Source organism: Xenopus laevis, chromosome 5S, assembly GCF_017654675.1.
Source record: "Xenopus laevis strain J_2021 chromosome 5S, Xenopus_laevis_v10.1, whole genome shotgun sequence".
Taxonomy (NCBI): Eukaryota; Metazoa; Chordata; class Amphibia; order Anura; family Pipidae; genus Xenopus; species Xenopus laevis.
In genome coordinates this window covers 41,354,317-41,498,495 of record NC_054380.1, presented here as the reverse complement: position 1 = coordinate 41,498,495, position 144,179 = coordinate 41,354,317, and the positions used below count along the sequence as shown (strand labels likewise).

The 144,179-nt window shown below is 39.5% G+C and overlaps 1 protein-coding gene and 1 long non-coding RNA gene across 4 annotated transcripts; one reads left to right on the top strand and one right to left on the bottom strand.

Annotated features, from left to right (window-relative positions):
- Window positions 1–74,193: 74,193 nt before the first annotated feature.
- Window positions 74,194–124,995, bottom strand: gnpat.S (glyceronephosphate O-acyltransferase S homeolog). 2 transcript variants are annotated; one of them, XM_018265232.2, is made up of 16 exons: window positions 124,856–124,995; window positions 120,177–120,368; window positions 105,956–106,132; window positions 103,131–103,260; window positions 89,735–89,862; window positions 88,782–88,857; window positions 87,369–87,520; window positions 87,146–87,276; window positions 84,472–84,695; window positions 82,617–82,862; window positions 82,294–82,373; window positions 81,352–81,492; window positions 80,177–80,276; window positions 78,185–78,278; window positions 77,518–77,579; window positions 74,194–76,325 (listed from the first exon to the last, which is right to left on the bottom strand). In XM_018265232.2, the coding sequence occupies exons 1-16, from the start codon at window positions 124,883–124,885 to the stop codon at window positions 76,282–76,284; spliced, it is 2,007 nt and encodes a 668-aa protein (XP_018120721.1). In that variant the 5' UTR covers window positions 124,886–124,995; the 3' UTR covers window positions 74,194–76,281. The 2 variants fall into 2 exon arrangements, with proteins under 2 accessions (XP_018120721.1, XP_018120722.1); XM_018265233.2 differs by having other exon boundaries at window positions 120,177–120,365; window positions 124,856–124,991.
- Window positions 124,996–125,200: 205 nt separating this feature from the next.
- On the top strand, window positions 125,201–134,097 carry LOC108717841. Of its 2 annotated transcripts, XR_001935911.2 has the most exons (5): window positions 125,201–125,296; window positions 126,720–127,061; window positions 128,981–129,067; window positions 130,993–131,042; window positions 133,588–134,097. It is a non-coding gene; the product is annotated as an uncharacterized LOC108717841 (long non-coding RNA). The 2 variants fall into 2 exon arrangements; XR_005961546.1 differs by lacking the exon at window positions 126,720–127,061 and having other exon boundaries at window positions 125,210–125,296.
- Window positions 134,098–144,179: the final 10,082 nt, after the last annotated feature.

Below are 144,179 nucleotides of genomic sequence, written 5' to 3'. Positions count from 1 at the left end.
TGTCTCTGGTGTTTGAGTCTGGCAGCTCAGTAATTTAGGCACAGACTCTAAACTGCTGCACTTTCACAAGATTTAGTTGTTACATTTCTAAGCAGCATCTCTGGAGTATTAGCAACTACTGTATCAATTCTAACAGCTGCCTGTACGGAAACCCAGAGATTCTGCTCAGCAGGGACAAAAATAAGAAATGTATCAACTAAATGTATCAATTTAGAGCAGTTTACCCCCCTCCAACCAGAGCTGCTTTAGAAGGTGAAAAATGACACTGCACTTCAATATTCGAAAACCGGTCACACATAGAAAATAGAAAGTAATTGGAAAAAGTCGTTATTTCTGGTGATTTATCTGAAAACAACTAGTTGTTTGAAGGCGAACAACCCCTTTAATAATAAGGCAAGGATTAAATTTGTCCACTGTGACAAACATTTACAAAACTATTTACAAACATTAAGCATAGCAATACAATGACAATATGTGCACAAAACAGTACTCATGACTAGTGAGGAGCACATTTATTCACCAGCCATGGATCTGCGGCAAAATTCAGAATTTCTCCATTTTCACGAAGCTGTAGTGAAAATTTGCAGCAGGAAAAATGACTCAAATCCTAACACATTCGCAAAATATGTCTTTGGAATTACAGGCTAATTTATTCCCTGCAACGCTCATCCTTCTCCCAGGTGGGTCTGGGTGCAACCACCCTGGACCTTTCACTTGATTCCCCAAGGTCACTATGCATTAATAATATGCAACGCCCTGAAGCCGCAGCTTTGGGAGACCAATGTAGAACCCTTACTACGTGCCCTCAATGGATCAGTCGTAGCAGTGAAGTTAAAAGCAATTTTATTTACCAGACAATTCTCTTCCTGTAGCGTTTCCTGTGATCCCACATGTACTCATAGGAATCAACGTCCATTAACTTTAATGCATTTGGGGGAAAAAGTCGCCCATAGACATACATTAGGACAAAAAAGTCACCATAAGAAAAAAATGCCTATTGACTTTAATGCATTTGGAGGAAAAAGTCGCCCATTGACATACATTAGGACAAAAAAGTCACCATAAGAAAAAAATGCCTATTGACTTTAATGCATTTGGAGAAAAAGGTCGCCATAAGAAAAAACACACATTGACTTCAATGACACCCGGGTTACCCCCGCACTCATAAGGTCTGCTGTATAGGTTGTTACATCATTCGGTACCTATATCAAAGAAATTATCTTCTATGAATTAACAAAATTAATAAACAACATAGATATTTTCTGCTTAAAAAGTGTTTCCTTTCAGAGTGTACAAATATGATCTGTAAATTCACTCTAGATGATTTGCACTTGCCAACTTATTTGTGTTTTATAAACTTCTAGGTCCTCTAAATCCTTTGATTTAAACCCTCTTCTCTCACAACCATCTTGTTTCAAGCTTCCTACTGAGACTCTGCTTGGCAGCCTCTAGCTTTCCATAGGGACTGGGGGGGGTTAATGTGTGAGTGAAAATGACATATGGACAGAGGTATTTGTTGCTGATGCGAGGTTCGGTCTGGACAAATCACAAACAGGCAATTTGGCCTTTGACCCTCATTTAGCTCACCTCATCTTTTTATATATAGGTGATAAGTTCTACAGAGCCACAAACAATTCACAGCTGTCACAGTGTCCTCTTTGATTGCCAGGCCTTGTCTCTCCTACATCTTTATTGCCAGAAAAATAACAAAAGCAAAGTGGGAATGATACCCTTCACAGTTAGATGCTGGTTTTTATGAGACTCAGTGTCTGCTTAACAGGGGAAAAATGGTCAACATCATAAAAGCATGCATAAAGCATTTATTTGAGCTCATAATTCTCTGCCATGGCTTATTTCCGCTTGTTGACAGTGATCCTAAACCATTTGACAGTAATAAACCATATAATCTGGAATATAAACGCAATCTGATAATTTATATTCCACTGATTTGCTCATAAACGTGTATATACAATGTGAAAACAATGTTTATGAGGTGGTAACTATATCCTTTAACTGGAATATTGATTGCATCAAATGAGAAATAGGGTTAAATTTATCAAAAAGTGAAGTTAGCAATCGCCACAGTCCTCTAGAGTGAAATTACGCCACTTTCCATTAATTTTTATGGAATTTTTAAAAGAGCATTTATCAATGGGTAAAAGTGAAAGTTCCTCCTTTGATAAATACGCCTTTCAAAATCCCATAGAAATGAATGGAGAGAGGCGGAATTTCACTCTAGAGAACTGTGGCGATTAGTGATGGGTGAATTTTTTCGCCAGGCGCGAATTCGCAGTGAATTTGCTTGATTTGCCGCCCGCGAATAAATTCGCAAAACGCCCGCGAAAATTTGCGGCAAAAATTCGCTGGCGGCAAAAAATAAATTTTACGGAATAACGGGCGCCGGCGTCAAAAACGCCCATCACTAATTTTTTGATAAATATACCCCATAGACCATCTCAACAATCTCACAATCATATCTAGAAATACAAATGTCCAGAGCTTATGGTGGGAACAAATGTAATTCAATTATAATCAATAACAAAAAGAATAACAATAATATCATTTATTTGCATAAGGAATTGACTGATTAACCTTACCAGAAAAGTTCTGTTTTTTTTTTTACTTCAAGAGATTCTACTATTAGGCCTTAACAGTTAATGCTACCTGCTGATTGGATACTACACAAGTATAAAAGTTTAGATCATTTGTTGAAAACAATGCATTCTGTGACATTGCGGAAATGACGTCATGCGATGTGTGCGCTTGACGTCACTTCAGCCCAGCCCCATACCCCTCAACCCCCCCAGCTCTTTCATCGGTTTTTCTATGGAAATCCATTGAAGAGGCTGGTCGATTTTCTTTTATATTTAAAAAATAAATTTATAGGCACCCGAGGGCGACCCCCCCCCCAAAACTTACCACCCTAGGCACAGGCCCTTGGGAGCCTTAATATAATTACGCCCCTGATTATCTTTAGCTTTCGTCAAGTTAAATATCAATTGTCAATTGATTCCCAGCAAAGGTCTCCACAGCAGGGATAATGGTGACCACCTATAAGTCAATATCTAGGGTTGTTCACCTGTTCAGATTTCACCTGGACAGCCCTGCTGTCCGACTGAAAATTAGGAAATCCGGACAGGTCTTTGAAGTTAATGACATGCGCCAATTGCTGATCACCACATCATCAGTCACTCCACTGACATCATCAGCCCTCCCGATCTCACCAGCCCACCCCCGGCCCTCTTTACCCAAACTGAAAAGGCGACCCTATAAATATCCATACAACAGTAGACATCACTTGGCAGAAGCTGCTATAAAACTATTAGAAGCACTCTCTTGGGCAAAGAAACGATTTTCTGTGAAATGTAGAACCCTTTTTGTAATGTATAATGTATATGTTAACACCAGCATTTTAAAATGATTTTTGCTTAATTAGTGTTAATACTATTGAGTTTTACCAATACTATAATTAATCTTTACTAGACAGTGGGCTTGTTTTTGCTTTTCTTCATTCCCATTCATCTTAATATTAATATACAATCAGTCTCTTAAAAAGACATATTACACAATCAGAGACATGATTACCTTCTACATTATCCCAGGTAAGGCTATTTTAGTACATTTAAAGGTTTCAGTGTAAAAATAAAAACTGGGTAAATAGGCTGTGCAAAATAAAAACTGTTTCCAGTAAATTTAGCCAAAAATATCTATAAAGGCTGGAGTGACTGGATGTCTAACATAACAGAACAGAACCCAACTTCCTGCTTTTTAGCTCTCTAACTCAGCTCTCTAACTCTAGTTAGTCAGCGACTTGAAGGGGGACCACATGGGACATAATTGTTCAGTGAGTTTGTAATTGATCCTCAGCATGCACCTCAGAATTAAAAGCAAACAGTCATGACCCATGTGGCTGCCCTCAAGCGACTGATTGATTACTGACTGGTAACCAATCAGTGGAAACTATGACAGCTGCTAAACAGAAAGTAGTGTTCTGGCTATTGTGTTAGACACCCAGTCACTCCAGCCTTTATAAATTACTGGGCAAATTTACTTATGGTCGAATATCGAGGGTTAATTAACCCTCGATATTCAACTGCCGAATTGAAATCCTTCGACTTGGAAAATGGAGGTCGAAGGATTTACCGCAATCGAACGATTAATTCCTTCGAATCGTTCGATTCAAAGGATTTTAATCCATCGATCGAACGATTTTTGTTCAACCAAAAAAAGCTGCAAAGACTCACATTGAGGTTCATGCCTTCCAATCTTACTAAATCTATCTTCCCCCATCTGACCATCACTTACTTCTCTTTCAGATAAAACTTCAATTGCTCTATCTCAACCATCTCTCTCCATCCACACCTACAGAAATCTTAACACATTTGTGCCATAACAGCTGACAACAATGCAGCACATCAGATGTCACATCAGGTCTCTAATATTAACAACCTCTTCTGTCTGAATATGGCAGCTTCTCTCTACAGTTATTGACACCCTTGCCCCTTCCACCACCCATTAAAGTTGACCAGTAGTGATGAGCGACATTTTTTGCCAGGTTTCGCAATGAAAAAGGCGCCCATAGACTCCAATGGGGGAAAAGAATACTCCTTGTCAAAGAAGAACTTGTCTCCCATTGAATTCAATGCATTTGCCAAATTCTTCACCAGTTTGCACATTTTCGGTACAGCAAAACAGGTCAGATTTGTCCATTACTTTTGACCAGCTAAAACATGGCTAAAGCATGGCCCAACTCTGGCACAGTGTCTTAACTCAGTACCTCAGAAGATGTTGTAGATCAGCTGAATGCCAGTGGCGAAAGTAAATAAACTGACCCTGACTTCATCCACTTCAAGTTCCTGCCCTCCTGCTACAATCAAGTCCTTTCAATAGCTAAACAACTCTGCTTCTCTTCCTATATCTCCTCTCTCACCTCCTTTACTCAATTTCTGATACCCTCAGCCCTGCATTAACCCACTTATTTAACCTTTCACATTCTACAGGTACTTCTCCATCTTCATACAAACAAACAATAATCACTCCCATCCTCAAATAACCTTCCCTTCATCCCAGCTCTCCCACCAACTATCCTCCAGTTTCTCTTCTAAAACGTCTAAAAACAATTTGAGTTTGGTGTCACCCTGGGCATTGTCTGCATACATACATGCTAATTGTGTCCTGATAGGACTATCTCTATCCATACAGACATTTATATTCCAGTTTATCTTTACCTGATCCTGATTTGCCACTAAATCAGTTTTCAGATGCAAACTCAAGGCTATCGCTGGCTGGGTCAGGGTGACAAGGCACATGTTTAATGCTTGGATCACATGCCTCTGTGAACCAAATTAATAATCATCTTTTCCTGAAAGCTACAATACAATATTGTATTAGACTCTTTCTCTGAATGCTTATGACTTATGACAGTAGTTGCTAGCTATTTCAGGTGACAATGCAGCCAGGATCATATAATGCTTATTTTTGTTAGTGCTTTACTACCGTAAGAACAGTATGTGCAATTCCAAACACAACACTTAAGGTGGCCATACACGGATAGATCCGCTCGTTTGGCGATGTCGCCAAACGAGCGGATCTCCCTCCGATATGCCCACCTTGAGGTGGGCAATATCGGGCTGATCCGATCGTGGGCCCTAGGGCCCAACGATCGGATCCTAGCGTTCGCCAAACGGGCGGTCGGATCGCGGGACCGCATCAACGAACAGATGCGGCCGCGATCCGACGGGATTTTTAATCCCATCCGATCGAGATCTGGCCGACTTTCGGCCAGATCTCGATCGGGGAAGCCCGTCGGGGGCCCCCATACACGGGCCAATAAGCTGCCGACACGGTCTGTCGGCAGCTTTTATCGGCCCGTGTATGGCCACCTTTACAATGCAAGGTTTTTAGAGCATTATTGCCATTGTAAGGGGGAGTTGCCGCTGATGTGTCAGGAGGTTCTTATTTATTTAACTGAGGTAACATTCCAGTATATCAGAAGGTACTTGCTAGTTCATATAAGCCTCATTTAAAGCCACAGAACAGTGAACAAAGTTTTTGGACAGAAATTTGGCATGTTCTTTTCCCACAATTTCAGCATCATTTTGTGAGCGTACCCAGTTGAATAAACCGAAATTGCATGTGATGCATCAAAACAAACACTACTTTCGTGAATTTGGTGCAATTTGTGTCACTTACAGTGTATACAATGCACATTCCCATCAAAAGTGCCCTTTGGGTACAATTCACCTGGTGCCTGGTCTGTAGAGATTAACACTGTAGGAACCATCAGATCTAGTGTGATAGTAATTCCAAAATTCTTATCGCCAGTAGGCACATTTGCTCAATATTAATTTCAGCAGATTGGGTGGACACATTGGCACTCAGTACAACTATGCATAAGTTGAAGTAGTATGTCTAGGAGCAAGTACCTGTTATAAAACGCATCTGTACACACAATTATTTGCATCAATTTTAGTGCACCCCACCTGCACTTGCAGTCATAAATGAGGCAAATCATTTTTAGTTGGTGTGTGGAGTTTTTATGTGAATCCCTACTCTATACTCAAATAATACCAGCACAAGCATGGTAATCAGGGCTTGGTCAAGCTGACCCTAGGCAACCCAGCACCCCACTCCCTCATCATGTGTGCCTCCTTAGCAGAGGAGAGGACAGGGGAGAGCGGCAGAGGGGAGAGTAACAGAGGGGAAGGAAGGGAGAGTGACAGAGGGAGAGGGGAGGGATGAGAGTGAAACAGAGAGGAGGGGAGAGTGATGCAGGGATGGGAGGGGGGTAGGGAGGAGAGAGTGATGCAGGGATGGGAGGGACCTGCCCAGCGTCCCCTATCGTTGCACCATAGGCAAGTGCCTCTTCAGCCTACCCCTGATTGTAATATCTGGAAATTATGGGCAAAACATAGCCGAATACACATTAGGGCTATTTTCCATAAACAACGGAAAGTGCTAACCTGAACACAAAAATTGGACATTGAACAGTTATTAACTTAGGTACTTGCAACTATATAGACTCCTTACTGCCTTGATTTAAGTGCCTGCAGGGTTGGGCTGGGCTGGTGGGATATCGAGAAAAAGCCTGGTGGACCCTGGCCCTAGTGGGATCTGCTGTCCCAGACCTCCCCACCTGAAACCCTGGGCACTGCACCCTGACCCATGGTCTAGCATCTGCATGGAGGAGGCCTTACTTCCATGATTCCTTTAGCAAGTAGCACATACACATGCAACTGACTTTCATCCAGTGATATCTACACTAGTGCCATTATTGATTGCCGCTCTCTTTAACCCACTAGAAGTGACACAATTTCCAATAAGAAATAATTGCACCACAACTTTCACTTGGTTTAGTAAAGCAGATTTTAATTTGTGTTCAGACGTTATTCATTGAATGCCTACAATGAAACTGTAATTCTTTGAAAAAAACTGCGTCTTGGTTTAAAAAAAAAAACCATGCCAATTGGCAGTTATTTTTGTACAATGTGCTTGTGTCCATTAAGGAGCCAGCTTCACACCCAATGTTGCTGAATTTCTAAACATGCTTTTACCCTTGGTAAAATGTTGCAGTTTGCTGGGAGTTATATCGCAAGAATATTTGGGTGGAGGAACACTTCTTTGGAAGGTTTGCGTCATATTATGGAGGTATAATTACAACAGATAATCAGCATATTTACTAGCATATTAACCCTGAATTTGGCAGTATAATTTCTACATAAAATGGATAATCAGCATTATAACCCCAGAAAATCACTGTAGAAATTGCCAGTGAGCATTTCCTCAACTCCAAACAGAGTAAGATCAATGCAGAAACCTCACCTACACTTGCACAAGCAGAGGAACAAAATCTTAAATTTTCCCCCCAAGGAGCAGAAAGCAAAGAGTTGACTGGAAAGGACCAAATAAGATAAGGGTGACATTTAAATTAGAATTTGGGACAACAGGCTATATCAGGGGTGACCAAAAGGTAGATCGGGATCTACCAGTAGACCTTTAGCTGGTGATCAATAGATCTCAATACACGGTCAACAAACAGCTTGTCTAAATCACTATCCTATTTCATGCTTTTCATTCAGATTTTTATTATGTTGAGGTAACATAAGAAATAGTTGTTTGTTAAATATAGCAATTTACGTTTTGTCATAAATCAATATTTAAGTAATATTTTCCATGGAATAGAATCCTAACAATGCTTTTATGGATATAAATCATAATGGGACAACATCTCTAAAAGTAGACCCTGCATTAATAAAGTTACGGCACTCCTGGGCTATATATACTCTAAAAATATGGATTGCCCCATATAAAAGTAGGACAGTTGGGAGGTATGCTATTTATAGAAGAGGCTGCAACAAGACACCAGAGCAGCCTGCTCTGATGAATAGTGTGCCAGTGCCCACATGGATGCTAAGAAGCTTGGAGCAACTGCTACCTTGGACATGCCTACAACTCCAGGAAATATTACTCTTTGTAAATTGCTGCAAATGACTTTCACTAGATGAATTGTGTACACCATTTCAACAGAAATACAAGGGAAATAGTGTGCACTGCAGCTTGCAACTGGTTTAAATTAAATGCACCATATTAATGTAGGGATGTGAAAATCTTAGACACCCTTACACTTTACAGACAGGCACATCCCTAGTAATATGGACACCTCAGTGGGTCCTTACGGGGACCTTGTGCTTATGTAACCCCTGCAGTTCACACGGTGTACACCAGATGGCACTGTGTCAGAGTATAAAAGGTTTAGGAACCATGTGCTCTGGGTCCATTGCTTTAGCCCTACAATGGTTAGTGCTGACCCTAGGCGCCTTGGCCCTAGTAATTAGACAGCTATACTCGTTTTATAGATCGCTCTAGGAGTGATAGAGAGGTTATTTAGTTGAGCAGCTCAAGGCTCCACCGAGGAGATTAGAGGGATTAAGATCCCAGGGTATTACTGACCCAGAGTAAGGAACCAAGTGTTGAGATAGGGATGTCAGGAGTTCCCCTAGTCTGCCACTGGAAGATATCCTGAAAACTGGGCAATACCCATCGCATGCTGTCAACTTACTCTCTGCTGTATATTCCCTAGCCTGTGGGGATTCAGCCTATACGTGCTGTGAGTATATGCTTCCTTTATGCTGCTGTGTATGTTCTATACTCCATTGTGGATCAATGTGCTAAATGATCTATGTGCTATTGTTCAATAAATACTGTTCTTTGTTCAACTGTTAAAGAACTACTGGCGCCCATCATTGTGCTATCGCATCAGGTTACAGTTCCACTACACCCATGCCTCCACACCGTTGCGAGGGCTTACCCCTGAGAAAGAGAGCTCATCAGTGGTCTCAGCCCACCAAGGAAAGTAGCTAAAACTGCCCTAGCACAAGTCAGTTTACTATAGCGCTACATTAGTATTAGTATTTTTTATGTAACACTTGTACTGGGCTTGTAGAGTTTGAAGTAAGCGAAGTATCACTGCACAGCTACAATAGTGAGAAGAGAAAGTGATACAGCCCTGGGATCAGCCACTAGTAAATCACACTGCTTTGGTTTTGCTGGATGGCAGAATCCAAGGTGCTGATTTTTACTAGGTCCTGCCTGTCATCACAGCCTGTGATTTGCACAGCACGGGTGAGACCTCTTTTCCCTTTCTTCTCACAATTGCCAGAGGATTGCGTTACATTAGAGGGAGTGAGGTCTGACAGGTCATGACCCTGGTCACTGTCACCCACTTCCTGCTTCCTGTGGGCTCCATGCGTGGGAAAATTCCCTTTTTTAATTTTAAATAGGGGTCTTAGCAATTAATGGAAAGATCGTGCAGGTCTGCATTGTGTACACACCAGGCATGTTACAGAGGGGGGGGGGGGGTGAATAATATACAGATGCCGCAACTTTTATTCTTACATGAAGCTTTTTATACCATAGCACCAATTGAGACAGACTTTCAAAAGAGTCTTGAACCCAACAAACAATACACTGCTGTTCCAATAATGACTCCATGGAGGTAGCTGTGGGAATAGTGTCAGCTGCTAAGGAGCTCCAAGCTCTAAACATTGGCAAGATAAAAAGAAAGATCATATAATAAAACAATGCAGTGCTGTATTCTTACTGGGACAGAATGGAGACAGCCTTTGTATTAAACATGTACACTAGCTCTACTGCTGCAGCCTATATTCACTAGGGTCAATGTCACAAACAAAATCAGATCCATTTACCATGGCTTTATCCTGTTCTCTGTCCTGTTATCTATTTATGCCACCTTGAAAACTATTATTTTTAATATTTTAAATCTTTAAATATAAAGTTGATATACATAGGTTTCCTACTAAAAGACAAACAAGTGCCAGCACAAATTAGGGGTGGCTCCAGACAAGTCTGTTGCTTCCCCATGTAGTTGAAATAATGCAAAACTCCCAGTAGGGGGTGTTATTACAAGGGGTGCAGGCATATGATCCCAGCTAGTTTTACTTTCAAAATGTATTAATGCAGCAAAAATATAAAGGGCAAATAAGCATTCTGAAAAAAGCAAATTAGTTAGAGAACTAAGGGGCAGATTTATTAAGGTTCAAAAATTTCAATTTAAAAGCACCAATTCAAATGTAAATTCTTCTGTGAGATTTATCACACCTCGACCATGGAAACAGTTCTGAAAATTTGCCTCTAAAACCTGCCACATTCATTTACATGTCATTGACATTGGTCCGTTGACCCATTTGAAGATGTTGATAGCCTTCCTGACATTCAAGTTTTTTTCAGAGGAAATTTCGATTCTAATTTAGTTTGTATTTGATTTGAATACAAATTTTTGGGTTGTTCCCATTCGATTGAATTTTAGATGTTCATATTTTTCCATAAATAACCTCCCAGTCTAAATGTGAGTACGTTTGTATCTACTAGAGTAACTTTAACGTTTACTTTATTACAGTAAAAAAATTCATATACTGTACATTCGAAATTCAAACTTTAATAAAAATACCCAATAGTGTTTCACTTATGAAGTACCCAATAATTGTTTTTTTCCAATTTAATGCTCACCAATAACAGAGATATGAATTTTGGAAATTCTAGTTAGTCTTGTTTGAAACTGTGCCATAAAATCAGATTGCAATAGGTAATGAAATTCTACAAAAGGGGGAAAATATCAGTTGCAGAAGTATATGGTCAGAAAGGTGAAGTGTTAAATACAGTTGCTGTTTGTGTCTTACTCTTTCTTTGTTAAGAATAAGAAAAAAGGGCTAAAGAAACTGTATTAATTGCACTTCTCCCATTGAGAGATCCTCTACTTTATAATCCCTCACCAACCTTCAAATAATGATGAATAATTTAAAGTAACCCTAGTCATAGCTATAGAAGGTGTTAAATTATTCCTAGGGACCATTTGATGGACATAGACCATTTCACCCCCACATTGTTTAACCCAAACATCCCATACTCAAGAAGGCAAGTAAAAATCTTGCCAAGGTGCTGTAACCTATAGCAACCAATAAAATAGAGATATTCTCAATAATCTCACTTAAGGGTTTGCTTCATTTTATCCCTGCAAAGTGCAAATCAGACCGGAGAAGATGTGCAATAGAGTATCACGTAGCGATACCTATCGCTTTTTTACAGGTATATATATGCAAGTATCAGAATACATGAAGTGCAAATCAGAGGCACTTTCAGGGGGCGCCCCACCAATGAGGCGAGTTGAGACAATCGACTCAGGCGGCAGCTCCCCCCTGGTTGCCAGGGGCGGCAAAAATGCCGCTCCTTGTAACTAAGAGCCGAATTTCCGGTTTTCAACCCAGAAATTCGGCTCTTCTAGTGATGTGGACCCCCTCAACACCCGTCCGGCGCTGAAGGTGAGTGTCGTGAGGAGAAGGGGGGTGGCAAAAACTAAGGCAGAATCGCCCCTGGGCACTTTATAGAAGTCTATGCAGAAAGTGCTGTCTGGATAAAGTCTTCTCACATCTGAAATGACCTAATACTATATTGTGTTCAGGTTTTATCAACAGGCATAATGGATTGCTCTGTGCAATATCTATGTATTTCCCCGATGGAATGCTCCCCTTGCTATGTAGAGTATTGTAGTATGCACAATTACAAATTTTGAAATTGAATCACCAGGAAATATATATGTGAACAGAATACATTTGGTTTTCATGTAATAAACAGAAGCACTGCTGTGCACTGAAAGGCAGACGACTCTGTAGACTACTTTGTGTATTGTGCATTCTTGGGAGGAGAAGTTAATAATTCTGGGCATAAGGGGCCACCAGGTACAGTCCAGTAAGGACTTAGTGGGAGCTAAGCTTAAAATACATGTAGGGGATCAGACAGATCTTTCCCCTATTTTTCTGTCTGTGACATCATCCAGCCCAGTTACAAGCTGGAGAGCCATCCGATTGGCTGGGCACCCCAGTGCATCCTTGGGAGAGAGAGAGAGTGCCTGACTTTGGAGCCAAATGTACAGGGTTTCCCACAGAGCTTAGAAAAGGAAATCCCTACTGCAGCAGCTTGTCACGGCCGGCACCCGATACCAGAACAAGTGCCAAGCACCCTGGTCTCGGCTCGGCTTCACCAGTAGTGTGACCACAGTTGGGCTTCGGGAGGAGCCCTCAGCTTACTTGGGTGCCACCTGGACTTAACGAGGGGTGCAAGGCGAGGTGTTCTGGCTGGCAAAGGGGCACAGCTGTTAGCAGAGTCTTTTGGGCCGAAGGTCACGGTACAAATGGAGCAGGCAAGAGAATCGTCAGACAGGCAGGGTCGAGGCAGGCAGATATCAAGAATCGTCAGGCAGGCAAGGGTCAAACCGGGTAATCAAACAGATGGGGTCAGGCAGAAAGAGTAGTCGAGATGCAGGCAAAGGTCAGGATTCGGATATCAGAATAGCCAGGAACAGGCAGGGATCAAAATCGGAATAACAGATACAAGTTTCACAGGAACAGACAGCACAAGGCTTCAGGAACCACCAGAATCATTATTCTATCACGGGCACTGGCTGGGAGACAGAATGGGCCTTATAAATGTTCAAATTTCGCGCCAAACGAGCGTAATGCGTGCTGGCGCAATCACGCCAGCATGCCTGTACCTTTAAGAAGTGCGCAGGCGCGCCACGCGCGCCCTAAGGAACCAAGATGGCACCGGCGCTGGAGGCAGGAGCGCGGCGACGTGGCGGCCGTCCACGCCGCCGTACCACTAGACCACCAGGTATTTTTATGACACAGCTAGAGAGAATCTGATCTGTGGAGAGTGACATGGCTGCTTAAAATGAGTTGCAGGAAGAAGGAGAAAACAAGGCTCTGTTTTGCTCTGCTGGAGAAGTATTTGAGCATAAGGGAGAGCCAGTTTCTATGTCCTGCCTGTGGATACTTTGGCTACTGTGAGTTTCCCCAGGGTGAGGACAGGTCTTGCTTGTGTACCTGCCACGTGGCTACTACTGTCAACGGGAAAGGTACCTTGGGGCAGGTAGCGCTACCTGGGGACATAAAAGCTCTTGGGGAATGGACATTAAACTGACTGGAGTGATTCACCCATTAATCCACCCAGTGTGGGACTGTGGCATTAAGAGACTGTACCAGGGGTTGATAGTCCACACAGTTTCCCCAGAGTAAAAGCTAAATTATGTGGTTTGCATTTAAAGTTACTAAATATAGTTTACATAAAGTTTATTTTTGTTTTATTGCAAACTGTGTGTGTTTAATATTTCCTAGTGCAAATCCGCAGAGGTTTGCTCCTCAGTGTTTCCTAAGTGGAGGCACTGCACTATAAATCCAAGTTCCCAGTACTTTTCATACACAAAAGGGACTCAGGGCCCCTGGATTGCCATGGGTTAATTGCTATTAAAAGAGACAGTAACCAAATTAGGGTTATATATACATAATTAATCAGTACATTCCTCACCGTACACAAATGCTAGGTGAGAAAAATCCAATATATTTCATTTCTTCATATTCATATACAGTATTTATTTATTCATATTCATATAGACAGAATTCAGCTTATTTATTTAAGGACACACAGTGCCTGATTAGTGTGGCGGGCACCCCTAGGCCGCGCGGTTGTGGTGCCCTGCCGCGTGGTCCTAGCGCTCACCTGCACTACCTCCCACAGGTGCAAGAGCGCTGGCATTCAAGTGCCAGAGCACTGGGGAGTAGTGTGTCCCCAGTGCTCCCCTGCCCTAGGCCTGGGCATTTGTGGCCTTACAACAAATCTGGGCCTGGGGACACAGGTACACATTTTTGAGTGGAGACATTATCCATCCAGATATTCTATTATAAGTATCAATAGTATCACATCACAATATGATGTGTAAAGTGCTTTTTATGATGTGGAAATCAAACTGTAAAATTGTTATTTTAGCATACACACACATACAATAAAACATAAAGAATATTTTGTGTCTGTATCTTAACAACTCCCTTTTTCTTGAGAAAGTAAGATTATAATTATGTCCTTGTACAACATTCTTGAATATTTTATTAAATTACCACTTTGTTCTCTCTCACGACTTTCTGACTATTAAACAATACTAATTATTCTAATGGAATCAGCCAACACTATTCAGGGAAACATTCACATAGAATAATCAGCACATATTTCATTTGAAATTGTAATGCCCTGGGGATGAAACTGAGCTAGCAACGTGGCTGATTGAGTTATGCAGTCTAATGTTGTCTATTTAATGCAATGTGTTTAGGCGGTGGTGCAAGGTTCACTCCTGGGCAGCTACACATGTGTAGCATTCTAAATATACAATATATTTTTACATATATTGTTTTTATATATCTTTTTGTGTAATGTACTCTCATGCTAATCAACATTTAAAAACTTGAAATTTGACTGTATAATTGCAAATGGGTTTTCCTATCAGTACTTTATATATATATATATATATATATATATATATATATATATATATATATATATATATATATATACATATATATATATATATATCACTAATTAACATTATTTAAGTTTGTGTGGTCTGTAACAACATACAACATGATATAGTGGCTGGTAAAACCAATTTCCTGTTTAGCTTATCTGTTAGCTTTTTATTGAGCCTCCTGTGAAATGATCCATGCAGTTGGGCTACTTGCTTGCCTACATTATAGTGAACCTTTCTTAATGATTGTCTGGTCTGGGATGAGAGGGGCTTTTTCCCAAGCTCCAAAATGCTATCAGTGTACAGATAAGACAACAGCATCAGCAGAAGCTCTAATGACAGATGATTCCAAAGTAATAGATTAAACAAATGTTGAAAATTAGCAGGCACACTAACTAAAGTCATTAGCCTTTTCTCTTTCCACAAACAAGCAACTATACAAGAGACAAACACTAATAAAGCTTGTCCAGATATTTTAACTAAGGTGCTGCATTGTATCCAATGCCACACACAGTCCTGAAAGATAGTTGTTTTATTGGGATTTTTTGCCTTTTCAATCATGTGCCATAAATGAGAAAAAATAAAGCAGGATAAGGGAATAATGCCAAACTGATTGTTAGATTCATTTTAAACAAATTCAAATAAAAAAAAATATGATCAAATAATAAAACAATAAATCATACCCTAACAGATTACAAAGAAGACCATGCTAGCCCTACAATTAATTTGAATGACTAATGCAAATGGCAAATGTCAGAGCTAAGTGAGATTGTAACCCCATGCTGTCAAAGAAAATACAGTGCTACCAACTAGTCTACCATGGTTTCACACATACCATATAAATATCTCTTATTCATATACAGCTACATTAACTTTATTTTTCATTTTCAGTGAAATGTCATTAGTTACACTGCTGTGCAGCCTTATTTAAATGCACACTGTTTTGATGGGGGTTGATTATTCATTCATAAACGGGAGTTTACATTTTGCTTGCAGGACGTGACGTCATTTCGGGACTTCGCTGATTTACTAACGGGCGCAGGCGTAACTTCGCTAGCGAAGGAGATAGACTCACTACTTCGCACTCTTACGCCAGGCAAAGTTTCGCTCTGGCGAAAAAGCGTTACTTCGCAAATTCACTAAGATGCGCCTTTTACTGAACGTTACCTGTTCCGCCAGACTTGCCTTTGCCAGCTCAGACCAGACGAAGTGCAATGGAATGCATAGGGCTTCTTCACATTTAGTTGAAACATTTTCTAAGTCCCAAAGTACGCTGCCCTCTTTTACTTTTTCAGGGTGATAGGCTGCAAAAGTCTGTAAAAATTTTTTTGGTACCCGGGTTCCCCCATACATTTCCAAACGTATGGCACATAAACTATACACTGGGCACATGTGTAGGGCAATATAACAACTTTATTTTATTTTATTAAGGTTTCCCTGGCTTCAGTAATATAATGTATTTGCTGCAACATATACGTCCATTCAACTTTAACTTCCCGCTGTATGCAAATTAGCCAGCGCTAGCGCAACTTTGCTTCTCTTGGCATAGTAATGCTAGCGCAATTTCGCCAGAGTTCGGCACCCTGGACGCAACTTCGGATTTTCGTTGTCCTGGTGAATCTACGCCTGGCGAAGTGTTGCAATGTGAGCAAAGCCGGCGCTGGCAAATTTTCGGGGGTTAGTGAATTTGCCCCATGGTGTTCGACTAGAGCAGTGATCCCCAACCAGTAGCTCGTGAGCAACATGTTGCTCTCCAACCCCTTGGATGTTGCTCTCAGTGTCCTCAAAGCAGGGGGAAAGCAGTTAATGGGATATATATTACTCCTAGGTTTCTCACTTATACATAATGGGGGCTGCGGGCGGGAGAAAAGGGTCTCTCTGAACAGAGCTGCTGCAGTGCAAAATTAGGCTGTAATATGCTGTGCCTTACCTTGTTTGGTAGGTAGGGTTGCCACCTTTTTCTTCAGTTGTTACAGGCCAGTGATGTGGGGCAGGGAGGGGCAGATTTTTGACATTTTGTGGGGGCTTACTTGTGTCATTCCGGGGGGCAAGGCTGAGACATTTCGTGGCTGGCTGGGCCAGGAAAAGATTGCAGAACTTCAGTTAAATGAGTAGGCAGGGTTTCGGGGAAAAAAAGAGGGTTTGTGAGTGGATCTGAGGCAGGACTGGGGTGCAGCAGTGCATTTATTACACTTTTGTTTGCAACTTGTTTTGACGATAATATACTGTGCAGTGAAAAAACTGCTTTAAATTTGGAAATATAATATCCCTATTAGTGATGGGCGAATTTATTCGCCAGGCGAAAATTCGCGGCAAAAATTCGGCGGGGTCAAAAAAATTTTCCTGAAAAAACGGGCGCCAGCGTCAAAAAAACGGGCGCAAATTCGCCCATCACTATCTGCATTAACTCTACCAATATCAATTTGAGCATATCCCACACTATCCACAGTACACATTGCCATAGATGTGTTAAATGTGATAAAGTGAACTACTTTTATAGATAATGGATGTTATAAAATGAGAGCTTGTTAACTGTTTCACTAACATATGCAAAAATACACTGAGATAAACGCTTATGTGACAGAAGTCCCTTTTATTTGACAGCACAAATAACACCATCAAATGTTTTATCACCATTTAGCACTGTATTGTGTGCTTGTGAAACATGGTGATGTTAGTGTGATGTGAATGCAATTGACAGTAAAGTTTTCTTATGTCCACATTATAGTGTGAAATCTGTGAGATATAAGTTAATGAATAGGATGATTCAAAAGATCAAAAAAGAGAAAGGTATCATCTTGTTTTACCTGCTAGGGCCTTTCTGCCTTTGAATGCCACATTTGCAGCACAATCAGTGATTACTTTAAACACTAGTGGACATACAATAGGCACCTGCAAAATAATGTCTCCTTCATTTCCGTATATGTATATAAATATATATCCCCTACTGTAATTTACACGGCTAGTAGAAGTCACCAAGGAGTTCAATGACCAAACAAAAGGGTAAAATGATTTCTGAATACTGTACATTTCTATATATGGGTTCCTCCTTTTCGATAAAATATATTTACACCTCTTCATTCATGTATCTTCCCCTTCATTTGTTTACCCACTTTAAAGTTTACTCTAAAGTCACTCCCAGGTGCTACTGTTCCATAACTCACACCCCTTCCATCATTTTTGGCCCCAGGCCTGACCCCTTCCATGGGACTCAAACTACCAACCCAAAGCCATCTCCTTTTTCCAAACCACCTCACCATTTGGGGACAGGGGGTACGTGGGAGCTGTTCAAGACAAAAGAGGCCTACAACCCCCACTACCTTCCTTTTTAACCCCTTGCTGCTCCTTCTTGCTCACTATTTCCTTAACCTATGCGGTTCCTTAACTCATAACCCTTTCTGGGCCATGTTATTCCCCATTTCCTGGCTTACTTTCCCCATTTTCCTTTCTATCTTAATTCAGATTATACTTATCACAAAACAATCAATTTCAAGTGAGCAGTAATGATGCCCAGTAAGAATTATTACTGCTTGGTTACAAAAATTCCTATTTACAGTTGACCCCCTGGCCAAAATAGAAGCACGAATACTTGATTTATGCAGCAATAACTTTTGAACTAAGCAACCCTTTGTTTCAGGCTGAACTCTTCATTCCCAAGCCATACCCTTCTACCAACAAAGCTCTTGTGTGTTTCCCATTCACGTGAATGGCAAGTAGATCTCTGCAGAGACATCCATTTTGATTGCCACAAACTTCCGTACGAGGACTAAGGAGATCAAAAGCACCTGTGTGTAGTGAGCTTAATACATGCAGTTTGTCTTGTTTAAACTGAACAAACACTCATACAGTGTTTACATTGTTTTCAAACCCCACAATTGTTCAATATTATTTTTAATACTGTTAATCCATATCACCATTTTTATCAAGAGGAACGTGCTTATACTTCACATATTTTATACCTATGCTAATCAGTGTTTGCTTTTTAGATTGTGGCAAGATGAAAGGTTTAGGTGATAAAACATTACTGACTTATTCAGCCTTGTATATAGGTTAGGTATTAGTAAATTAGTTCCATATTGCTTTGCTAAAAAAAAACCTTTCCCTTAAACGAATTGTAAATACTGCACTAAATTTATCTCACAGGTTTTTACAAAAAGACCTGATTAAGGGATACAGGAGGAAATGTTTAACAAGGCTGCCAATTTATCAATGTGTGAAATCCTTCTTTTAGGACACAGTGAGTCATCCATGAAATTAGTTAGACAAGACAACTGCAATCTCATCAGTTAAGCTCCCCATAGACAAATAGATTTTTCTTGCCGAACGACCGATTTTACTGAAGTCTGACCAATCCTTCGAAATTATCGTGAAGTTAGTGGGATTCAAACGATCATACACATTACAATTTTTTGGCCAACAGTCAGGAAATTGATTGGCCAGGTTAAAAAATCTTTATTTTTTATTTGTTGTCCATGTGTAGAGACAGAAATTAAAGAGATCTGCCAGACAATGCGCACATGGGAGTGGATTTTGGACAGAAAACACTTGTGCTTGCTTTTACTGTGTGCACAATGGATAACTTTGATTTCTGCCACTACACTACAAGGGACAGTGGAACTGAATCTGCCTTTTCTACAATGGCATAAAACCGCAGTTGCAGAAAATGCCAATCTGTCCTGCATCTGTCCCATATGCAGAGACAGAGAGAAAGCACTGGGTGACCCTAATCTTAGTATTATTTGTGTATAGCTTGTGTACTGCATACTGAAGCCATAGACACACAGAGAGTAGACTCCACTGCTCTCAGCTTTTTTTGCAGGCTGAGAGAAGCAGATCCCTTCTGTGCCTCATCTCAATTGTTCCGAATTAGATCCATCTTTGTGCACAGTCGTGCAGAAGCCAGGCCGAAGATGCCTACTTTTGATATTGGGGTTGACCTCCTCTCCCGCTCCGCTGCATATGAGTGCACAAAGGCAGATCTATTTCAGATTGAGATTGGAAACAAAGCGGATCTGCTTCTCTCAGCCTGCAAAAAAATACACAGGCTGAGAACTGCAGAGCCTACGCTCCATGTGCCCATGGCATAAAATAATTTAGACAGTGTTTATAATGCCACACTTACCTTCTTGGGTTTCTTCCACTGAACAAGTGTAATTTTACAAAATGCTGTTACCCGACCTGGAAATATGCACAAATATGTACTATCTAATATGTCAATGACAGCCCCGTGACCACAGAAGTATCATTAATTCAAAAATGCATTCTCAAGTACTTCAAGTACTTACATTCACAGTGTAAAACAAGTGGACATGTTACATATTTCTATGATTATAAGGTGAAACCACAAGGCTTATCTTGGAAGTGTTTGTCAATTTTAATCTGAATTATTTCTAGTCCAACAATGAATTTGTAAACTAGTGCTAGAGTTCCATTAGACTGTATTAGTCGGGTTTTCTGTTGCTGTTGTTAAAGTTTCTGACTGTTCTCTGTTATTTAAAAGCTCTCATAGACTATGTTCCATGATGTATCACATAATCACCAAAGTTAAAGTAAATGTATGAGCTTTTATTTCTTAACAGTATTTTGGATACCATCTGCCAGCCACATGCATTTTTCAAAGGTGCATGCAATTTATTGCACTATGTACCTATGTGTTGCTGTTAACATGGATGCATGCTGCATCAGTGATTTGATAGTAATGGTTATGCCAGTTTCTGGTAACTCATCTAAAACCCTGAAGAGTCAATGCTCATGCTTAACATGTTAATGGTGCCAGATAACAGTTGTTAACCTGTAACTCATTGATCAAGCAGTTGTTTGGAATGCTAATAGTTATTGTTGAGTTATAAAGCTCATTCAAAACAAGAGAGCAAAAAGATTTTAAGATTTTACTCTTTAAAACCAGAGACACAGTAACTATCAGGCATGTATGTTACTCCCTTATAGTGATATAATACACAGTATATCTCACAAAGTATTTGAATAGATATCTGCATTTGAATAGTAACTAGGCTATTAAAAAACTCTATTATTAAGGGCAATACTGTTGAAATGATGTTCATTTTATAGAAAATGAATCTTAGTGATTAGAGGGGAAATAATTTTATTATCAAATGTCAAATGGTCATGATTAATCAGGAAGTATGCCACTAAGCATCTTAAAAAATTATATTTTGCCAGCTTTATGCCACAGATATTGGCCAAACTTAATCACATGGAGCTTATGCTTATTTATCAAAAGTAAAGCTTTACTGTAGTCATCAGTATCAGTTTGTGTTGAATAGCTATATTATATTAAATTCACTAGTAAGTTAAGTTTTTCTCTTAGTAAAGTTTTTCTCTTAGTAACGGCTTATATACAATGCAATCATTGTCTATGATACCCAAGTGAACTATTACCCATAAGATGGTCAAATAACGTTCCATAACGTACAATGTTAAAAAACGTGACAAGTAAAAAAAGAGAGAACACTTTTTCAAGGAGTTGGGGCAAATGATCTGGTTTTTAAAAAGCTTAACATTTACCATTAAAGTTAAGATAACTCTATTCAAGTTGAAATAACATGCTGTACAAATAATACAAGGCAGAACAGAAGGGGAGTGTAAAGTTGTGATTGTGGCCTTTACGTTGAAGCATGAAGTCAAATAACCCATTTATATGAACAAACCAGGTGGTGTTTATCTATTTAAGTATGTTACAATCCTTGGTCTATGACTAAAACATTGAATAATTATTACAAAGGGCCACTGCTAGTTAAAACATTCCCCAGCTGACGTCAACCTCACATCTGAGGCTTATAAGTCATGTAAAGTTTATCTACACATGCACAGAAGAAACTTTGGGCAGGACTACATGGCTGATTCCGCTGCGATCCGACGCGTTGTGCAAAATCGGCACGTCGGATGCGACGGAAATAATATAAGTAATTCAAATTCAATTGTCGCATTGTGTCGCAGCATTGATGTGACGGGACACGACTGTCGGGTGCAGCGCTGCACGCTGCGTCTGCATCTGACAGTCGTGTCACGTCGCCGTGTAGTCCTGCCCTTATACTACTTCAATAATTAAAATCAAAAGTGCCAAAATACTGAATTTCCGTTATCCTGATTACTAGTACGGTTTGCAGCCTTGCATATGAGGCCACTGGTCGAGAATACTTACTGTATGCCTACAGCTTTGCTCACCACACCCAAAATGTTCTCCAAACAGAAGTTGACTACAGGAGAGAAAATTACTCAGACGCTCAATTGAAGTGTTTCAGTTCACATGGCAGCATTGCATGGAGGTGTTGGAAGGGTTATATGCTAAGTGTTGCCACTCCTATTGCTGTGTAAGTTACAGTATAAGATTAATCATGTGGTTTTACTGTGTGTATGTTATGTGGTTTCACTATGTGCACCTGATAAGGGGACCTCACCAAAAGCTAGTGTTTTTTCTTGCAGTCATATAATAAAACATGTAGGGGTGTATTTATTAAAGTATGAATGCCAAAAACTAGAAAAATTTGAATTTTTAGTTGAAAAATAAAAACTCGATTTACTATACCACAAGGATGGAAAAAGTATGAATCCAAAAATCCGGCATCTCAGACCTACCGAAGTGGTATATAAGACAATAGGAGAGGTCCCTATGCTATTTGGAGATTTCTTTGGTCTGCGCTGAAAATCAGACTTTTTTGGCAAAAAAATGGTACAATACGGATTTTCACTCAAATATTTCGGGTTTGTCCCCAATTCGATTCGTTTTTTAAAAATAACAAATAAGCTCCAATTGTGGATTCTAGTTTGGTTGGACTTTTTAAATTATGCAATCACAAAATGCAATGGAGTCAATGGGAATTTTTCTCTTGTTTTTTTTACCCCATGTCAAAAATTTTTTTGCTTGTTAAACAAAACAACACATGAGTCTAATCAGTATCTGTGTAAGAACCTCTTACTTTATTCCCTTTATTGCTCTGCGTACATCCAACCAACACAACCCATAATTTATTTGTTTTTCACATTCATTTCTAAAGTCCCTACGTTTCCAGTAAAGTTCAATCTAGAGAAGAATTTAGCCATTTTTACTACAGAAAATGAAACATTGATTGTAGCCATTTGCCAAAGGAAACTGGAACCCTCGTTTAACAATAAAATTAACAAGTGCCTCGGCTCTTTCAAGCCTGCATGCAGGGATTAATAAAGCTAACAATAAAGTGGCTTTGTTACTGCAGTTTGTACAAACTACAGGTGATACATATTGAGTTATGAGTCAGTACAATTTACAATTTGTCTCTGCCAAATAGCCTCAGGTTATATAGTCTAATAAAATTCAGACCACCATCAATCTGTTTTTTTTGGTCTTGGCTGCCTGTACACCTTTGAGGTTAGAAGTATTAAGTTGCTGGCATTACACTGAGAATTGTTCCTTGTTAAAACACCAGCTAATGGATATCAATTCTTATTACTTCCTGTTAGTATCCAAATACTTGAAATAAAATGTTTTGATCTTTAGAAAGAGTAATTGCATTCTGCCAGCATTTTACAATTACGGGACTTCAAGTAATAATTACTTACAAAAGCAGAACTATCAGCAAAAAACATCAACATGACCTATATGTAACTTTTAATGTAGATTAATATTTTGAAAATACATTTTTTAGTGTCTGTATCACTTTATTGTAGCCATATTTGGAAATCCCATACATTGTGGAACTTGTGGTCTCCACAGCCATTGCCCTTAGTCCTACAGTGTGGGAACCATATATACAAAGTCTTAGCTCTTGCAAACATTATCTACCTGTGTATTTCTCCAAAAATATTTGGCTGAGATTAACATCGGATGTGCGATGGAAATATTTGCTTTCTAATTGCAGCTGCTTTAGTAATATATCAGCTATTAGGGCTAGGGCACAAGGAACATTGGCTTTGCTGCTCTCTGTCTGAATTTTTTTTTTGCAGGCTGAAAAAAAGTGGATCTGCTCCCTTCCCCAGCTCCTTTGATCTACACTGAAAATTGCAGCTGTTGCTTCCGGGTAGCCACACTCAGTAGAGTGGAGGTTGGCCCAAAAATGCCTGCCTTTGCATTTTTGGGCAGACCTCTGCTTCACTGCTACCTTCTAATTTGATTACCTTTGATTTACATTTTAGGACAGCGCTGAGCAACAGCTTAATTTTTTAAGATATCATGACATGGTCATGGCCAAACACCTGCCTCATATCCCCTAACAACTGGCATAGTTCACTACTTGCCACTTGTCTCACGTTGGAATTTTTGTTGGTCCCTGTTTTATTACAAGACATAAGCAATAACAATACATAACCATAAATATATATAACAGGAACATAATAACAGCTATAACAATACATATTGGCAGTGATAAAACAGTAACATAACATTAATACTCAGCATCTGCAAGGTCCCTGGCATGGGACCAAAAATAGGTGCATGACTATAGTACCAGGCCACCAGCCGCTTGTGCCCTCCAGCATGATGGCTGGGTTCTCCTGATTGCATACTTCAACCAATGTAACATAACTACTCCCTGAGACCAATGCTCTTAGAAAAGTAACATTCAACCAAGTCCCACTAAAAAACTTGCTAAACTCTGCACTGCCAACAAACTGTCACCAGGGACCTGTCGTCTGCTGTGACAACAGGCCATCACCCTTGAATACTGTAGTCTAACCATAATCCTAAAATACTCAAGTTGATTTAACCTCTATCCCACTAACACAGGCTACAAATGTGTGCTACAACTAGCACAAAGGGTTAACCCACGGGAGGGGAATTGGGACTCAGTTTGCTCTACCTAAGATGGATGCCCTCCCTAGCTACACTTGATTCAAATTAACTACATTCCACCCCCTATGCTTAAAGGAGAAACAAACCCTTAATAAAAAAAACACTACCCCCCCTTCCCTACATAGACCCCCCCTCCCCCCAGCCAAGCTTCCTCCCAGGCAAATGCCCCTAACTCTTTACCTACCCCTCCATGCTAATTCTGTCCAGCGGAGTTCACGGACGCCATCTTCAACAGTTGCTTCAACTGCGCATGCTCTGCTTCGCCGGTCTCATTCTGAAGATTACCGTAGAGAAGAAGATGCCGTCCATGAACTCCGCTGGACAGAATCTGCACGGAGGTGTAAGTAAAGAGTTAGGGGCATTTGCCCGGTGGGGCAGCTAGGCTGGGGGTAGGAGGGAGGGGGGTCTATGTAGGGTAGGGCGTTTTTTTTTATTAATGGTTTATCCTTTAATAACCCAGCTACTAACCCCTGCCTGGCAGTTTTTGTCCTGCCCCAGTCATGAGCACTCAGTCAGCGATTTGCTGTACCAGGCTTCCCTTTCTGTGTATTGTTTAGTTAGTTAAGATTTTTAAAAGTTTTCGTAAAGACCAAGCTTATCTTGAAACGATTGTTTAAATGTACGATTTGTCCATCAACTTAAAAGACCATTTCAAACGATATTGTCTAGTTGAAGCCAGGAAAATTGAGGGTAGCTGCCTGCTTGGCCCTGCAAACATGGATAGATTTCACTGTGGCCGATGAAATTTTTTTAACCTGGCCAATCAATTTTCTGACAGATGTCGGACGAACTACAAAAGATAGGGGGTATAAGGGGCAGGTACTTTAGTCCAACGGCACCTCCCCCATAATAGAACCCACTTGCAAACCAGTTCAGGCTAATGTTGGATGGCTAGATGTCGGACGAAAAATCGTTAGATGCACGATTGTTCGATTCCCACTAACCTCACGATAATTTGACGTATTGGTTGGATTGCACTAAACGTCTATGGGGACCTTTACTATTTGAAACCATCAGTAACAGCTTACTTGTCATTATGTGACATATGTATACCTTACTGTAAATATCTAAAGGTTTTACAGGGGCACCTCCTGAATTTAAAAATAAGGAAGGGTTTTCTTTTTAAACATTTATATGTGATATGCATTTGTTTTCATTGGTAGAATTAAGTTTTTGTGTCCCTTTAGATTAGTATTTATAAATTAAGTTTACAGTCAGTGTATTGTAACACAGAACTGAATTTTAAAAGGTTGGTGAGTATATGACTATGAAGATTGTATGTGAGTATAAATGCATTATGCCAGTTAGTACCATGGGCCAAATATTAAGCACACAGAATGTATACTTCTGTTGGATTGTCTTTCTTTTTAAATGGAAATGTCAAATGAAAATATTCTTTTACATTATATCTAAATTAAACTTGGAGCTATTTATAAGAAACCAACATTCCATGGATATATATCATGCCTAGGACTTGTGTATCATGCCTAGGACTTGTGACTTGTGTATGAGATTTCTATAAAAGGTTGTGTCATTTTTTTGCCACTTTTAATCAAATTTGTCAATGTCCAGTAACCCTTTAGTATAATAAATACCATAAAATACAGTTTTTTTTTATTGATTTCCGCAAAACATATACAGTGATGTCATTTTTCATTTGGACTGAATGTGTTACCGTAATCAGATAACAGTGATATAAACTGTAATGATTCAGGGAAACTGAGATATAAAAGAGGATTTTTATTGAAACTGGATAGGAGGTCTCTGTGAGTGCTCTATGCTCAGTTGTGATGCAAGGAAGTCCTGATCTTCCCTGAATGGCTTTCGGATGTTATACTGTTTTTTCCCCCTTGATTTATGTATTTTTCAACAGCCTAGAAAACATCAGCAAACTGGTACTCCAAGTATCCTCCTGGAAATGTAATAGGGTAATATAAGCAATTTTGGCTGCTGTTTAAACAATTCACGGTGTGTGGCTCAAATATTATGAGTCTGAAACGCCTCTTCATCTGTCTAAACAGAAGCAGATGTTACAGAAGCACAGTCATCAGAGGCAGCTCAGCACAGAGTCGCTTCATACATCTGTCCATAGCTAGGATAAGTACAGATAAGTAGCAGCTGCATCAGCTGGACCTGCCAGTCACTTACGCAGAAGACAGCACATGTTATCCTACCCCTTGGCGAGCTCATTTATCTGAGGATAATCTAGTAAATGACTGAAAATCTCTACACCTCCCACCTGCTTCCTCTACATTCTTACATGTTTCCATCTACAGTGGTGCTACCTCATATCTATTTCATCTAATTCTAAAATAAAATATTAAAACAGGCATCTAATGTAATGGATGCTTATTAAAAATTGTAATTGTATTTCATTGGTGACCGTTGCTTGAAAGAAGAATTAGATAAAGGGAAAATAGAAAGGGCCTTTATGACCAGGTCACACAACCGTCGTCATTTATTGTGCATAAAAAAAATCATTCTTTAAAGGTACAGGTATGGGTATTGTTATCCAGAATGCTTGGGACCTGGGGTTTTCCGGATAACAGATCTTTCAATAATTTGGATCTTCATGCCGCAAGTCGACTAGAAAATCATGTAAACATTAAATAAATCCAATAGGCTGGTTCTTCTTCCAATAAGGATAAATTATATCTTAGATTGGATCACATACAAGGCACTGTTTTATTATTACAGTGAAAAAGGAAATCATTTTACAAACATTTTGATTATTTGGTTAAAATAGCATCTATGGGTGATGGTCTTTCCATAATTCAAAGGATTTCCAGATAACAAATACCATACCTGTACTTGTGTCTCTAGCTGCTCCTTGCACTTCTGTATGGTTGAGCTTGGAACCAACTGACTCAGGAGACCCATGGAGCTATTGCCAATTTAAGTTATTACAGTGGACTGTGTGAATAATTACAGCAAACTTGCACCTCATAAATCAGGTGCAAATGTTAATTTGACCAAATGCAGAAAATGGCAACATCCAAACAAGCGTCTGACTGACATTGAACTTCACAAGGAATTGCCCACAGTGATGCTGGAATTTGAGTAATTATAGGGGAAAATGCTGCATTGTGTGTAAAAAAAATAATAATGGTCATTTGAACTCAAAATTGCACTTTGCAAACTGTGAACTCACTTGCGCTCCTAAATGAGCCTTAGGGACCAATTTAAGAATACTTTAGCCTTCGGGGCTCAAGCATTCAGCTACTAAAAGCAGACACGCATTTTTAAACTATTGCGTGGTTTCTATATGTGGCTTTCTGACAATCTTTTTTGTTTTCTTCCTCAACAAACAAATAAAAAGCTTGGCAGGTTATAGGTGTTAATACTTTTATTAAAAATCATTTGGGAAAAAAAATGGCAGGAGTTTCATCTACTTAATTGCCAATTCTTAAATCAGCGCCTTATTTTTTTCTTTTCTGTAATTTTAATGTACCTTTGGTTTTTCCAAAAGTCAGGAGGCCTGTACCTTCCACTTTGAATTCACTAAAGAAAAACAAATTTAAATTCAGCAATTTTTATTATATGCAACCCTCTTGCACTTGTGTCAGTAGGTTACACTTAGCAGTAGAGACATTGGGTGCTCTCCCGATATGGAGATCATATATCTCAGATAGGTGCACTAATCTCTCTCCCTGTTAGATGTTTCTTCCAACCTGTACATTTGTCAATAATGCTACATGTACTGTACTTTCTCCTTCCTTTCCATTGCCTGACGTTAAATTATGTGCAAAATGCACAATCCAGTATAAACAGTGCTGCAGACATTAACATATTACCATAGGTTACAACCACAGTAATCCAGTCTTGAGATTTATGTATGGAGCATACATTGTTATCTCAAATGCTCAGAATCTGCTCATCCAGTGTCCCCACTAGCTCCCAGCACCCTTCTTGATTATTTCTGTCTGCTTGTTGAAAGGTTAGCAGGAGGCTCAGTAAAATTGGGCAAGGACAAGGGTGCAATTTGGAAAAACTCCCAGTAGGGAGCTCAACAATCATTCTTAAAAGTTAATTACAAATCATTTGTCGTCCTCCCCTCAAGTCACTTTTTAATCACCCACAGTTCAACACCCCAGCAGGCTGCAAAGTTGCTTTGATTGGTTTTGCCTATTAACCAGTGTTTTGTTTGACTTCACCTTACCTTTTAGCTATGTTTTGCAACAACAATTAAACTGATTAGAAAAACTGGAAGAATTATGACATTAGAAGTTTCCACTGAGGCTTCCTACAGTTACTTACTCTGTCACTTTAAGGTCAGTAATGCTTTGTGTTTCTTTTTCTAACCCCATTCCTGGCCTCCATTCTAGTAATTCATCCAACAGCTGACTGGAAGTGTTTTACCAAATTAACTAACAGGAGGATTTCCATGGATGTATTCTTTAAGTATCATTTCAGATAGGGGCAACAGAATACTTGCAGGTGAGGAGAGTGAACGACAACATTCCATATACAGAAAGGGTCAGAGATGACCCTGCATTATTATTATTATTATTATTATTATTAATACTACTACTACTAACAATAATAATAATAATAGAAACAAAAATAATTAAGGCAGTCATATTATTAATATCCAGATTATGTAATTGCTACTATTTAACAGTAATGTTGTAATTCTTGTAGAATTTACTAGCAGTGAGCACCGTACCAGTCATATGTGTGGCAACATGAACAAATGCTTGAAATGTACATAATGATAAAGGACCAATAAATGCCTGAAACATTGCTTGTTGTGGTCTCTTCCTGTTATGACTATACAGGCTTTTTAACATTTAAGTTTGCATGGGATACAGTCCCAAACCCTTGATCGTGTTGGCTCTGCTGATGATTGGCTGTTGAGAGATATAGACCCTGAAAGTGTGTGCCAGTTAAGTGCTGACCATCATTCCATTAGAAGTTTACATAATGATGCATGGCACCTAACTTTTTTATTCACGTATACTGCACGTATTTTCTTCTCAATATATCATATAGTTTTATCTTATTGTATAAAACATGTTTTACTGATTCCATACTTACTGATTTACGGATACCAATCCCCCCCTCCCCCGGGTTGGGTAATTATATGGCAATGGTAAGTATATGTAATAGGGTTTGGAGCAGTTTTAACATCCAGGAGGGTACTTAACATACTGGGTCTACAAGTTGCGTTAAGAATATGAATCTATAGTTCTCTGCACTGCTTCCAACCTCCCACTTCCTGTTCCAAACTGAGCACAGTTGCAGTTATTGATGCAGGCTACTCTTATGCTGAACCGGAATTTTCATCAGGCACATTTTCCTCTTGCTATGCCAGGCAAATGACTCCCTAGTGTCTCTCAAAGCTATGGCAAAATGTGCTACTTAGACATACAAATACCTTATGTGACGCAAATGTGACACAAACATAATAACCATATTACAAACACATTTTATGCCTGTATAGAGTTTATTTGGCCTTTTGTGGCCAGATTTTGGAAGGCCTTATACAGTGACTCCTCTATCCTTATGCTAATATTTCAGAGATCTACTTCTATTTTATTAACATTTTCTCTTCCACTTCTAACAGCACCTTTATTACTTGTTTTATTTATTTATTATGGCATTTGGTTTTAAGGTCTTGTTTAATATCCCACCCCTGAGAAGCATGCAACAGTCTGTGCTCTAGGGTATAAAGAACAGTGATCACCCACATTCAGGACATGTCCTGTATGTGGGTAGTGAAATAATGCTGGTATAATGCTAACACTAAAGCAGTTTTTTACTTCATTCCTGTGTATAGTCACACACAGGTAGGTCTAGATTTTCGGGCAGGTCACAAAGGCCTGGGACTAGGGAGGCAAAAACCTGGGGTTGGCATGCTTCCTACTGGCTGCATCTGAACTGAGATTCGGTGGGAGAATGTGACAGTTATTTGAATCTCCCACCTGCCCAGACCACAGTGCTGGCAATAGGTGAACGGCACCAGCTGCAGTGGAGAGTAGGTGTGCCGTGGGGAGTACGAGTAGGGTTGCCATCTTTTCTGGAAAAAATACTGGCTTTCCTATATATTTATCTTTTTTCCCTATTAATAACATTAATATATAAGGGGGTCATATAATAATCTCTCTAATGCTTTATTTACCAGTCAGTCTTTCCAGCTGACACAAGGTCACCCATTCCAATTAGAAGAAAAGAGGTTCTGCCTAAATATTCTGGAGGGTTTTTTTACAGTGAGAGCCGTGAAGATATGGAATTCTCTCCCTGAATAAGTTGTACTGGCTGATACATTAGATTTAGCTTTAAGAAGGGGTTGGATGGCTTTTTAGCAAGTGAGTGAATACAGGGTTATGGGAGATAGCGCATAGTACAAGTTGATCCTGGGACTAATTCGAAAGCCATTTTGGAGTTAGTAAGGAATTTTTTCCCCCTCTGAGGCAAATTGGAGAGGCTTCAGATGGGGTTTTTTGCCTTCCTCTGGATCAACTGGCAGATAGGCAGGTTAAAAAAAGTAAGGTTGAACTTGATGGACTTGTATCTTTTTCAACCTAACTTACTATGTTACAACATTGGGGCCAACCATAATTTTTTTCCGGCCTGCCGGTAAAAGACCGGCCAGGTGGCAACCCTAAGTACGAGTGGGTGGTAGCATGCAAGCAGTGGGGGTACAAGCAGGCTAGGGTAAGGATAAGTAACCTTTTATAATCAATCCAGGACAGAATCTGAACTGTGAAAAAGCACCAAAAAAAGCAAATAGTTACAGTTTAACATTAATGTATATTTTCTATCCAATAGAGCAAATGGATATATAGGCAAGTGAATGAATATATTGAGGCTTATGGGTTAATTGTGTCCCTACTGCAAGTTATCCCCTGGTGTCTTCAAGCATTTTAGGATTTTGGGATCCCCATTGGTCTAAGAAAGTTATGGGTCTTTCCTATATGGGTATTTGTCTATATAAGGATCCCAATGTTTGGACACTTTGGACTCCACTGGGAGGCAGAAGGCCTCAATAGTAGCCCCTCCTGATATAAGGTGATCATGCCATGTCTATCTAATGAGGCAATGCAGGTGCTACCTGGGTATTTTGTACAATTAATGACTTTTTGGAGTCATTTACTGATGGTAGGGGAGGGTTCAAAGCCCAAAAGACAGGCACAAGACACCATATTATTTGTCACTCTGCCAGTGTTCGGCAGCACTGTATTCAAGAGTGGTAGGAATGTGGAGCCACAACTCGTTCCCTATCTTGCTTGTCATTAAAATTTATTTAATTCGGCAATAGGTGTAGAGCACAGAAATACCCACATTTTTCCGTTTTTAGTGCTCTTGTACTTGTTTCTGGGGTTATCATAAATAACCCATTTTTCCAAGTCTGGAGAAATTTATTTCTTAGAAAACATGTGATGTGTACTAATTCCCTTACTGTTCCATGTCATGTTTTCTGACAGGGTTCACTGACAGGCAATAGATACGACAGGATTAACCATTAGCAAAAATACAGTATTAAGCAATATCGCACAGTTCTGTGTAAATAAAAGAGTAAAACTACACAGCCTTATTTCACAATGTAATAAACAATGAACAACAATAATATAATGAAGCAATTCAAATCAGAAATGCACTGGCCTGAATATCTTTAGCATGGATTTATGGCAAGAAGGGCTTGTTCCATAAATAAACTTAACAGTAGCCGAGAGTTAAACAGCTCTCTAAGGAGAAACAAAGGGAAATCCTCCTAACTTCATGAGTAAACTGTTTCATGGTTGATAGGAACTTCAAATCTTTAACAGGATTTCCCTAAGCTGTTATGGACCTCTGTTCTCAGTAATATAGTAAAAAACTTCTTTTGCCTACATTTTCATAGGATAAAGCTGTGGGATTGGGGGGTTAGAGAAAAGAATGCTAAGGTTATATCCCACAGAGGTTCCTTTTTCATTATGATCGCAAACAGCAGTACACAGTCAGTTTGATTGTGGTTTTGCTCATTTGCAATTAATCTTGTTTAATCCTAACAAGCTACAAACCAAGATAAACAGGGCTATGACTTTTGAGAGGAAACAAGCGCATATGTTCCAGCCGTGGAATTAGTTCATAAGGAAAGCTGCATTGTTTTATTAGTAAAACTCAGTTTGAACATAATGTATCTTTGGCCCTATGCCTGAGAAACATTGTTTTTAGTTATCGGTGTTTGTTATCAGTGTTTTATAGCAGCCCACCCTCTCCTGCAGCTATAAAGGAGTGCAAAACCAGCAAGAAAAAATAAAATTCAGGCAAATAGGCGCTAAACTAAGCATTTTTGCAGTTTATTTTAATTCATCATTATGCAAGTTTTGAAACTGTTCCCAGTTTATTTATTTTAGATATTATTAACAATAATGTTTATAGTACAGGTATGGGATCCATTATCTGGAAACCCGTTATCCAGACGCTCTGAATTATGGAACGGCTGTCTCCCATGGACTCCATTTTATCCAAATAATCCAAATCCTTTTTCTCTGTAATAATAAAACAGTAGAGTTTACTTGATCCAACCTAAGATATAATTAATCCTTATTGGAAGCACAACCAGCCTATTAAGTTTATTTAATGTTTACATGATTTTCTAGTAGGCTTAAGGTATGAAGATCCAAATTACAGAAAGATCCATTATCCGGAAAACCCCAGGTCCAGAGCATTCTGGATAACAGGTCCCATACCTGTATATATGAGGAAGTTTTTCAATCTTGGGGGCAGATTTACTAACCGGCGAAAAATTCGCCAGTGTCCACTTCGCACCCAGTGCAGCACTTCGCCAGGCAAAAATTTGGCAGACAAGCCTAGTTCACTAAAATGCAGAGTTTTTGCCTAGCGAAACTTTGCTAGGGATCTCGTGCTCAGGTCAATTTTGCATAGGGCGGGAAATTTAAAGTTGTGTGGACGTCTTTATGTTAAATGTTGGTGAATATACTTACAAATTACACTTTTTTAAACACATGTCCAGGCAACCTTAATAAAGACAATAGAGTTGTTATAATGCCCTACACATGAGCCCACTGTAAAATTAACGTTCCATATGTTAGAAAATGTATAAAGAAAACCGGTTACCAAAAAAAAGATTTTTTAAGGACTTTTGCAGCCTATCACTCTGAAGTAAGGAAAAGTCGCCAGCGTTCTTTGAACTTTGATGCATTTTTGTAGAAGATCTGTGCATTCCAATGCACTGCGCTTGGTCTGAGCTGGTGAAGGCAAGCCTGGCGAAAGAGGTAATGTTCAGTAAGATCAGCATTTTAGTGAATTCGCACAGTAAAGTCCATTAGCCAGAGCGAATTGTTGCCTGGCGAAGGAGTGCGAATGACCGCTAGCTCCTGTCTCTTTCGCTAGCGAATTGTCGACTGTGCCTGTTTGGCGATGTTCCTGTGGCCGGTAAAGCTAGTGAATTGACGCTAGCATTAGCCACTTCGCTCTTTAGTAAATCTGCTCCATGGCTCCATGCCAGAATAGCAAAAGGCCACCCACCTCCCATCTTTGGGGCTGACGATCTGATCAAATTAATGTGATATTTTATTGTGCCATAAATAACACAAAAACCTACACATTATAGCAGTATATAATTTAAGGCCTCACTATGCTATCCAATCTCCTGGGCCTGTTAGTTTCCTTATGGTCTAAGGTCTTAAATACATCCAGGACCCCCACAACCGCAGGGTCTACATCCTCTATAGTTATGCTACTGGGACCTTGAGTTTTCCGGATAGGGAGTCTTTCTATAATTTGGATCTTCATATCTGGTCTACTAAAAAACATTTAAGATGCATTAACTAACCCCAATATGCTTGTTTTGCCTCCAATAATCACATCTTAGTTTAGATCAAGTACAAGGTATTATTTTTACATTTACAAAGATAAAGGAAATTATTTCAAAATATTTGAAATGGAGTCTATGGGAGACTGCTTTCCCCGAATTTGGAGCTTTCTGGATAATGGATTTCTGCATAATGGAACCCATACCTATATTATTATTATTATTTCAATAAAAAGCACCACGAGCATTGGTTCCTAAGGCCCTATTATTCTTCTAAAACCAGAGTGACGCTCCCACAGGCAAGCACAACAACTAATGGCAGTAAATATTAAATAAAATGGTTATAATATAGAATGTAATATGGTCACTGCTGTTCTGTATCCATTCCTTTAACTCTTTCTTGAGAGCTCAACAAAACAATTTTTTTTATGGGACAGGGCCACTCATCCATAAAGAGGCACATGTAGAAGATCAAAATAAGCTGCTCAGATATGTATAGTTTGTCATAGGGTTGGTTATTGTAAGCTACTACCAATTTATATTCCTGACTAGAAAAATGTCCTCTGATCATTGGGCTCACATCCTTTAGGTTCTATGTTGAATATTTTCTTCAAAAAGTGGCTAAAGGTCAGACCTTAGTAGGAAATATAAGCACAGAGCACACTTGCTTTCATCTCTGCTTATTTGTTTTTTTTCCTCAAGGACAACTTGTCAAACATCTGTTCCTCTGGGGACATCTGCTGGTTGTTTGAGCAAAGCAACGCTCAGAACCTCGTTTCAGCTTTTCAGACAACAGTATGATGATCTAATTTATAATATAGGACACAAGTTTTAATTTTAATATGAATTATAAACAGTGCATACATCAAATTGTCAATCTTTCCTGAGAAAATACAGTATTCTTAGGGAAGAGATTCTTCTGATTCAACCAACCCTTCAACCAACAACTTTAATTATTCTGTCCACACTAGATTATGGACAGAATTCACAGGTGCAAATTGGCACCTATGTTACAAAATAAGAATGCTGTAGACCATTAAAGGACAGTCTAAAATAGAATAAGGCTAGAAATGCTGTATTTTGTATACTAAACATAAGCATAAACTTACTGCACCACAAAGCCTAATCAAACAAATGATTTATGCTTTCAAATTTGGCCACAGGGGGCTGTCGTCTTGTAACTTTGTTAAACATCTTTGCCTGATCCTGACCCTGACCCTGCACATGCTCAGTGTGGTCTGGGCTGCTTAGGGATCTTCATAAACAAAGCTGCTTCAGTTCTGCATGGCTGGTAAGTAAGGCGGGGGCTCCCCCTGCTGTTCATAAGTATGATTGTTTCCCTGCTCAGCAGTTTGGGACCATCTGACAATTCCTATCCACAGCAGTAAATGAAGGTAGAATTTCACTGCATACAGTTAGGTTTCTTATAAAAACGGTACACATACACAAATAGGTTTTAAAATTTAAAATTACTTAATTATAGCAGTCTATGGGAGAAGACATTCCCATAATTCGGCCTTTCTGCATAACGCATTTCCAGATAACAGATCCTATACATGTACTATAATCATATTGTAAAGATGCTCCATACACAAGTTTATTGGAGTAATGGGCACAAACTCCAACATGATAAGCTGACATGACCCTTTATCAAAGTATCCGGATATATTTAAAGTAACAGATGATACCCTTGATTGATAACTTATAATTTATCCACTTGATTAGAGCTTAGGTCTGATTAATAAATTAATTCAAAAAGAGAAAGAAAATAACCCCTCTTCTACCAAGTGCTAATGTTGGTCTCCCAAAATCAATTATCTTTCTTAATTCTAAATGACTTGGTACTTACTATATCACATGAACTTAAATTAAATACAATAAATGCATTTAATTTATTCCTTTGGGGGAAACAGTATCTAGTTTAAAAATCCAGTGGCTTTCCCATTTGAGAAGGGCTTGTTCCAAACTCCCTTTGTGTATTCCTAAGTTTATTTTCTCCAATGCCCTAAATTTCAACTTTGTTGGGTCTATATTATCCACCCGCCTCTCTGTGCACACAGAAAGATCATATCTGCACACCATTTTGAAAAGTATGTACAATTAACCGAAAATTAGAGGGAACACTGGACTATAAAAAGGCATGTTCATCTGAAGCATGTGTATGTACATTATGTATGTGAATACTATGGGGCAGATTTCTCAAGGGTTGAAGTGAATTCGAGGGAATTTTCGAAGTAAAAAAATTCGAAGTAATTTTTTGGATACTTTGACTTCGAATTCGATTTGAAGTAAAATACTTTGAATATTCGACCATTTGATAATCGAAGTACTGTCTCTTAAAAAAAACTTCGACTTCAATACTTAGCCAAATTAAACCTGCTGAAGTGCTATGTTAGCCTATGGGGACCTTCTAGACCATTTTTGTAAGTCTTTACACATCGAAGTAAAATCGTTCGATCGTACGCTAAAATTGGTCGAATCGTTCGATCGAACAATTTTACTTTGATCATTCGATGGCCAAATTCGGTGAAAAATCCTTCGACTTCGATATTCAAAGTATTTTAATTCGATGGTTGAATTTCAAAGTATTTTTGTGTGTTTGTACATGTGTGTTTGTATGCTTGTGCTTATATGTCAGTGATGAGTAAATAACTGTGTATATGTTCATGCATATATACATGCGTATCTTATTTTGCTGCTTTGAACTAATATCTATTTTATATGTTGATTTGGAGTGATTTAATATCAATTTATATAAGCATATCCATCCATATATACTGTATATACTGAATATAAAAATTGTATATATTACACAAGAGCCATAAATTAAATGTAAATTATATTCTTATATAAAGCACTTAGTGATATAATTTGCATCACATGACTTGCTAAAACGTAAAAAATAAAAACAAACAACTCGTTGTAAAATATGAGGATATTAGACGTCCCCTCAGAATCATAAACTGTTATTCAGCCTTGTGTCTTTATATGGTTGTGGAACTCCTTAGTGCCTTCTTATACGCTCATATTTTACAAGAAGGGAAACATTTTTCTCTGTGTGCATCTGTCATGTCAGTTACTACTCACACAGTTTTCTCTGGGACATTGGCCTTAGTTGGAGAACGATCATTCATAAAGCATTTATGTCTCAAAAACGTATACCGTATATACTCGAGTATAAGCCGACCCGAGTATAAGCCGAGATACCTAATTTTACCTACGAAAACTGGGAAAACTTATTGACTCTAGTATAAGCCTAGACACAACTACAGCCCTGTCTCCCAGCAGCGCACATTCTGCCAAAGCGACCCCCCCAGCGATCAACCGGACTTCTTTGCAAAGTTGATGGTGACAGAGAATTTCCAAACGGATTACTGTGTGCATTGTCCCACTGTCCCACTACCATGTGCAGAGGGTGCTGTGTGATATTGCCATCACTGTTAATCTTTCGTATAACCAACAGAGGGCGCTGTGTGATATTGCAGTCATTGTTATTCTTTAATATAACCAACAGAGGGCACTGTGTGATATTGCAGTCACTTTTATTCTTTCATATAACCAACAGATGGCGCTGTGTGATTTTGCAGTCACTGTTATTCTTTCATATAACCAACAGAGGGTGCTGTGTGATATTGCAGTCACTGTTATTCTTTCGTATAACCAACAGAGGGTGCTGTGTGATATTGCAGTCACTGTTATTCTTTCATATAACCAACAGGGGCGCTGTGTGATATTGCAGTCACTGTTATTCTTTGATATAACCAACAGAGGGTGCACTGTTATTCTTTCATATAACCAACAGAATGTGCTGTGTGATATTGCAGTCACTGGTATTCTTTCATATAACCATCAGATGGCGCTGTGTGATATTGCAGTCACTGTTATTCTTTCATATAACCAACAGAGGGCGCACTGTTATTCTTTCATATAACCAACAGAGGGCATTGTGGGATATTGCAGTCTCTCCCCAAGTGAACTGTTGGTATAGGAATAATTGAAAGTGACTGCAATCTCAGCTACTGCCCGCTGACCCGAGTATAAGCCGAGGTAGACTTTTTCAGCACATTTTGGATGCTGAAAAACTCGGCTTATAATCGAGTATATATGGTAGGTGTGTAGTTATATCAGCAATACTACCCATCTAAGCTAAATACAAAAGATATTAAGTACATGTATTCATGTTTATTGTTCATATACACTTGGGGGCTATTTATTAAAATCTAAGTTTTTCAGATTTTTTAAAATAAAAAAGACTTGCCAAACTAGAATCCACGATTTGACCTTATTTATTATTAAAAATTATACAATTTTTTTGAAGTTTTCCTAAAAAGCCTTATTTTTTCGGATTTTTCCTCGAAAAGCCCAAAATAGTTAGATTTTCGGGCCATTTCCAGCGCAGACCACAGAAACTTCCAAATAGGATAGGGACCTCTCCCATTGACTTATATACAACCTTGGCAGGTCTGAGATGGCGGATTTTCAGATTCCGACCTTTTGCAGTATCGGGGTATAATAAATCTAGTATAAAAAAAAATTCGGATTTTATAGTAAAAAAAACCTAGAATTTTTCGAGTTTTTAGCATTTGGACTTTAATAAATAAACCCTTATATTTATATTTATTTATTCTAATTTAATTTATATAAAAAATTATAATATTAATTAAGTCTACAATAATTAATACAAATTAATTGTAAACAAATTACACTGGGATCCATATTTTAAATTTCATAATAAAAATAAACATGTTCTGGATTTTTATAGTATTGTAGGATTTTGTTATTATTTCCATGCAAATATCCACTGTGAAGTTTTATTTATACCAAGCGTATTGCAAAATATGCTGTCTAATATACTACTGCCATAGCTGAATAAATAAATATAAAGGACTGGATGTAGAACATACTATGCCTAAATGTTCATGGCATTTCCTTACTGTCAAATTATTGAAAGATGAAGGTTCTACTTTACACACGAGTTTCTTTTTTAAATAAATAAACTCGTGTGAAAGTAGTGAAGCAGGGTTGTAGCATATTCAGTGCACACATAAATCAGTGCAAGATGGTAACAGATGGGACATGTTTGAGACCCCACTATAACTGTCCTGGAGAGAGATTGTCAGCAAAATTGCATTTATAATACCCATCAGCCTTCGTAGATAGACGCATTCATTTGCATTTAGGCACCCTTGGTTAAAGGCTCACTCATTTTATAGCAGCAAGTGGCAAACTTAAGGAAGCAGTGGGTCATGGGAAAGGTCCAATTAGATCAGTAGGAGCACACTCTAAACAAATACAGACACATGGATGCAGACATTAGGAACACTGCCCAAGGGAATATGCAGACATATGTTCAGTGTGGATGATCAAGGCTGGCTTGAGGCCTTTAGAAACCATGATAAAAAAAATTCCATCAATCAGAATCTGGCCATGTGAATGAAAGAACCAGTAATGCTAGGGGAGCATGTGCTATTTTCTCTTTCACCATTACCCCCTTATCTTTTTTGTTGTTCTTCTTCTAAACAGCTGCTTACTTTGGCTTGGACTAAAGACTGCCTAGGGACAGATCCAAAATCTCAACGGATATGCATACTAGTAAACATCATCATGCCACAGTGTGTTTTGCAAAGAGACAGAAAATATATAAAGAGATGTAGTAAATCTAGAATAAACGGTTTTCTTTATAATAGTGCTTAAACTGGTTTAGGCTTAGATGCAAAGTGAGGCAACATTTAACTACAAGTCATATGGATGCCTATAAGAAGAGGCTTAGCCATTCATTTTTTAATGATATAATAATATAAATAATAAATACAGTATACTGATAGAATGGTAAAAAGGGCTTTCTTTCATTCCTGTACTGGTCAGTATTTCTAAGCAACCTGTATGATGTATGCACTCATATATTGTTCAAGGCTTTTAAATGTAGCCACTTTATTAAGAACAATAATAAATAAAAATAGCGTCTCATTTTTGCATTTTGAAACTTGCACAGTGTTTTATTTCATCTGGGCATCATTTATGTGCTAAGAATTTTCAGTTAGAAACACAGATGCAATAATTAAAATGTGTACTGTACATGTGATTTTTTTTAATATCACCCACAAAAATACTTTTTGGAAATATTTATTATTATCTATTCATTTATTATTACTTACTCTATTAATTAGAGCAAAGCCCCCATGATTAGTATATTTGTGTATTTTTATTGATAATCAGGGTTCTCTTTATGTTCTTCTCTTTAGGTTTTATCTGTAGTATAAAGGGCTTGTTGAGTTCCCAGGACCATTCCTTCTCTGCCTAATTTTATTATTATATATTAGTGTGGCTTGCCAAAGAAATTGCAGCACCGTTTCTAATCCATATTCATATGCTATAAATTAATTAGTAAATTATCAGTAAATCTTTCCCACAAAACATTGCTTTTTATGTGACTCTGGCTTTAAGTTTCAAAATAAATTCAAATTAAACTTTTTATAGCAAAATATTTCATTTTTAACCACAGGAAATAATAATTTCTATGTGGCATTTTGTTTTAGCATCTACATAATTGCAAAGTACAAATCAAAAAGACCAATTGGAAACATTTGAAGTAACAAAGAATCACACAGATATTGGGCAGATATGATAACTGTCCTGGTCTTATAGAGAGATTGCATCCCGGTACTTGCTGCCATCACGAGGAGCAGATCATAATTTAAAAGTAATTATCTCACAATAGAAGCCAGAAGGCATGTTGCAGGATGATGGGTTGGAGAAAGAAGAAAATCCAAGAAATTATCATGTAAAATCTGCATACTTGCATTGGAAACTAATTAAAGACCTCATGCCAGCAGGCAGCTTGAGCAAAAAATAGTACTGAATGATTAAAGCAATTAGTGCCTGTCCCAGTGATTGGAAACCCCCATGGGAATCACTGTTTGCAAATAGCCTCAGGCTAAGAGTTTTTTTTCTCATACATTCACCCCAACTTATCCCTCCCACTTGTAAGTTGTAAACACTGCCTGCTGCTGCATGGACAGGGAGCAGTGGGTTACACTAAACAGCTTGGTTTTACTGAGAACAAAATTAGTGATGGTTAAGGGAAGAAAATGTAAAGCATTGCTATATGGCTATAAGCTTGTGCTTAGACACCAGTGTGGTTTATTTCATTGTATTTCTTTTACACCTCTTTTTAAGTACGTCCCTTAAGGTATATATACTCTGTTTATATTTGTATATTTATAATAATAATAGGCTTTTGTTCCCCTTTAGAAGTGAAATAAAACACAGATCCTTCTTTTCCTACAAATTTTTGGTTATTAAAGGAGATGTTCACCTTTTGCAAAATTCTGCCAATGTAGGACACTGCTAAATAATCACTTCTTCAAATGCATTACTGCAGCAAAAATGGAATATTCTAATTTTACTAATAATTAAAGCTGCTGCTAAACTCAAAGCACAGTAGGGCTTTCCCTCTGGAGAAGGTGGTCATCTCAAGGACCCTCTTCCACAATTTATCATCTAACCTGAATATTTCACACATACAACTAGAAAGGGAAGTTTGAGAACAAACTTCATGTTGGTTTGAAAAAACATGTGATCTCACTGAAGGAAATTTGGTTGTTGGCTCTGCCCTCTTTTTATGACCTTTAATGTTAGTCCCCCCAGTGACAAGCTGTGAAAAGTTTGGGGACACTGCCATCAAACATGTGAGAATGGCAGCAATTTAAATTTCCCAATTATAATTAATGAGATAACTCTGATTGCCCATTGGTGGCTCCACCCACTTTTTTAAACATAAAACTGCAGCCCACTAGTGACCAACTGTGAAGAATTTAGGGACCCTGGTGTTAATATTATGAGAATAGCAGCAGGTTAAATTCCCCCATTGAAAGTTAATGGGTGAAATCTGAATGACTGTTGGTAGCTCCGCACACTTTGGGGCATTCAACAAATATTGCCTCTTCATTCAGGTTGACCCCATGACAATGTGATTCAAGTGTGTTGCGTCAAAACTAACATTGGCAGCAGTTTAAATCTCTTCATTCAAAGTCAATGCTGTTGTTGGCTCCTTTCCCTTTCGGGTGTCCTACCAATATCGCCTTTTCATCCATAACTATGTGATTAAAGTTTGGTAAGTGTAGCTTCAAAACTGTAAGAGCGGCACCAGTTTACTAGAAAGGGAAGTTTGAGAACAAAATTCATGTGGGTTTGAAAAAACATGTAAACTCACTGAATGAAATCTGGTTGGATGTTGTTGACTCCTCCCACTTTTGGGCATCCAACCAATATCTCCTTTTTATTTGGGTTCACCCGATAACTATGTGATTCAAGTTTGGCAAGTGCAGCCTCAAAGGTGTAAGAGTGGCAGCCGTTTAAATGGCCCCATTAAAGTCAAATTCCTAGATTTACATATACTATGCCAATATTATGCAAAGAATATTTCTAAATAGGGATACATATAGGGATAGAAAGTGTTAAACCCAGAAGATATTGTTTAATACAGTACTTTTTATATATCAGTAAAGTATTTTATTGTCTTGCAAAGAGCAGAGTATTTTGTATTTATGTATAATATTTATTTTTTTTACTTATAATTTATTAAGAAATTATCTTTTTTTCCAGATAAAGAAAAAAAAATACAGAACAGGAAAAACACATTGAAAGAAGAAAAGTACAACAAAGTACAAATACCAATACAAACATCACAGAAACAACAACAGAACTCATTACTAGCACAGGAAAAAGATTGAAGGAGACAAGATGGCTGCTGTGAACTCCGCTGGACAGGACCTGCAAGGAGGGGTAAGTAGAAAGTTAGGGGCATTTGCCCAGGGTGCCAGGTAGGCCAGTGAGGAGGAGGGAGGTTGGGACTATTTAGGGTAGGGGGGAAGGGGGATGCAAATTAGGGGGTTGAATTCTCCTTTAAGGCAGGAGTGTTTTATTGTGGATTTCCTTTGGCTAATGGTACAGGGACATTTGTCCTTCACTGTCATCCAAAATAAGGGGTGTACAAAACATCCCTGTCTGCCTGTCCCTGCTCCTTGCCACAAGCATAATGGAGCTCATATATTAATACTAAGTGATTTGCTTTTTTTTCAGTCAGCTGCAAGAAGTACAATGAAAGCAAACATTTGATTGGTTGCTACTGGTTACTGCCCAGGTGCAAATTTACCCATTGTTTATAAATGACCCCACTGTCTCACTGCCATCACCTGTTGACTTATACCCCACGTCCAACGGCACAGAGGTTTTCTAGAGATTTTTCCCACCCTCCTTTTGTTAATGACCAGTGCCCACACTAGTACCCATTTTGGTAGATAAGATCTCTGTTTAGTAAAAATAGTATAATGAAAAATAGTAGCGACAGATAACAGTAAACATGTGAAATGTATCTTAATCCATAAGGAGTGCTCCTATTGTAGGGTCTGTAATACAAGCATCAGTCAAGATAATTAATAGAGCAGCTTCTACATATGTCAATTCATTTAAATAGGTAAATCCAAATGGACTTTAGTAACATCTCTCTGTGATATCATCATTATACAGGTATGGGATCCATGTTTGATTTGTAATAATAAATCCGTAGTTTGTACTTGGTCCTAACTAATGTTTAAATGATTTTAAAGAAGATTTTATAGAAGACAAAGTATGGTGAGTGAAACTATAGAAAGATCCCAGGTCCTGAACACTCTGGATAACAAGTCCCCTACATGTAATATAAACAAGGCACCATGTGAAAAATAAAGTCTTATGCTTGCTCAGACCGACAGTTGACATTTCCATTGAACAGATGTTTCAAAGCTGCCATTTTGCTTGCTTTACCTGAACATCAATAGAACTGCACCCTGTTCAGTCATAAATATGTGCTGATATTTTAATTTAATTTTAATTTTAATACCAATTTCTAATTTGCAATATATGCCAAATGTAACCATGGTAAAAGAAGCACCAGAATGCTGCTCATGTTCATGCTGCTACTGCATGTGCAATTATTATTGTTCCAACAGAATCCCTCTGGCAATGGAGAAGGATACTTACACTCCCTGTCTGTCTGCTTCATTACTCAGTGAAAAGGAGATACCTCATTAACAACTTGTAATGAGCATCAATAAACCATAGACTGGTAAATTATGAATACTGGTGCTCAATTAACAGTGCTACTTACAAGGCTATGATAGAAATATTATTCTTAAGTAACATGGGAAGATAGACACAAACGGGACATAGGGAATAGATTAGAAAATGTGAAACTACATAATCCTTCTGTTCAGTACAGCTGAATTCTTTGTAAGTACATGAACTGAAGTCTTGCTTTTGCCTACAAGAAAACTTTTGCAGTTACACTTCTGTGCCAAGCATGGGATCCATGGGGTTCCAATACATCACCAATACACCATGCAGAGAGACCTATGGACATGTGTCATTTCAGCCCTGCTCTTAGTGACATTTTATGACCCAAGTGGGCAATTTGTGAAAATATATAGGGGCAAATTTACTAAAGGGCGAAGTGACTAACGCTGGTGATAATTCGCCAGCGTGACGTCATTTCGGTACTTCGCCGATTTACTAACGGACGATGGCATAACGTTGCTAGTGAAGGAGATAGACTTCGCACTCTTACGCCAGGTGCAGTTTTGCTCTGGCGAAAGAGCGTTACTTCACAAATTCACTAAGATGCAGATTTTACTGAACGTTACCTCTTGTGCCAGACTTGCCTTCACCACCTAAGACCAGGTAAAATGCAATAGAGTAGATAGGACTTCTTCAAAAAATAGTTGATCATTTTTCTAAGTCCCAAAAAACAATGGCGACTTTTAATTTTTCAGGGTTATAGGCTGCAAAAGATCATAAATTTTTTCTGGGGTACCCGGCTTCCCCCTACATTTCCTAACACATGGCACATAAACTACATTGGGCTCATGTGTAGGGCAATATATCAGTTCTATTTTATTTTATTAAGGTTTCCCGGGCTTGTGTAATGTATTTGCTGCAACATATACGTCCATTCAACTTTAACTTCCCGCCGTATGCAAATTATCCAACGATATCGCAACTTCGCTTTGCTTGCCGCGGTAACGCTAGTGCAACTTCACCAGCATTCGGCGCCCTGGACACAACTTCAGATTTTAGTGTTGTCCTGGCGAATCTACGCCTGGCGAAGTGTTGCGATGTGAGCAAAGCCATCGCTGGCAAATTTTCGGAGGTTAGTGAATTTTCCCCGTAGATATGGATGTGCCAACAGCAACATTTGTAAAATTTGTAATTATTGTTATGGTAGCAATAATAATTATATACATAATAATTCTGTGTTTTTTAGCTGTCCTTAAAGGGGTGGTTCATCTTTAAGGTAACTTTTAGTATGTTATAGAATGGCTAATTCTTCAATTGGTTTTGATTATTTTTCACAGTTTTATAATTATTTGCCTTTTATCTTTTGCAGCTTTCAAATGGGCGTTGCTGACCCCTTATAAAAAGCAAATGCTCTGTAAGGCTACAAATGTATTGTTATTGCCAATTTGTATTCCTCATCTTTCTATTCAGGCCTCTCCTATGCCTATTCCAGTCTCTTATTCAAATCAGTGCATGGTTGCTAGGTTAATTTGGACTCTAGCAACCACTTGTTGAAATTGCACCTGGAGAGCTGCTGAATAAAAAGCTAAATAAGCAAAAAACCATAAGTAATAACAAAACTAAAAACCAATTGCAAATTGTCTTAGAATATCCCTCTCTACATCATACTAAAAGTTATTTCAACAGTGAACCACCCTTTTAAGAAGTTATAGTCACACTGTGAAACCGGAAATAAAGTTGCAGTTAAGTAACTGCCCAGTGTTAGACTGGGGTGCCAGGGGCTCACAATAAAACCTTTGACCACAGGCCCACGCTCCAACATATTGTTTTCTTCTTTCTTTATTTTTCTTAATCAATTCTCCTTACATATTATCCTTTATCTTATCTTTTTCTTGCTATGTTTGATTCATCGGGATGATATAGTTCAGCACTGCTGGGTTCTGGGAGTACCTTATGGCTCATTAAAGTGTACTGTAGCAATTAAAACCATTAATGGTCAGCATCCTTCACCTCCAGTAGTAACTCAGGTTTGGTATGCATTATGTTTTTAATTATATACAAGTATTGAACCTGTTATCCAAAATGCTTGGGACCTGGGGTTATCTGGCTAATGAATTTTTCCATAATTGTTTTCATAATTTGTATCATCATTCATTTAGTCCAAAACATCAATTAAACATTATTATTTATTGAAGACCAATATTTCAGGTCAGACTTTTAAAGGGAAAAACATAATTTTTTCAGATAAAAAAAAACCTCAGATGGTGTTAAAAGTCAGAATAAAAAAGTACTCAAACGCAGACCTGCCAAGATCATGTAGAAGTCAATGGCAGATGCCCCGTTGACATTTTGAAGATATCCTGATCTGTGCTGGGTTTTGTACAATAGTCCAAAGATTTCATGGTTTTCGGTTTATAATCTGAAAAAGTCAGAGTTTTCATGCATCAAATCCGAAAAAACCTTACAATTCAGATTTTTTCATGATTTTATCGAGAAACTTTCGTGAAATTTTATTAATAAAGTGATAGGGGAAAGTCTGTACGATTTGGTTGGAGTGGTTTTTAAAAAATTGTGAGAAAATTTCGGATTTTGATAAATAACCCCCTAAATCCCCCTAAATAAACCCTATAGGTTTCTTTTGCCTCTAATAAGGATAAATTGTATCCTAGTTTGGATCAAGTACAAGGTATCTATTGTTTAATTATTACAGAGGAAAAGGAAATCATAGCATTTATGGTTCATGTTACCACTTGAAACTACAATTTTATCTCTTTGGAGGGCATTGATTGTTCCCCTTTACTTGCTAGTCAATGTTTCAGTAAATTACACGGGTGTGAGATTTAAGTAATTTATTTTCATGTCATTAAATACTGTTTTTGTGTTGTTTTAATAACCATGCGGTAGCTTGTTGGGTAAGAAAACCTTGAGTAGTTGCATTTGAATGATCATATTTTTGTAGACAGTCGATAATGGCATGCTTATAGATAGTTGCCTTCACTTTAAAAATGCCGAAGATAAAAATAAGGATATGGCAGGATGTGAAGGTTAATATTTAGAGGGCTTACAACTGTTATTGCAGGGTGCACACAAGGGTTCATTGTTAAGAAATGATAGAACCATGCTATAATAAAAATATAAAAGGGTGAATAACTGCAGTCTTAATCTCGTTTAGTTATTGTGTGAACATAATTTAGTGGTATTGAAACAGGACTAATCATCTCCTAGATTCCTCAGTAGTTACTTGGAACTATATCAATGAACCACATGGATTTTGCTAAAAAAATATTGACATTTAATTTAGTCAACCATGATGTTGCCAGAGAGGAAAAATATTATATGTGTAGATTCAGATAGAAATGTTGTACATTATGTTTGTGCTTCTGTACCAGCCAAAGGCAACTGCAGCCCTTTGGCAGGGAAGATCTGTGCCTCTCAAAATGCCCCAGTAGCTCCCCATGCACATGCTCTGTGCTGCTGTCACTGACTGAGCTTAGGGACTGACTCACAATATACTGTATATAGAGAAGTTGAAAGTTGCAATACAAAGCCGATAAGTAATTAATTAAAATTTCCTAATACATGGCAATTTAAAAACAAGTGCAATAGGCATTGTAATTTAATAATTACCCCTGCAGTATCAGCTTCTATGGCATGTGCGTCTCATTTTCTGCTTGATGATTTGTGACAACCCCTAAGCTTACGGTAACTTCTTAAAGCAGGGGTCCCCAACCTTTAAAACCTGTGAGCCATATTGAAATGTAAAAGGAGTTGGGAGAAACACAAGCATTGAAAATGTTCCTGGGGGTTCCAAATAAGGGCTTTGAGTGACAATTTGATATCCACTATAGGGACTGGCAGTCTACAGGAGGCTCTGTCTGGCAGTACACCTGGTTGCAACCAAAACTTGCCTCCGAGCCTAAAATTCAAAAATAAGCACCTGCTTTGAGGCCACTGGGAGCAACATCCAAGGGGTTGGTGAGCAACATGTTATTAATGAGCCACTGGTTGGGGATCACTGTCTTAAAGGAACAAAAATAAAAAATGGTTAAATAGATAAAATAGATAAATAAAAAAGGTTTCTATTATATAGTTAGTTAGCTAAAAATGTAATGTATAAAGGCTGGAGTGACTGGATGTCTAACATAACAGAACAGAACACTACTGTCACATTCGGCACCCTAAATCCAGAACCCAAGCTAAGCTCCCTGGTCTCCGCTCTTGCTTCTGCCTATAACAGCCGCCTTTCACCTCGGGCGGAGCCCTCAGCTAATTGGATGTTGCCAGATCTTACTAAGAGAGGAGCAAAGCTACAGGTTCTGGACGAGCAAAGAGGCACGATCGTCTCACCAAGGATACTGGATGGAAGAACACAACTTGGAAGGCAGGCCAGACAACACAGTGTGGAACAGGCAGGCCGGGCCAGCACAAGCAGAGTTAGAATAGTCAGACAGGCCGGAATCAGGATTGGAGAACAAGGCAGGGATCAACAGGATTCACGTAGGAATAGCACCAGGAACAAACTAAATTGAACCTATAAGCAATGTGTTTTATTACAAAGCCCCTTTAAATACTTTGAATTTCGCGCCATTGCGCGACGACGTCATCACACCGGCGCATAAACCCGGAAGTGCGCGGGTTTCAAATTGCTTAATCATTAGTGGTGAAGAGATTCTGAAATTTAGGATGGTGCATTAAGTTTTTTTTATACTATTATTCTCCTTTAAAAGTGCAGTATGCCATCTTGTTTAAAATCAGTTTAATTAATGGGGTTTTTGGTAAACCCCAATGACACTTGGGGGCATATTTATCAAAGGTCAAATTTCAAAGTTATATGAATTTTTTTTAAATAGATTTGAATGTAATGGGAAGTTATTTATGAAAAATTTTGAACGTGTAATATTCGATTGAATAGGAACGACATGAAAATTCTAATGGAATTCGATGGACATCTGCCATTAACTTCTACATGAACTTGGCAGGTTTTAGGTGGCGAATATTTGAATTAGAACTGTTTCCAGGGTGGAGGTGTGATAAATCTCACATTCTAATTCAAATTCAAGTTGGTGGTTCGAATTTGTGAAGTTTGACTAAAAATATTTTTTTAAAAATTTTAATTCACCATTCAAAACTAAATAAATCTGCCCCATGGTGTCTATCCAATGTACTAAAGTACTTGCATTTGCACTTGCATTGCGTATCATGACTAGCTACCCACCAATTGAATATATATATAGATATATATATATATTATTTTTTCCCAATAAATTAAACCAGCGAGAATGATTATATTTCTAGAGAGAGAATAGAGAATATGTGTCCAAAATAGTCATTATGGGTATAATAAATCCAGAGACAAACAAACCCCAGTAGCCCAAACAATCCAAGGATTTAATTAGCTAATTACAACCTGCTGCCTTGCATACACTTAATAAGCTATTCAATGAAAATTTATTTTTAATTAATTTATTATTAACCCCCCTGTAAACATCTGATCTCTCCTTCCCAGAGGGAGCAAAGTAGTAATTGATCTCTTGAACACCAAATTCTCTTGCCAATATTCTTAGTTGACAATAACGTATCACCGGCTGTCACTGTTCACGAGAGAAAAGGGTGAGGGAATAAGTTGTGAAGTACATGCAAGCCTTCTGTTATGAGTTCTGTCAAGAATATTGTGTTAAAAAATTCCCATACAAATTTTGCTACGTGACATGGTTACATATTCATTTAGAAAATTCTTGATATTACAGTACACAATACTGCCTGCCTGAAACACAGGCAATATAATATACGGTATAAAGCCTGATACTTACTTGATCTCATATTAATATCCTAGTAATTTCACCTTAACTAAAGCAATGGCTGTCTAGGTTGTGTAATTGAGTGAGATCAGACTAATGTCTTAGTATACAGCATGAAAAATGTAGATGTTCATTTGGCTGTATGCAGGTCTCAAAATGAGGACCAATGGGGTAAAGTACAACAGAAAAAAACATGGTTTCATGGTACACACACAGTTAGTTTGTACATAGTGGATTGAGTGTTAAGAAGAATTTTCATTGCATACACCATAAGTATACACCTAGTGGATAATATAAAAGGCTCAAAGTTTGCTGGGGTCTAGTAACCCACGCTAATACCACACTGTAGAGTCATGCGCGGAACCAATTTATAAGACCCGGACCCGACCCGCAACCTGCAACCCACAACCCGCATATTCACTCACTTTGATCCGCTACCCGACCCGCGACCTGCATATTTACTCACTTTGATCCGCTACCCGACCCACAACTGCCTTATCCACAACCTGATCCTCAACCTGCCAACCACCATTAAACAGGAAGTGATGTTGCTGCAAACCGGAAGTAAAATCAAAAGTGAGACAGAAACAAGTCTTGTAAAATTTTAAAAGGAGTAAAATATAAACAATATAACATAAGATAAGACATTTAGATGAGATCCACAACCCGCAGGCCCCCAAACCCACAGACCCGCATCTATACCCGCATATGAAAATCCTACCCTCATTCCGCAGGGTACCTGCTTTTGTAGCCGACCCGCTGCAGGACTCTACAACACTGGGTTGATTCTCAGCCTACAGAAAAACATAGACCAAGAATCAGTCCCTACCCGGACATCAGCCTTCTTCTTTGCCTGTGCCCAGAACCAATACATCAGCCCAGGTGCAGACATATGTGATGGGTTTCGGAGCAGAAAGGCTCGAGTATGCATTCCTGCTTTCTTTGCCTGAACCCAGGCTTACACAGTGGTTATAGGCACAGACAAGAAAGAAGGCGGATACCAGTATAGGGGCTTATTCTCAGACTGTATTTTTTAGCAGGCCAAGATACACATTATTGGATTAAAGGTGGCCAAAGACATTATGATTTTTAAAAAATCTTTTAGTTATTGTAAGACCAAGCTTATCTTGAAACAATTGTTTAAAAGTACAATTTGTCCATCAACTAAAAAGACCATTTCAAGTGATATCCTCTAGTTGAAGCTGTAAAAACTGTAGGTAGCTGCCTGATTGGCCCTGCAAACAATTGGACAATGGATAGATTTCACTGTGAATGATGAAAATGATCTAACCTGACTGATCGATTGGTCGTTAGGGATTTAGTAAGGTTTTCTCCTTAGCTTGATCTTGCATATAAAAAACTCTTGCATACTAAGATTTTTAGATGTTTATAAGAATTTTTTCTTCTTACCTGTGTTTGACTGCAAATATTTCAGAAGCAGCCTGAGATCTTACTGATGAGATCATTTAAGAAGAGGGTTTTATCTGTTTATCTGTTGAAGAAACTGGCTGAAAATGCAGATATGGTGTTCAAAATAAATATTTGTGCATATAGGATAGGGATATAGGAATATAGCTATTTGCTCTGCAGGCCAAATGGATGGATACCAAATGATGGTCTTACTGGGAAAATACACTTCTCTTCTGCTACTGAAGATTCTTTGTCCTTTTAACCAGAATTGAGCACAAAAGAAAAGTACAGAGCGAGAACACTCCACGCTTCTACAGTGGCAACATTACGTGGGTTCAGGTTAGTTGCAGATTAAGGTTTGAAGTTGAGTTTTTCCTGACCCACACATCACTAGAGGAGCTATACCTTTATATTTCAAGCTAAAGCTCCTCTTCACTTCCTTTTGGCCAACAGGCAAAATTTCTATCAGGACAGTTAATCCTTAATCCACCAGAATAATAGAATTTATCAGTGTAATTTTACGATGCCCCGACTGAATATTCATACCAAGATAGTCAGGAAGTATGTTTAAAATCAGCCATCTTTTCTAACCAAAACTAGGCATTTTTGGGCAACTTTAGCATACAAAAGAATTCCAGAGATTTTTTATAAATTAGTGTATTCTGTATAGTTTGACTTTATCAACTGAAACTATATTAAAACAACAGCACCAGATAATACTGTAACATGTAACTAAGAGCAGTGGTAATGTGTGCAATAACGTTTCCCTTGGTTTACAGCACATATCTTATGGTCAACACATTAATATGGAAACACTGTTTACAACAAATGCCTCAAGCCACAGATGAAAGAGTGTTTCTCAACTGCTAGGAGCAATTCTTCTCCCCCTTTAGCCTACAGTGATGGGATGACACTGAAAGTTCTTCACATGATCACAGAGTGTAAAAGTTACTGTAACCAGAGCCATAAAAGTCAGAAAGAACTTATCCCCTCATGATTATTTTATGTTTCTCACAATGTACATTGGTATCACTTGTCAAACACACACATAATGAGTTGCATGCCCAATAATGAATGACCCAGCTGCTTCCGTTGAACAAGCACAGGTGCATAACAAACCTTATACTTATGTGTTGAAATAGCTGAACAGTGTTTTCAGGATCATTATATCTAATTACATGCCGGTTAATTACTGCACATGATTAATTAAAAGAAGGAATTGCGCTGCAGTGCTACTAGTATACCTTCCAGATGTCCCAATCTAGTGTTACCTGAGTTTCACCAATAGGGATATATAGCAAGGGTGGCCTACTGTATCGAATAAGAAATGTAAGAGTGAGCATGCATTTTAGGTTTACTTACTCTTTCTTTTAACTCTGTCTACATCCTAATCTACAGCCACTAGTGAGGAAGATCACACAGTGATCACATTACACTTGCTTGTAATTCACACTACCATTAGAGAATACTTTTGTATTTTGATGCTTCCACATGGGCAAACAAAAGCATATATTCTATAGCTAACAAAACAGTGAGACAATGCAGGGCACACCTTAGGCTTGATGAACTGCATTAATGTTCCCTTCAACTGTCCAGATCTCTTTTGGCTTTCGAAAAGCAAACAATTACCGCCCAGTGGACTTTATACTGACTAATTATCATTTCTATGAAAACAAAGCATGATAGGTACATGCTGTCTGAGCAAAACATTTGACTTTCATATCTGGAAAGTGTATTTCTGACATGTTACACTTGCAAAAGCCAACAATTTACAGCATTTTGTGACACAATAGCAATGGATGGAGAGCCAAGAAAGCCAAGACTGTAGTACTATGCAGATCATTTTGCAAACCGCACATTCCATTGTATAACATTAAAATGTACCAATTACGATAAATACATTTTCTCCACCAAAGGTGTGGGCTAATAGAACCCTTACTCCAGTTGGGGGGTAACAGTAGTTTCTTTGTTTTTTTAAACTGCCCCCCGCCAGCACTAGGACACCCGCACTGCGAGGAAGCCCCCTTTTCAAGCGGCCATGATGGGGAACACGTATGCGCATAATAAGCAAATGCAGCAACTTTCTCATTATGCGAGTGATGCCAGAAGCTCATTATTAAAATGCGCTCTGCATGAGCCTGTGTCTTGGCGCGGTGGGGCACATTGTTTTTTTTTTTTAAAAAAAACGACTGTTATTCCCAAATGGAGTTTGAGTTCTATTGGCCCACAACTTGGGGGGGGGGGTGAAATATTGTAGGGCAACAGGTGCCCTTAAAGACCATTGAAAGTAAAACCTATTACTTGAGGCAATCTGGCTTAAAGGAAAACTACTGTATACCCCTCAAATAATATAGGTATCTATAAAAAGCTTATAAACAGCTCATATTTAAAACCCTGCTTCATGTTAATAAACCATTTTCAAAATAATATACTTTTTTAGTAGTATGTGCCATTGGGTAATCATAAATAGGAAACTGACATTTTAAAAAAATAAGGGCCGCCCTCTGGGATCATATGATTCACGGTGCACTCAAACCAACCAAACAAACTATACTTGTTCGGTCACATGAATCAATTAACAACCAGAATTCTGTCTTTTGCTTCCACACTTCTTCCTGTTACAGTTAGAGTTGTAGTATTTCTGGTCAGGTGATCTCTGAGGCAGCACACAGACCATCACGAAATGGTGGTTCAAGGCAAGAGATTTAAAAGGGCAAGATTTACTTAAATACATATTCCAGTTTGATAAGATTCTTTAATATGCCACTTAAAATGATATAAACTATACGTTGCTCAAGTATTCATTTTGGGGGTATAGTTATATAGGTATATTAATTGCAGAAAATTGCCTCCCTTCGCATTTTCCCACTATTAAGCCAGATCACCTCTATTAATAGGTTTTACTTGCAGTGATCTTAATATTATGCAATTGAAAGTCTTTTTCAGGAGATTTGTTGCACGTACAGTAGATGAATCTTACCGTGCGAACAATCTTACCGTGTGCCATCACCCTAACTGGACACATTCGTTATCTACTGAGATTTGGTGAACACATCAATGTAAACAAAAAATGTATAAAGTTTAGATTCATTATTTTAGCATGAACACAGAATTGACTTTACATTATTAACAACTGCAGGAATAGACTGCATTTTGTTTATTGAACATGAGAGGTATTACTATAATCATTTAAGAACTATACAGGACTGCTAAGAACTTTTACTGTAAGTCCCACCTGTATCTTGCTTTAATATCCCTTCCATAAAAGTAAAGTGCTAGCCTTGTAAAGAGAGTTGTTACTTTTTAAGTCTTCAGCTATCCATAAAATGTTGTTACTCTTTGAAAGAACAGCTAAGATAAGGCATTTTCTTTATCAACATGAAAAGAGAAGGCACAATAATTAAGCTCCCGCCTAAATTGTAAATAGGCTCCAGTCCAGAGACATTGTCAGAAACACAGACTACATAAATATGAAAACAAAACATTTTGGGGGACTTTCAATGAACATCTAGGATAGGGTAGAATTATTCATCTGCATGAGGCAATAATTAAAAAAATTAACAAAGGCACATTTTTCCAACGAAATAGTGTGCAACTATAATTTTTTTTGGGTGATTGCAGCCTTCCCAAATATATGTATAGGCCCTACTGACCCTGTCCCAGAGATTTGGGAATCTTGCAAAGAGCAATGTACAGTGAAACATAAAGCTTTGTGTTTGCAAATGATATTGTAACGTACGGTATCCCAAACTCAAGAACCAACTCCAAGATCCCGGTCTCAGCCCGCTCTTCTGCATATAGCAGCCGCCTTTGGCTTCGGGTGGGGACCTCCACTACTGCTACCAGGTCTTAATGCAGGAGAACCAGGGAGAGAGTTCTGGGTGAGCAGGGGAACCGAACGTGTATGGATTGGATGGAGGAACAGATAGATGGTCAAACCAAATGAGCAATGTGGTACAAATATGGGTTATAAGATCAAGGTCGGGGTCACAGGCGAAGGTCATACACAGAGAGGAATTAACAGCACCAAACAGTATCAGGAGAATGGTCAAACCAGGCAGGATTCAGTACAGGCAGCGAGATGGCAGAGTCAAGGACAGGCAAACCAGTGGCGTAACTAGATGTTACTGGACCCCACAGCAAAATAATGTTAGGGTCACCCCCATATCCAGAGGTTGTCATTTTTTACCAATATATGTTGAAATTGCTCATCAATTAGGGCCTCATGGGGCCCCCTATACCCCCTGGACCCCCCTACAGCCGCAGGGCCTGCTTCCTCTGTAGTTACGCCCCTAGGTCAAACAGAGGAATATACTCAAGGAACAGATTAGAACGCACCCATGACACTTGGAAGAAACCTTTAGATTGGGCACTGCACATAGGACAAGGAGCCCTTTAAATATTTAAAATGCATGCCATTGCGAGATTACGTCAGCCACGCACAAACATAGGCCCGGAATAATAAGTCAAAAAGGACGCAAACATGGTCGCTAACGTTCGCCCACATATCACATTCCCCCATAAGAGTGCGCAACACTGCTAAGAAAAAGAGTGCAACTGATCTAGATGCAAACATTGAAAAAATAAATTGATCAATAGACACTAATAATTAATTCTATGCTAGTGCATGCTTTTTTTAATAACAAAGGTTTATAGTTATATGTTTATGAAAAAGTTGCCAAACGACAAAGGTAAACCCCATACTAACATGCTAACATTTTAACTCTGGTCATATTTTTCATAGGCTGGCTCTTCCCAGTTTGCTTACTTTTCTTAGAGAAAGTGTCTCCTCCTCTGTATAAAGTTTCTACAGGGGAGAGATTTTAGTTTGGGGGTGCTGCAACCAGATGCAGAGCATTTTAGCTTTGCAAAAATACAAAGTGTTCAGTCCAAGGCTAAGTATAAGCAGGGCCAGCATCAGAAATCACGGGGTCCCTTACAACAAAAACTTCTGTGCCCCGCGAACTGCCGCAGGCCCCAACCCCACACCAGTAAAAAAAGCCACAGAAAGATGGGAGTTAAAACCCATTGGTGGCCAGTAGTGATGACAGATTCTGTTTTGCTTCGACAAAAAATTTGCCAAACTGCACAAAAATTAGCAAAAAGGTGAAACATTTTCCGAAACACGCTGAAGTCAGTGTGCGTCAAAATATTTTATATACTCAACCATTTTTCTCTCTCCAAATGCAATGGGAGTTTTTTCTTATGGAAACTTTTTTGTCCAAATGCATTAAAGTCAATGGGCGTTTTTTCTTATTGGCGTTCTTTTTCTGCAACTTTTTTTGTTGTGGCAAATTTTTGCGAAAAAATTCACATATGGGGAAATGCAGAATTTAGCTGCAAAGCCATGGCAGGCCAAATTAAAAAAAAAACAGTTGGTAGTCAGGGGCCCCCCATAAAAGTTAAAAAAAAAACTTCACTGGTGGCCAGACTGTCACCTACAAGTTAAAAAAATTGGGGCCCCCATACAACTTGAAAAAAAACATTGGTGGCCAGCCCCCCCTTACAAGTTTTAAAAAAATCATTGGTGATCAGGGGCCCCATAGAGAATTCTAAAAAATGGTGGCCAATCCAGGTCCCGCCTTACAAGTTAAAAATACAATGTGTGGTCAGGGGCCCCACAGAAATGGTTTTTTAAAAAAAATTCTTGTTTCCTTCAGCTCCTTTTGTGGCTTCAGGTTTTCATGACTTTGGGTCTTCAGGACTTTGGGTTTTCAGAACTTCGGGTTTTCGGGTGTATTCATTTAAGTGCAGGGGTCCCCAACCTTTTTTACCCATGAGCCACACTTAAGTATAATATAATGTTGGAGAGCAACACAAGCATGCAAAAAGTTCCCGGGGATTCGAAATAAGGGCTGTGATTGGGTATTTGTAGCACCTATGTGGAGTTGCAGCCAACAGGAGGCTCTGTTTGGCAGTATACAGGTTTTTTTTATGCAACTAAAGGTTGCCTTTAAACCAGGAATTCAAAAAGAAGCATATGCTTGGAGGCCACCAGGAGCAACATCCAATGGGTCAAAGAGCAACATGTTGCTCACGAGCTACTGGTTGGGGATCACTGTTTAAGTGTATTCAATAGCAAATATTTAATTGCTAGGAGTTTGGAAGACACATACAATAGGAAGTTGCAGGAGATCTATTCCTTCATTTGGCCGATTATACCAACATTTCTCCCTGAAATCCTTGCCAGAAAGTTTGACAAACTCACTATAGCACATTACTTGTATCTAGTTTAATTTTTGCCAATGCTAATATGGCACTATGGGGTAAATTTATCAAAGAGTGAAGTTCCGCCACTAAAGTGAAATTCCACAGCTCTCCATTCATTTCTATGGGATTTTGAAAGGCGTATTTATCAATGGGTGAAAGTGAAATTTCACCCTTTGATAAATACGCCTTTAAAAACCCCATAGAAATGAATGGGAAGTGGCGGAATTTCACTCTAGTGGCGGAACTTCACTATTAACTTCATTCTTTGATAAATATACCCCATTGAGTCTTCTGTAGAGTGAGAAGTCTCATTCACACAAAATGATGCATTTAAATCATATGGAGATGGATTTATTTCAGCCATTTCCATGTAATTTCTATTATAACCATTTGAAATAATACTAAAAATCCAGTTTGCATTAACCTTGAATCACCTTACCCACTGTACATGACTACTGCTTGTTCATCTCTGCAGCTTTTCCCAAGGATCTGACAAATTATCCAGTGCACCAGATATTTAGCAGCCAGATTATTCCAAAAATGATATCATATTAAGAAGCACTGGAGCACTCTGACCAGTTGGACAGCCCTATAATATACGACAGCTGTTGAAAATCCCTAAGGTAGGACAAAAATGTATCATTCTGTTTAAAGAAAGTGTAGGTAGTCAATTAAGGCTGAAACTTCTAGTGCTATTGTATCATATACTGCAGCTATTTTTATGGATTCTCTGTGGAGTTGTAATTACCACAATCAATAGGGTCACACAAGCAGTTAGGAATGCTTTTTGCCTGTCGTCAGGGCTGGTCCTATCAAATGTGGGGCCCAATTGGGACCATGTTGGCGGGGCCCCTAGACAAAGTGTTGCTGGCTACTGACACACCAAGTATTTAGGAAAATAAGGGCATACAGGCACAAAATAGAAAGGAAAGGGGTAGACAAGGTAAGAGAGTGAGAGGGATGAAATAGAGGCACATAATAGGGGCACACAGGGTAAGAGAGAGAGGGAGGAAATATGAGAGTGGACTGGGCCAATTAGTTTGGGGCAGGCTGGGCCGATTCAGCTTGGGAGCAGGCTTGGTTGGATTGGGGGCAGGCAGGGCCTATCAAGGTTTGAGGAAAGCTGGGCCTATGAGAGTTGGGGGCGGGCTAGACCTATGGATTTGGGGATGGGCTGGACTCTCAAAGTTGGGGGCAGGCCAGGCAGCATCATGTGCTGGGGGAAATATTATCTGTGCTGCCCTCTGGTGCGGGGCCCCCAGAGGTGCGGGGCCCTATTGGGCCCAATTGGTCCAATAGGCCTAAGGCCGGCCCTGCCTGTCGTTACCCATAAAACCTGTCACTGGTTGGAATATTAATGGATTGTATAGATTTAGTTATGAATTCCTGGAATAAATACTGTATAAGGTGTGCATGTATTTGCTGTCTCGTCTAACCCGTAACCCACAAATATTTCATAATACACTATTTTCATTTTCTAATTTGCTTTCATAGGAAAACTTATTTTGCTCACTATTCCTTTTTGAATTTTGTGTTTCAAGAAATTAGCAGTAAACCCCAATTCAAGAAAATCTGGTGAAAAGGCATGGAAATATTCCTTTATGGAAAAAAAAACCTTCGACCTACAGGAAAATCCCAGTTTTTGGCAAATACTGAACTGGAATTCTTGAGCTTTAGTGAATTTGCTCCTACGTGCACCCTGGCAGATTGCTTGCTTACAGGTACTCTCCCTACACATAAACAGAATAGAAGAATCTATATCACAACACAGGATGGTGAAGTTGCCCAAAGGCAGTAGTTCCCAAACTGTGGCACTGACCCCCTCTTGGGGTGCTTGTAGTCACTGGTGGGGACCTAGTCTAAAGACTAGTTAGGGGGGAGATATGAAAATGCCTATTTGGTCTCCTTGGTACTCCTGGAAGCCCAATTTAAAGGTAGTTTAGGTTAGGATTAGGGCTTAACACCTTAAGGCTGTACTTATTATTCTTGGCACTATGGTGAATGGCTGCTAGAAAAGTACATTCAAATATCTGCAAACTTGTAATGAATAAGGGGGCCCTGAACAAAAGTTGGACCTCAACAGGATCTTAAACCAAAAATGCCTGAAAATCTGTGGAGTTTTTACACATTTCCAGGGTAAAAAACAAATAAATGTATACATAAAGGTTGGTCTTTGACCATTGAACATATCTAGAAGGATTTAAAGGGGAATATTTACTAAACTGCAAATTGTGTTTTTTTTGGTGAAAATTTGCCAAAACCTCAGCGCTAGAGAACTTTCAAAACATTTCGCCAACAAAAATTCTTTAGCGAAAATCCATAAATTTATCAAAGTGCGAACAATACCCTTTTCACCAAAGTATACTTTGCTAGGTTCAGATTGGCAAACTCCCATTATAAAGCCACTTTTAAATCACAATCAACATTGCCCTTTCTATGATTTCTGTACAGAATTTTCCCTACTACTACTGTATGATGAAATATACTGGCAAATTTTCCCAGAGAATTTTCGTCACTTAAAAAAGTAAACTTACTATTTTTAGTAAATATGGAGATATGTTGTGAAAATACACCTGGCAAAGTGAGGCAAACTTTGGAGAAGTAAGGTGAAGAGAAAATTCACTCTTTACTAATTGTGCCTCAAAGAAAGAAAGAACCTTGCTGATTTTGCATTGATGCTGGTGTCCATGGCATCAGACACTGGAAGACATCTTACCAACTGCAGATCGATTCTTAGGGAGCCAGCACACGGGCAGATTTGGGGAGATTTAGTCTCCTGTCGATTTCCGAAGTCGCCTGAAGTTGCCTCACGAGGAAACTTTGGGGACTTCAGAAATCGAATCACCGCAAGTGCATTGGCACTGGCGTTTTCTCATTATAGCAGACGGAAGGCAGGGGGAAGGTAGTTTGGGGAGATTGTCGCCCCGCAGAAGAGGCGATTAGTCGTCAGGCCACTAAATCTCCCCGAATCTGCCCATGTGCTTGAACCCTTAAGCTCATGGCAGAGCTCTGCAATTGTTTCTTGCTGGTATTTTGACATTCTTCCTGTATCTGACCTTGTCTTGATCACTACCTACCCAAATTCCTCTGCCTGATTCAGATTTCACTCTTGACTGACCATTTTGGTAACTTAGTAGTGAGAACATCACGTTCTCTGGGGCAATAAGTAAAGGAGGTATAGGGATATGAACACATTAGCAGCAGTACGTGCCAAATTATAGAAAGTCAGAGTGATATAAAAGAACATAAGCAAGCAAATGGCCAATAAGCAGGAGTCTGGGCCTACCCAGTTGAATGTCAATAGGAAAGCAAATAACCCTCCAGGGCATTTTATACCCCCAGCCTTTCAAATTGTTCTTTATATATATATATATATGTATAGCCTTTTAGCATTAATTGATGTAATTGTCTCACATGGTGTTTTGCCACTTCCTGTTGATGGGTTTAATGGGTTTATGGGTGTATAAACTTGTTTGGGGGTTTGACATGGTTGCCTTGAGAAAGGTCCCTGTGTGGACCGAAACGTCACGTCGGCTTTACATGTGATTTTTTCAATACACTTTCGATTATTCATGAAATATCTCGGTGTTGCTGCTCATTTTCCTATATATATAAGTATATATATATATATATATATATATATATATATATATATATATATATATATATATATATATATATATATATATATATAGTCAAATACAAGAGTCCTCTGCACTCAACCCATTATCAATATATTTAAGACAGCGACATTTTGTGCATACTGCTACTAAAAAATGCCTTACCCTTTAAACAAAACAGGGATTGTTTGTCCATATATTGCAATATATTTAAGCTGGCCAACTACGTCAAAGTCATCCCATATCTGGCCAGTCCTATGCTTAATTTTATCTGATTCATTAAGAATTCTATTGCTTCATTATACATTTTACAAAGGGACTTGGTTTTACCTGTATAATGAAGCAATAGAATTCTTAATGAATCAGATAAAATTAAGCATAGGACTGGCCAGATATGGGATGACTTTGACGTAGTTGGCCAGCTTAAATATATTGCAATATATGGACAAACAATCCCTGTTTTGTTTAAAGGGTAAGGCATTTTTCAGTAGCAGTATGCACAAAATGTCGCTGTCTTAAATATATTGATAATGGGTTGAGTGCAGAGGACCCTTGTATTTGACTATATGTATTTTGTGGTCACAGCCTCATTGCACCCCCGCCTAATGGTTTTAAAAAATAGTGGTGAGCACAACTTTCCCTTGCTTGTTATAGTATATATATATATATATATATATATATATATATATATATATATATATATATATATATATATATATATATATATATATATAGTCCACAGGGTAGCCAGCACTCACAAAAGAGGTTTAAATTGCCTGGGTGCAGTATCAAAAATTCCAATATATAACAAGCAAGAAAGAACCGTACTCTCAGGTCTTATGTGAATTAAAGAAAATTATTTATTGTTAATGTTATGTAATGAGCCAATTGAGTAATTTGTTTGGGCCTAGTAACATATATATATATAAATGCGAGACTAACGTTTCGGCTTCCACTTTGAGAAAGGCCTCGGAGGAAGCCAAAACGTTAGTCTCGCATTTATATATATGTTACTAGGCCCAAAATTACTCAATTGGCTCATTACATACAGCAGATTGATCATGTAACAAAGCTCTTATTTGCTAGGAGAGGAAAAAGAATTCTGCAAGTTGATGACTTTGTGACCACACAGGAGAAGACAGCACCAGGGGTATCCACTAGTTATGGGAGAATCGGTGGCATTTTGCTTCGCCAAAATATTTGCGAATTTACTGATTTACTGTGTGAGGTTGTTGTGAGCCAAAATAGCATTGATAGAAATTTAAATTCACAATTTGCGAAACTGTTGAATGTTTTTTCTGCCATCAAGTTTGGGGCGTAACTCAAATGCAGAGCGTGTGCATAAATATTTGGATTTTGTGATTTTTGCCATATTTATTTATATTTTTTTGCCAAAAAGCACATATTTGCACATTAAATACACCACTCTTATCCAGATTTATAAATATAACCTTGTAAAGGGCAAATATATTCACTTTGCAAACCATTCTGCCAGCTCCACTGTCTTTGCATGCTATATTGTGCCATAAAAGTATTTGCCCAGTGCTTTTGCATTACCCATCTAATCCCCCATGTTCCTTTCTGATAGCACTGCCATATTTGAGAAGCAGTAGTCCATTAGCATCAGTATTTTTAAGTTGAGAAGGGGCAGTCCATTGACAAAAAATTCAAGTTTAGGAACTTCAAGTAAAATACAGTCAACATGGCCTAACATGGCTAACATTTAGGGGCAGATTCATTAAGGGTCGAATTTCGAAGTTAAAAATACTTCGAAATTCGACCCTCGAATTGAAATCCTTCGACTTCGAATATCGAAGTCGAAGGATTTAGCGCTAATCCTGCGATCGATCGATCGAAGGATTTTTCGCTCGATCGAACGATTAAATCCTTCGAATCGAACGATTCGAAGGATTTGAATCCAACGATCGAAGGAAAATCCTTCGATCAAAAAATCACAGGCAAGCCTATGGGGACCTTCCCCATAGGCTAACATTGACTTCGGTAGGTTTTACCTGCCGAAGTAAAGGGTCGAAGTTTTTTTTAAAGGGGAAGTACTTCGACTATCGAATGGTCGAATAGTCGAACGATTTTTCGTTCGATTCGTTCGATTTCGTTCGAATTCGAACGAATTTAACCAATTCGATGGTCGAAGTACCAAAAAAATACTTCGAAATTCGAATTTTTTTCATTCGAATCCTTCACTCGAGCTTCATGAATCGGCCCCCACATGTACATTAGAGTTGAGTAAAGAGTAGTTCTTTAGTACAGATATGGGACCTGGGTTTTTCCAGATATCGGGTCTTTCCGTAATGTGGATCTTTATATCCTGTCTACTAGAAAATCGTGTAAACATTAAATAAACCCAATAGGCTGGTTCTGCTTCTAATAAGGATTAATGATATCTTAGTTTGGGTCAAGTACAATGTACTGTTTTAATATTACAGAGAAAAGGGGAAATAATTTTTAAAAACTTAGATTATTTGATTATAATGGAGTCTACGGGAGATGGTCATTACGTAATTTGGAACTTTCTGGACGGGTTTCTGGATAACGGATCCTATACCTGTATCCCTTAAAGGGGCAAATTCAGGACAAAGCGCCTAACACTAGCGTTAATTCGCTAGCGTAGCGCATTTTCGTTAATTCGCCGATTCACTAACGGACACTGCCGTAAATTCGCTAGTGTTACTTCGCACCCTTACGCCTGGCGAATTTGCACAACGGACGTAACTACGCAAATTCACTGACACGCGCATTTTTCTGAACGCTACCTTTTACGCCAGACTTCCTTCGCCACCTCAGACCAGGCGAAGTGCAATAGAGCAGATAGGGATTGCTTCAAAAAAAGTTAAAAAATTTTCCCAAAAAACGCTGGCGTTTTTTCTTTTTTTATGGGTGATAGGCTGAAAAAGATCGAAAAATTTTTTTGGGGCTACCCTCCTTCCCCCCTACATTTCCTAACTCATGGCAACTTACCTATACAGTGGGCACATGTGTAGGGCAAAATAAAAATTTTATTTGCTGTTTTGAAGGTTTCCCAGGCTTGTGTAGTGATGCTACATTGTAACTTCAATTTGGCGCCGTATGCAAATTAAGCATCGCTAGCGTAACTTCGCTTTGCTTGGCGAATTAACGCTAGTGCAACTTTGCAACCTTACGCTTCCCCTGAGTGCAACTTCAGATTTTAGTGAATTTGCGTAGTGCTGGTGAAAATATGCCTGGCGAAGTGCAGCGAAGCGGACGCTGGTGCAACTACGAATCTTAGTGAATTTGCCCCAAAGACTCTTTCAGCTCAGAGGAAACACCTGCCTATAAACAAGTGCCATAGCATATGAAACCACAAAGCTGAGTGTTGCAATCACTAAATGAACGCACAGTGATCTCAGTCATAAAGATAATAACATGCCTTTAAGCAGGTGGCCATACCAGCGTCCATAATTCCTCCATATAGATTAGAAAATGACCATAAAACACATTAGTAAGCAGCATGGCGCTTGTTACATTTGATGATTAAAGTCTGTTTATTTAAGGGCACCAGGTGAGGAAGGTTTATTGCAGCCCATTGTATCACTGTGCACACAGAGGCATACAGTCTTTGCTTGCTTATCTTGGGAACCTATGTACACAGCAGGCCATTAGGAAAAATATTAACTAGACCTTAAGATGCGGATCACTTCTTTCCTAGCGAGACAAGAGCTAATTTATCTTCGGAAGAGACAAACACCTGCTTCTCCAATAAACCTTTATATCTTTTCTGTAATAAAAGGATGCAAAAAAAAAAAAATGCTTAATGCTGAATGCCGATACAGTGAATTTTCCAGTCTGGCAGTTTGCTTCCTTAAAGGGATTACACTAAATTGCAAATTGAACTATTCCCATAAGTTCTAGAGCCATAACCATTTATATATAATTTCTTACATGCAATGGCTGCCATTACTATAGTAGATGCATCAACATGTTTTATAGTTAGAAGCAGGCATCTGTTGATAAAAAGTTTAGGTTAAGTACTAGTGATGCAGTGTTTCTTTGGAATACACCATTATTCCCTTAAAGGAGAAGGAATACCATTTTCTACTTGGGGACACCAAAAGTTAGGCACCCCCAAGTGACTACTTTTACTTACCTGACACCCAGGGCCGGTGCTCCTATCAGCAGAAAACGGCTCGGGAGTTCTTCTAGCGAGCACCACGGAACTATCTTTTTCCTGCTTCGTTGGGTCTACTCGCGGTTGTGTATGTCCAGTAGAGAGAAAAGCCAAACTTTAACAAAAAAGCCGGCTATTTCACTCTACTGTGCATGTGTCTGCCCCAGGAAATTTAAATCCCAAAGAAGCAGGAAGAGGATCGCTCTGTGGTGCTCGTTAGAAGAACCCCGGGCCGGTTCGTTTTTTTGCTGATAGGAGCGCCGGCCCTTGGCGTCAGGTAAGTAAAAGTAGTCACTTGGGGGTGCCTAACTTTTGGAAGAAAATGGTATGCCTTCTCCTTTAAGACACTATTAAGTTTTAGGGGGTTATTTTTCAAAGTCCAAAATTTTCTCACTATTTTCTGAAAACCACTCCGACCAAATCCGCACTAACTTCCCCCCTGTTTATCAATATTTTCACAAACATTTCTTGTGCGGGAAGAAAGGCTCAATAAAATCGTGAAAACAATCTGGATTGTACAATGTTTTTGGATTTGTCTGCTAAACCTGTGACTTTTTCAGATTTGATGTCCAAAACTACGAAATCTTCGGATTATTGAATGAAACCCAGCACAGATCAGGATATCTTCAAAATGTCAACAAGACATCTGCCATTGACTTCTCATCAGGTCTAAGTTGAAGTACTTTTTTATTCTGACTTTTTTTTACTGAAAAACTGTGTTTTTCCCCTTTAAAAGTCTGACCAGAAAAAATCGGACTTTAATAAATAAGCCCCTTAATGTTACTGTGACTGATACGCCTAATAGCACTTTATTTCCTCATATATTAAAAATCATTTAATAGCTGTGATGTGCCAAGGAGATGTGTAAGATCTTTGTATAAGTGGCATTACATGAGAGACTTTAATGTTTTGGAACCAATAAATGGTTTGTACCTCTTTGCCGGGTCTCGAAGAAAAATTTTGTTTGTTAAATTATTGCCATCACATTCAAATGCGATACACTACTGGTATGTGTGCCTTTGTATTGTTTTTTATATCTTATAGATGCCTGAACTACTACCCCTACTCCAGCTGGCAGCAGCTGGATCATGTTAAATAAATATGTATGACTGAATAGTTAATATAGTAAAATCTGGCCAAAGTTCATTCCTGTTGGACATTCATACTTGGTGTGTGGATAAGGGGACTCACCAAAGAGAAACTCAACCCACATTATATTCATTCTTATGGGAGCTTATTTATCAAGTACTAAATTTCCACTTTCACCCATGGAATTAATAGAAAATGTGTTTTTCTATGGTGAGCTCTATGGTGCTCCTTGGTCTTGGTAATGTTTACTCCCTGTGTACTGTGCATAAGGTGTTGCTACTGCATGATAATATCAACCAAAAATTAACATATTTTGTTCATTTTGGGTAAAGGATAAATCAGCAGGTTCTATGGACTGATCTTGTGTAAGTGATGTGGATGTATCAATAATTGAACATTTCTTCTAAATTGCAAAAGGTTCTTTTAGGTAAGAATATTGGAAATTCTCAACAACTCTTGACAAAGTGTAAGTGGAGGACAAAAAAAGATTTTTATTGAAATACACACTGATTTGTTTGGAATGAACCCTGGCTAAGGTTTCCACCTGGAAGGTATTTCACTGGCCAAGCCGTCATATCACTAGCTAGGGCCGGTGTCAGTATTAAATATTACAGTAATATATTTGCCAGAAAATTTGTAAGGGTGACAAACATATCTATAAACCATCCCTTCACTGCCTTTCTCCATGGCTGATGACTCCCTTTTTGGCAGAGGCCTGCCTCCACCCAGCCCATTCCCACTAATATCCACCCATTGCCCTGCCCATTTTCACGCCCTGTTGTGTCATCACCCCACCCATGAAATATGTCACATCCCATGTCCGAACCTGAAGGCCGGCATTGTACTTGAACAAAAAGGTGGCAACCCTAATCCTTTCAGGTTTGAGATCCCAAATTCTTTCTGCGAGAAAACCAGTAAAAAGAAATTGAAAAATGAACAAGTATTTAAAAATCTGGATCTGTGGAGAAGAATGATTTAGTAGTAAAATTTAGTCTCAACCTTGGATAAATTGTCCTTTTAACGCCATTGCCTAGGTTCACCTCAAATATGGCATCTAAGAATTCCACAGAGGTGGTTCTTCTATCAAACGTGTGCAACATATACAAACATAGGAACAGAAAAAGGACGGAGCACCGTGAGAATTCAGTAAAATGTTAAAAAATAAAGATTTTATTCAGTAGACATATAAAAACAGGTTACAGCAGCAGTGAACCCCTGGCTGCCCGCTTAACGCGTTTCGTGGCGTCCTGCCACTTCATCAGAAGCTTCTGATGAAGTGGCAGGACGCCACGAAACGCGTTAAGCGGGCAGCCAGGGGTTCACTGCTGCTGTAACCTGTTTTTATATGTCTACTGAATAAAATCTTTATTTTTTAACATTTTACTGAATTCTCGCGGTGCTCCGTCCTTTTTCTGTTCCTGGAATTCTTTTTGACCGCGTGGGATGGCGGCTAGCAGTGCAGCACGTTTGAATTCAGCGTCCGGTAAGTGCTCCCACTAAAATACATTTTTTTTGGATATACAAACATAGACATTGGCTTTTAATGGCTGGCAAATTCCTCTCATCTTTATGTTTCATCAATCCATGTTGTGGTTTTGTAATGGGCAGATTTGATCATTCTTAATAGGAATAATTTTCTGGTATTTTTACACTGGTATCTTTATTAGTAAAACCATGGCATAAAAAATGTCCTGTGAGCCTCAGCTGTTATTAAACTATATAACTGTTAGGAAAGAACGAACGAGCAAATGGATTCACAGCAAAACAATTTCTGGCTGCAGTGCATGTTAACTGTGTGCAGTGTAATATGTATATAAAAGTAAAAGTTGTTTGTAGACTTAATACACGGTCATGGATTACTTGGCATGGCAATTCTTTTCCTGGGCCGAAACTTCCTAAAGAGCAGCTGCTATTTCAATCTTCCACCTATGAGTATTTGTAACACATTTCTTTATTAAAAGGGCACAGGATGACACAATACTTGGGAAACCAAGATTTTTTTTAAAGTAACTGTGGATTAGAAAATTTTGTTTCAATTAAATTTAACAATATTGTATTAAGGAAGAGATCTCAAACCTATGGGGCTCCAGTCATTACATCTGACTGGAAAATACAGAAGGCGGGGTTACAACAATACAAATATTTAGATTTAATCACTTTCAAAAATGGATGAATTTAATTTCCGCAAGTTTAGAAAAGAAACGTATTCGATTCTTATGTTAGCTTCCTATAATAAAATCAATCTTGCCCTTATATTTCTTGATGACAGTGCTTGCTACAATGATATACACCACATGTACAAGGACGAGGAGTCTAATGAAATAATGCCTCACAAGTATGTCTTTGTATTCTTTCTTAAAAGACCAGTAACAGCAAAAATTTTCTAAAAAAATTTTGTTAGTATGCGTCGCTCAATTACTCCTCCCTGGCTATCTCCTATAAGGAAGGCAGGGAGGAGAAATGGAGCGCCGCCGATCACCTTTTCTGAAGAGTAGTTTCGGTAAGTTATTTCTTAATAAAGACTTTAAAGTTTTATATGTGTTGGTGTCTTTTTTTCATAGCAAACTAACATTTATTTTTAAAAATGTTTTTGCTGTTACTGGTCATTTAAAGCTGGAGGGCGCATAAAGATGCCTTGGGCATCTTAAAGTTACCACCTGTCCGGATTTGACCCGGACAGCCCAGTTTTAAGAAGACAGTCTGCCCAGTTTTCCAAATAAGTGGAATCGTTGATTGCCACATCATAGCCCCACCATGATGTAGCACGCCCCGCCTACAATGTCACTGACCCGCCTCTGTGGCATCATGTTTAAAGACATATTATTGGCAAGATACAATAAAGCAAAACTGGGGGATAATTGTATGTTTAATTGTAGCCTAGCATTCAAATATTTAGTAACTTCTTTCCAAAAAAATATTTATTTTAAGACAAGACTAAAAATAATGGAATTAGTTTTAGGGATGCACCGAATCCACAATTTGGGATTCAGCCGAATCCCCGAATACTTGGTGAAAGATTCGGCCGAATACCGAACCAAAACAGAATCCTAATTTGCATATGCAAATTAGGGGCAGGAAAGGAAAAAGTGGAAAAAATTCTTCTTTTGTGACGAAAAGTCAAATGATTTCCCTACCGCCCCTAATTAACATATGCAAATTAGGATTCAGATTCGGTTGGCCAGGCGTAAGGATTCGTCCGAACCGAATATTCGGTACATCCCTAATAAGTTTACATCTTGTTTACCACATTTAGGACAATACGGGTTGTTTGTGAATCCTCATTAAATCATTGTCACATCTCTGTTTCTCACCCCCACAAAGAACAAAGTTTACTGTAAGTAGAAATGTGCATTATGGGTAAAAGTACATTTATGTAAGATGGCATAAAGTAAGTGTATGGTAACTCTACTCATGAGTGTGCGGTCAGTGCTGTTGAAGTAGATATACAGTATATCCATCATATTTCTATATTTATTGAATCACTTTATTCTTTATTTCTACATGAACCATACACATCAGTATTTTTTTTGTTTTTTTTTTTGCTGGCCCCAGTGTTGTTCTGTAGTAGCGATGATGGAAAAATATGGTCCCTGTGCTCCCTCTTGTGGCATATTGTCTTGTTACACAATCATTCTGTATTTGGCAGAGAAATAGATGGAGCTACTCGGAAATGACACAATGAGGATTATGATTTATACAGATAATTTTCCATCCATTCCATTCTAATGACGTGACACAGATTTACCTGTCCCCAAAGAAATTTATAAAACTAAAGGGATCTTACATATGAATGTTCAATGCTATTTATTCTGGAAAGATTCAGGAGCAACAAGAACGGCTACTTCATAGTAATACAAAACTCTATCATTTCCTATGAGTGATACTATTTACTATCAGAATCTTATATAATTATAGCCTTATTATATAAAGCAAAGTCTAAAATATTTGCACCCTGAATGGATCTTGCAGTCTGAACATGGAGAAACACACTTATTCTACATACTGAGCATATGAATGAATGCTGGAACTACTGGCGTGGAATATTGTAGTCACAGTTGAAATATGCACTAAGATTATTTTTCCACGTAATAAAAGTGACAGACCAGACGGAGGTTGTGCCCAATGACATCAGGGCGGGTCCTGGTATGTGTGGACGTGACAGTTAGTGGGGTTATGACATGGCAATCAACAATTGGCTAATCGCAGCACCATTTATTTTAATACCCAGTCTGGATTTCCTGATTTGGATATCCGGGTAGCCAGTTTTCACACAGACAGCCCTCCCAAAACCAGGCTTTCCGGGTGAAAACCAGACAAGTTGTCAACCCAAGGTGGTGGTGTATGCAATGGAATATATTTTCATGGCAGCCATGTATTAGATAATATTAGATTCATGAAAAATCTCCCTTGCCCAATATACTGAAGGCACTTATCCATCTCATCCTTTTTTTTCAACCTAAAAGTCCCAAGCTGCAATGCTGCTCAGCAATCCAAAAAATTCCAAAAACCATGACAGATAAAAAATCAAAACCAATTGCAAGTGGCTTGGAATATCAGCACTAGTCCCTTTTGTAAAATGTATAATGAAGCAATAGAATTCTTAATGAATCAGATGAAAATTGAGTGTAGGACTGGCCAGATATGGGATGACTTTGACGTAGTTGGCCAGCTTAAATATATTGCAATATATGGACAAACAATCCCTGTTTTGTTTAAAGGGTAAGGCATTTTTTAGTAGCAGTATGCACAAAATGTCTCTGTCTTAAATATATTGATAATGGGTTGAGTGCAGAGGAATCTTGTATTTGTCTATATGTATTTTGTGGTCACAGCCTCATTGCACCCCCGCCTAATGGTTTTAAAAATTAGTGGTGAGCACAACTTTCCCTTGTTTGTTATAGTTTATACAGGAGCAGTGACCAGCTCCATGTTGTAGCTCCCACCCCCTCCAACTATAGTCAGGTGATCCCACTGGTGTCTTATAAAAGGGCAGCCAAGTATGGAGGTTTACTTTGAAAGCAGCAAGTAAGTTGCAGGTAAAACTAGTCCCTTTTGTAAAATGTATAATGAAGCAATAGAATTCTTAATGAATCAGATGAAAATTGAGCGTAGGACTGGCCAGATATGGGATGACTTTGACTTAGTTGGCCATCTTAAATATATTGCAATATATGGACAAACAATCCCTGTTTTGTTTAAAGGGTAAGGCATTTTTTAGTAGCAGTATGCACAAAATGTCTCTGTCTTAAATATATTGATAATGGGTTGAGTGCAGAGGACTCTTGTATTTGTCTATATGTATTTTGTGGTCACAGCCTCATTGCACCCCCGCCTAATGGTTTTAAAAATTAGTGGTGAGCACAACTTTCCCTTGTTTGGAATATCAGCACATCATACTAAAAGTACATTTAAAGGAGAACTACCTCTTAGAAAATTATTGTTCAAGAGCTGTAGAACAATGTAAAGAAGAAAAGAGTGTTAAAACGATGAGTGTGCCAGTGTAAAGGAAAAGCAGAATAGAAATCTGGGATGGAGACCAAGTTAACCAAGAAACAGTCTAACACAGAGTCAATATACTTAAGCTATGTCATGAAAACTGTAAAGAAAACTATATAAATTAGGTAATTGTTCCGGTTCTCTGCAAACACTATTGTTTGGGCACTTTTGGGTTTTTCTCCTCAAACTGACGAGCCAATTGTTGGGAGTTGGAGGTGATGTTTGAACTATACTTTTTTGTTACAAAAATAGGCCAACTAAGAACAGTCTTGTTCCTGCAGATCTGGCATGGCAATAAAGCGAGCAGTCAGAAGCTTATGATAACAAATTGAGAAGATGAATGTCTCTATCTGTTTGCTGAAGTGGAGCAGGAGAAATGCACCACGTGTATAGAAATAGGCACCTCGCAGAAGCTGGAAATAAAGAACCCAGAATTCACCTTTCCCTTGTAATATAATGAGCTACAAGAGACTGCAAAATATATTGCACAATGCACGGTGCACTTGATTCATATTTGCACAGCAGGGAGAACTGTGCAAAAAAAATATACACAATCTGCAATGTCTATGCTCTCTAAAAATGGAGTGCAGAGACCTGTGTGTTCCCCTTGGACATATAGCTGCATGTATTAGGTCTCATTAAATATATATGCGAGGCAAAATGGGGATGGCACCTAGGAATCCCTCTTCCTGTCTGCTAAGTGTCTCTTAATATTGAATTAGATGCAGGAGAGTGTCACAACAGATCCCTGAACTTACCCCTGCTCTATGGTTTGCTCTGCACTTCCTGCCAGAATTTTTTTTTGGCCTGTAGGAACATAACTATATCTAGTCTGTGTATCAAACAGGTTAGTGAATTTAGAAAAAGAAGAGAAAAGCTACTAGTTAAAGGAGAAAGAGGAAGAGTGCTTAAAGGGGAACTATCATGAAAATGTAATATAAGCTTCAGCATACTGAATTAATAAACTTTGCAAATACAATAAATTAAATATTCTGCATCATTTCTGAAAAATTACAATCTTTTTCAGTCTGGGACTGTTCAACTTTTTTTTGAGGAAGTCTTATCTATGCTATTGCACTTCACCTGGTCCTGGCACAAGAGGTACCGTAAAATCCACATCTTAGTGAGGTTGCGTAGTTACGTCCATTCGCCGGAGCGAAAATTCGCCTGGCGTTAGAGTGCAAAGTAGCGCTAGAGCTATCTCCTTCGCTAGCGGATTTATCGTCAGTAAATCGGCGAAGTTCCGAAATGACGTTGTGCGGGCGAATTTTCGCCAGCGTTAATCACTCTGCCCTTTAGTAAATTTGCCCCTCTGTGTTTGTCTCTTGTAGTGGTCAGCTACTTATTACTGTTGATTTCTCATAGGGAATAGTTTTCAAAATTGTAAACATGGCTAGAGAAGGTGCTGGTGTATCCCCAGCAAATGTAAGGATATGGCACATGAGTTTTCACTGCCAAAATGCTCTGGAAACACAGGGGCCAAAGTACTGACAAAGCAAAGTACGGACAATGCTATGCTTATGATTTATAGACGGTCACTGACAGGCGGACACAGCTCAGAAACCCTCAAACTCTGGCTGCCTCTATGGATCCTATTCCTTGATACTGTAGCTTTGAGATACAATAAGGAAAAACTTACCTCTTGAAATGGCAGGCTGGTGGATAAGATGGGGTGGAATTAACCACTGTGTACTATACTCTTGTTGAATAGCACTAAATAGGATTTAGTTCACCCGCCCCTCAATCCATAACATCGGTATTCAGAACAGTAAATAGAAATTCACAACAAATATCACTGCTCCCCTAATAGAGAGGGCAATCCCAGAGTTTGGGAACCATGCATGTTGATCATAGAAATAAAGCAACACACAGGAAAGCATCAGGAGCACAGCAGTCATGTCCAGTTAGGCAATAAGGGTTAAACAGATGAGAAGGATTATTCTTTCTAGAAATAAGGGACTGCACAAAAGAGTCACACAAAGCTTTATCAACTGATAAAAATACAGCAGAATAGTTAACAGTCAAGAGTTAACAGTAACATTTCTATTAATAGTTGTAACATTTTTATATTAACTATTTTGGATCCCTTCTTGTAAGTGCATATTGTTTACTAAACTGAATATCATTGTGTGCACCTCAGGGCCAGGGCATACGCTCAGATTCGGGGAGATTAGTCGCCCAGCGCCAAATTTACTCTTCTTCAGAAACTAATCTCCCCTTACTGCCTCACGCTGGCTAGAATGTAAATCGCCGGTGGGATGGCACTTGGAGTTTCGTTTTCCGAAGCCTCTGAAGGAAACCTTGGGCGACTTCGGAAAACGAAGCACTCCAAGTGCCATCCCGCCGGCGATTTACATTCTAGCGGGCGGGAGGCAGTTCAAGGAGATTGTAAATTTGGAGATTGTAAATTTGATTGTAAATTTGTCGCCGGGCGACTAATCTCCCCGAATCTGAGCGTGTGCCCTGACCCTTACGCTAGAGCAATAACACAGAAAAATATATATACATAAATCTCTATGACTGGTAATGCACTTAACACACATATAAACTTTTAATGTGCCCTTGTTGTGCTTGGTATGACGTAGAGAGTGATATTCAGAGACAATTTGCAATTGGTTTTCATTTTTTATTATTTGTAGTTTTTTAGTTATTTAGAAAGCTGGAACAAGTCAGAAGAATAAGGCAAATAATTCAAGAAGTATAAAAATAAATGATGAAGACCAATTGAAAAGTAGCTTAGAATCGTACATTCTAGAACATACTAAAAGTAAACTTGAAGGAGAACACCCCTTTAATCAGGGAAGCACATGAAACAAATCCAGGCCATGTAACCAATGGGAGCTCTATTTCTGTAGAGAACACTTACATTGTCCATACAGTAGTTAGGGGTGGCTGGCAAAATCGGACTCCTGCAAACAACTTCTCACGTGCCATGTAAGTGCTTAGTACAATCAAGATTTGCCATCTGCCTCATCCATACAACAGACCTAATTAAAGCTGAATTATACTCCAATTAATTCAGTAGAGTACATCCCGCTAAACAGTAAATACTGCCACTCTGAGCCTCAGTTTAACTAAACTGTCATCTGCATGTTCTCAAAAACAAGATCTAAAGATAGTGACTGGCAGAGGAGGGAATATTGGACACTGGTCAAACCCAAATAAGCCAGGATGCCTTCTAAATGCTAATTATACAATAGTTCTAACTTAATTACAACATAAAAAATCCAAAGTTATTAGTTGCAACCAAAAAAACAGGATTAAGCCCCCCCCTCCAACCAAGACAACGGTTATTAGATTTGATAATCTTTGGTTTATAATGTCTTTTTCTGCAATAATCCCAATGCCTATTCACAGAGTTTCCTCTTGCAAAATATGTCTTCTCCTCCAATTCTTTTCAATTTGTAGTTATTTAAGGCAGAGTGAATGAATGTACTTACATACTGGAATTGGTTATGAATTATAAACTGTCACCTAACAGGTGCAGGAGTGTCAGTAGGGAGGACTTTGCAGCACACACAAACTGGTGGAACTGATAGTGCTACCTGCCTCTATAATTAAAACCTGAACTGTAAAAAAGCCAGAAGACTATTCATGGCTTGTGAACTTTGATGGAAAGGTTTAAACATTTTTTTTAATATCATTATACCCTATATATTTATTCCAGAAGAAGTTTGTTAGTATTTTTGTAGCACTTGTTTAGTTATCAGTAAACCTTCACATCCAGCCACTAAATGGAAGTTAGTACATCTCAGTACCTTTTTTGTTAGATTTTTTTAGAGCTCCCTGTTATTCACTTCAAGCCTTTTAGGCTCCCTAACCCTCCACTTTCCATTGGCAGAAAACAGGCTATATATTTAGCACACCCCCAGTAAACTTTGTATTAATGCTTGACCTTCAGTTATTTTACATAGAGTACAATAAACAGTGTTTTTGTAATTGAATTCATAAGTTCGTTCATCTTCCTTTAAGAATTTCAAGTTTTTTTTGTCAACAACAGACACGTTATTCAGCAACTGGGAACAGATTGCTGCCCATAACCGTCAGATAATGCTCAAAGCCGTGCTGATGGAAGCTTCTCTGTAAATATTTGCACTCCTGTAAAAATGAAAAGAAAATTATTCTTGATATCACAAACGTTAAATCCTAAATATGCCCTATATAAATATTGTGATGTTTCTCTACTTAAAAACTGTGTAGAGAAACATCAGAGGACTTTATAACTTAAAGGAACAGTAATACCAAAAAACAAAAGTTTTTTAATGGAATGCCAATTCAATGTACTGTTGCACTGGTAAAACTCGTGTGTTTGCTTCAGAAACACAACTATAGTTTATATAAACAAGCTGCTGTGTAGCCATGGGGGCAACCATTCAAGTGCATGATACACAGTAGATAACATACGTTTTACAGAATCCCATTGTATACTACAGAGCTTATCTGTTATCTTTTATGTAACCTGTGCCTTTTTTCCTTTTCAGCTTTAAATGGCCGCCCCCATGGCTACACAGCAGCTTGTTTATATAAACTAGAGTTTCAATAGAAAACAAACCAGTTGTACCAGTGCAGCGCAACAAGACATTATATTTTCAGTACTTTAAAACACTGTAATTTTTTGGTATTACTGTTCCTTTAATTGTGCAAGCAGAGCAACATCACAACACCTTTCTTTTCGCAGAGTTTAATGGTTTTTTTCTTGGCACAAACATAATCCATTTCCCCCTATATTGTACAGGTATGGGGTCTATTATCCAGAGTGCTTTGAGTCTGGGGTTTTCCAGATAAGGGATCTTTCCATAATTTGGATCACCATACCTTAAGTCTACTAAAGGTCATTTAAACATGATATACACCCAATACAATTGTTACAATTGCTTACCATCAATAGGGATTCATGAAGCTTAGTTTAATAACAAGGCACTGTTTTATTATTAGAGAATTTTTACAAAAAAATGTAAATTATTTGCTTAAAAATTACTCTATGAGATATGGCATTCCCAGAAGTTGACGCTTTTTGGATATCCGGTTTCCTGATAAGAGATCCCATATATTGTAGTGATCATTTAACAAAAATCCCTTTTTGAGGACTGGGATAGAGAGACAGAGATAGGACAGGGAGAAGAAACAAAGTAAAGATTGAGCATTGTGCTGTACACAAGCACTGGGGTAAACTGATATGAATGTTGAGTGAGTGTTGAAAGAGCATTCTCATTTATACTAATATTATGTACTGTGTAGTTGGGTCTTAAGAGCCTTTACCAGGTCAAAAGTCTTCCTTATCCCAACTTACCAAGCTTTTCTGCAGTTTCCCTCAGAGTTCTCTTCTCTACACAGAAGGTTACCTCACTGACTCTGCAAATAAACACATTCTAGTCATATATACATTTATAATCACAAACAAACAATGTATTGTTTGAATAAGGTCCCTGCCCAAAGTGATTACAGTGATTTAAGGTAAATGTATAGCAAATATATGTGTATAAATGTCTTTATCATTGATAAGCCATGATGGGTCACACATTAGATCACCAAGACAGAAAAACTCAACTGGAAATAAAACCTAGGTTATCCAAAGAACAAAAAATCCTGTATGTAGTGTAGGGCCCTGTTATTAATGAAGAACTCAAAGAATAATAAAAAATACATATATAACATATATAATATGCTTAAGCTTCTGTACAGTGGCACAGATAAGGGATTTAAAGCAATTTACTGGAACACTGTTTGAAACTGCAGCTCAGGTACTGAGAATTAATGAGTGAAGGAAAGGGGCATAGCCATAAGGGTATCAGATCCACCAGCTATTGGGAAGGGGGTGCAGTATCTTCTAGTTCCCTCACTGACAAAGAACCATACTGCAGATGCTGCTGGGAAATGACAAGACACTAGGAATACCGTTTTAGGCACTAATTAGCTGATTAGCTTCCTTGACACAATACAGATTTGTATCTACTCACGATTTCATATTCTTTAAAACCCCAAGATGTACAAAAGAGGAAAGTATATTTTTTTGCATATCAGAAGATAAAGCTTCATAGCATGTGCTGGTTCCTAGAAAACAGAATATAAGGAAAAAGGAGTGTCAGAAAGGTAATACTTCAGTTAGAAAATACTGCTCTGGAACGTTACCCGCCATATCAATGTGTTACCTCATCAGTGCTAGTTCAAAACCATGAATTCCTAAAGTTATATTAAATGCAAGCATAAATGAGCCCTAAGAAATCATTCACCACTGGTTTAAATACTGGAGTGCTGGGCCCATACACAGAGCAGTTGCACCTGTATCAGTTAAGGACAAGTCGCAGAGTGCAGCTCACTGTGAGTTGGTCCTTTAGCCTTGTTGTTGCAAACAGGAAAAAAATGTTATGGCCACACATTTATTTTTCATTTTAACAGGTACAGTTTATTTGGGTTTAGATTCCAAATAATGACATGATCTTGGTTCTCAAAAACAACCACAGCCATAATATGTACACTAGAATACACTAATTACAGTAATTTATTTTCAATATTGCTATTTTAAAGGTAATGTCAACCCTAAAAATATGTTTTGCCTAATAAAAGACAACATAATTCTATGCAACTTTGCAATATACATTAATTACAATTTTTCTGTGTTTTTTTTTTAAGTACATGTATTGCTATTGAAAGCAGTGTTTTAGTGGTGTGTGGGCCTGAGAAATTCTCAACCCACACCGACCCTAACCTGCCCCCTCCTAACCCCGCACCCAGCCCAGCCTGTTATTCCTTCTTTATAGACCCGCCCTGCAGTGACATCACAAAAAGGTGGGGCAGGGATGCGCGCGAGTCTAAAAATTTAGGCGCCAAAAGCTGGCAGAGCTAGGTCACAGGCATAGAGAACAGTTTAACCTGGATCCGCCAGCGACCCAAAAATTCAACATAGTGTTTGTTTGTTTGTCCCTTTCTATTCTTTGCCCTGATGGTTTAGAATATTGATACAATATAAGTCAAGGCAATTGATTAACAGACCTGCCTGTGCTTTGAAATTAAGACTTTTGCAACATTGTTTAAAAACAACCAGGAGTTAGGCAGGAGTTCGGCAAATGTTGCTTTCAAAAGAAGATGTTTTAACAAATAACTTTAAAAGCACTGAAAATGTTAATAAATGTATTTGGAAACTTGTTAAGAATGATGTGATGTTAATAAATGTATATTGGACAGTTGACAAGAATGAGGTTCTTTTTTAAGCAAATTTAAGGGTTGACTTGCCCTTTAAAAAGCACTGGCATGTTCACCTCTCATGCCTGCTTAGTGGAATGGACCATTTTAAAAAATAAAGTCCTTCGTTACTTGTGACTGCGCTCTATATATTTGTCGTCACATCATGTAAGAAAAGGTTTGTGAGCCTATGATTAAGGGCCTATACCCAAAACGCTACAGGTATTTGTTTCAGAACGGACACTTGACTTTTCAATGAATAAACAAAAGACTGCTTTTAACTCAAAGAGAAGGGGTGAAGCCTATTTCCCCATGTTCCCTTATTTTAAATGTCTGTGACTAGATCTACAGTATTGGTATTAGACCACATAAAAATAATTATATTTCACATTATAAATTACACGTTTCAAGTACAGGTATGGGATCCGTTATCCAAAATGCTTGGGACCTGGGGTTTTCGGACAACAGATATTTCCATAATTCGGATCTTCATACTTTAAGTCTACTAGATCATGAAGTCATTAAATAAACCCAATAGGCTGGTTTTGCTTCAAATAAGGATTCTTTTTTTCTTAGTTTGGATCAGTGACAAGTTACTGTTTATTATTACAGATAAAAAGGAAATAATTTTTAAAAATCTGGATTATTTAGATAAAATGGAGTCTATGGGAGTAGGCCTTTCCATAATTCTGAACCTTCTAAATAACAGGTTTCCGGATAACGGATCCCATACCTGTCCAGAGCAGGAGATGGCATAAATAAACACTTACCAGACACAATTAGACGAGAAATAAGACTCCTCACTCCAGATATGTATTGCTTTTCTGTGAAAGCATTAGTAACTTCCTCCAAAAGATATGCGCAGGCTAACTGAACAGAAAAAAAAAAGATATCTCAGGTATATATATATATATATATATATATATATATATATATATATATATATATATATATATATATATATATATATATATATATATATATATATATATATATATATATATATATATATATATATATAAATAAGCAAGGCAAATAGCTTCAACAAAGGGAGGGGTGCACGGTAATTATGTATACTCCAATTATTCTCAGACCAAGAATCTAAGAATCAATCGTTTTATTGTTACATCGTATCAATGCCCGACGTTTTGGTTTTGGGACCTTTTTCATAGATATATATATATATATATACACATACACATATATATGAAACAAAAAGTACATAAAATATAAGGCATGAAAACATCCCTGGCTTCCCAACACTTTCTGAAGTATGTTATTTAGGTGTGTTTATATTTATTTTACCACCATTTACCACTTCATATGCTTTCCCCACAAAGACCCCCTACATTATTCTCTACTGAGGGAGTAAGTATAAGCAACCTTGGTGCCTGCTGTAATGATTTAATAGGACAATATTGCCTCTGAGATTTGCAGCCTAGATTTAGGTGTTAAGTCAAAGACTGTACTTTAAAGAAATAATTTTTAGGAAGAAATCAGAACACATTAGGGCCTATTTATCATGCTGTGTAAAAAGTGGAGTGAAGCATTACTAGTTATGTTGCCCATAACAACCAAACAGCAATTAGATTTCAACAGTAAGAAAAAAAAAAAGCAAAGCTCTGATTGGTTTCTTTGAGCAACATCATCGGTAAATAGTGATGGGCGAATCTGTCCCATTTCTCTTCGTCGAAAATTTGTGAAACAGTGAAAAAATGTTCGAAACGCATTGAAGTCAATGGACATCAAAATAATCTAGAAGTGCAACAATTTTTTTCGTTGCAGCAAATTTTCCGCCTTTGAATTTTATTTTGTGAAAACATTGGCGGGCGGTGAAACATTGTATATTCGCCGCAAATCCATTCCTGCCGAATAAATTTGTCCATCACTACCGGTAATGCCTCACTTCACTTACACAGCATGATGAATAGAGCCCTAAGCCTACCTTATAACCTTCCAAAAATGGCTGGAACACTTTTGATAGAAACAAAGCAGCAATAGTTCCTTTGTCGGTTAACATAATTTCATTTGGCGTTGCATGAATGATGTCACATTTGGTCAACATGAAGCAACCTTCTTCAAAGTCCTGTTATAGAAGATTTAAAAAAAAAAAAATACAGTATGAATAACAACATTACCCTTAAGTACAAAAATCTAACAAGCCTTTGGTACATTTATTATGGAATATAGCATTGTTGCAGTTGGCAGGGTTGGGTTACAGTGTTTACACTGGTGTTTAAATATATATGGTGCACTAAAAAAAAATATATATACATATCCGACTTTCACAAGGGGATTAACTCAGATTAAAAGTATTTTTTCAAGTTTCAGACTATGAGATTTTAGACACAGGAAACACAGGACACTAAAAAAAAATAATGGTCCTAATTTTTTTATTTTCTGAAAATGCAAATCATACAAGTATTTAGACTAATGAACCCTAATCTGAGGTTTTAAAATCCATTAGCAACAGATTTACTGTCTGTTGAGATATTGTTCAGAAAGTAAAATAAATTTCCAAGTCTTTCACTCTGAGATAGCAACTGGGAACTTTAATAAAGATGCACCAATTTTTGGCAAAATCCTTATATTTATATCGGCTTAATCCAAAATATATATATATATATATATATATATATATATATATATATATATATATATATATATATATATATATATATATATATATATATATATATATATATATATATATATATATATATATATATCTTGAGGTCCCAAGCGGACATATATTTTAGGAGAAACTTGCAATGCACATCAAAGAGAGTATAAGTTTAAAGCATGGGTCGCATTAAACTCTGAATGCAAAATGATACAAAACGTACAAGTAAAATGCAGTGGGTAAGGATATAAAGCATTTATTAACCTTGTCTTCAGAGCCAGGAAAGAAGATGAACTCCTTGGAAAAAACACGTCTTAAGAAGGTAAAAGACCTGAATATGTCTTCTGAAAATAAATCAAAATATTTTTTTTAGTTTGAAAGATGAAGTACCTTTTCACTTCTTAATATATGTTAAGGGGCAGCTACTTAGTACAGGGAGACTTGAAATATATTTACTAAATGTACAAGATAGGGATGTTTTCTACAAAAACACATAGATCAGAAGTGATACAACTCAGAAGAAGGTAATCATGGTATCAGTTGCTGATTCTTAGACTATTGCTATAAGCTAAATAAATTGACATTACCTTTTGTGGAACTCTGCACCATTTCACAGGCTAGAATCACCAGTGCAGGGCGGACACACACATTAATCATTTGGTTCCTATAGAAGGCACACATGAGGAAAGACACTGCTTGTTTAAAGACTATTTCCTCTGTCAATAAACCCGTGTGCTTGTGCTCAAGCAAAATCACATGCCCATCAACAAGACTGAAAATGTTTGAATGAAGATCAATGCCGGACTGAACCACTCGGCTGGCGGATAAATTATCTGGAAGACACATCAAAAAGACATTATCATGAATGTAATAAATGCCACATTTTTTAATGCAGAATGGTATTTTATTTCTCTTTGTATTTGTTTCCGTGCTGACCGAGTAAAGCGACTTTTTGTATTGAGTAGCAAGGCCCATTCATACCCAAAAACATTGCATCAAATATTGATTCAAATTTAAAGGAGTTGTTCAGCTTTAAATAAATATTTAGTAAGTAGAGAGTGATATCCTGAGATAATTTGAAATTGGTTTTAATTTTTTATGGCTTTTGAGTTATTTAGCAGCTTTCCGGTTTGCAATTTCTGCAATCTGGTTGCTAGGTTTCAAATTACCCTAGCAAATTTGTATTGATTTTAATAATAGACTGGAATATCAACAGGATGAGTAATAAAAAGTAGCAATAACAATACATTTGTAGCTTTAGAGAGCATTTGTTTTTTAGATGGGATCACTGACCAACATTTTAAAGCTTTTTTTTTTGAGTGAGAAAAAAAAAAGGCAAATAGTTGTAAACTATAATTAAGAAAAAACTAGGGCAATTGAAAAGTTGCTAACTAAAAGTTAACTTCATGAAACTATAAATAACACTGTGTACCACTGCTTGGAAGGGGATACACATTAGAAAAGGCAGATAGACAATATATTTCATGTTCACACCACTAAAAAGACTTTTAAACCATATCCTTAGTGTATATCTATCTGCTCCCTAGTGAAAACAAAAAAGATTGTATTACCGATAGTGAAGTGACCTGGCAGTACCATCCTGCTGAATAATCTGCCCAACAGTTGAGCTTCCTCCACTTGGAATATGGTAGAGAACTAGAGAAGACAACTGGATTTCTGCTATAGATGTGTTTAATAAAGTGCGGCTCCTCATTCCCCCAAAACACCTGCTACATTGTGAACTAATGTAGTATTGTCAATGGGCAGGATAAACTATTTTCACCACTAGGCAATTTAGAATACCAAATACTTATCTTGAACTGAATATTGGGAAGAGCCCCTACCCTTTGCAAATTTATTAGATTTTTTTGGAGTAGGGGGGTTTCCTTTTGATGTGCCCATGTTGATAATTTCTATTTATCTAAATGGCAAACATGCAATCAGGCACTAGGGACCCAGAATTACACGTTCCAAATTAATCCCATTTACAGAAGAGTCCGATATAAACAGCACATCTCCCAGTAAGATAAACTGAATGCCCCTAAAAGCAAACACAATGGGGGTCATTTATAAACACTGGGCAAATTTGCACCTGGGCAGTAACCCATGGCAACCAGATGATTGTTTTCAATGCTCAACCTGCAGCTGGCTGAAAAAGCTAATCACTGATTGGTTGCCATGGGTTATTGCCCAGTGTTTATAAATGATTTTAATTACCAGGGTTCTCCCCACAAGGACAGCAGTAACAAATATTGATCATGTGCTATAACAGAAGAAACTAAGAAAATCTGCTCCACGAGCAGCACAAGAACAGACAGTAAATAAGAGGTTTAAATTATTTAACACTTACCACAATGGATGCTTTGAATAGTTCTTTCTGCAAAAAAAATGACCCAGCGTAACATTGAGATTAATATTGAAATATAAATATGGTTTTCGTACCAGGCCATTCCAGGAACCCTCCAAAGCTCTCTATTAAATCTTTCAGCCAAACAGTCTTTTCAACTAAGATGTTAAATTCCATCTCTGGTAAATTCTGTAGCAAAACGGTAGCTATCAAGACTCCAGGGCTAAGAACCATATTTGCAATCTGGGTAAGTTCTACTTTATAAGCCACATCACGGACAAATGATTGCACATCTTCAGGTGGTCGCTGGGGAAGGTGTCTGAAACACAGGTAAGCATAGGATTATATTCCCACCCAATATATATATATATATTTTTATTTGTCTTGCAGTGTCCTTAACTGTGCATTACAGATTCTAAACAAAATTTAACAGAAATAATAAATGCAGTCAGTAAAACAGGTCTTCAAACAGGTTGAGGTCCATTAGTCACATTAGTTCTGGGTCCCCCCATTGCTCATAACATAGTTAAAAATGTAGAAAACACTAGTCTGTTATGCATTTAGCAATTCTTAGGCTAGGGCCAGACCGGCCTGAAATCAGCCTGCTAAAATCCACATCTGCCAAGTGTTTTCATGCCAGAGCCAACACAAGCCTTCCAGATACAAAACAAGAAGAGGATACTGCTAGCTGGTGCGGACTGTAATCGGCCTGCTGATTCAGCAGGCTGATTGCGGCCCTGTCTGGCCCTAGCCGTACAAGAATATTGAGAACAGGAAATATGTGTTCACCTTAAATTTTAGAATAATTACTTTTCAAACTGGGTTTTCTCTGAGTATTAACGACAGCAAATATGTGAAAATATAATCCCCTCAATTGGTATCCCCCAACTACAGGTTACGCCTAATTCAATTGTACATTCTCCATAGGGCTTACTGCACCCCTGTCAGACTCCACTACATTAATGCCAACAACCCGGATGTCTGCACCAGATGTGCATTTGTTGTGGAGCTGCAATAAAAGCACCTCATACTGGAGGAAAATCTTAGATAGCCTGGAAGCAGTACTACAGGTTACAATTCCTAGAACACCCAAAACATGTATTTTGGCCATCATGCAAGAACTTAAAGGGGAAGTAAAGTCTAAAATAGAATAAGGCTATAAATGCTGTATTGTGTATACTAAACATAAACTTACTGCACCACAACCCTAATCAAACAAATGATTTATGCTTTCAAAGTTGGCCAAAGTGGGTCACTATTTTGTAACTTTGTTAAACACCTTTGCAAGACCAAGACATGCTCATGCTCAGTGTGGTCTGAGCTGCTTAGGGATTGTCATAAATTATCAAAACAGCACAAGTCAAATAATATCTGCCAGAAGCCGATACAGTAAGACTGATTAATAATCAGAATAGGCAGACTGCACTTGGTCCTGTGTTGTCATGTAATCTAATGTGGATTTTATACTTTTTGTATTGTTTAATACAAACTTTCTCCAACTTTGCAGAACCAGTGGCTGCAGAAAAATAATTCTCCAAATAGAATCTTAGTTTATCTGTTTAAATCTGGCTCCATGATCTTTGTCCCTGCAGATGAAGTTGGAAACAGTAATGGGGATGTAAAAATAAAATCCAATACAAATCTCTACACAGTCGCCGACTGCTCTAAAGGGAAACAACAAAACTGCTTGAGTTCTGCATGGCTTGCAAGAAAGGCGGGGGCTCCCCCTGCTGTTCAAAATTAAGATTTTTTCCCTGCAGAGCAGTCAGAGACGATCTGACAAGTCCTATACACAGCAGTTAATGAAGGGAGAATTTCACTGCATACAGTCAGTTTTATAAAAACGGTACACATTTTTTAATTTAAGTGTATTGGAGATATGTTTCTTTTTCATTAAAGAAAGTAAAAATGGGATTTTGTTTTTTTGCACACTTAAATGGTAAAGAGAACGGGGGAATGTGTGGAGAGCAGTGACATCTAGGAAGTGCTGAATGGAAAGTGAAAGTAATTGTCTGCCCCGCCTCTATGCCCATGGCATAGAGGAGGGGCAGACAATATTTGATTGACAGCGGAGATTTTTAAATGAGCTTACAACAGCTATGAATGCTTAAATAAAAAATAGAAATTTGATTTAATGTTTAATTTGAAAAGGACTTTTATTACACAGATTTTTATGTCTGGATGACAGGTTCACTTTAAGCCGAACCAATACCAGTCACTCTTTCTGTTTGAGGCATTATTGCTAGCTAAGATGTAAATTACCCAAAACTGGAGAAACGTCACTCCCCCACCTTTTCCACTTGGAAACAGGTAATGTAGGACACCTGCAACATTAAACAACTAAAAGGGGAGGTCCCTACCAAATTCCATAACATCTGGGGCTACTGGATGGATATTTACCCCCTTCACCCACAAAAATCAATAGGGGACTAAGACAAGAGCATAAGAAAGGGGGAAGAGGCTCTAGAGTCGGCAACTCTTGCTGTACCAATGCTCTGCTTAGGTGGGACACCCCAGGCTTACTAAGGTCTCAATAACAAAACCGTAGAGAAAAGGAAACTTGGTAGACTTCGCCTAGAAGACATTGCACGCAACTGTAAACATCTGAGGAAATACTGAACAAATGGATAATAAAATCGGGTAGGATAAATACAAAAAGAAATAAGTGGTGGGACTCTCAGGTAGATCACATTAAGAGAGACTTTTATCAACTGGATTATTAGAATGTAAATAAAAGCTTTGTGATGCATGAATCATGGTGATAGTTACCTGGGCTTTAAATTATATTGGGTGCGGTTTATTATCCCAGAAGCCAGAGATCTTAATGATAAAGGCTGTCCAAAGTAAACATGGATGCTTCCAAAGTTTTCATTAAGAATTCTTCTTGCTTTTATCAGTCCCTGCAAGCAGAATGTAAAGAAAACATTAGGGCTTTATGCCTGTTGCAATTTTAGTAGAGAGTGGAGATGTGCAAAAGTTAAGTAGGCCTTACGGATGTAGACTCTTTGGGTTTGGGCACACCGAGAAGTTCATATGCGTAAAGAGATTCTTCCAGTACCCTTTCATAATTAATACTGATTGGAACGATGTATGTGTCAAACACTTCACCTTTGAAAAATGGCTCCATGGCAACATTTAATAGACCTAATGCAAATGAATGGGCAAAAAACATATAATATAAACAATAAAAAACATATAATAAGCCCACTTAAAAGAAAACATACTATCACTTAATGATTTGAGACCTGCTCCAGCATTCTTTCTTTTTAAGTGCTTAAAGGGAATATTTTCATTTTCAACACAAATAAAAAAAAAAAAACCATCAGCAAGGAAGCTAGAATGACATGCAATCCTGAGTAAAACCTTTTCTAATTCAGTGGTAAAAACAGCTTGCCAATGAGAGTGTGTCAAATGAGGCCTCCTACCAGCTTGTGCACAAAACATAGTAACATAGTAAGTTCAGTTGTAAAAAAGACACACGTCCATCAAGCTCAACCTTTTAACTTTTTTAACCTGCCTGCCAGTTGATCCAGAGGAAGGCAAAAAACCCATCTGAAGCCTCTCCATTTTGCCTCAGAGGAGGAAAAAATTCCTTCCTGACTCCAAAATGGCAATCGGACTAGTTCCTGGATCAACTTGTACTATGAGCGATCTTCCATAACCCTGTATTCCCTCACTTGCTAAAAAGCCAATACTTGCTAATACATAATGTATTAGCCTGTACAACCGATTTTAGTTAACTTTTAGTTTGTTATAGAATGGCTAATTCTAAGCAACTTTTTAACTGGTCTTCATTTTTTCTAGTTTTTAAATGATTTGCTTTCTTCTTCCAGCTCTCAAATGGGGGTCACTGACTCCCATTGAATTTTTTGAATAAAAATCTAAATAACTCAAAAAATACAAATAATAAAAAATGAAAACCAAATGCAAATGGTCTCAGAACATCACCCTCTACATCATACTAAAAGTTCATTTAAAGGTGAACAACCCCTTTAAGTAAGCCAGGATTGGTTTAGATATATGGCACTGTCAGATCAGAACAACCCCTTTAAGTAAGCCAGGATTGGTTTAGATATATGGCACTGTCAGATCAGGCAAATTAATATTCCAGTCAAAATACACAAGCAGGTGGCAAATTTTGCCTCCATTTTGAATGCTTCAGCTTTGAATGTTCACTCCCTACAGGGGTACAAAAACCCAAACGCTGTAGTGCAGGATAAACTGCTAATCTGGTGATTTGAAAATCTCCTACCTACCGAAACAGTATGGAAAATAGACAAGCTTGTATAATTCACACTAAAAAGTTTTCAGCTTTTTCTTGTATGCTGGGAGCATTAAAGGTCTAGTGTGTCATGGATCATTATTTAATAAGGTCAGGCCTTTTAGAAAATAATACACTACGTACCAAACTTTGGACTTAATGTCTTGCATGTTCTGCTCCTCTGACCTTCAACAAAGAATTCCACTGGAGCATATCCATTCTGTAAGGATAGATTTATTGTTAAAGAGTGAAGCAGACAAACACTGCTAATAGAAAGTATGTTAATGCTTCATTATGTGATCAAACAGTGGCATATAACCATGTATAAAGTGAATTTTTATTTTAAATATATGTTTGTGAAACGAGACAGACTGATGGATATCAAATAATAAGACACAAGCTTCATGCAAGGAGGAGTTAAATGCAATAAACCTATATATACTATATAGCTTACACAAAGAAAAAGTATGTTCACTAGAACACATTCTAGTTTAAAATCAAACCAGGCATTACCAGGGGATTTCATTGAACAGCACAAGGAAGCAGTCAAAATGCAATGCCAGACAGCAGTCAACCTCAAGGTTTCGCTCTTAAAACAATGGCACACGGGACTATTAAAATATACAAAACTGTCTCTTTTGAGGTTAATCTGAAAGTTTTCCACAACTAAAAAAGTGCATTAATTATAGAAATAAGGTTGTTGTTAAGGCAATATATGTGGGATTTATTTTAGGGATCCTGAGGAATTCCAGCATTTAGATTAATTAATTTAGATTAAGCCGAATCCTTAATCCTCAGGCAAATTATATCTGAACTCTAGAACTCGTCACTTAAAAGCACTGGATAACTCCTGGAAACACACTTTTTCAGATTCTGGACATTTTTGAGGTTTTTAATACATATCAAAATATATCCATTATATTATACATGTGTAAATTAGACATTATATTTGTTTTCAGTAAATGGAAGAAACCAAAAATGATGCATTCGGTACATCGCTAGTTCTTCAGTTTATGGTGGAATGGTCCCAGGAAGCTGAAGAACAAAGGTTACAGCTTATAAAGCAGAGGCTTTCAATACTTTCCTAGTCTACTTACCCGCAGTACAGTCTTTACATATTCTGCAAAGACTGCCCAATACAGTTGGTTCCCTCGAAAAGTTCTTCTCATATAAAATGCTCCAGACATACGCAGCAACTCGCCTACAATTTTCATGCCCATGAAGTCTGTTGCATACAGAAAGAGATCAATCATAGTAATTTATAAAATATATTTTCTGATTTGGGCAATATTTATATTTATTTATACTTCCACAGATGTATATATTTATATAGTTTTTGTTTTTTAAAACACACATATATTGTTTCCACAGATTGAATGAAATTCTGCTTGTGCTGAAGGAAACCGTCTCCCTTCTCCCTTAGGCTCAAAGGGTGATTCAAACACTCCTTTACCCTGTTCTATTGTGAAGTGATGTACTGTATTCTAGGACCTAAAGTCACTCTGCTTTCTAAATAATGTGTCCACCACCCAATAGGATAAGGTACTTGATTCTTCTACTTAATAGAACAAGATGAACATGGGGTTACACTACACTGTCAGCCTGAGATTGGTAAATATCTCTCTCTAACCAGTAAAATTAATTTTAAATTCAATTCAGTTTGGGAACCCCTCGTGATTCTTTGGAGTTTTGTTTATCATTGGCTGAGCTTTCAAAGTAGCAACTTCCTTTTAATATATAACATGCCTCATGGAAACAGTAGTATTTCAGCAGCGACATAACGTTTATTGGATCAACAGATATTGAGATGAATTCATCTGACCCTCGACTTTTTTTTTTTTTTAATTTATATTTATTTTTATTTGCAGGCAAAAAAAAAGACAAAGAAAAGAATTGTACACAAACATGGTTCTAGAATTGTAGTCACTGGGAGTGTCCCAGCCTACAGAAATGTTTAGACACATAAAACTTTCACTTTGTCATCTGAACCGTACAATAAACAACAATAAACAGTTATGAATCAAACCTTTTGAGTACTGTCATATTGGTTGTCATATCATTGAGAGGGTAGAGGACATAGCAATTTAAACATCAAGGCGGGTAAGAGGTGGCAATAAGAAGGATAAGATTACATTAAAATAGAGATTATGCCATCCCTTCCGGTGTGGGTTGAAGGAAAGTTGGGCCTTTAAGCAGGTAATATGTTCCGGTACGCCATCCACGGTGTCCAGACTTTGTAGAATTGTTTCTGGGAGGCGGTACGTAAGCTGGTCATCTTTTCTAAGAGGAGCATGTTATCCAATTTGGTTTTAACCATGTGGAAGTCCAGAGTCGAAGATTTCCAGGAGGACGCTATAACCTGTTTTGAGGCTGAAAAGATGTGGGTGATCAATTTCCAAATGTGTTTATTGCCGCCAGGGATCCTCTTGTGGATCAGGGCCTCCGCCGGGTTTTTCCTGAGCGACAGACCAGTAACGTTGGTTATTAAAAAGTGTATATGCGAATCCAAAATCTGGCAACTTTGGGGCATTCCCACCAAGTATGCATAAAGTTACCTTGTTGACCACAGTTTCGGAAGCATAAGGGGGAGCTAGTTGGATACCATTTCGCTAATTTGGTTGGTACGAGGTACCATTGGTGCAGTATTTTTTGAGAGGTTTCCTGAATAGCTATGTTGATAGAACAATGTGTGGTATCCCTGATTATGTCTAGCCATTGGTCTTCCTCCATACAAAGCGGCAGGTCTTTTTCCCAGGCAGCTATAAACCCGAGTTGTTTCAAGGGGGTAGGATGGTTTAAAAGATCATATATGATAGAGATGGAACGTTTTTGAGGGAAGTCCTGCAAACACATTCTTTCATATAAAGTTGGAGTCGGGAACTTTTTCTCCTTCCATATGGATCTTATGTAATGTCTGATTTGGTGGAAGTGCAGAAATTCACTTCGTGGGATATCGTATTTGTCATGTAGTTGTTGCCATGTTAGTAGTTCCCCAGTTTTAGTCAGTGAGTGTATTGAAAGGAGATTATGCTCTGACCACCAAAGATAAGAACCCGTTTGGGACCCTGGAGGAAAGTCAGTGTTCGCTTCGAACTGCACTACTGGAGTATGCGGGGAAAGGAGGCCTCGGGCTGAGAGTACCTTCTTCCAGATCTGTAGTGAGTGTAAGATTATAGGTTAGCGCCATTTTTCCTGATCTGCGCATTGGTCCATAGGAGGTTTTTGATGGAGCCCTCTCTAAGTGTCTCCTGTTCGATATGAACCCATAGAGGGATATCAGTCGAGCGATGCCAATCAATCATTAAACTTAATTGAGCTGCATGAAAATAATTTTTCAGGTTGGGAATCCCCAGGCCACCTTTGCTCCTGTGCCTAGTCGCTGTGAGAAAGTTTATGCGAGCTTTTTTCCGGTCCCAAACAAAAGTATTGATAGCTCTTTGGAGGGAAATTAACATTCCAGTAGGAGGAGAGATCTAAAAAGGTACAGTAGGTGGGGTAAAGCTGACATTTTAATAGCTGAAATCCGTCCTAACCAGGTTGCTCCAAGAGGTAATCATTTTTAAAATCCTCTGGGATGTTTTGTTGTAATTGCTCGGTGCAAGAGCTTTGTAATCCTTGTGGATGTGAACCCCTAGATACTTTATGCTATTTGTCTGGCATTGCAGTTGAAAATTAAGTTCCAAGAGTTTGGCTGCATGGTGGGGGATAGTAATGTTGAGAGCTTCAGTTTTGGTCGCATTGATGTGGAGACCGGATATAGTTCCAAAAAGTTGAAGTTCATTGTAGAGGAATGGAAGGGATGACATAGGATTCGAAATCGTGAGCATAATATCGTCAGCATACAGGACACATTTGTAATCCACTTTACCCACCTTGATGCCCGTTATTTTGGTCTGAGCCCGAATTGCTATAGCGAGGGGTTCGATGGCCAGGGCAAACAGCAGGGGGGACAATGGGCACCCCTGTCGTGTGCCCCGCTCAATCGAAAACGTAGGAGAGCTGAAACCCATGTGATGTACGGTTGCTGTGGGGTGGGTATAAAGTGCCTTAATAATTAAGGAAAGGAGTTGGAAAACCACTGCTAGCCAAAGTTTTGTGTAGGTATACCCATGACACAGTGTCGAACGCTTTCTCTAGATCTAAGGAGAGAAGCATAGAGGGAAAATTTCCTATCTTCGCAAGATGCAGTAGATTGACAATTCTGCGTATGTTATCCGAGACTTGCCGGCCAGGGATAAAGCCAGATTGGTCCCTGTGAATCAAGGAACCTAATATAAGGTTCAGTCTAGAAGCCATGATTTTTGCTAATAATTTTATATCTAGATTCAGTATAGATATTGGGCGGAAGTTTTTACAATTGGTATGATCCTTTTCTGGTTTAGGGATCACTGCTATACGGGAGGTGAGGGTTTCAGGGTGGAATTTGTGTTTGCCTTGTAGAATGTCATTAAAGAGACTTTGCAACCAAGGTGATAACAGAGGGGCGAATGTTTTGTAGTATTTCCCAGACAAGCCATCAGGACCAGGAGTTTTCTTAATTTTTAGGGATTTGATAGCCTGTTGTAATTCCAGGGGGTCTATGGGAGCTGCTAGGCTCTCAATCTGTAGTTCTGACAGGTGTGGTAAGTTATGCTTACCCAGAAAATCATCGATTTTCCGTTCCTCAACTGAACCTTGGTTCTTGTAAAGGGTTCGGTAATAGGAGGCAAATTCCTGGACTATTTTGAGAGGATTTGCGGTTAACTGGCCATTTTTGGTCTTGATTTGGGTAAATGGAAAGTGCATGGATTTATTAGAAAGGCGACGGGCCAACATGGTGTCTGCTTTGTTCGCCTTGTGGAAAAATTTTTGTTTTGCCCACTGTAGTTGCTTGACCTCCTGCTCCGTTAATAGTAAATTTATTTGAGTACGGAGTTGGGCTATCTGTCTTTTGAGCGGAGGATCCCTAGGATGCAGTTTAAGAAGGTCCTCTTTATTTTGTAATTCAGTGGTGAGGTTATTGATAGCTTCTTTTTTTATTTTCGTTTGTCTAGCTTTAAGCTGTATAAGTACCCCCCTAACAAATGCCTTATGTGCTGACCATAAGATGGGGCTAGATATATCTGGAGTAGCATTAGTTATAAAATAATGTTTCAGTTCTTGTTTTATAGTGTCAGTTATTTGGGGGTCCGAAAGCAAGTGGTCATCTACTCTCCAAGTGTAGGACTGTGGTTTGTTGATCAAGTTAGATAAGCAAACTATTACCAATGAATGGTCAGACCAGGAACAGGAGCGTATCTGTGAGTGTATGATCAAAGGAGTTAGGTGTTGTTGTATAAGGACCATATCAATTCTGGAAAAGGAGTTGTGAGGGGAGGAGAAGAAAGTGAAATCTTTTTGTTGAGGGTTGCAATCTCTCCAAACGTCAACATACCTATGTTCATTCAACAGTTTGGCAAAATAATGGGAACCATGCGCTCTTTTGTTTTGGGATCTTTGTGCATGGGTTTGTCTATCTGTATGGGGATTAAGGACTTCATTGAAGTCCCCCCTATTACAGTGGGACCCCTTCTGCATTCGTCTAGCAACGTAAAAAATGATTTATAGAAGGTAGGTTGATTATCATTTGGTCCATAAACTACCGCTAGCGTGACAAGTGAGTCTTGTAAGAGCCCGTTTAGTATCAAAAAACGGCCTTCAGGATCAAGTTTGGAATCTTGTAATTGGAAATTTACCCTCTTGTGGATGCAAATGGCAACCCCTCTGTGTTTTTTAGTAGAGGAAGCCAGGTAAACATTTCGGTATGCATGATGGAAATACTTGGCGTTGAGGTTTTAGAGAAGTGGGTCTCTTGCAGAAACACCACGTCAGCTCCCAGCTGGTTGTAGTGACGGAAGGCCATAGACCGTTTCGAGGGAGAGTTGAGGCCCTGAGCCTTATGTGTTACACAAAGTAAAGCCATCATGCATTCCAGGAAAAAAATCTAATGATAAAGTGCATCATTACACGCATGGGTTGCGGGCAATAGTGAAGTGGTTCGAAAGCAGTGGGATGCACATTAGTCACGAAACAGGAAGTATTCAGTAAGCTGCAGATTGTTGACCTTAATACCTCTACATGGATATGACAGTTGTTCAAAACAATAAAGAAGGAAAAGAGAACATTAAACAGTGAACATAAAACAATAAGCATATGAACTCTTATAGAAAAAATTTGTGGAGTATAATCCAACATAAGCGAGGTCCAGCTATCGTCCACGTGGGATAGCAAAGGCCTTCGGGTCGGGGGGGGGGGAATTACCAGCCGGTGAATGCCCAATTATAACGAGAAAAATAGTTACCCAGAGTTGAGAATAGTCAGCCATCACGTTGTAGGTTGTTGTGCCATAAAGGCGAAATGGGACGGTTATCATTGCCCTTTGGAGGAGACGGAGGTATTGAAGAGGTGGGTGATGTTCCAGATAGCTTAAGGCGGGTCAGTAGCTCTAGGCCGTCTTGTGGATTGAGGATGGAGTATTGGTGGTTGTGGTGAGAGAAGGTTAATTTGAAAGGGTAACCCCATCGGTACCGGATCCGGTGAGAAAGCAGTATGGTGGTCACTGGTTTCATTAGTTTCCGGCGTTGTATGGTTGTAGATGCGAGATCCGCGTAGATGGAGTACTTATGGCCTTTGTACTCTAAGGCAGGTGCAGACCTGGAGGCGGTCATGATTGCTTCCTTGGAGGTAAAATAATGGACCCTCGCTATAACATCTTTTGGAGGAGCACCCTGTATCTTAGGCCCTAGGGCCCTATGGACTCTGTCCAAAAGCAGCTGGTCAAGGGTCAACTCCGGCACGAGTTCCAGCAGCAACTGTGGGATCTCAGAGTGTAGGTCCTGTACAGCGTCGGGTAGGCCCAGAATTCGTATGTTGTTGCGACGTGACCGGTTCTCCGAGTCCTCCATTCTGTCCTGCAGCTCTGTGAGTTGCTTTCGTAGGTCAGCAATCAGTTGGTCGTGAGAGTTAACCCTACTCAATACTTCGTCCACTTTGTCCTCCACCGCTTCTGTACGATTTCCCAGGTCGCGTAGCTCTTGCGTCACGTGATCTGTTATCCGTGTTGCTACCGCCGTCAGCTCCGCTTGCAAAAGCTGTTTAAAACGGGTAATTAGCACTGCGTCACCCGAGTAAGTGGGCGTAGGCTCAATGTCCGAGTCCCCTTTCTCGGAATCTCTGTCCGTTTGCGGGGAGGCCCGAGATGGAGTTTTCGTGCTGGCAGCCATTTTGGATTTTGGTGCCGCGTGTGGTGTAGAAGACTGAGGAGGAGATTACTTACTTTTTGCAGCCTGTCTTTTAGGTCTACCTCCTCTAGTCATATTCCGGAGGTCTTTGCCGTCACTTGCGAGTGTTTTATTTGCTTGGGTAAGTGCTAAATATTGCTCATGGGGATGACTGGGTGCGGAGCCCTGAGAGGATGCGACTGCTCAGATCCGCGTCATAACCACACCCCCCTGACCCTCGACTTTAACAAGGGCCCCAAGTCCCTGAACTAGCCACACAGCCCCACAGCATGATGGAACCTCCACCAAATTTGACAGTAGGTAGCAGGTGTTTTTCTTGGTGTTCTTCTGTCCTGCAAAGTGCTTTTTGTTATGGCCAAATAACTAAATCAGTCCAAAAAAATCAGTCCAAAGCACTTTGTTCCAAAATGACTGTGACTTGTCTAAATGAGCTTTTGCATACAACAAGCGACTGTGTTTGTGGCTTGAGTGCAGAAAGGGCTTCTTTCTCATCACCCTGCCATACAGATTTATTTGTGCAAATTGTGCTGAATTGTAGAACAATGTACAGATACACCATCTGCAGCAAGATGTTCTTGCTGGTCTTTGGAGGTGATCTTGGGTTGTCTGTAACCATTCTCACAATCCTCTGCATATGCCACTCCTGTAATTTTCTTGGCCTGCCAGACTTGGATTGTGGCTTTCCATTTCCTGACTACTGTCAGTTGAAACGGACAGTTTAAACCTCTGAGATAGCTTTTTGTAGCCTTCCCCTAAACCATGATACTCAACCATCTTTGTTTTCAGATCTTTTGAGAGTTGCTTTAAGGATCCCATGCTGTCACTTTTCAGAGGAGAGTCAAGCAGAAGCACAACTTGCAATTGGCTACCTTAAATACATTTTCTCATAATTGGACACACCTGCCTATGAATTTCAAGTCTTAACAAGCTAATCCAACCAATTTGGTGTTGTTAGTAATCAGTCTTGAGCAGTTACATGCATTCAAATTAACAAAATTACAAGGGTACCCAAATGTTTGCACAGACAGTTTTTCACATTTGATTTCATTTCAACTGAATACTGCTTCACTAAAAATCTTTGTTCAGAAAACACCCCAGTACTCAGATGTTCCTGGGAAATGAAAGACATACCACTGTTATGTTTTTGTTAAAAATGGGGTAAATTATTATGCAGGCGCTATATATATATATATATTTGGGGTGTACATTTCCCTGTAAAGCAACCATTATGCCTTTTTTATTACTAAGATAAATTATTATTATTATTTATTATTAAAATAAAAAAATTAAAAAATGACCTGCTCAACTTTCATGCTGCTGAGAAGTTTTCCAATACTATGGTATAGCACAATCTCATTTGTTAAATTGGAAGGTGGGCCTGTACCCAGCTTTGGCTGGTAAACATATGACGTTGTTTTAGAATTAGACACAATAGGCTGCATATATATCAGTGAATTCACAGGTATGATACTACTGATGAAATGCATACAGTGCACCTATTAACACTGGGGAAGCCTGGAGCTATCGCTACATCCAGACAAATGAAAGAAAAGACTCGGGCACAGAGGTTATATTCTGTTAAACTGCGTCCAACTGGACATGTAACCAAGTAATTGCGAATGGTTCAACACATGGGACGCAGCCCCCTGCTCAGCCCCACAACACATATTTTAAGTTATCTTATACATGAAGATGTTCAAATAAAGGTTAATATTTTATTATTACTCAATAACGGTACAAAACTAAATTGTGGCCGGCTAGATACTTGGAATAAGTCTATGATATACAAATAACATATATTCACAGAGGGACAGTTTCCACCATGTGCTGATTCACTCATAAAGCTCCTGGCCTTGCCCTTCATGGTCATAAGTCCCCACAGAAGTTGACTCTCTACAGGAAAATGTCAATCCCCCCCCCCTTAACAATACATGTCTCAAGAAAAGAGAATGAAATGCTTAACCATGTAAAGCCAAATTCACTATGAAAAACACCCAAGAAATTAATAATCATCACCAGCAATCACTTCTGCACGAGACCCAACATTATGACCAAAAGTGGCCAACTTCACATAACAGACGCACCAGTGCCTTTTTTTTATACTCCACAGATACCCCAATCTGGAGACTGGTTTAAAGAGAAAGAAACTATTCGCTAATTAAAGATTAAGAAATTGTGACAATTGTGCCTGCTAATGCAATTTGTGGAGGAATTAGCAATCAAAGGCAGGTTGAGCCGAGGATCAGGCTCAAAAAGACAGGGACACCGGGTCTATGAGCAAGAACACAGGTTTATTTTGGCAAACTCTTTCCAACATAAAGGTAACATGAACACAGTTCATTAACGTTTCAACAGCATGCATTCACTACTTTACCCCTCTCTGGGGTTCTCACCATTCTGGGTGGCTTTCAAACTCTGGGCTTATCACTAAGCCCTGCTAACTCTCCCCTTCAGGGAAATCAGCTCACCAGCCTCTGGCCTGTTTCACCTTCTGGCTTTCCTCAATCAGTTTAGACTTTCAATCACCTGGTCAGATTTCCCTCTGCTCCTTGCAGTGGCAGGCAGCACCCCAGCCGCTCTGGGAGTTCCTAACACAGATAGGTAACCTTCCTGATCTGTGTCCTGCTCAGGGAGACCTTCCTAACATTTCCACTACCATTAAATACCATTCCACAAGCCTTCCTGTGGAAAGTGAGCTCCAACATGTGAACTGGACCAGCGAAATGGATTATCTGGGGTCCTTCCAGAACGCTATAGCTCCCTGGGTCAGACAGCAAAATTGTTTAGGCAGAGAAACCATTCTTGGTTAGTAACATTTCCCTTATTTTCTACACATTTACTTGGTCACGCTACCACAAAATGCAGTGCTCAGATTTTAGGAAGTACACATAACAATTGCAAATGGTATACATAAATTATGCACAGGCATTTTTCGGGCCTTTTATGGAATGGCTGGAATCTTAAGGGCTATTTGCATTTATTTTTAAGTATTGGTAATACCAACACTTCAAAAGACCCCCTGTCTTTTAAACTGTTATTTACCGTATATACTCGAGTATAAGCCGACCCGAGTATAAGCCGAGGTACCTAATTTAACCTACGAAAACTTATGGACTCTAGTATAAGCCTAGACACAACTACAGCCCTGTCTCCCAGCAGCGCACATTCTGCCAAAGCGACCCCCCAGCGATCCATCGGACTTCTTTGCAAAGTTGATGGTGACAGAGAATTGCCAAACGGATTACTGTGTGCATTGTCCCACTGTCCCACTACCATGTGCAGAGGGTGCTGTTTGATATTGCCATCACTATTAATCTTTCGTATAACCAACAGAGGGCGCTGTGTGATATTGCAGTCACTGTTATTCTTTCATATAACCAACAGAGGGGGCACTGTTCTTTCATATAACCAACAGAGGGTGCTGTGTGATATTGCAGTCACTGTTATTCTTTAATATAACCAACAGAGGGCGCTGTGTGATATTGCAGTCACTTAATCTTTCATATAACCAACAGAGGGCGCACTGTTATTCTTTCATACAACCAACAGATGGCTCTGTGTGATATTGCAGTCACTGTTATTCTTTCATATAACCAACAGATGGCGCTGTGTGATATTGCAGTCACTGTTATTCTTTCATATAACCAAAAGAGGGCGCACTGTTATTCTTTCATATAACCAACAGAGGGCATTGTGGGATATTGCAGTCTCTCCCCAAGTGTACTGTTGGTATAGGAATGATTAAAAGTGACTGCAATCTGAGCTACTTGGGTCGGGTACCGCTGACCAGAGTATAAGACGAGGTAGACTTTTTCAGCACATTTTGGACGCTGACCAGAGTATAAGCCGAGGTAGACTTTTTCAGCACATTTTGGATGCTGAAAAACTCGGCTTATACTCGGGTATATACGGTAGCAAAAATTTTCTCATAGTCTGTTAATATGTTATAATCTGTTCCAAGCCTCAAATACCTAATTAATCTCAGCAAAATTCTGTTTGTGAAATATTTTGAGCACCATTTGATTTCATCACTGAAAAGCAAAATAAGTTAGAAATTTAGCAAAAGGTTAAAGATCGTAAACCCACGTGGGCAGGGTTCATCCTATCACTTGCAATTGTTTTTTTTTTGTCTGCATTTTTGTGTTCAAAACATTGAACAACGAGGGAAACATGCAGATACTACTATAAGCTACACAGTAATAAGTGTCAGAACAGCATTTTATGACATGAAGACAAAATGATCTGTAGCTGTGGTCACCTCCATCCCCTGATAATTCCAGATGAATATAGAGGGTTAGGACAAGATGTAGAGTTGCTGAACCAGACAACAAACAAGTGGCAATGAGTGATTTCATGAAAATAGAGAAATCATCATCATCATCAATTTATATAGCACTGTCAAGATACACAGAGCTTTACTGCAGTTATAGCAAACAGGGAATAAATGGTGGATAATAAACAAGGATTACAGAGTACAATAGGGTTAGAAGGACCTAGAGATTAGAGTTTACAAACTAAAGGTTAGGGTACAATTGAGACATTAGGATTATATAAACACTTTGTCATTTTTGATACAGCAATGATTAATTAAGGTACATCGAATAAGCCTCTTTAAACAGGTGGGTTTTTAAGAAGCGTTTGAAAGTTTGGAAAGAAGGAGAAAGTCTGACAGCTTGTGGCAGAGAGTTCCAGAGAAAAGCAGAAGCCCGAGAGAAGTCTTGTAGACGAGAATGGGCAGAAGTGAGGCGAAGATCAGAAGCAGAGCGAAGGTTTTGTGAAGGAGTGTATTTGGAGATTAGAGATGAAATATAGGGAGGGGTTTCATTATTAAGGGCCTTGAATGTGAGTGTAAGTAATTTGAATTTGATTCTAGAAGAGATTGGGAGCCAGTGAAGGGACATACATATGGGAGCAGCTGATGTTGAGCGGCGAGCTAGATGAATGAGTCTAGCGGCCGCGTTTAGAACAGATTGGCGTTGTGAAAGGTGACTTGTTGAATACCTGTGAGGAGTAAGTTGCAGTAATCAAGGTGGGAGATGATGAGAGACTGAATCAGTGTTTTAGTTGATTCTGAACTGAGATATGGTCGTATTCGAGCAATGTTGCGCAGTTGAATACGGCAAGATTTTGCAAGTGTTTGAATGTGTGGTGAAAAAGACAGATGTGAGTCTAAGATAACTCCTAGGCAGCGTGCCTGTGTGGTGGAATGAAAGGTGGTGAGCTTATAGGCTAAACAAGTGAATATATAAATAGAACACATATGCTACTGCAATATTCTAATGCTACTAATGCAAGACTCATCTGCTGATATGCCTTATAGCACATGCTCGCTAATTACCATCAGCCCATAGACTATATTGCAATACTAAATACTCCCTCAGCAGAAAAGAGCATTCCAAACTATCCCCTACTGTAATCAATGTCAAGAGACAGCTCTTACTATGCAGAATTTGTTCATATCTATACACTCAACATGTACAGTGAGATATAGCTTGTGTTTTTAGTCTTAGTAGTATTGGCACATTAAAGGAAAACAAAAGTTAATTGTTTTATATAAAATAGAGAGTTAGTGGTTGGGGAGCACCGCCCATCAAACACAGAGGATGGTGTGCAGGGTCAAATAATAATTATAATTGAAAAAAAGAGAAAAAAGAACTGACCCACATAACTGCACCTACCCATCCATAAATCCAAAACTCCTGTGAAAAACTTAACCTTTAATAAATCGTTAAAACCAAGTCTAGAAAGCAACATTAAAAATTAGGTTGGGTATAGGAGGCTGATTGACACGGCAACAACGGGTTATGGGGGAAATGTGCTAATTGCACTTGAGTCGGTTCAAGGTTGCAGTTGGAACAATGTATCAGATAGTATCAGACCCACGGATCACTGGTTTCCCCACACCAGACCAACCCCTTCATCCACTTGAGGATCCCTCCCTTGTGGTATTAAGTTGGTTGAGTGAGAACCAGGTTAACAGCAGCACTGAGGCGCTTAAATACTTCAGAAACTAGATTATATCAGATAGTATCAGACCCGCAGATCATTCCATTGTCCAACCCCTTCACCCACAGAGGTCCCCTCCCGATCCGTTCACCCAGTTAAGCCAATTCTATGTCCCTATCAGACGCCTGCCTAACCAGAAACTAAAAATGCGCCTGACGCGCGTTTCACCCGCCAAGTTGCGGGCTTTGTCAAAGGCCTTTGTGATCCGTGGGTCGGATACTATCTGATACATTGGAGCTTCTAATTAATTTAAGTGCCTTAGTGCTGCTGCTACCTTGGCTCTCACTCCTCTAACAAAATACCACAAGGGAGGGATCCTCAAGTGGGTGAAGGGGTTGGTTTAATGCGGGGCAATCCTTGGCTGTACCAGATAGAAGCATAACTTGGCCTATGTGCCAAATTATTACCATTTGTGTTCCAACTGCAACCTCGAACCGACTCAAGTGCAATTAGCATATTTCCCCCATAACCCGTTGTTGCCGTGTCAATCAGCCTCCTATACCCAACCTCATTTTTAATGTTGCTTTCTAGACTTGGTTTTAACGATTTATTAAAGGTTAAGTTTTATTAATTTGCTTCACAGGAGTTTTGGATTTATGGATGGGTAGGTGCAGTTATGTGGGTCAGTTCTTTTTTCTCTTTTTTTCAATTTTATAAAATAAATTTTATAAAATAGCAACTGCAAAAGTTCTAAATAGGTGAAATATGATACATCCAAGAACTTTTTATGCCTATTAAAAAACTTTAAACACAAGATAAAACTAACAGATATCTTGCCAAATTTCCCTCCAAAGAGCTATCCTGGAGATGTAATTCACACTGTAGCATCATGGCATACACACACACACAGATCACATGCACAGAGCAATACTTTGGGGGTAGATTTATTAAGGGTCAAAGTGAAAATTAGAATTTTCGAAAAAACATTTTGGGTCAAAGCTCTTAATTTCGAATTGTGAATTATCCAAACTCGAGTTGAGTTTTAATTCGTATTTGAATTTTCGAGATTTACCATACTTTAAGAACTCAAATTCTATTATTTGCCACCTAAAACCTGCCGAATTACTGTATAAGTCAATGTGAGAGGTCCGGGGATGAATTTGGTGATGTTTGCAGTCTTCCTGACATTGGAGTTTTTTAAATTTGATTTGAGTATTTAAAATTTAGAGAATGAACAGTTTTCCCAGAGCTTTATACTGTTACTACAGGCCAAGCTCTAAATACTTGCCCATTCCTGCAGCGATGACAGGAAGCGCTAGGTCATACGTGTACATAACATAAGACATCATCAGGAAGTCAATGTAGCTTCGGTGGCTGGGAAGCAGCACAACTGGATGTTCTTGAATGGCTTGAGTCAGCTGGTGAAATTAAGTGAGAAGCAGATTTATAATTGGTGATGGAATAACAAAAAAACATGTACCAATGAACCAATAGGTATCAGGTTTTTCCCATGTTCACATATTATTATTATTTTTATTATTAACATGTATTTATATAGCGCCAACATATTGCGTAGCACTGTAAAGTAAATGTGATTATACAACTACATCACATGAATTACATACATAGAATATATGGAGTAACAAACATCACAATCAATACAGGTACAAAAAGGTGAGGAAGGCCCTATGCATAGGCATACAGTCTAAAGGGAAGGGAGTAATACACAAGGTGTGGGAGTGGGCAAGATCGAATTAAGTGGGTGAGAAATGTGGTATTGTATGTGGTGTTGCGTTTGGTAGTTAAGCAGAGTGAGGGTAGGCTTCTCGAAAGAAGTGCGTTTTCAGAGATTTCTTGAAAGCAGAAAGGTTGGGAGAAAGTCGGACAGACCGTGGGAGAGCGTTCCAGAGGAGGGGTGCAGCCCTTGCAAAGTCTTGAATGCGAGCATGTGAGGAGGTAATGAGAGAAGAGTTGAGTAGTAGGTCAGTAGAGGAGCGTAGTAAGCGAGTGGGTAAGTATATAGAGATGAGTTCAGAGATGTAGGGTGGGGCAGAGTTATGAAGTGCTTTGAAAGTCAGTGTCATTAATTTGAATTTGATTCTGAAAGGTAATGGAAGCCAGTGCAGGGATTGACAGAATGGCGAGGCAGAGGTTGCTGAGGTGTATGAGCCTCGCAGCAGTGTTCATTATGGACTGGAGAGGTGACAGTCTCTGGAGGGGGAGGCCAATTAAAAGAGAGTTACAGTAGTCTAGACGCGATATGATGAGAGAGTGAATAAGAATTTTGGCAGCGTCTTGGGTGAGAAATGATCGTATTTTGGATATGTTCCTTAGGTGGAAGTGACATGATTTAATAAGTGACTGGATATGAGGAGTGAATGACAGGGCAGAATCTAGGATAACCCCAAGGCACCGGGCCTGGGGAGAGGGGGTGATAGTGGAATTGTTAACTATGATGGATACTTTGGGGATGCTACTGGTGTTAGTTGGAGGAAAGAGAACCATTTCAGTTTTAGAGAGGTTTAATTTAAGGTAGCGTTGCGACATCCAGGTAGAGATAGCGGATAGGCAGGAGGAGACGCGAGTTAGGAGTTCTGAGATCAGGAGATGAGAGATAGATCTGAGTATCGTCAGCATAGAGGTGGTAGTGGAAACCATACGAATTTATTAATTTGCCAAGGGAGGAAGTATAGAGGGAGAATAGTAATGGTCCCAGGACAGAGCCTTGAGGAACTCCAACAGAAAGAGGTAGGGGAGAAGATGATACTCCATTGTAGGAGACACTGAAGGAACGATTGGTGATGTAAGAAGAGAACCAGGACAGGGCTGTGTCACGAAGGCCAAGCGACTGGAGGGACTGGAGGAGGAGAGGGTGATCTACAGTGTCAAATGCGGCTGAGAGATCAAGCAGTATTAGTAGTGAGAAATGATTGTTGGCTTTAGCGGTTAAAAGGTCCTTAGTTAGTCGAGTCAGGGCAGTTTCCGTGGAGTGTTGTGGCTTAAAACCAAATTGTAAGGGGTCCAGCAGGTTATTGTCAGAGAGGAATGAGGTTAATCGGTTGTAGACTAGGCGCTCAAGTAGTTTAGAGATGAAAGGTAGCAGAGAGATAGGTCGGAGGTTGTCAAGATTGGAGGGATCAAGAGAGGGTTTTTTCAGAATGGGGGTGACAAGAGCATGTTTTAGTTGAGAAGGAAACAGTCCAGTTGAGAGCAAAAGATTAAATAGGTGAGTTAAGGCTTTGATTAGACAAGAATTAATAATTGGTGGCTCAAAGTAGAATTATTGACAGATGTGACAGGTATGCCTTTAATTGCTCTGTAAAGCAAAACATCTGGCAAGGAATAATTGAATTCAAAGTTCTGCAAATGGCAGAAATCTATTACCTATCATTGATCATATTTAATATATGACAACGACAAGCATCATTGAGGAGATAAATTGTGCCCACTGTCCTGCAGAAGAAAAGAAGAGGCGTTTCTTTTAAAAGAAAATATCTTGAGACAAACTTGAGATAACTTTATCCCACCAAACCTCATCCAGTAGCAAAAGATTATATTACAGCCTCTTATCTATTTACGGATTTACGAGTCCTTATTCCTACTCGTCAGTTTTGTAAGGAGTTGGAGTGGAGTTGTGAGGAAATCCCACAATGAGCTGCTACCAGTAGTGATTCATGGTCTGCTTCTGATGGAGGCCTGGGCAATAAGTTTGTAGGTTACTGTACCTGGGGACACTTTTGGATAATGCAATCAGAAGTCTAGCTTTTAACCCTCAGCAACAAATCAGATGCCATGGGTTACTAGAAATGTAGCACAATTTAGACTATTTATTACACTACCCAGTTGGTGGTTTTTTTACCCCATAAGACTCAGGATATGCAGTGATGATGAGGGTGGCCAAAGGAAAAGGTAATAAGAAGATTCTACATAGACTATTGTGGATCTGTGAAAATCTGAGAAATGTGAACACCAACACGCAGAAAGCCCTATTTGAAAGATAAAGATTTCTAGCTGACATACAAAATGTCTTCACCATAGAAATTATTACTGCTGTTTACGGTAAGTGTTATTCCCAATAAGCAAACCAAAACCAAAGTGTCAGAAGTGACTTACCCTCTGTATGCCTTCCTCATTGACACATACTTTCTGGAAGAGTCGCTTGAAGATCTTACTTAAGCTCATAGCAAACAAACGGATGGCTCCCATTCTTAAATTATGACCCATTTCATCCAGAATCTCAGCTGCCTGTTCCTGAATGACTTCACATGAGTCCCCAGATTGTAACGATATCTTAAGAAAGTGAAGAAAAGAGCAATAGATTATTTGAACTAAGTACCAATAGGTCATATATAAATGTAAAAATGGACAAAGAGGTGCTAGCTAGACAGCTAGCTACTGTACATAGACATGCTGAAAATGGCAAAATTGTACTACAAAGCAGAATTTCAAAACTAAATGGCAGCTAAAATCTACATGTACACAATGAGATGTTTCCTTCGATATGCAAGATATTGTCAAAATATAATATAATCATAAAGTAAATGTTAATGATTATCTCTACAGAATTTAATGTATAGGAAAGTAATGAATGATTCTCTCTCTTCTGTTATGTTTTCAGTTTACGCTCACTTTCAATATTTTCTGCTGCTTGATTTGGTCTCTTTACACTTTTTTTCTGACTTTCCACAAATATAGTGTGTGATAGGGAACTTCAATTGTAAGCTCGACTGGGTCAGGGGCTGATGTGAATGGTGAATAATTTCTAAAAAGTGCAATTATAGAAAAATGTTTCTTATCAATAATGTTACTACTAATAAGGAAATGTTCTATATGTACCTCATTACAGTGACTGGCTGTGCACATTGGTATTGTAAGTGATTATTATGGAATTACTGTACATTTCTGTCATGAATTTCCAAGAAACTTAGGGAATGTAATGTAAAAATTAGCCTGTGACTTTTTTTAGGTCAATGCCACTAGCATTAAAGATGCTTGAAAAGACAATTATGCCAGTGCATTTATGCCATTACCATTATACAACACAGGGGAGGGTGATTTCTGGCATTGCAATGCTGGATTTTTAGCAGTGAATACTAAAAAATTCTAGCTATAAAAAGCTTGCTGGAATCCTGACTGATGTGCAATTTCAGCATATATTTGAAAGATGTTGGGGCCTAAAAAGTTGTAGCTGTTATTCCCATAACTTGTAGTCTGAAATGTTCAGTACTTGCACCAAACTTGTTTCTTTTCTCAATTTTTCCCATTATTCACCGAAGGAAGATGCTTTACAGCCAAACATAGGGCCAGCCCTTCACCTCTATACACCCAAAGGAGTCTTTCCCTTGTCTGACCCTTTTTTCCCAGGCATTGCATTACCTCTTAATGCCCAGAGGGAAGGTCAGTCTTTGAAGCCATGGTTCCCCAAAGATTTTTCTTTACAGGAGGTTTTGTCTCTACTGAGTGCTAAAGGATGACTTTTCGTTAGTCTAGAGGTTGTACGAATTATGCCCACCCCAAAATACAACAGCAGTGATCAATATTATTTAAGATAAAAAAAATTTCTCTATCTTTTCCTACGATTTCCTACAATTTCTGGGACTGTGTTAGAATATGACTTCAGTTTGGGGTAAGAGGCTAAATCTGTTTGTGTTTGTGAGAGAGAGAAACGGAGATAGTCTGACTTCTATATATTTATTCTGTTAGAATTCTGTAGAAAAGAGGGGTTTTATGTGCCCAGTTTTGGATCTAAATTATCCCAATAAATCTCTTAGTATAAACATGGGGACATGATGATCCTCTGCAAAGTGTGTGTATAAAATATATGCACAATTTGATAGACTGGCCAGGGGTAAAGGACATAGTGCTGATCGAACATGGTGCTCACTAATTCAGGAGCATATCTGAATAATTGTTTGGCGTTTCAGGAGCACTACTTCATACCTACAGTTCAGAAGTAGGTTTAAAGAAGAACTTTCCTTTTTTTTTTAAATAAGGGATGCACCGAATCCACTATTTTGGATTCAGCCGAACCCTTAAACCCTTCATGAAGGGCGAATACCGAGCTGAATCCGAATCAGCATATGCAAATTAGGGGTGGGAAGGGGAAAACATTTTTTACTTCCTTGTTTTGTGACAAAAATTCATGCGATTTCCCTCTCTGCCCCTAATTTGCATATGCAAATTAGGATTCAGATTCAGTTCGGCCGGACAGAAGGATTCGGCCGAATCCGAATCCTGCTGAAAAAGGCCGAATCCTGGCCGAATCCCAAACCGAATCCTCGATTCGGTGCATTCCTATTTTTAATAGTTTTACACCAATATCAATTTTATTGTTAACAGCAAGCAAAATATTCCCATTATAGTTAATAAAAAGGCTTAATGCCATTCTGCTTAAAGGAGAAGGAAAGGTTAAAACTAAGTAAGCCTTATCAGAAAGGTCCATCTAAATATACCAGTAAACCCCCAAAGTGGTGCTGCTCTGAGTCCCCTGTCAAAAGAAATACAGCATTTCTTTCCTTCTATTGTGTACTCATGGGCTTCTGTATCAGACTTCCTGCCTTCAGCTTAAACCTCATTGCCCTGGGCAAGAGCATGCTCAGTTTGCTCCTCTTCCCCCTCCCCCTCCCTTCTCTACTGTAATCTGAGCTCAGAGCAGGGAGAGACTCAGGCAGGAAGTGATGTCACACCATGTTAATACTGCAGCTCCTATCCTAAACAAACAGAGAGTTTCTAGAGCTTTTTACTCGGGTATGGTACAACATTCTACAGAATAAATATAGCATTCTTGCTTGCACTATTGCAGCTAATCTATTGGCAATAAAATGCCTCCGCAGCTTTCCTTCTCCTTTAAGAGATGGGATAACCGTAGCTCAATCTCACGTGAGCTTGCAGCTTTCTTTATACAGAGGAGAAACTGCACACAGTAACCATGCTTCAAGAAGACAAAACTTTATTAACACTTCCGCATTAGCAGACAAAACAGGAAATTGTTTATACATACCGTAATTTCTGTTTCCTGGTCACTTCCATGGCAGCATTCACCCATGGGTTAATTACCCCCTGCAGGCCAGCGGACAGGACCTCCCCCTACAATTTAAAAGTTCCACCTGTTCCTCTCTTCCCTCATCTTCGTACTAAAGCTGTCCCCTATATCGGGTGGGAAACTCCCCGGTGAATGCTGCCATGGAAGTGACCAGGAAACAGAAATTACGGTATGTATAAACAATTTCCTGTTTTCCCATAGTCACCCATGGTCAGCATTCACCCATGGGAAATTCCCAAGCTTAAAACAGAGGGCGGGACAACAAAACATATTTAACAGAACTTTTAATTAGTAGAATACACTACAGACTGTAAAACTTTCCTCCCAAATTTAGCTTCTTGGGAGGACAGAACATACAGCTTGTAATGTTTAACAAATGTATTTAAAGATGACCATCTTGCCGACTTGCAGATGCTTTCTGGCGACTCTCTGGCTTGTGCCGCCCAGGAACTCGCCAATGCCCTGGTAGAGTGAGCCTTCAACCCTTTTGGGACACTCCTTCCTGCCACATTATATGCCTTAGCAATGGCCGCTATTATCCAGGAGCTAATTGTTCTCTTCGTAGGAGCATGACCCCTCCTGTATCCATTCGGAATTATGAACAAATGTTCTGATTTTCTCCACTCTTTTGTTCTTTCCAAGTATATTTTTATGGCTCTCACTAAATCCAAAGTATGCCAAATTTCTTCCTCTGTAGATGTAGGAACAGGGAAAAATGCAGGCAAGATGACCTCCAAATCCATATGGAATTTAGATATGACTTTCGGCAGGAATCCAAATGCGGGTCTCAACACAACTGTCTTCAAAAATAGAGCTGCTATTTCTCCAACTCTACAGGCTGATGTTACCGCCACCAGGAGAATCACTTTCAACGTCATATTCCATACTGACGCCTCCTCCAACAGCTCAAACGGAGCCTCGGTCAAGACCTTTAAGACCAAAGGCAGATCCCACGGTGGAAGACACCTTCTTTTTATTGATCTAACTCTCACAAGGGCGTTAAAGAATCTTCTTACCAACGAATTTTCTGCCCAATTCTTCCTCGTCATTGCTGAAATTGCCGACACTTGACCTCTCAATGTACTGCACTGCAATTTCATCTCATATCCTGAAAATAGAAATTCTACCACCACTGAAGGTGATGGTGACAACAGATTCTTTTTTGAAACAAAATCCACAAACTTTTCCCACACTCTATAGTATTGCTGGGAGGTGCTTCTCTTTCTTGATTTTAATAATAAGTCTATGACTTCATCCTTCAGCAGCAACCCTTTCAATGTCTCCCTCTCAACCGCCAAGCCATCAGACACAGATGATTGTGACCCTGAAACTGAATGGAATTCTGTAACAGCCAGCCCGGGAAGTTCTGAATCTGCATCGGCTCTTCTATGGCCAGTCTCTGAAGCAGGGGAAACCATGGCCTCCTGGGCCAGAAAGGGATAATTGCAATGGCTTCTGCCTTGTCTTTCTTTATCTTCTTCAACACTCTCCACACTAATGGACATGGAGGAAACACATAAATTAGGCCTGACCAACTTTGTCTTAAGCCGTCTACTGCTTCTGCCTCCTTGCAGGGGAACCTTGCGAAAAACCGCTGACATTTCGTGTTCTGTAGGGATGCCATTACATCTATCCATGGACTACCCCACTTCCTCACCAACTTCTCGAAAATGTTCTTGTGTAGACTCCACTCCCCTGGGTCTAACACTGCTCGACTGAGGAAATCTGCTTTCCAATTCTCTCTCCCTGCTTTGAATAAAAAACCGGTGTGTCTTTCTTGAGGCATAACTGTTTCTATTGCTCCTGATGTGAACAACTGACTCAAATATTCTTGAGTTACTCTTTTGTTTGGCTCTGTTCCTCTGATCTTCGACTCTATGAAAAAGTCTCTTTTGGGTACTGCCTTGAATTCCAGGAGAAATCCTGATTCGATTACCCTTTGTACCCAAAAATCTTGAATCGTTGTGGCCCAGACATGAGAGAAATCGGCTAACCTGCCACCCACCATGGTCTGGGCCTTGCCACCTTCATTGTTGGCTGGAAGTTGATGGGGTAGAAGAGAAAAACCCAGATCTCTTAGCTGCCCTTCTGTAACTTGGACGTCCTGATCGCCAAGAAGTTTGCCTGGAATACTCTCTGCCAGGCTTATACTGTCTGGAAGTTTTGAAAGACTTGTCCTTCGCTTTGCCATAGTTTGACTCATAACGTGCTTTCTTGGGCTGATTTTCCTGCGGAAGAAACACACTCTTGCCTCCTGACACTTTCTTTATAATTGCATCAAGTTTCTCACCAAACAGCAACTGGCATAAATTAGCTTTTGAAGCTATATCCGCTGCCCAAGATTTTAGCCACAGTGCTCTTCTGGCTGCTACTGATAATGCCATTGATCTTGCTGAAAAATGCACCATGTCTAGTGATGCCTCCGATATGAATTCTGTTGCCATTCTACAATCGGACAACATTTCCAATAACTCCGTTCTTTTGACATTAGATGATATCGCTTCTCCAAGATCCGACAACCATACTTTTAATGCCCTTGACACCGATGTCAGTGCCACCGCCGGTTTACAGGCTGCTCCGGCAGCCCCAAAGGCTTTTCTTAAATTAAACTCCATCTTTTTCTCCATCGGCTCTCTAAAGACCGCTGCATCATCCACTGGAAGTGTAGTCTTCTTTGCAAGCCTAACCACAGCTGCATCCACTTTAGGTGGAGAATCCCAGGCCTTAGAATCTTGTTCATCAAAAGGGTACTTCTTATTGAATTTTCCAGCAGTTTGAGCCCTTTTTTCCGTCTTCTTCCATTCTGTTGTAATAATCTCCTTAATTGACGAATGCACTGGAAAAACATACTGATCTCTTCTTTGATGGAGGGAAAAAGTCTATCTGCAGACGACAACTTTATAGCTTCCGTAGGGAATGTCAAGGTCTGCCTAACTGCCTAATCAATGGGTCAATAATCGTTAAATCAAACATTGATTCTTCCTCTGACTCAATTTCCCCTTCTTCTGACCCTGCCTGAGACAGGATGTCTGAATCAGCCGATAGTTCTTCCTCTGACACATCCGACAAAAATTCTCCTTGTCTACTATGATGATGTCTTTGTCTCTTTCTGGAGCTTGACACTTCTTGGAATCCCTGTATCACCGCCTGTTTTATTTTTTTTTTTTATTTTTTTTTTTTTTAAAACTTTTTTTATTGTATTTTCAAAAAAAACAAACAAATAGCATTATTTAGCAAAGAAACTGTGCATAATATGGTATGTTCGTTATGACAGATTGGGTATACAAATATCATTGTTCCATGAGTGTACCAGTCAAATTCAATCACTGTCAACAAGGTTTCTTGATATCTGTATAACACAATAAAATTTGAGAATAGACAGTTGGAGTAGGAAACAGAATAGAAAGAAAGATGGGAAAAGGAAAGAGTAAGAAACATTGGAGAGAGGGAAAGGAGGGGGTAGAGGGAGCTTCTTTATCATGTCATTTGCGACAGTTAGGAGGTAGTTGTCATCAATACAGATACATGAGTTGGGAAGAGAGAGGAGGAGGAGGCGAGTATCTTTTTCTTTTTTCATTTCGCCTTCTTGCTTTGGAGGTGCTAGTTAAGTTCACCTCTGAGGGAGCTTTCTGCCCACCATTTGGTACATCTGAAGGGGGCTAGAAATTTTTGCTGTTTTTGTCCTTCCAATGTGTCTAGGTATTTGCTCCAAATATCAAAGAAAAGTGAGCCTTTGAGTTCCTTATCTTGTAATGCCAAGACCCATTGGAGTTGCATTGTATACAGTAATTTGCGGTTCCAAAGTTGTGTTGGAGGTGGTTGCGTGTTAGTCCAATATTCCAAGATGGTCTTAACTGTTGTTAGTACCATTATATCTGCGAGTCTGAGGTTACCTTTGAAGGTGTTGTCAGTAGGTGTGGGATATAAGCCCAACAGAATTCGTGGGTCTGCTCGGGTTACTATGATTCCACACCAACTTGCAATATGTGATAGAACTGTATTCCATAAAGCATTTAATTTAGTACATGACCACAATGCATGCTCCAAAGTGGCGTCCGCATGATTGCACTTTGCGCATTTGGGCGTCTGTGTTAGGCCAATGGTGTGTGCTATTTTGGGGGACACATATGCTCTATGGAGAAGTCTAAGGGCCACGTCTTGGAAATAGACTGCTGATAAGGCTTTGGTGCGTTTCATAAATGCCGTAGTAATTTGGGTTATTGTCGTGTTTGGTATTATATTTGGCCATCTTGATATTCCTTCTGTACGTAAGTTGTAGTCTATAAGTGGTCGAATGATAGCATATACTCCTGATGTTGTAAGAAGCCGTCCCTTATGCGCCTTTATTAAGACATCCAATGGATTATTTGTTAATTGTGCTTTTATACCCCGAGTCACTAGTTCCGCATAGCTTTTTACTTGCAGGTAGGCAAAGATATGATTGTTAGGGAGGTCATATTTGGATTGTAGGTCTGGGAATTTATAAATTGAACCCGTGCTTGGGTTAAGTAGTGAGCCAATCATGGTTAAGCCTTTGGAATGCCATAGTTTGAAACGGGGGTCTGCTTTAGCATCTTGGAAGTGTTTGTTGCTTAATAATGGCAGGAAAAGTGACAGTTTGTATGTCCCGAATAATTTGGTTCTGATTTTTTGCCATGCTTCAATTGTGGTGTGTATCAGCGGATTGGTTTGGCAGTGGTCTGGAATTTCCGAGGGTAAGGCATGTAGCAGATATGCTAAAGAGATATTTGGTGTGAAATTTTGATCTCTTTGAGTATCAGTGTACATGCTCTCTCGGTTGATCCAGTCTTTGGCTATTCGCATAAGACTAGCCAAGTTGTAATATTTTAATAATGGTAGGTTAAGGCCACCATTGCTTTTAGGTTGTGCTAGTTTCATTAACGATATCCTAGGTCTTTTACGTTTCCATATGAAGGCTTGTAGTTTTTTGTCGAGTTTAGTTATGTCAGAGGGTTTTATTATAAGTGGTAACACTTGTACCTTGTAATATAGCCTAGGAAAGGCAATCATTTTGTATAGATTAATTCTGCCAATGTAATTTATGGGTAGATTTTCCCAGCTCTTCAGGTCTTGTATTACTTTTTCCATGGTTTCCGTTATGTTTAGGTCGTACAGCTGCATTATATCCGCTGGTATATTTACTCCCAGATATTTTAAATAGGAAGCGGTCTGTTGGAACATATTAGCTGCCAGTTTTGTATTATTATCAGGAGGGGCTCCCAGCCAGAGTAATTCTGATTTATCTAAATTGGCTCGGAAGCCTGAAATGGCCCCAAAATCTTTTTATGTATCTATTATGTGTGGGATCGCTTTGGCCGGATTAGAGACAAATAACATTATGTCATCCGCGTACGCTGATAGTTTAATTTCTGTAGTGCCTATAGTGACACCATTGAAGGTTTGCAATTGATTTAAATTTCGTAGCAATGAGTCCAGTGCCAGATTAAAAAGCAACAGGGACAAAGGGCAGCCTTGTTTTGTACCTTTACATATTAGGAATGGTTCAGAGTTTATCCCTTGCGTTGAAATAATCGCTTGTGGGGCCTTATATATTGTTTGAATGAAGTTGATGAAGCCGAGGCCGAATTTTTGATTTGATAGAGTCCTGAGCAAATGTGGCCAGGTGACTCGATCAAAAGCCTTCTCCGCATCTAGGCTAATTGCCGCAGCTGTGTGGCTCGGGAAGTCTCTATATTTTATCACTGTTGCTATAAGGTTTCTGATGTTTTGAACAGAGTATCTGCCCCGAACAAAGCCGGTTTGCCCAGGGGAGATGATTTTAGGTAAGATCAATTTGAGCCTCTCTGCAAATACTTTGCTCAGGATTTTGTAGTCCGTGTTTAGCAACGAGATGGGCCGATAGGAAGCAACATTAGTGGGGTCCCTGCCTGGCTTTGGTAATAATATTATTCGGGCCATTGTAAAGTCCTTGGGCATATCTGAAGTGTGGAGCATAGTTTTAAGTGCTTGTGTTAGATGCGGGGTTACCTCAGATCGGAGGATTTTATAGAACTCGGAGGGAAGGCCATCAGGGCCCGGTGCTTTACCGTTCGCCAATTTTCTGAGAACCTGATCTATCTCCTCTGGTGTGATCTCTGCGTCTAAGTTTGTCGGTCAGTTTCGCTAAGTTTAGGAAGGTCAGCCCTCTGTATGAATGTTAGTCCCTGATCCGGGTGGTCTTCCTCCGCCGAATATAGTTTTTGATAGTATTTCGCGAAAGTTGTCTTTATTAATGTCTGATTTGTAGTTAGGCCATTAGGACCTTGTATCACCATCCCTCCCATATTCGCATTTCGTTTAGCTTTGCTAAGGGTTGCCAATAGCCTGCCCTGTTTGTTACCTTCTATATAGTATCTCGCTGATGTTATATTAATTCTATGTTGTATTGCCTCCTGCAGCGCTAAATCATAGCTTTCTTTTGTTGTTTGTAATTTAATTTTATTGGGGGTAGTTGGTGTTTTCTGATATCTTCTATATGCTTTGGTTGCTTCTCGCTGTAGTGTTGCTAGATGTTGTGTGATTTCCCGTTTACGTTTAGCCATGTATGAGATAATATGACCACGTAAAGTTGCCTTGGCCGCCTGCCAGAATAATATCGGAGTTTCAGTGTGTGCTTTATTATCCTCTTTATATTGTGTCCAGGATTCTAGGAGGCTGTCTTTAAATTTCTGAGAGTTGGCTAGGAAATGCGGCATTCGCCAGCCGTAGGGTGTATGCAGTGCATTAGTTACAGTAAGGGCTAAACTGCTGGGGGCGTGATCCGAGATGATAATGTCATGTATTTGTATACGGCTTGCGTGAGGGAGCGTGTGATGGTTTAAGAACATATAATCTATTCTCGTATAGAGATCATGTACATGTGAGTAATAGGTGTAGTCTCTATCTGTGGGGTGCGTGATCCGCCAAGAACCTAACAATTGTAGTTTTTTCGTAAATGAGCAAAGGGGGTTAGCTCTCTGTGAAAGGGGGTTGTGTGCAAGCCTGTTCCTGTCTAGGTGTTGGTCCATAATTGCGTTAAAGTCTCCTGCCACCAGTAAGTATTTAGTAGGAATGTCTATTATGTGCTGCAAGATTTGATTAAAAAAGCTATGCGTAGGAGAATTCGGGGCATAAATATTACAAATTACATAGGGATCATTGTTGACTTGCCCTTTAACAATGAGGAATCTGCCTTCCGGATCTTCAATTTTGGTAAGTAACTTCCAATTTAAGTTTTTGTGTATTAATATAGCTACTCCTCGGCTATGTGAGGTATACGGGGCTGAGTAACAGGTACCCACCCAGTCTCTACAAAGTTTTTGGTGTTCATCTGCTGTCAAATGGGTTTCTTGTAGGAGTGCTACGTGAGTATGTAGCAATTTGAGGTGTTGGAGGATCTTATATCTCTTAATTGGATTATTTATGCCTCCTACATTCCAAGACGTGACCCCTATAACTGTCGGTTTGGAAGTCATGTGTTGTATGTGCGCCATAGGAAGATGCATATCAGACTTACTGCGCCGTTGTTCATATTTGTAGTGTTTAAGGTTTCATAGATCTTTTTGAAGCTCGCCTCCCCCTCTCTCTCAGATGAATTAAGGTAAAGGCTAGATAGGAAAGAAGAAAGTAAGAAAAAATAGGTTAACATATCAATCACAACATATTGCACTAGTGCAATAAACAGGTTATCCGCACCTGTTTTAACCATAATGAACATTGTGTTCAGGGGGGGTAAGGGAAGAACCACATGGGACCCTAGCTCCACCGTGCGTGGGGGGGGATGAGGTTTGTTAGAATAAGCGTACTGAGGTAGGGGTGAGGGAGGTGGGTGATTAAGGGGGCCCGTTTGAGAACAATGCGGGGAGGTGTCCCTCTTATAGACATCTCACATATTAACTGTAACAATCTCTCAAGAAAACGTATTCAGTAGCGACTACAAGAATGAAAACATTCAACTCTAAAGGGAACCTTGAAGGGTTATTGGTAACGTCTCAAATTAGTCACTGAGTGTATAGCATAATAGGTATAGCAATGGCTGTTTCAGCCAACAAAGAAAATTTAACTGCAAAACTGAAAAAGAACATGGAGGTTGACTTCATGGCAAAGGATTGCTAGTCCCGTCATCCAGGGCCACATTTCTGTTAAATCTTTCTGCTGGTGGTAAAGTGCATTTCAGGAATCTAGGTCTTGCAGTTGTCGTATATTGCAAAACAATGCACGTCAGTCGCAAACTGATCATCCTTCCAAGGATAATTCCGTGTTCTGTACCGTCAGATTTGGGTGGAAAGGACAGTTGCAAAGTAAGTATTAGTAAGCATGTAGGGAGTTATATCGTATCTTATTCCATTGAAGTAGTATTTTGACCAACTGTGATAGTTTTTATATCCAGTTGCTCAGCCTGCGGGCTGAGATGCTGCAGATGGTACTTGGCGATCATTAATTGATGTTATGAAGGTCTTGGCCGGTTCAGGTTCAGTGAACCAATATGTCTCCCCTTGATGAAGTATTTTCAGTCTCGCTGGGTAGAGTAGTGCGAATTTGATACTTCGGTCGTATAGCAGTTTGCATATCGGGGAGAATTGTCTCCTCTTTTGTGAGACTGTAGCAGAGAAGTCCTGGAATAGCAGTAATTTGGATCCTTCAAACTCTAGGGTATCCATTTTTCTGTATGCGGACATAAGTTTGACCTTGTCTAAGTAGTTGGTGACTTTAAATATGACTGGCCTAGGTCGTTTAGTCTGGCCTGGCTGTGGCGGGCCGATCCTGTGGACTCTGTCTACATTGAGCTGTGGATCACTGTCCGTTGGATATAAACAACCAGGTAAAGTGAGCGTGACAAACTCCCACAGATCTTGTCCTTTGACCGTTTCTGGGAGGCCTATTAAACGCAGGTTGCTCCTTCTGTTCCTGTTTTCCAGGTCCTCAATGCGGTCAATTAGTATTATGTTAGATTTTTGTAAATGGTCTACTTGGTTTTGTAACGTATCCAATTGTGTTTCACAACTTGTAGTGCGATGTTCAACTTCATCCAAGCGCTCAGTGTGCTGCTTGATTTCAGTGAGCATTTCTTTCATGGTGGTATGTATTGAGTTAAATTTTTGCTCAAATGTAGGAGTCAGTAGGTCGGCCACCGCTTTAGCAGTTTCCTGTGCTAAGGTTTGTTGTGTGCCAGATGTAGCTTCCATCATGGAATTGCTTTGATGTGGCGTTTCGTGCTCTGACGCTGGAGACGATGATGTAGTTGTTTCTCTCTTTGTGTCTTTTTTTTCACGTTGGGTCTTTGGCTTAGTCATGGGGTCCGCTTTGTTGAGATATTTATACATATGTCAGACCTGAGTCACCAGAGTTTGTCACAGAGCGTCCGTGTTTACGGTGAAATACTTAACTATTCTATTAGCAATGAGTGAGATGGTTTGGAGCGTGGTGGATCATTGGGCCCCACGGGTTCTAATTCCTTTTATTCAGTCATGTGCGAGATGAGCCATTACATATGGCCAGAAGTACCATCTTGTTGCTCGTGATATGGATATGGTAGCCGTCCCACACGTTATAGAGTATTGGCCAGGGTTCTCGAGTAGCACTGTGACTATGCAGCAATATGTTGTTTGGGCACTATGCTTCCGGGTTGCAGTCAGAAGAGTCTGGTGGCTCTGCTTGCGCATGCAGGGGTTAATGCAGGGGTTAATGGCGCATATCTCTCTCGGGTGTCGCTCTATTACACTGGCTCTGTAATCCTTGAGGCGTGCTAGGCCGTGATGATCAGTTTTGCCATCTGCTGGATTAAGTACTAGAGGCTTGTGATATCGTAGGGCCCCAATAAAGGGTTAATAGGTGTAGAGTCCACTATAAGCCACAGTGAATTGTCCAAATGATCAGTGAAGCCAGAGGAGCAGTGCTGCTCAGCAGCAATGGAGATATGTCAGGGCTGTATTACAGCGTGTACATGAGCTGGGAGCTTGCTGGGGGAGTAGGGTTTGGGTATTTATACTCCTACTGGGCACCCCTGGGGTCTCTCAGGGTCTCCCACCCACACAGTACCTGCAGAGAGCCCCTTCAAGCTCTTCAGTAGTGCTCCGTTGTCACGCCAGCGAGATCCGTGCTTCCGGTCGGCCGCGGCTGGGGCTTGCGATCACGCGAGTCCCCGGCTTCACTAAGGAGCTAGGCCGCAACAGTATCACCGCCTGTTTTATTACAGAAGCTAGGGAATCTGCAAACAACTGATTCTCCTGTGACAACAAAGTTCCAGGTTCTTGTTGTTTATCTGCTGAAGCGGTCTTCTCCGGAGACTTGTCCTTTTTCGAATCTGTGGCAGGAAGGCTGCACATAAACAACAAATTGTTAGAATCTGAGCCTTACATATGCCAAAGTCTCTCTGACTTATACTTCACCTTTTCCCTTTCGGATGAGCGGCTTTCCCTGTCATACCAGGTTCCATTGGTAACTAGTCAAGAGAGTAAACAAATAATCAGCACTTTTCCTTAATACAAAAAAGGAACTTAGCTGGTCTGCAACACATACCTGCTCTGCGTGCCTAAATGCTCAGTCTCAATGATGGCAAAATGGCACTAACAGGAAGTGTATACCTCTTTAAATAAGGGAGGCCACCCTCTGAATAATTTTCATTCCATTATGGATAATACCCATACCTGTATAAACCATGCTCATTCCAGGTAAAAACGCTTGGTTTTGGCGCCAAAAAACCCCTTCCAGCGTCCTTCCCAACTATCTCCTGCAGAAACGACATTTTGCCCTTTTCCAAAACGGCCGCTCGAGCACTTCTGCCGTGACGTCACTTCCCGATGCCCTCACACAGCAACCAGACGGCAGAACCGCATCTCTGGCGTGTTTTCTTTCCTGAGGGCTCCAGACTTCTCCTAACCCGCCCTGCGGGAGGATCAGGCATACCTCCAAGCTGCTGCCATAGCCACGCTTCTTCCGCATCCCACTGACCCGCAGAATGGGAGGAGAGACACGGGCATGTAAGTAACCTCCTGCTAACCCCAAAAGGGGAGCTTTCAAGGCCCCCCACTTTCCACTCCTATAGATTTCTTGTTCTCCACTGAACCAACATCCTATCCCTGGCCCGGACAGGACAAAATAGACGAGGGAAGGGAGGAACTTTTAAATTGTAGGGGGAGGTCCTGTCCGCTGGCCTGCAGAGGGTAATTAATCCATGGGTGAATGCTGACCATGGGAAAGATCGTGTCACATGACACTGTGTCAGTATCAGATTACTATCGGATCTGTATGAGAGCACACACACATGAATACATATCTTAACAAGAACCTTACCTGCTTGATAACATATTGCAGCTCCACAGACTGTAAGACAATAGTCTTTAGGCCACTTGGCGTACAGGGAGTCAAGTTCCTGTAAATCACCGGTGTGTAGCATTTCATAGCATATCTAAGGTCACTAGACTGTCTGCGTTCCTCCAGTATATCTTCGAACACTTCTCTCTTCTTGCTCCTGAACTCCTTCTGCTGTGTATACATTATTTGTTATAGGTTTTTTTTTTTGTTGAATATTTTCTGTGCAATTCATCCCATTCTACCCTCTATCACATCTTTTAAAAAAGTCATTTACAGGCTAAATGATTGGAAATACAGAGCATATCTGTCCAAAATGTTGAACAAATGTTTGTGTGCAAGTAAAAAATGATTTTGAAGTGCAGTTGCCATGCGGTCCATTCCAATGTTTTGTCCCCATAGATACAGACACAGGAATGAATGAATTCAAAGATACAGTGCTGTGCAGTGGATCTTAGATTAGGGACAGTCAAATAGGTTTTGGCAAAACTCAATATCCTCAGCATAGTTTTCATATGGTGTGAAATCTCCTCTTGGGGGTGAGGTGGTCTAAAACCTGCATGAGGATATAGAGGTTTGGAGTATAATTATGACAACTACTGCTAACCATCAAATCTCCTTGCACCTCCAGACAGATTTAGGGAACCCATGAATGTTTAAAGGGATACTGTCATGGAAAAACATGTTTTTTTCCGAAACACATCAGTTAATAGTGCTGCTATTCCAAGTCACATGACTGGAGGCAGCTGGGAAATTGACAATATGTCTAGCCCCATGTCAGATTTCAAAATTGAACAAAATCTTTTTGCACTATTAACTGATGCGTTTTGGAAAAAACATGTTTTCCCATGACAGTATCCCTTTAATATTCGCAGTGCGTATGCTGCTTATATCATGAAATGTATCCTGAGCATCTTCTGCTGTTAGCTGGGCAGAGCAGCAAAAGCTAATTTCCCAGCCACAGGAAGATTCTATTCAACCTGTATCTCATCAGGTTTAGCATGCAATCTGTCAACAGCAGAGGGCGCTCAGGATACATTTCATTATATTACCAGTGTAAGAACAGTGTAAGTAAAAAAAAAAAAGTAATGAAGATTAGTAAAAGAGCTTATAAGAGCGCTATGGCTTTTTCTACTTTGTTATAATTTACCCTATTTGTCCCCTTTAAACTACCGCAGAACATCTAACATTGATAGTAATGCGGTGCTATCCAACATATGAGCCAAACAAACAAAATGTTTGTTATTAATGTTTTCTTGATTTTCGTTTGTCATGAAATAAAGGTCTAGTAACCAAGCTCTTTTCAATATGTGTAATTTTATACTCAAGTAAATTTTTTTAGATTAAGGGGCAGATTTATCAAGAGTCGAATAGTAAATTTTAATTATTTTCGGTGTCAGAATTCACACATTCAAATTTTAATGCAACTATTGGAATGTAAGATTTATCACACTCGACCATGGAAACAGTCCTAATTCGAATATTCGCCACCTAAAACCTGCCGGGTTCATGTACAAGTCAATGGCAGAAGTCCGTTGAGCCATTTGGAGCTGTCAATAGCCTTACGAACAGTTTTTTTTTCAGGAGAAAAACTTGATTCGTACGAATCTAATACGAACCGTATACGATTAAAAATTTCGGGTCGGAACCATTAGATCGAATATTAGACATTCACATTTTTCTTAAATAACCTCCCAGTCGAATTGTGAGTATATTCGAATTAAAAAAAATTCACATGAATTCGAAATTCGACCATTGATAAATGGGCCTCCATGTTTGATTTTCACATTCCTGCAAAATGCAACAGAGAACATTAACACGTTGTTGTAGAGCAGTCCACTGAGTTTTGTATTCTCTATAATAACAGATAATTATGATTATGATTTAATGGCTTCTGTTTTCCAGACTTTGTCCACCGTTGAAAGGCCTTTGCCATTGGATCATCTCATCAGATTATAACTGTATTACAACATTTCTCATACATAAAACAGGATTGTCTTTAACAATCAAACTGATGTCAAACATAATAGAAAGGTACAAACACTGCTTTCATTAAAGGAACAGTAACATCAAAAAATTAAAGTGTTTTAAAGTAATAAAGATATAATGCAGTGTTGCCCTGCACTGGTAAAACTGGTGTGTTTGCTTCAGAAACACTATTATAGTTTATATAAATAAGCTGCTGTGTTGCAATGGGGGCAGCCATTCAAAGGAGAAAAGGCTCAAGTTACACAACTGATAGCAGACAAGTTCTTGAAAAAAGGCGAGTGTGAGCCTGAAACGTCGCTGCTGTTTGTTTATCCTGAAATAAGCCCTTTTGGAATAAAGGCCTTTTAAGAATTTACTTCAAGTGTGGTGCTGTCTGTTTATCGACATTGTTCACAGAACGGGTGGAAGTGGCCACCTCAGACCTGCACCTGCATCGAATATACCCTATGGGTGAGTGCTGACTTCTAATCTGCACAGCAGATAAATTCTGTAGAACATAATGGTGTTATCTGTTATCCACTATTTAACCTGTGTCATATAGCCTTTTTTCAATTTCCGCCATTGCTACACAGCAGCTTGTTTATATGAACTATAGTAGTGTTTATGAAGCAAACAGATCAGTTTACCCGTGCAGGGCAACACTACATGATATTTCCATTACATTTATTTGGGATAACAGTAGTTTTTTTGTTTTGTTTTTAAATGTCCCCCGCCATCGATAAGCTACCCACACCGGGAGGGAGCAGCCATGTCCAGTCACTCAAGTGCGCATAATGAAAATGTTCAACGAATTGCTCATTATGCGTATGACGTCACATGCGCATTATGTGCATGACACAACATAGCACCGCGAGGGAGCTCCCAGTGCGGGACGCGTAGCGCTGGTGGGGGGCTTTTTTTAAAAAAAAACAAAAAAAAACAACTGTTATCCCCAACCAAAATGCGGGCTCTATTAGCCCACACCTTTGGTTGGGGATAACATTTTTACCCAACAGGTGCCCTTTAAGTTGAAGTTAAAATACTCCTTTAAATATGGAGATTGAAATAAAGATTCTCTGTAAAGGCTTATTATTGTCACTGAGGTGAAATACCTGCCTCTTCATTGTAAGGCCTGCGTGCCAAGTTCAGAAAGATGTGTGTGAATAAGGGATATATGTAGCATAGCGAGAGCTTCAACGCCCATTCAACAAGCCATCGGGGCATATTTATCAAGAATGAAGTTAGAGATCACCACAGGGGTGGTTCACCTTTAAAGGAGAAGGAAACCCCCAGGGCGCTAAAACCCCTCCCCCCCTCCCCTGTGCTGCCCCCCCTCCCTCCTCCCCCCTGGCCTACCTGTCCCCCTGGGCAAATGCCCCTAACTTTTTACTCACCCCTCTGCGCAGGTCCTGTCCACGGAGTACGCAGTCGCCATCTTCTCCCACGCGCGTCTTCTTCCTGCTCTGATCGGCGTTTTCTGGCGCATGCGCAGTAGGAACAGGTACCGGTACGGCTCTACTGCGCATGCGCCGAATGTCACGAAGTGAAATCGGAAAACTTCGTGACATTCGGCGCATGCGCAGTAGAGCCGTACCGGTACCTGTTCCTACTGCGCATGCGCCAGAAAACGCCGATCAGAGCAGGAAGAAGACGCGCGTGGGAGAAGATGGCGACTGCGTACTCCGTGGACAGGACCTGCGCAGAGGGGTGAGTAAAAAGTTAGGGGCATTTGCCCAGGGGGACAGGTAGGCCAGGGGGGAGGAGGGAGGGGGGGCAGCACAGGGGAGGGGGGGAGGGGTTTAGCGCCCTGGGGGTTTCCTTCTCCTTTAAGGTAACATTTATTATGTTATAGAACGACCAATTCTCAGCAACTTTTCAATTGGTTTTCATTATTTATTTTTTATAGTTTTATAGTTATTTGTCTTTTTCTTCGGATTCTTTGCAGCAGTCACCTCCAACCAGCAGCTCATGAGTAACATTTTGCTCACCAATCCCTTGGATGTTGCTCCCAGTGGCCTCAAAGCAGATGCTTTGAGTCTCTTGTAGGCTACCATTCCATATAGGGGCTACCAAACAGCCAATCACAGCCCTTATCGGACATCCCCATGGACATTTTCATGCTTGTGTTGCTCTCCAACTCTTTTTTACGTTTAAATGTGGCTCACGAGTAAAAAAAAGTTGGGGACCCCTCCTTTGCAGCTTACAAATGGGCGTCGCTGACCCCTTCTAAAAAACAAATGCTCTGTAAGGCAACAAATGTATTGTTATTGCTACTTTTTATTACTGATCCTTCTATACAGACTCTCTCTTATTCATATTTTAGTCTCTTATTCAAATCAATACATGGTTGTAGGGTAGGGTAATTTGGTCCCTAGTTACCAGATTGCTTAAAATGCAAATTGAAGAGCTGCTGAATAAAAAGCTAAATAACACAAAAACCTTCGATAATAAAAAATGAAAACCTATTGCAAATTGTCTCTGAATATTACTTTCTACATCGTACTAAAAGTTACCTCAAAGGAGAACAAACCCCTCCCATATAAATGAATGAAGAGAGGCGGTATTTCATGTTAGTGGACGGTGGCGATCTCTAACTTCACTCTATACCCCTTTCTCTTTGCAGGCGAACGAACGAGGAGCTCATTCCACTCACTGGAAGTGTTACACGTGCTCTGAGCAGCAGGAAAACTTACCGAGTACACGCTCCTCATGGAAGCAGCCATCACTGCACGCACAGACGACGCCGCCGCCGTTCACTTTCACGAGAGAAAGTCTCGTTTCATTTGAAGTCTCAGGCAAGAGTTGCAAGTCTGTCTAACAACTTCACACGCGCAGGAAGAGGCGGGGGAACAGCTCAAGTGACATCTCCAAGTCCACTTTGACAGCTACGGAAGCCGAAGTGCGCTTTCTAAGCTACTTGGATCTAAGATGCACAGTAGCGAACAATGGAATTCGCGTAGAAGGTGGAGAGGGAGGGGTGGGGGGTGCTGCAGCTTTACGGAAGCTTCATGTTTACGGCTCTACGGAAGCCGCGTTTGGTCATCATTATCTGGACGTATTCTAACAGGGCTAAAAACGAGTTCTTTCAATGATGAATCAACAGGAGAGTGTGCTTAGTGCGCTGTACGATTCTGGTGAGCGTTTATAAAAGTGGCCAGCCCGTGTTTATATGTGTATATTCTTGTAATGATTTCAATAAAGTATGTGCAGGCAATGTAGGGTTGCCGCCTTTGCTGATGGCTAAACCTGAACACGGGGGCGGGGCAGATAATATTGGGGGCGGGGCAGTGATTTAGGAAAAGGCATGATGACATCAGAGATAGGCACAATGATGTTGGTGGCGTTATGACACCAGGGCAAGGTTATTGCATCACTTAGATGCAACTGGCTGGATTTCTATCCAGTATTCCCAATTCTCACAGTGTTGATGCCCAGTTCAAACCCACACAGGTGGCGACCCTATCTCTAGATATATTCTGCTTGATGATTAAACCCAATCCTTTAATTACAGGTATGAGATCTATTATACACAAATCCGTTATCCAGAAAGCTCTAAAATACAGCAATGTTAATTTAGAAAAAAAACACATTTTTGATTTATTTGCTTTTTTTGTATCTGTGATAGAAAGAAATGAACTGCACTTGATAGTAACTAAGCCATGTTGAGGCGAGTGTCTTAGTATTTAAATGCTTTTCATGTATTGGCCAGATGATTGTTTAATCTACCGGCTAGAATTTAAATTGCCAGCGGGATGGCACTTGGAGTGCTTAGTTTTCCCAAGTCGCCTTAAGTTTCCTTGTGAGGCAACTTCGGGCAACCGGCAAATTTGCTCCAAGTGCCATCCCGCCGGCAATTTAGATTCTAGTCGGTAGGGAAGCAGTTCGGGGAGATTAGTCCCTCGAAGAAGAAGCAATTTGTCTCTGGACGACTAAATCTCCCCGAATCTTCTCGTCTGTCTCTGCCCTAATGCATTCAAAACTATTCCATTAATCCTTTATTGCACTTAGGGTTACCACCTTTTCTGGAAAAAAATACCGGCCTTCCTATATATTTACCTTTTTTCCCTATTAATAACATTGGGCTCAACCACCATTTTTAATGACCAAGCCAGGTGGCAAACCTAATTGCACTTAGTTGTTATCCAATATCTACTACCGCAAGTGACTCTCTACTAGGGTTGCCACCTTTTCTGGAAAAAAACACCTTCCTATACTTTTGCCGTTTTTTCCTATTAATAACATAGAAATCAAGCATCATTTTTACCTGCCAGGTTGCAACCCTACTCTCTGCCTGTGCAAATTCCCTTAATTTAATTATTATGGTTGTGCCCTTTTGCTGTTGCTAAATGAGGGAACATAAATAAGTAGAATATAACTACTGCTCCATAGTCATGTGAACTGTGAGTTAAACATAGAGAAGTGCTATTGGTCCCTAATGGTGCTTTCCTGTATTTATTGGGTTTTTTTTGTACTATTATCGGTTTCCTGTGGAGCTTTTAAATAACTGATACAGGTCATTAAACAATACTGAAAATTACTGTTGATATCAACTCTCAGGTGATGATACTGTGCCTCGCAAGAAGAAAAAAACACAAAATATACTAAAAATCCAGCAGCACCAAAATCAAACAAGAATGAAAAAGCAGATTTAGAGTTGATGTTGATGTTGCTGTTCCCACAACGTACTCCAGCCATAGGGAAAAAAGTATCCCTGTTCTTCGAATTATTAAAAAAATAAATGTGTGACAAGACTAATTCAACAGAGGTCACTTCCACAGAGGTCACTTCCACAGTTGCTGATCCGCAGTTGCTAATCAGTGTTCAGAGAACAATATTAAAGTGGTGACATTCAGGAGCAGGAAAATCAAAGCACAAATTGAACCAGAGAGCATCTCAGAGGTAACCAAAATCCCATGTAATCTGAAATCTTCTTACAGGAATAAAATTTTATTTTTTTTAATCACAGTTTATACATCCTGTTATTCAAGTGTGTGTAGATATCAAATTACTTTCTCTCAACTACACTTATCTACCCAATCCCTCAACCATGCAGTCCCCATTCTACCTAGAAGAGAATGGTTTCCTATTTACTGTTTAAGTCCTGTTACTGCATTAAATCAGCCACGCTCTCCCCAAAGTATGACCAGCTTTGAAGAGACAACCACTTCATTGCAAGTAACCAATTACAGCTGTATGATGATTTAATAAAAATAATAAAAGCAAATGAATGAAAGGGAAAAAATAGAAATGCTTATGGGTTGCCTAAAGAAAATGACTATAACTCTAACTAGCTTGGAAATTGAATGACTGTGAAAATAAAATTAATTGTCGAATGTTAATTATAAGAACATAATGAGGTTATATAAGCAAAATCAGTTGATCAGTAGCTCAGCAGTAACTTGCAGTTGAAAGTATTGGAATGTAACACCTTTTTATACACTGATGGTTTTCTTCCCCATTGGCTAATATACAATGCAGCCTTTTGTCATTGAATCTCTTAATTAAAACTCAAAAATGTCTTATGATAATAAAGCTACATATATATTTTTTCAGACAGTCTTGGAAGATAAAGAAAAAGAATATATGGGCAAAATGGACAAACATTTGGAGGCACATTAATCATGGGTCGAATTCATGTGCATTTTTTTAAACTCCTTTAAATTCAAATAGACTCGAAATTCGACTGGGGGGTTATTTATAAAAAACAAATCAGACATCTAAAACTCAGGTGAATTTTACCAACTCGAATTCGAATCGCATTAGACTAAACTTGATTTCGAGTTTTTTCTCCAAAAAAAATTGAATGTCAGGAAGGCTACTAACATGTCCTAATTGGTCCCTGGACCTCTCCCATTATACATGAACTCGGCAGGCGAATAGTCAATTCGAGTTTTTAAAGGGCTAGAGTATAATAAATCTCGAAATTCGAATTAAAACTAATCGAGTTTGGATAATTCAGTATTCGAATTTGAGCATTTTGACCATAAAAAAAATAAAAAATTCGAATTTTCAATTCGACCCTTACTAAATCTGCCCCTTAATTTTGTGAACTCACGTCACATGTTTAATTAGTGTGGTGCAGTTTTTTCCTGTTAGAAAAGGAGTATTTCAAAAACTCTTCATGTTATGGGCTGTGGCCCACAGTACAATATCAGAACTGCAAGGTACACTAAGGGGCAGATTTACAAAATTCGAGTGAAGAATTCGAATGTAAAAAACTTAGAATTTCGAAGTATTTTTTGGGTACTTCGACCATCGAATTGGTTGAATTCGTTCGAATTCGAACGATTCGAAGTAAAAATCGTTCGACTATTCGACCATTCGATAATCGAAGTACTGTCTCTTTAAAAAATACTTCGACCACCTACTTCGGTAGATAAAACCTACCGAAGTCAATGTTAGCCTATGGGGAAGGTCCCCATAGGCTTGCCTGTGATTTTTTGTTAGAAGGATTTTCCTTCGATCGTTGGATGCAAATCCTTCGAATCGATCGATCGCAGGATTTGCGCAAAATCGTTCGACTTCGATATTCGAAGTCGAACGATTTTAGTTCCCAGTCGAATAACGAGGGTTAATTAACCCTCGATATTCGACTATTGATGAATCGGCCCCTAAGCATTGCAGTCTTTGGGAAGAGCCCCCAGGGCGCAGTATGTGAATTTTCTTTTCTATTGCATATGTAATTACACTGCTATGTTTAGTGTTGCTGTGATCCAGTTTCATTCTGTTTTAAAGGTATATTGTTGGAAAAACAATGATTAATAATCAAAGAAGAATAAAATTAGTTCAATTCAGTTTTAGTTGTTTTTTTGTCTTAGGAAATTCAAAAGTTTGGAATTACAGGCTACAGGAAAGAAAAGCAAAGAACATTTGAGCAAGAAAGAGCAATCATGCTGGGCTCCAAGGTATAGATATTTTGCTTGTTGCATGAATATACCTTTAGAAATGAATCGAAACTCAAAAAATGAATTAAGTGTGGTCCTCTGAACACTTTTGCAGTTTACATTCATATTCCATTTTTTAGTATGTTATTAGCTATTGCCAGTTTTAGGCTGCTAATACCAGGAACTCTCTTTAAAGGTCAGAATACCAGCCACCCTAACTAGGGATGCACCGAATCCACTATTTTGGATTCGGCTGAATCCTTTGTGAAAGATTCGACCGAACCAAATCAGAATCCTAATTTGCATATGCAAAGGCAATAGAACACAAATCTGCCTATGGCTTCACCACTCTTACATAGCTGAGAATTCTGGGTTCATTTCAGCAAGTGAAGGCTTTGATGTAGAGGAGATTTACAGAGAGAGGTAAACTTTAGCCCCATACCACTGACATATTTTAAAACTGGTAATACTGTTGTATGGCGACTTAGATGTTTACATTAGAATTTTTTGCAACAGTTTGCTACATAAAATTCCAGGATTATTAGTGTTTGGCAAACAGAACATGATTCTTTATTTTTATAAACGCAAGGGACAAGGCCAAAAGTCGATATTGGTCAGTTGTGAAGTTTGGGTTCTCAGACGTCACTGCATTAGAAAGAGTCCCAATTCTGTAAAGTAAATCACTGCATGAGCTTAGGAGTACTTCCGAAAACCGTTGTCATTGCTGCATCCACAAATGCAAGTTAAATCTCTGCCATACAAAGAAGTTCTGTATATAAACATGATCCAGAATTACAGACTCCTCTGGGCCCGTGTTCATTTAAGATGGATTGAGGCAAAGTGAAAACATTCCTGTGGTCTGACAAATCAAAACTTTAAATTTATTTTGGAAATCATGGGTGCCACGTGCTCTGGGCTAAAAAGTAGAGGGGGCCATCTGGCTTGTTATCGGTGCACAGTTCAAAAGCGAGCAGCATTCATTATGGTATGGGGTGCATTAGTACACATTGCATGAGAACCTTACACATCTGGGAAGGCACAATTGATGCTGAACAATATTTACAGGTTTTGGAGTAATATGTGCTGCCATGTAGACGGCGTCTTTTAGGTAAGGCATTGCTTATTTCAGCAGGACGTCCTGTACATATTACACAGTAGGGCTCTATAGTAAGAGAGTCCAGGTGCTAAACTGGCCTGCCTGCAGTCCCGACCTGTCACCCACTGAAAACATTTGGCACTTCATGAAACAAAAAATATGACAAAGAGACCCCAAACCCAGCTGAAATCTTTGTTAAAAGAAGAGGTGATGCAACACAGTGGTAAACCTGCCCCTGTCCCAACTTTTTTGAAAAATGTGTCAAACTCCAAACCCTTATATATTTTTTTAGAAAACAATAAAATTTCTCAGTTTCAACATTTCATTTTTTATTTTTTTAAATCTCATTCTCTTTATTTACATTTTACACAGCGTGCCAATGCTTTTGGAAACGGTCAGTCTGTCACAGCCTTATGCACATCCGATAGTTTCCTTTTCATTATCGTCTATTAGGAGCCATGTCAAGTGGAAAGAGGCATTTTGTCCTCTGTTTTCCACAAGATGGCAGCAACAGACAAAAATCTCAGTGTGCCATAGCCCCCCATTTTTATTTTCTTTGAAAGACAATTAAAATAGAGCTATTTTTAATTTGCTTGTGATGACTGTACTAATTACGAGATTTTAAGAAAATCAACGAGAATAACTCATGTTACCTTAAACAATGACCAGTCTTTTTTCCCCTGCTTTACATATGCATGTCAAGAGAGAGTAGCATCTTCTGTTGGTTATATTTTGTGTACCCAACAATAATGCATTCTACATGTGCTGTGCATCTTGCATCAAAACTGTCTGGCTTACAAGGGTTATCACGTGTAACAGTTACAGAATATATTTGCTTTTTGATATTTAGAAGACTTTGGATCCTGTTAAAAAGAAGCAAAGGAGAAGACAAGAAGTAAAGTGAGTGTTGGTGATTTCTGTGTTCTCCACATATCGCTTGTTACTTCTACTAGTCACGGTCATACATACATGGGATCCTGATATTTGCCATTTGGGTAGCACATTATATAAAGGGATGTGCAAAACACATATCAACAACCAAACCACCTATACATTGTTTTTGAGGGTCTGTGTTTAGAGCACAGAATAGACCAATACAAGAGGTCCTCTGCACTCAAGCCATTATCAATATATTTAGGACATTGAGACATTTTGTGCAGACAGCTACTAAAAATGCCTTACCCTTTAAACAAAACAGGGGTTGTTTGACCATATATTGCAATATATTTAAGCTGGCCAACTATGTCAAAGTCATTCCATATCTGGCCAGTCCTACACTCAATACATTAAGAATTCTATTGCTTCATTATACTTTTTACAAAGGGATTAAGCTTTACCTGCAACTTACTTGCTGCCTTTAAAGTAAAACTGCCAAACTTGGTTGCCCTTTTATTAGCCACCAGTGGGATCACCTGACTCTAGCTGGGAAGGATGGGAGCTACAAAATGGAGAGGTTTTCTGCACTCCAGTTGTAGGGAAAAATAATTTTGTCATTTCAGAAAGTACTATAAAATTTAAGCAGAAGTAATGTTGTAAATAGTTTCTTCAATAGCTGTCTAACTTAATGATCTATTTTTGCTAACCCAGTGGGAGGGCTGTTTTATTTTATGTGCCTTCCATAACATGGCATGAGGGATGTTTATGCACCATGATGGGAACACTTTCAACTCGGTCATCTTGATTTCCCAAAATCTTCAGTTTGTATACTTTGAATGAATTACTCTGCAAGACCAATTCTAGAACCTTTTAGACCAGGGGTGTCCAACCTTTTGGCTTCTCTGGGCCACATTGGAAAAAGAAAAATTGTCTGGGGCCACACTTGAAATACACAAACACTTTTGATTTGTAAAATTAAAGAAAATACACAGAAAAGAACTACAATACCAGTTGGATAACCAGATGGAGCTATACATTGGCATATGGGACACCTGTACATTAAACAGACTTATTATATTATAATTACTAAATGGGCAATGGGCAGAGTCCCCGATCCTCCCTACTCCATAGGTCACCACATTGTTACAACCTGGCATAGTAAGCCTGTGCCTAACAAGAAGACACTGAGGTGGTTAAAGTGTCTGGACTTAGAGAGCACAAAGTGTTATTTCACTCTCGTTTTCTCTGTATTTCCATACATTTATTTCTCAATTTCTTTCTTTTTTCCCCTTCTCTTCCTTTTCTCTCTCCTTCAAGCTGGGCCGCATTCATATCCATTCTGGGCCGCATGTGTCCCTCGGGCTACAGTTTGGACGCCCCTGTTTTAGACAGTTCATACTGTTCCTCTTGAACATGATAAATAAAACTGCCATCCCATGATATTAAAATGAACAGTTTAAGGGCAATGAGGCATGAGATGATTGACTAGTTTTTTGTGTGTTTTTCCTGCTCTTTTTAAGTGTATGATATGTTAGGCAAAATGTCCAAAATACACCAATCTGATCTAACCCTTAAACACACAACCCTTAAACACACAATGCTGTATTCCTGTACATAAAGCGCTCTACTTTCAGTAAGTTGGCATGCACTCCTACCCTTTGTAAATACATCTTGGGAGCTCATAGAGGAATGTAAAATGACTGTGTGGAGTCATTGTCTTATATAGATATCTTGTGCCCCTAGGCCACGCCTCCTCACTCCCCCTCCCACTCATTATACATCCCCTTCATGCTCCTACCACTAAAAAGAAAGTGGGGAGCCACACTGGGGACTGGGCATATCTACTGTCCACACTGTCCTCAGTACAGCTGAGGACACTTACAGCTGCTGTCCCTTAAAACTTGCAGCCCTAGGTCCAAGCCTTTATGACTTTCAGACATGTTTTTATATTCTTAGTGCATTATCTTTCCAGTATATGGTAATTTTATGTGTTTAGCAGACTAGGCAGTAACATATTCTTATATTAAACATTTGATTATAATATTGTACGGTGGTGGTATTTTGAGGGTTTTACCAAGGAGTTTTCCCTTTAGTACAGTGTTGCTTTGTTATTATAGTATCAGTTCCTCCACAGATTCATTTTTCAGAGGCCACCATCCTCATATTCTTCATATGATGGTCACGTGTGAGCCTTTATAAGCTTCTGTCTTGTTTTAGCAGCTCATTTGCTGTAAATGCCTGCCCCATCGATATCAAAAATAGTCCAGATATTTATTGTGAAGGTTTGAATATCCAATGGAGATATCAACACATTGATTCCTCACCTGACTGGTCCCCGTAGGCCCAAAATTAGGCAGAGATCACCATATAAGCAGAGCTAAAGGTGTAATGGTCATCAACATAAACATCCACAGTATCAACATCATATATGTGAAAGTTAGGACAAAGCTTGGTCCTTTTCAGTTGGTTTCTGGTAAGCATAGTAAGTGATAAAATAGTTTATTGTTGACATGTTTCATTTTGAAACTTTACTTTCTCAAAGATTAACTAATATTTTATCTCAATACAGAAAGCCTAAAAATGGCTCCTCATCTCGGGACTTTGTACCAGCAGGTCAGGTTGGTAGGTTTAAGAATGGTGCACTGATACTGAGCAGCCTGGACATTAAGAAGATTAAGCAATCCAAAGTCATTAAATAACACTTGCTTTTGTACTTTGGGCAATAAGGAAATAAAAGAAGAAACTAGTGGATCACCATGGTATAATCACTTCAGCTGCACAGGATCTCTCAGCCTGGGATACTTGAAGTTTTATTATCAGAAGAAAGCTATACCTTTTTTACCAAATGAGAAACCATGCAGTAGTGTCTGTCCAACAATGGGACTGGCTGCCTTCTATGGTAGCACATATAACTGAGTATTGTTTTGTATAACGTCAAACTTATATAATAAAGTGGAAACCCTATTTTACAAAACTAAATAAAGAATCGTATAAATTTGTTTCAAATGTATATTTTGTAATACTTTTTTTGTAATGTTTTTTCACAATCAACCTTGTGATGAAATTCGTTAAAATAAACTGAGATTCTTCTGTTTGAGATTCCTGCTGTGTCAATAGCATTTTATTAAGTTCTCTGGTTATTACTTTGTGGTGAGGTGGTGGACATTGCTCCCCCCCCCCACTGCATCCTTCAGCATCTCCTTTCCCCAATGCCTCAGAACTTGGAGAGGTAGGCCAAAATTCTAAGGAGGAATTGTTTACATTTGTCCTTATTGGCAGTTTGGTCCACCCTCAAAGCAAATACTTAATAGCGTGCTTGACAAAGGGGTTACTACCCCAAAACGTTGGACACATGTGCAAAAAACATGCATGGGTTTGTCCCTGCTTTTAACTGCCTTGTGTGCCAGTGTATTCACTTGTCTAACTGGATTGGGAGGGTGCCGATCCCTCCAGCATTATGCACCAGGCATTTAATCACCGGAAGGCCAGGGAGTGCAAGTATGGATTTACATTCTACATGGGATACAACAATGTCCTATTAATCCCTAAGATAGAGCAGACAATACCAGATGTTCTTGTGATGGCAGAGCTATTGTAAAGTATTCAAATGTTGTGCTGTATCTCTTTTTGTGAGACTTTTTTTCAAAGGCAATACAACCTTTTTAAGTTTTTATACAGCAACCAGGGTTTTCAGTGTATGCCTTTATGTTAATTTTTCGGTTACCACATATTAAAAATGTAGACAACAAGAGGGAACTCTGTCTTGGCTTTTCAAATTGGCTAGTGGAGGCTACATATTAAATGAGGAATACTTCTTACTTAATGGCATGTAGCCACAATGTAATCTTTACTGGTCCGGCGCCATCTTGATTCTCCTAGGGCGCGCGCCTGCGCGCCTCTTAATGGTACAGGCGCTGGCGTGATTGCGCCAGCGCATATTGACGCTCGTTTTGGCGCCAATTTCTAATGTATATAAAGCCCATTCTGACCCCCAGCTAGTGCCCGTGATAGAATCTTGATTCTGGTGGTTCCTGAAGCCTTGTGCTGTCTGTTCCTGTGTATTTTGTATCTGCTATTCCGGTTTTGATCCCTGCCTGTTCCTGACTATTCTGATATCTGAATCCTGACCTTTGCCTGCATCTCGACTACTCTTTCTGCCAGACCCCATCTGTTTGATTACCCGGTTTGACCCTTGCCTGCCTGATGATTCTTGATATCTGCCTGCCTCGACCCTGCCTGTCTGACGATTCTCTTGCCTGCTCCATTTGTACCGTGACCTTCGGCCTAAAAGACTATCTACCTGCCGTGCCCCTCTGCTAGCCAGAACATCTCGCCTTGTACCCCTCGTTAAGTCCAGGTGGCACCCAAGTAAGCTGAGGGCTCCTCCCGAAGCCCAACGGTGGTCACACTACTGGTGAAGCCGAGCCGAGACCAGGGTACTTGGCACCTGTTCTGGTATTGGGTGCCGGCCGTGACATTATCACGGGCCATGGAGGTCGAAAGTCATGACGATGTTGCTGCTGCTTCTCCTACCGCTTCAGTTTCCCCAACTTCCACCGAACCGCTTCTTTCCACCTTGTTACAGCGCTTGGAGGACCACGAGCGGAAGCAGAACTTCCTTCTGCAGGGTTATCATGATCTAACCCATCAGCTGGAGACTCTGCAAACTCCGCAGCAGCTGCCAGTCCTTGATCCTGCTCCTCCTGTGGGTTCTTCTGCCATGTGGGGCAACACTACTAAGCCCCATGAACCCAAAATCGTATTCCCCGAGAAATTTAGCGGGGACAGAACTAAATTTTTTGTCTTTAAAGAGGCATGTAAATTGTACCTTAGTTTCCATCCTCACTCATTCTCATCTGGTGAGGAGGAAGTAAGGTTTGTAATGACCCTGTTATTGGGTGACCCCCAAATTTGGGCCCTCAGGCTGCCTTCTTCAGACCCTGCTCGCTATTCCCTAGACACCTTCTTTAACAGCATGGCCATTCTTTACGATGACCCGGATCGTGCATCTTCAGCCGATTCCGCGATTCGTAAGTTGCGCCAGGGGAAAAGGGATGCGGAGGTGTATTGCACCGAGTTCCGCCGGTGGGCAGTGGAAACGAGGTGGAATGATTTGGCTCTACGGAGTCAGTTTCGTTTGGGGTTATCTGACTCAGTAAAGGATAGTCTTGTAAATTACCCCCTATCTTCCAACCTGGACTATCTTATGTCTCTGGCCATCCAGGTAGATAGGAGACAAAGGGAGAGAAGGGGTGAGAGGGGTGTTTCTACTTATTCTGGGGTTACTAATGTTAAGTCTAATATGGTGACCAATGTTAAGTTTTCAGACCTCTCTGTGCCTCTACCTCAGGAGGAACCTATGCAGTTAGGCATTTTTCATCTAACTCCTGAGGAAAAGGCACGCAGGCGCTCCGAAGTTTTATGTATTTATTGTGGGGAGAAGGGTCATTTCTTGAACCTATGTCCTAGGAGGAAAGGGAGGCTCCATAACCTAAATGGAGAAGGGGAGCTCCATTTGGGCACAGGAGTTTCCTCTCCCCAATTTTCCTCTAAGGTTTTATTACCAGTTAAACTAACCTGGCCTACGGGCTCTGTCAAGGTGTCCGCATTTTTTGACGGACACCTTGACAATTTTCTGGATACTGCTTTTGCAGCTAAATTCTGTATTCCTGTAGTTCCTCTAAATGCTCCCATGAGAATAATGGCTGTGGACAGAAGACCCTTAGGGTCAGGTGTAATCGCTAAGGAGACGGTAACTCTTTCCATGTGTGTTAATAACTTGCATTGTGAGGAGATAGCTTTTTACCTCATAGAGGGTGCTTCCTCTCCTCTTATTTTGGGGTTACCGTGGCTACAGAGGCATAACCCTCTGATTGACTGGGTCTCAAGGGAGGTGGTTCAATGGGGTACTATGTGTGGTGGGGTATGTTTTCCCTCTGTAGTTGCAACTACTTCACTTGAAGGGTTACCTGCTGCATATGCAGACTTCGCTGATGTCTTCTCTAAAAAGGCAGCAGAAACCTTACCCCCACACCGGCAGTATGACTGCCCAATAGATCTGGTCCCTGGGTCAACTCTTCCTCGTGGTAGAACCTATCCTCTTTCATTGCCCGAAGCCCAGGCAATGAAAGAGTATATAAAAGAGAACCTAGAAAGCGGTTTCATCAGACCTTCTAGTTCCCCTGCGGGGGCGGGCTTCTTTTTCGTTGGGAAGTAAGATGGTGGTCTTCGCCCCTGTATTGATTATAGGGGGCTTAATAAGATTACCATAAAAAATCGCTATCCTCTCCCTCTAATTTCTGAACTTTTCGATCAAGTTAAAAATGCAAAAGTCTTTACCAAGCTTGATCTTAGGGGGGCTTATAACTTGATTCGAATCAGGGAGGGGGATGAGTGGAAAACAGCGTTCAACACCAGGGATGGCCACTACGAGTACTTGGTAATGCCATTCGGTCTTTGTAACGCCCCCGCAGTGTTCCAGGAATTTGTCAATGACATCTTTCGGGACCTGCTGGGGATATTCGTAGTGGTCTATCTTGATGACATTCTTATTTTCTCTTCTAATCTAGTTGAACACAGGAATCATGTTTGTGAGGTTTTACGTAGACTGAGAGAAAATAATCTGTATGCAAAACTTTAGAAGTGTACTTTTGAAGTTACCTCTGTTCAATGTTTGGGTTTTAACATTTCTGACAGGGGTCTTGAGATGGATCCAGGGAAGGTGAGAGCAGTCCTGGAATGGACCCAACCCCTTTCTTTACGAGCAACCCAAAGATTCCTCGGTTTTGCAAATTATTACCGCCAATTCATCAAGAATTTTTCCCTGGTAGTTGCCCCAATCACCAACTTGACCAAAAAGGGTGCTGACCCTAGTATTTGGCCCCCAGAGGCAGTTCAAGCTTTCAAACGCCTCAAAAAAGAGTTCAGTTCTGCCCCTATTTTGCAGCATCCTGATACTGCTTTACCATTCATTGTGGAGGTAGATGCCTCTGAAGTGGGTGCTGGGGCAGTCCTTTCCCAAAGGCACCCGATTACCAACAAGTTACATCCCTGCTCCTTTTTCTCTAGGAAGTTTTCGCCTGCAGAGGCAAACTATGATATTGGGAACAGGGAATTGTTGGCTATCAAGTGGACCTTTGAGGAATGGCGGCATCTACTTGAAGGTGCTAAACATATGGTAACCGTATATACAGACCATAAAAACCTGCTTTACATTGAATTGGCCACACGGCTAAACCCTAGGCAAGCTAGATGGGCATTGTTCTTCACCAGGTTTAATTTTTCTTTAACATATAGGCCTGGATCTAAAAACACCAAAGATGATGCACTCTCTAGGAGTTTTAAATCTACCTCCTCTGACTCTAGTGAGTGCATCCCCATCATTCCTAGGGAGTTGATTGTAGCCGCATTGGATTCTGACCTCTCCACCTTGTTGTCCTCTGTCCAATCTTCTGCTCCTGCAGACACTCCTTCTGGGAGAATGTTTGTGCCTGAGGAGTTGATTGAACAAGTTCTCGAAGAGGTTCATAACTCCAAAATGGCTGGGCATCCTGGCATTTCCAAAACTATTTCTTTGTTAGCCTGTCATGTGTGGTGGCCTTCTTTTAAACAGGATGCTAAGGTTTTTGTAAATTCTTGTCCAATTTGTCAAAGGTCTAAATCCTCTCGTCAATTGTCACAAGGTCTGTTGAATCCTTACCAATCCCTGAAAAGCCATGGTCCCATCTTTCGATGGATTTCATTGTAGATCTGCCTCCTTCCCAGGGTAAAACTGTAATTTGGGTGGTGGTGGATAGGTTTAGTAAAATGAGCCATTTTGTTCCCCTTCCACACCTCCCTTCTGCCAAAACCTTAGCCCATCTGTTTATCTCTCATATTTTCAGGTTACATGGGTTCCCTGTTAACATTGTATCTGACAGAGGAGTTCAGTTTGTCTCAAAGTTTTGGAGAGCTTTCTGCTCGTTAGTTGGGATTGATTTATCCTTCTCAACTGCTTACCATCCCCAAAGCAACGGACAAACGGAAAGAGTGAATCAATCCCTTGAGCAATATCTCAGGTGTTACGTTTCTGATAACCAGTCCTCTTGGGCTGAATTGCTGCCCTGGGCAGAGTTTGCCTACAATAATGCCACTCACTCCTCCTCTGGGGAGTCTCCTTTCTTTATTGTAAATGGGCTACATCCAAAAGCATTTTCTTTTTCTGGTTTAGATTCCTCTGTACCCTCTGCTAATTCCTCTGTCAATCATTTTTCTAAGGTTTGGGCCCAAGTTCATCATTCTCTTTCTGCAGCTTCCTCTGCTCAAAAGAAAGCTGCAGATAGATCTCGTAGAGTGGCTCCTCAATACAAAGTGGGAGATTCTGTTTGGCTATCTACCAAGAATATTAAGTTGAAGGTCCCCTCTCTCAAACTGGGGCCCAGGTTTATTGGTCCATACCCAATAACTGAAATAATCAATTCTTCTTCTGTTCGTCTCCAATTACCTGCAGAGTTTAAAATATCTAATTCTTTTCATGTTTCTCTTCTAAAACCAGCCACTCAAGTCCGGCATATTCCTGTTCCTCCCCCAGTGTTAGTCGAAGGTCAGCCTGAATTTGAGATCCAGGAGTTCCTCGATTTTCGTCTGGTACGGGGTAAGCTTCAGTACCTTATTAAGTGGAAGGGCTATGGCTCTGAGGAGAACTCCTGGGTCTCAGTCGATGATATCAAAGCTGATCAACTCAGGAAGAAATTCCATCAAAAATTTCCTGGGAAGCCTGGGGGTCCAGTGGCCCCCCCTAGAGGGGGGGGTAATGTACTAAAATTACCTGGTGTGCGGCGGTGTGGACGGCCGCCACGCCGCCGCGCTCCTGGTCCGGCACCATCTTGATTCTTCTAGGGCGCGCGCCTGCGCGCCTCTTAAAGGTACAGGCGCGCTGGCGTGATTGCGCCAGCGCGTATTGACGCTCGTTTTGGCGCCAATTTCGAATGTATACAAAGCCCATTCTGACCCCCAGCCAGTGCCCGTGATAGAATCTTCTGGTGGTTCCTGAAGCCTTGTGCTGTCTGTTCCTGTGTATTTTGTATCTGCTATTCCGGTTTTGATCCCTGCCTGTTCCTGACTATTCTGATATCCGAATCCTGACCTTTGCCTGCATCTCGACTACTCTTTCTGCCTGACCCCATCTGTTTGATTACCCGGTTTGACCCTTGCCTGCCTGACGATTCTTGATATCTGCCTGCCTCGACCCTGCCTGCCTGACGATTCTCTTGCCTGCTCCATTTGTACCGTGACCTTCGGCCTAAAAGACTATCTACCTGCCGTGCCCCTCTGCTAGCCAGAACATCTCGCCTTGTACCCCTCTTTAAGTCCAGGTGGCACCCAAGTAAGCTGAGGGCTCCTCCCGAAGTCCAACGGTGGTCACACTACTGGTGAAGCCGAGCCGAGACCAGGGTACTTGGCACCTGTTCTGGTATTGGGTGCCGGCCGTGACAGTTAGTATCAGACTGAAAAACGTAATATAACTAGTATGTAATATATTTATAACAATGCAATGTATATTGCTACCACATATCTAAAGTTGTATTGTAAGTTTGTAATGTAGCTTGCCACTGATTCTTGAGCAACAATCACTTAAGACTTAGGGATTGAGCCTTCGACCAAAGTTGTATTTTGCTGCAGTTCTGCAAGTCTTCCTTCAACATTTTGAAGATAGATACGAGTGGATTTAAAAACAGGTTTAAGGAATAGTAAGAAGGAAGGGACCTATGCAGAGGAAAAGTATACATGTGAATAAACTGAAATATATATGTAAGAAATGGAAAGTTGTGATAAAATAATTGGGAAGGGGCAAGAAGTGGGGTTGAATGTGGGAGGAATAAATGAGAGGTTCCATTGGGTGCAGAGTGGCGTTAGGAAATTATATAAACAGGGAAAACAGTAAAGTTCAGAGGAAGAATATAAAATGGGTATTGTTTATCCTGTTCTAATTGCATATCCCCCTGCCAATATAACACATATGAAAGCAATAAGGAAATCATGGAGAAAAAGAAAAGGTTTCTGCTTTGTAAGCCAAAAGCAGACAGTGTAATTTGTGTTTATTTCAGGGTTGGTCTGTCTTTTCGAAGGTCTTAATATTATTTTGCTGGATAAAGTATATAACGCACATAGAAGCTCAACCCTTGATTATCTCGTGACAGTTCCACTAAAGCTGGCCACACGCGCAAAGATATACCGTATATACTCGAGTATAAGCCGAGGTACCTAATTTTACCTAGAAAAACTGGGAAAACGTATTGACTCGAGTATAAGGCTAGGGTGAGAAATGCAGCAGATGCAGGTCAGAAGCAGGTGCAGGTCAGAAGTGCAGCCATCTTCAGGGAACAGCATCGGACTGGAGACCTGAGGCTTCTACCACAGGGCCCCTGCACCCTCACTTCTAGCCCCCTACCTGGCCCAGACCTTTTCTCCCAGAAAAGACAGTTAACAATGCAGTGCTTCTTCTGCGCATGCATATGCATCACGTCTTCTGAGCGTGCACGGCTCGTTCTGGAGCCAGGCAGGGAGTGCCGGGAGAGGGGCCCTGTGAAAGTCTGACCCTGCGCCACCCCCTAGAGGCCCCCCTACCCATACCCCAGCCACAAACCCACTCATACCTGTGCGGCAGTTGCGACTGCAGTTAGGGCCGGGGCGTAATCAGGGGGCAATGCTGGCCGTAGCCGAGTGCGGGTCTGGGTCAGCAGGGCCCAAGAAGCGCCAGGGCCCAACGGGGTTTTAACCAGATAGGTAAAAGTTAAAAACAGGCATTTCTGTTATTATAAACTCATGAAAAAGTGAAGCCACATGGATACTTTCAGCACTGAGTCGAGTATAAGCTGAGGTAGACTTTTTCAGCATATTTTGGGTGCTGAAAAACTCGGCTTATACTCGAGTATATATCGTAATCTGTCAGCTAACTATAATTTCTCTGACAATATCAGTGGGAGCTTGTCACTAGAGTTTGTCGGACATAACTTTCGTACGATTGTGTGTCACGGGCAGAATATTGTCTGATTTGTCCTTTTACTACTTTATTTGATCTGAATGGTTAGTGGTAGGTCGGGAGATTGCACGATCGTTCGTTCAATATTAAGGCTATATCTGCACATCTATGGCCAGCTTTAGAGCTGTGCAGCATTAAATATAAAATTTTTAATCATAAGCAATAAGTAGAAAGGTTAATTGTTGGCAATATTGTAAGAATTTTATTCCAAATCTGTAAAACCACACTGATACATCATAAATCAAATGACCATAACATTAGAGACATATAGTAGCCAGTCATTCCCTCTAAATTAGGACATTAACGGAGCAGTACAAAATTAGAAAAGACATTATTTGGGTTTCTCTCCGTGAAAGTACAAATATAAAAGTAAACAATTTGCAATTAACAGTGCTGAATATAAGAAAACAGTAAATGAGAAGGAAGAGCAATACAATGTCATTCCTAATCGAGGGGCAAGTTTTGTCTCAATGTGGTGGGATTTTGGCTTCACTTTGTGTAAATGCAACCCAGTCGAACTACTAGCTTGCATTTTTCTACAGTAAGAATGGCTGTTTGCTACGTCAGGGAGAAGCCCTCTAGAAACTAAACTAATTGCAAGTGGGAGTTTGCAGAACAGCTAATCATTAATATTTAAATGAATGTCTTGTAAAATGGGTTTAAATGGTTGTAGAATTCAAAGCAAACATCAGTTACCCAGTGTTTGGCGTCAAATCTTATTTTAGAACCTCTAAAATGATATATTTAAAAGAAAAAAAAAGCACCTCTTAAGTAAAAATAAATCTGATTTTGAAATATTTACATATAACATCCCTTATTTGGGAAAATATGACCAACATCACTATTCCATGCTTTTGAGTTACTTGGTTCTTCTGCCTCAGAAGAACCAAGTCATGTTGCTTTTCTATATACAGTATATTTGGGTCTGGATATTGATTTAAAAGTAAAGGTTTTGGAGTGATTTATTTTGTAACAAATATGAAATTAGTAATACAGTAGATTCTCAATCCATCTGCTCCAACGTACAGAAACCCCACTAGATAGTCAAGTTTTGTTTCTGAAAGTAAGGCCTTCACAGAAGCTTTGATGCAGGTCAGAAAATATCAGTTTCTTTCTGTGGCTAACCAGGTCATTGAGAATGACACATTATTCTGGGAATATCAGAGATCTTTTCTCATGCGGCGGTACTGTAATCACAGAAAGATATTGTAGGTATATAAATGTACCAGGCAAATTCATGGTTAGAAGCCACAGGGAGGGTTAATCAGTGAGGTACAAAAGCTAGTGCTAATTATCACAGTGGTCAAAAACTACGGCTATGGTATTGGTGAAGGCCACTCTAGTACGAAACACAGAACAAAATACAGAATGAAAATGTGACACTCTTCCTCTATCTTCTAGTGTGTTATTGAGATATTTCTATAACTCTACTTCCGACACAGTGTCACCTTCTTTTGAAATAATTTGCTTCATGCGTTTTAAAATATTTGCAAAACTCTTGCAATTGCGAGATTTGAGAATTAGTAACTTTAAGGCAGAACTACTGTGTAATGGTATGAAACTATTAGGAAATATTTGCAGTGTGTGGCATACAGCATGAACACAATGCAAAATTCTGCAAAAACAATGAGCCAGTAAACAGAAGTATCTACAACAGCCTATTAGTGCACATATTGTGTCACATATTATTATCCCACTAAACATATACATTATCCCTCTCTAACATTGATCCTTGTTTGGCACACTGGGGCAGATTCCCTAAAGGGCGAAGTGACTAACGCTAGCAAAAATTCACCAGCTTTACGTCATTTCGTAACTACGCCGATTCTATAACGGGCGCAGGAATCACAATGCTAGCAAAGGAGATAGACGCTATCGTTGCTTCACACTCTAACGCCAGGCGAATTTTCGCTATGGCGAACGGACGTAACTCGGCAAATTCACTAAATGCGGATTTTACTGAATGTTACCTCTTGCGCCAGACTTGCCTTCGCCACCTCAGACCAGACGAAGTGAAATGGAGTGCATCGGACTTCCTCAATTTTTTGTTGAAAATTTTTCAAAGTTCCAAAAAACGCTGGCGTTTTTTCCCCCTTATATTTCCTAACATATGGCACATAAACTATACAGTGGGCTTATGT

What these genes read in the sequence shown, in the direction of transcription:
- gnpat.S (XM_018265232.2), bottom strand. Translation starts at nt 124,885, where the DNA reads ATGGCTGCTTCCATGAGGAGCGTGTACTCG. An exon ending in GACATTAAGTCCAAAGTTTG is followed by an intron (nt 87,521 to 88,781) that starts GTACGTAGTGTA and finishes CATTTGCATTAG; the next exon opens with GTCTATTAAATGTTGCCATG. An exon ending in TTCCTGGCTCTGAAGACAAG is followed by an intron (nt 81,493 to 82,293) that starts GTTAATAAATGC and finishes CTTCTATAACAG; the next exon opens with GACTTTGAAGAAGGTTGCTT.